The sequence below is a fragment of the Phaethon aethereus genome, assembly GCF_964289735.1.
Source record: "Phaethon aethereus genome assembly, chromosome: 4".
In the NCBI taxonomy this organism is placed as follows: domain Eukaryota; kingdom Metazoa; phylum Chordata; class Aves; order Phaethontiformes; family Phaethontidae; genus Phaethon; species Phaethon aethereus.
In genome coordinates this window covers 79,819,684-79,963,862 of record NC_138578.1, presented here as the reverse complement: position 1 = coordinate 79,963,862, position 144,179 = coordinate 79,819,684, and positions in this window count along the sequence as shown.

The window sequence follows — 144,179 nt, the reverse complement described above, 5'->3', positions numbered from 1 at the left end:
TTGAAAGAAGTATTTTAAATATTCACACAAAATTCAGGTCCACATGGAAAGACCTAGGTCTGATTATCTTCCCATGTTTCCTTACTTTAAAGAGTAATTTGCCATTATGACACTAAAAGAGTGATATTGGGCCGAACTTCATGTAAGTGTTTGGTGAAATGAGTCCTCAGTTCTGCAATGATTTCTATTCTTTTATTCCTGGAACTAGCTGAGGAAGTCAATAAATATATAAAGGTGATTAGATTAAAATTGGCATTGAGAAGCAGTAAAATATAGAGTTATATGAATAATTTCACACCCAATGCAAGATTATCAATTTTTATCAGCTAGCCTTGTGTAAAATGAAAATGGCATCTTTTGACAAGTCAAGCAGCATACATAGGCTAAGAGGGCAATTTGTCCATTCTGTAGTGTAAATACACTTGGGAAGCAAAATGATGGGGAAAAAATACTGTGGGTAACTTCATATAAAGCCTAAACGAAGGGTAGGGTTCATCTCTATTATTGTTGTTTAAAAATTTTATGTATGAGTCCATGCTAGGAATTGAGTTCCCCCAGTGAATGGTCCATCACACACTAACATAGATCTTTTACATAGACTGGATGAATTTCCCTCTGAGGGTTCTTTAAATTTTTTCCAATGGTTATAAAGGAAACACAGATTTAGATTTTCAGATTTAGACGTCTAACTTTTAGATGACTGTGGGTTAGATAAATTTCTCCCTTCACTCTTTAAAATCTGTTCCTGGGTAACTCAGAATAATTATAACTGTCTTTGGACTCTGACCAGGAACGTGTTTCTTGAAAGAGAAAAACAATGCCACACCATTATTTGCTTTACTTCCTTTCTTGATGTGTGTTTCTGCTCCCCAGTTTATGGATGTTTCTGTAATATCATGCTGCTATAAGGGCAATAAAGGCTGCTAAGTGATTGGCTGCTGCGTTACAGGAAATATCCCAGTTTGTATCCCTCTGTCTTAGGCTGTTTCATGGATCACATCATGATTATTTCAGTGTGCCCCAGAATGCTGATTTTGTTTATCCTCTCAACATCCTGGGGAGGAGAGGAAGGTCTGTTATCTCCAGTACTAATAGGAATTCATTTTAGTAATTGAATCATGGACCTCAAAAGGACACAGTCTGTTCCAAATCACTAAATATTTCCCATTTTATGCAGGTGGCCTGTACTGTGCACAAACCATGGGTATGAGGTACCAGCTTAGACTTTTCCTAGAATGAATCTAAACTGGACGCTAGTAAAAAGGTGTCTCAAATTGTCCCCAGCTCTGGGGTTGTAGACTGCAACCTGCACACCGCCCTCATCCACAAAAGAAGGGCCAGGGCTACAGCCTCTCATTTGCTTTATGGATCATGGGAAGGTGCCAAAGCCCATGCAAGACTCCTGATCTTCTCCCAGAATGAATGAAACTAAACTCTTTCCTTGCAAAGCAAAGGGGCAGCATGGTGTTTCTAAAACTTGGTAGCTGTTTGGATGCTCATGTTAGCCAGCAATTTTAACCAAAATGCTAATGTTTTCTACAGCAAAAGACCAGTATCACTCCATTTTCTGCAGTACAGAAATTCTCTAATACAGAGTCTTCTTTGGCTCAAGAAAGATGGAAGTGCTCTCAAAAATGCCATGTGTTCACCTTGTGCAACACAGAACCCCTAACAATCCTAAATTTTCTTACTGCCCATGGATTTATCAGAGTCCCATCTGTGGTCCTCTGCTAATGAAGACAGTCTGACATATGGCACAGCAATGACATACACTTTTTGGCTCTTATTAAAGGTTAATGTTTCATTAATTTCTACATTTTTTGTTCAGATACACAGAGGGATTAAAACATGAATATGTACTATTTAAATGCAGGGGTTTTTACCTACATTTATTTCAATCAGGGATGGAAAAAAAAATATTGTAGAGATTGAGAACGATTAAGAACAAGGAGAACCATTTTCTCTTGGCCATACGTTAAGCAAGAATAAAGTAGAGTCCTTGCTTTACTTTCTATGAAGTACAAAGTATAAGTTCAAGTATATTAAGAAAAGAAAGTCTTTTTAACAAGGAGAAAAAAGAAGAGTAAAAAGCCATGTTCAAGACGGAAGACTTGTTGAAGCATGAAAGGGCAATTTGCCAAAAGGACTTAGGAAAAAAAAAAAGGAAGCAGTGCATGCCAATTTTCAGTCCAAAGCAAAATGTCTGTGGCTGAGGTCTTAACTTCTGGAACAAAGGGATTGTATGCTACATAATGCTTGTAAAATAAGCAAGTAAACTCTTCATATGCTTGTGTTAGAAATGAACAGAGCTTTCCCATTTTATAAATGAGTAATAGTGAGTCCTGAACATTTTTAATTAGATTGTTCAGTTCCACTACAAGGAGATCAGAAAAGGAACAAGGATGGCATTGTAATAAGATGCTGTAAACAAAAGAATGAAAACCAAACAAATGCTGCCTATATTCTGCAGCAGAGTAAACCTGAAATTATGTTATCCTTAGACCTGTGTTCTGTATAGGTACCAAACTTTCATGCATGTACTTGGATGCAGCACAATTGCCTCTTTCAGAGCATGTGGGAACCAGATTCAATCACACTTGCCAACACAGTGTCCTGCCAGGCACAGCGAGCTGAGACAGATACTAGGCAGAAAATGCCATTTTGCAACCTCTCTTGGACTACTGTCTTCAAAAGGGATAGAAATTGTTAATGGCTTACTGCAGAAGACTTTAGTTCTATGGTCTAGACAGCAACCAACTTAAATAAGCAGGTACTGTCATGTACAGAGCGGAAGATAATAAAGAAACCAGTGTGAGTACAAGTTGACTAGTTATTACAGTAGCAAACTACTAGTAATCATACAGGCTCTTTTCTTCCACAAGGTCACTGAAATACTTGTAACATCAAAGAGTTTTAGAGAAAATACTGACTGTTTAATCAAGATAGTGATGGAGCATAGTACATTGCCCAGAAGTTCTGCTTGCTGCAAACCATTCCTGCTCCAGGTAGAAACAGGGGTATGTAATCTCTGGACTGTATAATGCTGACTCACAGCATATCCCCTCCATAGATGCTCACATTTCAGTCCCTGAATCTCCTTCAAAGTGACCATGTTGCACCCATATTACTTAGCTGTTGTTACAGCCTTTACAACACAAATGTTCCCATGTCCCTTTGCAAAGACCTGTGCAGTCTTTCATGTGTTAGTGTCATAGAAGAAACATTAACTCTATGACCGATGAGATACTGCATAACAACCTAGTCCAGTCCAGCCCTTATTAACAGTACTAAATTTATGAATTGGCCTTATGGTGATCTTATACTAAGAAAGAAGCGCGAGAGGCACCAGTATATGTTGAGGGCTCTGTCCAACCTCTGTGATGGCAAGCTGAGCCATCTCTGTGTCTCCTATAAGTGCAGTAGTTGAATACTCATGTTGGCATTCTGGCATCTTCACATGGGCTTTCAAGTGAACTGTGCTAAACATTCATCATTCAGCTGAAACCCACAATTGTTCGTGATGATCGCTAACAATAATAAACCTGGTATCTCCCACTGGATGTAAAGGGCAATCAGGAATTACATGGTGATGGAAGTGTATGATCCTTGAGGTGGGGTGTACTTATCTGTGAACTGTGGGTTCAAAGGTACATGGTCACATTCTTGATCCTGTGTGACAATCTGACCTTATCCGTGCAGCAACAGCTTGGTACCTTTGCGAGTATCCACTCCCGTCAAGTAATTTCCAGATACTGGGAATCTGATCAGCCCAGACTCTACACACTGGTGATACACCAACTTCATAAAAATAGGTCTCCTGATACAGAGACCACGGTGGATGCTAGCTACACCACCACTAAGAGTGTTCATGTATGTACTTTAACTGTGGGGCTGGTGTGTACTTTCTTCCTCTCCAGTTCATCATGCTGCCTGAAAATAAATCAGTTGAGTCTTCGAATCCTGCAGATGGATGTTTAAGTGGGAGGTCTGGTGTGGCATGCTGTCAACACTGGGATGTAGTCTCAGGTTGTGAGAATTTAAAATGTCACTTGGTTCCCTAGAGCATCTCTTGGAGAATATCTAGAATTATCCATATTTGATTCAAGAGAATGTGCCAAACTGGAAGGTATATACACCGTGTCATTTTGATCCCAAGCCCAAGGCTTAGAGGGCCCTGAATACCAACTTAGATCTGCTCTGAAATTTGCTGAATAAATGGTGTGGGCACAAACCTTGCAGTCAGTGTGAAAAGAACAACCCAGCAACCTAAAATACTTCTCTGTTGCCAATTTTGAAAGGATGTTCTCTTTTCCAAATGCAGTGGTCTCACATTTTTCTTTGGTGGAAAACTTAAGGGCTATTTTTGTACTTCTGAAGAAAACAGAGTTAAATAGCAATTCAAGTCCTTCAGGGCATTCGTTTTGCCAGCAGCAGTTTAATAAAGAGTCTTGGCTTATCTTCTCTTCACCTCCATAGTGTATGCTGTTATTGCCAGTCCACAGATTAACTCAGCTTTGTCTCAGGAGGCTAGAGACTGCACGTGAGATGTGGATAAAAGGAAAAGAAAACTCTTTTTGAGAGCTATATGTGATTAATCACTGACTGATATTCCCTCCACTTCTTTATAGGTTTATTGCATAAGACTCCTGACTAATCTCCCCTGAAGGGCTGTAATTTGTAACGAAGTTGAACTGAACAATATTATTTTAAAACAAGACAATGTAGCATAAAGGAACACAAGCCAGTAAATACACACAGGGCACATCCTGTGGAAGTAAATAGATAAAAATTCAATTTGATGAGGTTAATTATACTCGGAAGGTCTTTTCCTGCCTTAAAGAAAATCTGTTTCAGTTCCCTGTAGATATGGATAATGCTTAATGGAGACCTATGGGTAATGGAATATAGTTACTTCATGGTTGTCCATGCTTCTCAGTGGCCTAGTCATAGGTATGGAGAAGTCCTAAAATAAAACAGAATTCAAAATTCTCTACTTCTAAGGCATAAGTACTTTTCAGTGCCTACCTCTCACTTTCCAATAAAAGAAAATACCAATCTGTCAAAACTATGCCATTACATCCATGACACGCACAGCTGGCTCACTACAAACCAATGGCATAACTCATGAAAGATCAGACAAAAGTTTTCCACTATTTTAAAATACACTTGTTACCTAAAAATTTCTTGTCAAGAAAAAAATCTTGATCACCTGCCTGAGGGAAATCCAGGAATCTATTAAGTTTTAGTTTGACAGACTTTTAGCTCTGTAAAAGTAGTTGCTCTCTAGAGGTCATTTCCCTAGGAGGTAACATGCTTTGCTGTAACTAGCATGTTTTGCAACATCAGCTAAGAGCAGGTTTAAGTATTCATGGTTGCTTGTGCATACACATGCAAAGGAATATAGTTTGTGAAAATAGTTCAGCCACCTTTGTGAATTCAGATAATCTAAAGATTTGCCCTAGCCCATGTCTCTGCAGACATTCATGATAAGCTTTGGAAACTCCAATTGTGATCTCTGGCCTTACAGAAAGATTAGTTTCTTTCAGAGTGTGGTATTTCAAATCAAGCTTACAAAGAAAACTACACCCAATATCACCTATGAAGTGGGTTTTGATGCTCATTGTTGCACAGCTTCATAGTCATTTGGTGTTGAACAAGAAATGAAACAACCCAGACATGCCCTCTATTTTATTATGATTGTTTTTCAAAGAATTCTGAATAAACAAGAATCTTTTTCATTCCCCATTCCCGATCTGTGTAGTGTCTTATTTCAAATGAAACATCACACCACTGTACTGGCATTTCTGAAAGGTGAAACTGGATTTGTTAGCATGATTATTTCCTTTGCAGACCTTAAGGCTATTGGATGCATCCTTTCCAGAACTAATAGTTGTAAAAAAAGGTTTTTACCCATCCAGCACAAGTTATGCATGGACACAAGCACATGCGATTAGTGGACAAGTCCATTCACAGGTTCTGGCTTCACTAGCAATTGAAACAATGATAACACAGCATAAAACTCAATCTAAATAGGTTTTCTTTTTCCTGCTTGACATAGGCTTTTGAATTTTCTTATAAAATATTTTACCCTACAACATGCATACAGAACGGATCAGTGGTTCAAAGCTTCTTGTTGACACAGATGACAGCAATTTGTAGACTTAAAACTATACAGAATTTTGGAGGGGTTTTTTTCCCCAGCCTCACCATCCCTAATGGAAGGGTATTTGAGATCCCTTCTAATCTCACCTAATCTCTGTTTTATACCTTTTCACAGACAGTTCTTGGGTTCATGCTACTGTTCTGCTTTAAAAATTCCCCTTTCTTCAAAACTTACTAGCAACAACTATATTCTTTCTCAATCTTTATTTTAAAAGTATAAATCTAAATTAAGTCTCTATGTCCTGTGATTACCCAGATTACTCATTTCCCTAGTCCCATTTATATTCAACATTTTTGAATGTAGGTAACTAGAACTGTTTATAGTGTTCCTAACAAGATCGTACCAATGTCTAGTATGAACAGTGCTAGTGCTTTCCTATCACTGGTGAAGTCATCTCAACTAATACATCTTCAAATTTCATGACATTGCAGACTTTAGACATCCTGTGATTACTTTGTACCTAAGTCATCTTCTTTTTCTGTTACCTCCAACTGAGTTTGCACCTTGTATTTGAGGCTTTACCAAATGCATGCATTTTTACTATGTACTATTAAATTTCATCTCATTTATTCTCTAGCTGAACCAATAATTTCCCATGAGGCACTGTCTTCAGTGCCTTACTGGAATGAAACCCACTTTTTTTACATCCTGATGTTATTCATTAGCTGTGCTCTCTTCCACAAGGCAGCACATACCAATATCTCTTGGTGCAGAGTTCTACTGCCCGTTAACAGGATCAGTGAATAGAAGATGTTTTATCTCCCTGTTAGTTGAACTGGATGCTAAATTCAGTCCTGCAGGATATGACAGAGGAAATGTTCCAAAAGACTGATCCTCAAAACCAGGATAGGATGTGTTTGTTTGTAATGTATGTATTCTTCAGGGACACTGGGAGACAAAGCAACTGAGACAAGTGATTTGAAAGCATTTCTGTCTGCTGTAACTCCCTATAAATGCATGGATTTATAACATAGAATGGTGGTTTTTGCTGTAAGTCCTGCGTTTTCTATATACTAAAATGACATTCCAGTTCACAGAGGTCATTGTTTTAAAAACCAAATGCCAATGTACCCAAGATAAGGACCTGATAATATCTATAAGGTCTGTAATATTCTCAGATCAGACATCTCTGCTCTTAACTTTATTTCCCAGCTTTAGAAGAACAGGTACTACGAATCAAACAGTGGGCCCAAACCCTCATCTGTGTGATCAGTCTTACTTCTTTGTACTTCAAGTTAGATTGAAAAAGAGAGCCAGGAGGCTCTCCTCCTCATAGCCATTGTAATTTGTTGTATAAGATTCTGTAGCAATTACAAAGCAGAATGTTCCTATACAAAAGGGGTTCTGTCCTGTCTAAATTAAACTGAAACAAGTACATATGTACACCAAAAGAAATGGAAATAACACTGAGACCATTCATATGGAGCAGGTGATGGAGCAGATCATCCTGAGTGCCATCACATGGCACCTACAGCACAACCAGGTGATCAGGTCCAGTCAGCATGAGTTTATGACCAACCTGATTTCCTTCTGTGACAAGGTGACCCTCTTAGTGGATGAGGGAAAGGCTGTGGATGTTGATTAACTGGAATTCAGTAAAGCCTTTCACACCATTTCCCACAGCATTCTCCTGGAGAAATTGGTTGTTCAGTGGCTTGGGTAAGCATACTCTTCAATGGCTTAAAAAAAGGCTGGATGGCCGGGCCCAAAGAGTCGTGGTGAACGGAGTTAAATCCATGGCTGGTCACAAGTGGTGTTGCCCAGGGCTCAGTATTCAGACCAGTTCTGTTTAATATCTTTATCAATGATCTGGACAAGGGGATCAAGTGCACCCTCAGTATGCAAGCAATACCAAGTTGGGTGGGAGTGTTGATCTCCTTGAGGGTAGGCAGGCTCTACAGAGGGACCTGGACAGGCTGGATTGATGCACTGAGATCAACTGTATGAGGTTTAACAAGGCCAAGTGCTGCGTTTTAGACTTTTAAGACTTCTTTGTGCAACCTCATCGTTGCCAACCTGCAAGACCAACAGCAGGTAGGAATCAGTGGGCTGAACCAGACCAGGGAGTTTCCTGGTGACATCTCTCACCTGGGCCCCAGGGAGGCAGCAGCCTTCCCTGTGGGTTGGGTCCCATCACCATATTGGGCCCTCTGTTCCCCTTGGAGGGGAGTCACCTACGACAATTACCCTCCTTTTTTTCTTAACAGAGGAGGTCTTGATGGGTGGGGCAGGGTGGCTCGCCCTAGGCAACCCCCTGGATGGGCTTTCATCAAGGTCCTCATGTGCCTGGCCCTCAAGTCCCAGCGCCCCGTATCTGTTGTGTAAGGGCAGCAGGGATGGTGAGGGAGGCCGGGAGAGGATTCACCTGCCGCCCCGAGCAGGGACCTGTTTCCTTCCCCCCTCGGCTCTGAGGCCCTCTCCTCCTGCCCGGCAGCAGGAGGGCAGGGGATCCCCTGCTGCTTGCGGAGCCTCCACCGGCTGCCTCTGCCTCAGGGACGGCCGGGGGTGGCTCCACCGACCCATCGCCCCCTCGCACCCCCTGATACCCCTCAGCCTCTCCACGGCCTCCGCCAGCTCTGCCCCAGGCCGAGCAGGTCGCTCACCCGGCCGCACCGCACACGGGCGTTGTCTCCGCCGCTCCGGCACGAGGGACGGGCTCAGGCCCTGCCTGCAGCCGGACACCGGGACAGCCGCGTGCTCGAGCGGGGGCTCGGCCTGGGTCGCCACATCCCCCCTGGCCACGGCTTTGGGCCGGGGGGAGACCACGGCGGGGCCTGGGCTGGGCGGGCGATGGCCGCTCCTCCAGAGAGCCCCTAGTGCCGCGGGGGAGCTGCGCCCCGCCCGCGCGCCTTCCCCGCGGGCCCCGCCCGCGCCAACCGCCGCGCCACGCGCCGCTGCCGCGCCCCGCCCCGTGCGCCCGCGCCGTTCGCCGCGCTGCCGGTCGCTCGCGCTCCCGGGGGCCGCTCTGGCACGTGCGGGGCTTTGTCCGCCGCCGCTCCCGTCCCCGCCCGCGCGGAGTCAGCGCTGCCGCGCGCCAGGAGCTCGCGCTGCCGGCCCGGGGGGGCGGGGCCGGGGCCTCCTCGCTCTCCCCGCGCTGCCGCCTCCGCGGTTTGGCCGCTTCAGGAAGGGTCCCCCGGCGCCACCCCCCGCTCCGGAGCCCTTCGCCTCGGTGGCTTTGCCGAAATGGCGGGCACGCTGGCTTTTAAACTGCTGCCGCCGCTCTTGTCCCCGGCCACGCTGAGTCAGAGCTGCCGATCGTCAGGGGTCTTGCACTTGGGTCACAACAACCCCATGCAACGCTACAGGCTTGGGGAGGAGTGGCTGGAGAGCAGCCCGGCGGAAAGGGACCTGGGGGTGCTGGTTGACAGCCGGCTGAACATGAGCCGGCAGTGTGCCCAGGTGGCCAAGAAGGCCAACAGCGACCTGGCCTGTATCAGCACTAGTGTGGCCAGCAGGAGTAGGGAAGTGATTGTGCCCCTGTACTCGGCACTGGTGAGGCCGCACCTTGAATCCTGTGTTCAGTTTTGGGCCCCTCACTACAAGAAGGACGTTGAGGTGCTGGAGCGTGTCCAGAGAAGGGCAACGAAGCTGGTGAGGAGCACAAGTGTGATGAGGAGCGGCTGAGGGAGCTGGGGGTGTTGAGTCTGGAGAAGAGGAGGCTGAGGGGAGCCCTCATCGCTCTCTACAACTACCTGAAAGGGGGTTGTGGCGACGAGGGTGTTGCTCTCTTCTCCCAAGTAACTAGTGATAGGACAAGAGGAAATGGCCTCAAGTTGCGCTAGGGAAGATTTTGGTTGGATATTAGGAAAAAAAGTCTTCACTGAAAGGGCTGTCAAGCACTGTAACAGGCTGCCCAGGGAAGCTGGTAGAATCACCATCTCTGGAGGTATTTAAAAGATGTGTGCTTACAGACATGGTTTAGTGGTGGACTTGGTAGGTTAATGGTTGGAGTTGATCCTAAAGCTCTTTTCCAACCTAAATGATTCTATATGCAGAGGCCAGCTGTGTGTATATACTAAATGGCTTTCAGATAAGACATAAACAGATCAGCAAGATAAATAGCAGAAGTCTCTGTTTGTGTTTAGTTGTTCAACTGTTATGAATACACACAACAGAAATCTTGAGGAGCTATAATAACTTTATGACAGTTCATGTGTAAATGATCATGTACAGGGTTAAGTGATTCATAAAAATCGGTGTAGTACTATTTTGCAGAAATCTGTTTCTATAAAAATGCTGTTGAAGTTCTGTTTTCTGCTGACAAAATGTTCTTAATGTAGGAAAATGTAGGAGACAGAAGGGAGAGAGGATTTGCAAATAGAATGAACCACAGTTTTTCCATATTTGGAGCAATATTTTTTTTTTTAGTTCAAAATTATTTTTGTGCCATCTTTTTTAATTTTCTGTAATAAATTAAGTGTTCTAGTATGTAGAAAAGTCAAAGAATTGTTTTTATCTGCCCTTATGTGGAACTTGAAAACTGGAGGAACAACTGAACACAGAATTTCTGGATCTTGATATTTTCACTGTTTATTGTGAACTCATTAGAGATGTCTAACATTTCCCTCAGTGGAGGGAAAGAAATATTTCTGCAAGTCACCAGTCCTGTTTCCTGTAACTGCCTGCCTAGTCTAGGATGGCACAAATCTGCCTCTGGAGATATTTTTGTTCAAGAAGTTTTGCTGGATAATAAACGAGTAATGTCAACTTAACCTGTAACTTTTAGGGAGCTAATCTTAGATGAAATTAATTCCCTAAAGGACCTGAGAAATACTTGCTTTGGTTTCAAATCAGTTTTATCTCAGAGCACCCAGTCTTTAACAAAAATGATTTTAAGGAAAAAGAGAGTGGTGAACTCAGACCCATACCTTGAGGAGTAAGAAATGAAAAAAATAATTATGAACTTTAATAATGGAAAGTAAATAGTTTTTAAACTTATTTCAGTGTGTATTCCAATTCAAATACATTACTCAAGTACAAGAGAAAAAAGCAGCTTTAGCTTTAACTTTAAGGCAGCACACAGCTTATGGGCCTAAATTTTGACAGTCTAATTTCTGTTAAATTCATTTAAGATGCCCTGATTAGCCAAATAAATTGCAGATAAAATACTCCAGCTTTTCTCAGAGACCTTGACACCTAGCTGAAGACTTTCCTTATGACCCAAAAGAGATTTGCACTTGCGAAGAGGTGGCACAGCTCAAAATGGTCCTTCCTCACAGACTGCACATCTGCCGTCACAAGTTTCTTTCTGCATCTTCTGTATCTCCTCCTATATTTCCATATTCACTTTCCCATATTCTCTTCCTTTCTTTCCTGGTACTTATGCCGGTGCATGTGTTTTGTTTACACAGAGTAGCACCTACATGATTTTAATAATTTGAAACTTTTAACATTGCCTTTAAAGGACGTTATCCTTAAAATTTTTCAGCACATTAGAACTGAATATAAATTCAACCAGTAGGATGTCAGTTTTGCTAAACTGCCTGTTTTATTGGGATTGGGTTTTTTTTCAAGTGTGTTTAGTGTAAGTTCATTCCTAACATAAATCTCCACCAGCAAAATTTGTCATAAATAGATTTGATCCATTTGTGCAAAATAAACAAATGTTCTCCAATATCCTGCATAAAATAAATCCTTCTTTTATTATTTTAACACAGTTAAGTTTATAACACATTTGAAAACAGGAAATATCACTGTATTTCGGTTTTCTTCTGTAAAAGCAGGTCTTCACTGAGAATTGGATCCCTCTTACCTGATTGTAGTCTTCTAAAAGATAAGAGTCTTAGTGTAACCAGTCATCTAGGCTCCTCTATAAGCCAAAAAGAAAGTGACAACTACAGGGAGCAGTTCATCTCATTTTAAATACAACAGCTGTTTGGCTGGAATAAATCATCCACAGAAATGGATTTTTTTTTTTTCTTTTGACTATGCAGGTTAATCTTAACCACTAAGCTTCAGAGAGAGGTGACACAAACCTTTGCTGAGCCTGCAGACCTTTTCCCTGAGTACAGGTGAGGAGAACCTAGGAGGGGGTGCATTATCCTCCCGACACATGGGCTCACTTAAAATAGAGGTCAGGGAGAGGTGACCAAGGATGGCACATGCCTAAAGATATCTCAGTCTTTGTGCCTTGAGGCATCAGGTAACCCAAGACACACCAGGACTGCTGCCACCACAGTCATCACTTGCACCTGACCATAAGGAGAACAAGAGATGTTCTTAACTCATCGTGGTTTTCTCTGGCAAATATTGAACTTTTCCTCCTCTTTCCATTATGCAGTTTCTATTATATGTTTAACATATTTCCATAACATTTTTCTACCTCATGCTTGTTGTTCATTGAAGAAATACATTTAGTATACTACCATTTAAAATTACTGATTAAAAGTACTGTTATATACCATAATTCTTACAAGTCTATAGAAATTGCATTTGCAGTTGCTGGGGAATGATGTCTCATAAATCATCTGCAGCTTTAGATATTTTTAGTGCTTCCTGTCAATACCTAGCCATAAATCCTATACCATTGTCATTAGCATCCTAGTTCCACTCTTTAAGGAATTTCTTTCATTGCATGAAGACAAGCTTAACATAGTGATGAATGGTTAGAAAAGAGACTGTTTCCCAGGGCAATTTCCCCTTTCCATTTTTATATATATTCACATGGAGAAAAAAACATTTGTTGTTTACTTGACATTGTCACTGAATTTTGCAAGTTTATCTGAACGTGAGGGAACAAGCTGAACGTCTCAACATGGAACCTACATGTTTGTGAACCCTTGCTCTCACAGCATGGCAGAGGTTACAAAAAGAGCCTGGTTTCCGTACTTAATTTACTGAGTCATTTCAAAGGAGACTATGTAGGAATCATGGAAAAAATTAGATGTAAGAGTGGCTTGGCCATTAAGAGAAAAGAACTCTTTTTCTTTCTGTTTCAAGCAGTGTCCTCTAGAGGTTCCTGCAGGATGCTCAGGGCTCTTTTTTCTTTTTTTATTCTTCTTATATTATTCTTGTTACTACTTATAGCAGCACTGGGAAATGAGACATGAGCTAAATTATGTTTAGAGATTTATTCTAATTCCCCTGATTGGAGTATCTGTTTATTCCCACCTCCCCAATACATATACTAATTCAGAGCTCAGGGCTCTAAAATGCTCATAATTGTGACTTTAATCTAGAAAAAAACAAACAATCAAAGAACAACAAAGACTCCTCTGGGACTATTCATGTACTTAAAGATAAGTGTATGCTTAGTACTCAAAGTGCTTCATGGCGGCAAACTGTAGGATCAGCTGCCCTGATATTAGCAAAACCTTTGAAAGAGTTTCCTACTTCCATTTCTGCAAATAATTCTATTTTGCTCTGTTCTCTTCTGAGGGAACGAATCTCCTACATATGAAAATAATCACTTGGTTTTGCTTCCTCTGTCCGGTGTGCTTTTTTATAGCCATATTATTCAGAAGGCATAGGATAAAGAAAGGCCAATTTAGAAAGTCAAGTATCCAGAATTTAACAATTTTTAAAAAATGTGAGTATTGGAGTTAGACAAATTCATAAAAACTCCAAATATCCTAACATTACAGTCCTGAAGTTATATCTTCTATTTTAATTTTATCTCTGATGAAATATGTATAACATGCTATCCTTTTAAGCCAAGTTTCCAAGGGAAAAATGCTGGCAGGGCCTGTTATGTTTGTCCACTTCCAGAGTTTATTCTTGCAATTTTTAAATGTATTCTCCAATTTCCAATAATTATTTTTAAAAATTCTTAAGTAGCTACATGTTTTGAGAAAATCTGAAGAAAATTGATGTGAAATTTGAGTGAGTTAATTCCCCTATTGAGGGAAAAGCAAGTAGAGAACAAATCTCACCTATTGTGCTTGACTAGCCATTGGTGTGTTTGTAATTCTGGCTGGTCCTTACACATATAGTTTCCTTCACAGCTTTTTTCCTAGAAGTTGGCTTTGGAGTGCTCAGGGCCTTGGGGATCTGGAAAGTATGACAAGGGACTTGATCTGGGGGGGGAATCTCTGAATCTAAAGATTAAAAGAAAACCAAGATTCATCAGTTCCATAGCTTCTGGGGCAGCTGCTTCACCAAAAAATAAAATAAATCAAAAAAAAAGTCATCTTCTCACATTTTCTGAACCTGAGGTCTCGCCACCAAACTTCTGGACTCTGGACTTCACTATACATCATCCCAACCTCTTTCTGCTTTCCTTTGTCAGACTACTGGTGCTTTTATCATCTGTCAGCAGTTCATTTACCCTATTCCCACACCCATTAAAAATCAAATTAAACTGTAGCCTCCTCCTTCCTCTTCCCAGACTGCCATCTGGCAATGCAATCAAAAAATCTACTTCATCTGAACTGTGAGGTCTGGATTAAATCTTCTAGAGAGGGTAACTTCAAAGTCAGAACTGAAGCATGCTCAGGGTAGACAGTCTCTTCTAAGTATTACAAGTCTTTACTAATTTTTTTTTTTTCCCCCAAGTCTGTAACTTGGCCAAATCATCTTGGGTTTAGAAAGAGCCACAATGTCACATCCAAAATTGTGCCATTGACAGAGTTTCTCAAAGGAGGGTTATAAAATATGGACAAAGTGATGTTTCTCCTTCTATTTTGGTCTCTAGTATGATTGTGTTTGAACATTCTTTCCATAAAAAGCCTGAGATAGGAAATTTCAGCTCCAGTGGCTAAAGTTGAATAGGACTGTAAATGTTGGAAAGCAGAATTTTATAACAGAATGTGCCAGGTAACCTTATGAATATGTAATACTAAACAGAAGAAGAGAATATGGTGATAGAATGCAAGACTGTCGTATGTCACGTGTGTAACAAACAATTCAAGTGACTAGACATAGGTGTCTATTAACATCTGAGATGGCCCAGGGTTTTTGTGATATGTCTCTGGCAGATACAACACAGGACTTATAGGAGGTCTCTAGCCTTTTTGGATGGTAAATGGAAGCCAAACTAATCATCTGAGCACATCTTAATTCTCCTCAGATATCTTTTGTTTAGGTATCTAAGCTGAATTTATTGATCTTTGCCTGGGTGCCTAGAAGCTAGGGGTGTCTCTGAAGCTTGTCAGCAAAGAGGAATATGGGCACTTTAAATAGGATGGATTCCACCACAAATGTAACATCATATTTTTTGCAGGTATTAGTAACTATATTTCACTTTCTAAGGAAGAATGTGTTAAGGAGAAGACACTCCACTATATGTTCTTGGTACTCATGTAAAGATATATCCTTGGGATAGTTGTTGACAGGCATCTCATTTCCTTGTATAGCTCATCCAATGAAGGACAATAGGAACCTGTTAAATAGATTTTCACCTTCAACTAAAATCTAATATATCAATGACTATTTTCTCTCCACACCAGCATTGAAGATTTTATGAGTTCAAGAATGGTCTTAGCAGTCTTAGCTTACTCATTTTACATGGGTTAAAAAAAAAAAAAAAAAGAACAATTTAAACATTTGAGTGAAACATCTCATTCAATAGAATTACAAATATTTATAGTCCAGTACATGAATGCTCTAGTAATTTTGATATTCCAATCAATACACAATTCCAGTAACAGTAAAAGCTAAATGCAGCAACAGCAATGCTACTGGTTCATTACCTACTCACTATATATATAAGAGAGAGAGAGAGAGAGAGTTTCATTTTTAATACTCTTTGCTCTCAAAGTTTCCTGGAATTAAACGTTTGGTTTTTTTCAAAAACACACTTTAACTTGCATGTTTCCATTGTTATATATGAGCTCTCAGCCATTAAACAGACTTTATAGTTTGCACAGTAACGCATTCCAGAATTTACTGCCAACTTGATAACATTTTTAATTTAGTGAAGCAACATTGTAATGCAATAGTGTCCCTGAAGAAAAATCAGTGCCATTATTTTTCTGGTGTTAAATTTCTCAAATGAAATCAATTCCAATTTATGCTGCTTTTCTTACAATATACAACTTGCTTTAAAGTGTAAATGCCCTAGCTGTCTTCTGTAATGATATTCTAAGTTTCTGCTCACAAACACAATCACCACTAATGGGATTCATAACTGATTGGAGCCTATCAGCAAAAGGCTCTGGTGCAAAAATATTTGGGAGAAGGCTGTTAACGATTATTTTAAGAGTAGTTGGACCACTAATATATCTCACAACTTTAAAAAAGGAAGAAAAAAAGATATTATGAGTCTGACTATAAATTAAAGATGCACTGATGTCAGAGGAATTACAGAGATGGTCGGTATGCCTAATGTGTTTTGTTTATTTACAGATGCTATCCACCTTACATGAACTGCTGCATCTGTTTTTGGTTGAGAGGCAAGATTTAATCCAATAAGGAACACTTGCTGTAATGTATTCTGAGAGACAAAGTAGCATAAGTGGAGTAGCTTATGTAGTTTAGTAGATTATGCTACAAATTACTTCATTTATAACTTGTTGGAGTATGATGGGCTGAAACAGAACAACACTTTATGAAAGATGGAATTTTGTTTGCTTTTTTGGGGGGCGGGGTGGGCGGGGTTAGGGCATGGTGATGGTGAGATTTTTCAGTAACCCTTCCCAAACCCAGCATCCTGGCTTTGCAGTGTGGTAACACACTGATGGCCTCTGCACAAAGTGAGGTTCAGCTCTCATTTCCTACTCAGTAAATCTGTAACCAACAAAATGGGAAAGCATCCTCAGCTAAACTGCTTATGAAGATTAAAGGTCAAGTAAATATGTATGTGCATATTTAGCAGTTTATTTGATGAATAAAATAGATCAAATCAATCCTAATCTGTGAATTTCTGGAACACTATTCTTTATTATTTTGAGACACTCATGAAGGTTTGCTTCCAGGTGGATTCTGGTCTCAATTCTTTTTCCTCTTTTAAAATAATCAGCTCCAAATATCTCATGGGCATCTCCACACCAGGCAATCTTAATTTATTCTGTGATGGATTTCTCAAGGAATAGAGAACTGGTTAATTTCCTTTCCTGAACTTATCTTCTGATGTCATTTCTAGTCAACAGAACTACAGGAAAATCTTTACTTAAAGCTAAACAAACAACAAAATAAAGCTATTGCATTTGTACAGAATTGATTTGATTTCAGGTCGTCCTGCCCATTCTTTATTGATTCTGTTCTTCTGGGCTGATGCATTTGGGATGTAACTCCTGGAAGCATCTGCTCATCCTTTCCCCCTCCAGACCCATTATTTGCAATGGTTTCAGAGGTGAAAAACACTCTACCCATTTTACCGCTTCTCAAGTTGCTGTGGAGAAGCACTGAAGGAGTAGGGATCAGATCCATTTTCCTTGTAGGGCAATAAGAGCAAATAGAGATGTCTGAGCTTCTAGGTCTTAATAACTGCTCTTTTGTCCTGGACGAAACAGTGTTTGAGAGAATATTCTTTGCCTCTTCTCTTGGTTGCTTTTCTCACCATGGTGGTGAAACAGCTCAGGCAACCAGTCAGGCAAGGGTTTCCCCAAATACTCTTGAAATGGCTTAGAAGCTTGCTTGGAGTAGCCAATGACTAGAGGGGATTCATCCCTGACTGAGTACACAGAAATAAAGAATTGAGCTGGACAAGTTTAAATGAAGATCCTGCACCTTAGGATCCAGCTGGAGGAGATCCCATCAGATACAGCCAGAGGAGAACCTAAAGGAGTCAGTAAAGAAATTCCATGTTATTTAGACCAGTCTCATAAAGTGAATGGATGATATTTTCACTTCTGATTTAACGTATATCAAATTTTGATTGTTATGTAGTAGAAATTCCATACATAAATATTTCATTAGCCAGAATGGAAGCTGCAGCATAATTCCTTTAGGAAAATGAGAGTTATAAAATTAAGTGCAGCTTAGAACATCATATTGATAATGTCTGTGCTGAAAATTTTTATTATTTGTAATAAATAGGTAGTTTTTCTTCTGAATTATTACATATGCTGTTATAAAAATATTTTTAATTACTGATTAATACAACAATAACACTGAAAATAATTCTTGTTAATGCAATGTCCATTTAATTTTAATTTGTTGTTTCAAATTCTGTGCATATTTTTACTCTTGCTTTTCACTTTCCCAATCATAAATATACACACTGTTGAAATTTCAAAATAAGATATTTCTGGGAGTGATTAGGTGGGAGTTTAGGGGTAGACAATTCAAGTTTTTAGCATAGTACTTCTCTGCAGAGAATGGATCTTCTTGCGCATATGTGCCAAAATGTGTTTCATGATTAGACATTAATTTTGTTTACTTAGTAACTAGGTGCTGGGACATAAAACTGTAAGAGATTTGTTTTCTTTGATTGGGTGGACCTTTAGTTTGCTGAAAACGTGATTTAGAAACCTAGATAAGAAAACAATAAAATCAGATGAATAAAGGCCATGGGGAACTCAGTCATCATCAGGGACAATATGTAGTTCTCCCTGGAGTAAATGTTTCTGATTTTCTGGGTTAACACTGCTGTATTTGTAAAAAGAAAAGAGCATGAAGTAAGCTGTCCCACATGTTTATTGCTCTGAGAGTAAATAAGAATCCGCTGATGTTGGCCGTTTAATTTGTTACTTTCCTAACCTACATTTTGCTTTTGACTTGATGCTCCAGGAGACAGTGACCTAGTAAAGGTTCTCTGGAATGAACCAGTGATACTGACATTGGTTTACAAGCTGAGCTAATATCAGATCTCTTCATGTATCTTCTAATTTTGATTACGGTAGTTGATAACATGGTCTCATAATTCTCTTTATTCTCCAGAATACAGCCAGTGCTTTGCTTTTGCCTCCTTTTAGAGGGAGTTACTGTTATATGGCTATTTTGCAGAGCTTGATTAAAGTAGGCCAGAGCACACAGTGTTTGTTTAATATTGCATACGAAAGGTGCCATTCAATACTTCTGTTTGACTGATGGTGAAATTATGAGCATGCTAAAAATTAAGGACAAGCTTACTCTTTTTGTTCAGTCAAAGTGTTAGTTTTTCATGGTTTCCTATTTTATTTTCTATTCTACTGTTTGCACTTATAGTTTTAGATTTGGAGTTTATGTTATATTAAACTTGACAGAATATTAAATTATATTACCAATATCCATCTAGACTTGTAGAAGTAGAAAAATATGCCTGAGGAAACAAGGCTGGTTTTCTTTACACATACAAAACTTGAAAAGGTAAAGGTATGATTTTCAAAAATCATAACAAACCACTACATCTAGACAGGCAGAGACATTCAAGTGAGAGTGCTATTAATGAATCCCTCAAGGAAAGATATGTCAAGTTATGATGGGTGGACCTTCCAAGTTTATATTTTGATGTTAACATAAAGTATGAAATCTCTTAATTATGAATTGCTACTTGGTCTTAGCTACTTGGTCTTCTAGTTAAAATCATCATTACTTAATTAGAAAGCTATGGAAATCTTGTTAAGAAAAGTGGCCTATTTTTCATTATATATATTGCCATTCTCTAATAGCACAGGAATTGCTAATATTACTGTAGCGTCGAAATTATAAAGTTTTTCTTCCTCTTTTTTCCCGATGCTGACCACAATATTTAGTTCTTTTCAGACCTCCTTCCAGTACAAACTGGTAAATTATGTTGTCACCAGAGTATGCAAACCTATGTAAATTACAAGCTTCTGTGGATTAAAGTTGACATCTCCAGTACTAGTATATAAAAAACTTTGCATTTGTTTAAAATTGGAAAACATACTCCCTTGGAGTGATCTGATAAATATGTAAGTTAGTTATCTGTTTAGTCCAGAAATGTACTAAATAGGGAAAGTTTCTTAGCAAGTTTCGAAGGTGCTTTCCTAGTTGCATTCAATGAAATCTCTACCTTTCCAACTAATTCAGGTCAACAAACCTAACCTGAATATTCTGACTTATGGATACAGCCCTAATCTTATAAATTCACTGCAAGAGAAACAGTCTCAAAGGTTCCCCCTTCCGCAAGTCTCTCCCCACCTTTTCAGTCCTTGGAGATAGTCTAAGTGCCTACTGACAAGAGCTTAGCATACATCAGGCATTTTCAAGTCAAAAGAAGTTGTGATAAGAAATGTAGTGAAAAAAACTCACTTGGTTTTGCAATCATTGGTGCTGCTTTCTCAGCCATTAGGCATAGGGTCTGGATGACCCCTAAAACTGATTGTAGCTTAACTCTACTGTTGACTGAGCAGTGAAGTCAGTGGATAGGGTCAGAAACAGCTCTGAGTACACTGTTTAATACTGCTGAGTCATTCTCCTCGCTTACTGTAAACAGGAAATTCCATGGGACCATGAAGAAGTATATTTTCTCATTTCACGCTCAGTTAGTAACTAAGAAGTAGAAGAGAGCATCAAAGTTATTCCCATGATGTTATTCCAGTATGACTGGACTCTATGACGGTTCATGACTGAGAGCCCTTGGGGTGGTAGGCCTCTAATTTCCACTAATATGTTCTGACATCTTTATGAGAAGAATGAGTCCTAGGATTCAGCCTGGAAAAGAAAACCTCAGAAGAGGCCTTAAAACCAGATTAATATTTCAGTGATGTGTTGAGTTATAAAGATTGTGAGATTGGTATTAAGATTGTTGGAGATGTCATGGTGTTGAGGGTGATAGCTCAGTTCTGGAATAAACCCATTCCCTCGTTAGTGGACTCTTGGAAAATAGTTTTTTCAGATCTTTGCAAAGTGTGCTGAGATTATCAGTTATCATGCCAACTCACATTTCATTGCCATCTTGTATTCCCCCATATACCTGAATTCAGGCTGAATTAACATTTTTATACCTGGACTGTAGGTCTTTGTAGTAGACCATATTTTCATCCCAGGTTTCTCAGTACTGTTCAGATCCAAAAGCAGCTTTAGAAGTAACACTCATAGTTTACCAGGATCCAGAAAGAGATGACTTCCATATGAAGTAAGTATACAGAACTGAATTAGCAGATAAGAATACAGGCACTTTTATGAGAAGGTTTAAAAAAATTTCAACATGCCTCTTGGAGATACTACTGAGAGCAGTACAACTGTGCACTCGCATTCTTTCTACATCACCTAGTCTTGGCATGTTGTGCTGGTTTTGTCTGGGATAGAGTTTATTTTATTCATACTAGCTAGGATGGGGTTCTGAGCAACCTGGTCTTGTTGAAGATGTCCCTGCTCATTGCAGAGAAGGTGGACTAGACACCTGGACACCCACAAGTCTATGGGGCCTGATGGGATCCACCTGAGAGTACTGAGAGAGCTGGCGGAGGAGTTTGCCAAGCCATTCTCCATCATTTATCAGCAGTCCTGGTTAACAGGGGAGGTCCCAGAAGACTGGAGGCTTGCCAATGTGACACCCATCTACAAGAAGGGCCGGAAGGAGGATCCTGGGAACTACAGGCCTGTCAGCCTGACCTCCGTACCGGGGAAGATTATGGAGCGGTTCGTCTCGAGAGTGCTCACAGGGCATGTGCAGGACAACCAAGGGATCAGGCCCAGCCAGCATGGGTTCATGAAAGGCAGGTCCTGCTTGACCAACCTGATCTCCTTCTATGACCAAGTGACATGCCTAGTGGATGAGGGAAAGACTGTGGACATTGTCTACCTGGACTTTAGTAAAGCCTTTGACAGCGTCTCCCACAGCGTTCTGCTGGAGAAGCTGGCAGCTCGTGGCTTAGACAGGTTTACTCTTTGCTGGGTAAAGAACTGGCTGGACGGCCAAGGCCAGAGAGTTGTGGTGAATGGCGTTAAATCCGGCTGGCGGCCGGTCACAAGCGGTGTTCCCCAGGGCTCGGTTCTGGGGCCGGTCTTGTTCAATAACTTCATCCATGATCTGGATGAGGGGATCAAGTGCTCCCTCAGTAAGTTTGCAGATGACACCAAGTTGCATGGGAGTGTTGATCTGCTGGAGGGCAGGAAGGCTCTGCAGAGGGATCTGGCCAGGCTGGATCGATGGGCAGAGGTCAACTGGATAAGGTTCAACAAGGCCAAGTGCTGGGTCCTGCACTTGGGTCACAACAACCCCATGCAATGCTACAGGCTTGGGGAGGAGTGGCTGGAGAGCTGCCTGGCGGAAAAGGACCTGGGGGTGCTGGTTGACAGCCGGCTGAATATGAGCCGGCAGTGTGCCCAGGTGGCCAAGAAGGCCAACAGCGTCCTGGCCTCTATCAGCACTGGTGTGGCCAGCAGGAGTAGGGAAGTGATTGTGCCCCTGTACTGGGCACTGGTGAGGCCTCACCTTGAATCCTGTGTTCAGTTTTGGGCCCCTCACTACAAGAAGGATGTTGAGGTGCTGGAGCGTGTTCAGAGAAGGCCAACGAAGCTGGTGAGGGGTCTGGAGCACAAGTCTTATGAGGAGCGGCTGAGGGAACTGGGGGTGTTCAGTCTGGAGAAGAGGAGGCTGAGGGGAGACCTTATCGCTCTCTACAACTACCTGAAAGGGGGTTGTGGTGAGGTGGGTGTTGCTCTCTTCTCCCAACTAACTAGGGATAGGATGAGAGGAAATGGCCTCAAGTTGTGCCAGGGGAGGTTTAGATTTCTTCACTGAGAGGGTGGTCAGGCATTGGAACAGGCTGCCCAGGGAGGTGGTGGAGTCGCCATCTCTGGAAGTGTTCAAAAAATGTGTGGCTGTGGCACTTCAGGACATGGTTTAGGGGACACAGTGGCGCTGGATTAATGGTTGGACTTGATGATCTTGAAGGTCCTTTCCAACCTTAGTGATTCTGTGATTCTATCCTTTCCAACCCAAACTATTCTATGATTCTAGGACTCTGTGATTCTGTGTGTTGGATTTGTGCTGAAAACAATGTTGATAATATAGAAATGCTTTTGTTATTGCTGAGCAGTGCTTACAAAGAGTCAAGGCCTTTTCTGCTTCTCCCACTACCCCACCAGGCTGGGATTGCACAAGAAGCTGGGTGAGGACACAGCTCGGACAGCTGACCCCAACTGACCAAAGGGATATTCCATACCATATGATGTCATGCTCAGTATATAAAGCTGGGGGAAGAAGGGGGGGGATGTTTGGAGTGATGACATCTGTCTTCCCAAGTAACAATTACACATGATGGAGCCCCACCTCCTGGAGATGGCTGAACACCTGCCTGCCAGTGGGAAGTGGTGAATGAATTCCTTGTTTTGCTTTGTTTTTGCTTTACCTATTAAACTGTCTTTATCTAAACCCATGAGCTTTCTCACCTTTACTCTTCTGTTTCTCTCTCCAATTCCATTAGGGGGGAGTGAGTGAGTGGCTGCGTGGTGCTTAGTTGCTGGATGGGGTTAAACCATGACACATACTTAGAAATAAAAAATAATTGTGTCAAACACAGCCAGAGCTTTTTTTTTCTGTCAGACATCAAAACTAAAAAATTATTTTAAATGTTAAGTGCTTCATACGTATTATGACAAATACAGTTCAACCTTCAAAATAAATGAATTATTCTAAAGGTCAGATGTGTCATGGAATATCCAATGAATAAAAAAAGCTGCAAGCATACCAGACAAAAAAAAAAAAAAGAGCTCAGAGAGAAGACAGACAGATCAGATGTGAGAGAGACAAGCTACAAATAAATTGTTACAGACAATGCATATTTCAAATTCACATGCTCCAAGGACTTCCCCACTATACTGTGCTCTCACGATTTCTGAAAAGGCTACTTGTGTCGCTTTTGCCATGTATTTCTCCCACAAGTACATATAAAGTACAAATATTTTTGTCTTGGTCTTTCAGCATGGAGGAAATTGTTTAATTTTACAGTTTTAATTTGCTTGTTTTTCAACCTGTAAACTCATGATGACTGGTCTACCTCCTTAATTTAAACAGCAATAGTTTTCAAAGAGGTATCAGACAGAGATTCATCATTTTATTATTCTGGTATTTATTGATTTTTATTTAAAAGAAGTTATTAAAATATCCTGATCAATTCTCCTAGTTGCACAGTGTAAGTCACTATAACTCTATAATTATTTATCATGTAAATCAGTGCAACAGAAATGAGAATTTGATACAAAAGCCAGCTAGAATATAGATTATATATGTGCTAGTAACATTCAGGTTTCACTGAGGTGGTAGACTGACAATTTTCAGGAAATATAGTTAAGAACAATATAGGGAAGAAGAATGGCAATGTATTCTGATTTATTAGTGGAACATTGTTATTCTCCAGGAAAAAATGCTGACATGTCTCAGTTTTATTCTCACTAGGTGGAAAGAAGTCTAAAACCATTGACATCAGTGTATTCCTCAGCACTGCTTGAGCTGTGCCCATTTACACAACTGAAGGTCTGACCCTCTGTTCCACAAAATGCAAAGAACCATTAGAAATAAATGGATTGGAATCAATTTACCAAATGAAAACTGGTTGTTAATTGGATAATGGAAAGAGATGGCAGAAACAAGTAGGCCTGGCATTTCAAAAAGTTGGAGATGGTAGTGTAGGATCAATTAATTCATAAAGTATAAGACATTTCAGCTGAATTCCAAACAATGTGAGATGAGCTCAGTGATTATATAAAAATCATCTGACATACAGTTTACAGGACATCAATTAACTGTAATCACTAGATGAAAAAGTTCAAAGGATGTATTAGCCATTAATTTTTTTCCTACATATGTTTCTTTCTTTTTCTTTTTTGCTGTTTGATTTTTAATTTTGAAGCAAAAGCCTGTGTGCTAACATAAAATGTGTAAAGAAAGTTGAGAGTAGATAAAAGATTACAAAATGTCTTTTCCTGACTATAGCTTGGGGGCATTTAAAACCTCCAGATTTATTGTTCATTATAGTTAGGTGTACATCAATAGATAGGTATCTCCCAGCCTATAAATGACAGTCTGCTACTGGTTGCTTGTGTCTTTTTAATATTTGCTGCTAGATTATGTGATTAAGGGCTAATCACCATAAATACAAGGTTTTGGCAAGGAGTGAAGGAAAAATGATATCTGGAGGTTTCCCAACCAGAGCAAAAAGAGCAACTTGACTTGGTGCCTCCCAGGGCTGCAAAAGGAGGAGGTTTGGAGGTGAAGGAAAGGATCCCTCTGTAGAGCCTACCCTCAAGGATATCAACACTCCCACGCAACTTGATATCGCTTGCATACTGAGGGTGCTTTCGATATTCTTGTCCAGATCATTGACGAAGATATTAAACAGAACTGGTCTGAATACTGAGCCCTGGGCAACACCACTTGTGACCAGCTGTGAGCTGGATTTAACTCCATTCACCACGACTCTTCGGGCCTGGCCATCCAGCCATTTTTTAACCCATGAAGAATATGCTTACCCAAGCCACTGAGCAGTCAGTTTCTCCAGGAGAATGCTGTGGGAAATGGTGTGAAAGGCTTTACTGAATTCCAGTTAATCAACATCCACAGCCTTTCCCTCATCCACTAAGAGGGTCACCTTGTCACAGAAGGGGATCGGGTTGGTCATAAACTTTCATAACTCATGCTGACTGGGCCTGATCACCTGGTTGTGCTGTAGGTGCCGTGTGATGGCACTCAAGTCAGTTCTGCTGACCCCTCTCCTTACTTCTCCAAGAATTGAAAACTATCATTTTGTGATCACTATGCCCAAAATGGCCTCCAACCATCACATCACCTACCAGTCCTTCTCTGTTTGCAAACAGGTCCAGTGGGGCACCTTCCCTAGTTGACTCACTCAACCAGCTGTGTCAGGAAGTTGTCTTCCAGGAACCTCCTAGACTGTTTCCTCTCTGCTGTATTGTATTTCCAGCAGACATCTGGTAAGTTGAAGTCCCCCACGAGAACAAGGGCTAGTGATCATGAGACTTGTCCCATGAGTTAAAAGCCACCTTGATGTCTGCTACATTCCATCTTCCTGCAATAATGCAGAGCTGCGACTACCAGGTGTAAATAAGTTTTTGTGTATTTTGTCAGTCAATAACCTGGGATTTGCTTATAGAATATTTCATCTGCCTCTTCATCCTTGTTGGGTAGTCTATAACAGACTTCCACCATGATCTCTTCCTTGTTGATCTTCCCTCTAATTCTTATCCATAAACACTCGATCATTTCATTACTGTCAAGATCGAGACAGGCAAAACACTCCCTAACGTACAGGACTACCCCATGGCCTTGCCTTCCTTGCCTATCCCTTCTGAAGCATTTATAGCCATGGCAATGTTAAAACATGATGTTTTAACATTGTCAAAACAATTTACATTGTTGTAAATCCTATCAGTTTGGTTTCTGTATCCTGTTAAAATTCAGCATAATGTTATATTTTAATATTAGAATGTGTTTCAACACATGCTATCTAACATATTACAAAGAGCACTGAAGCACAATCTAATGTCTCAAATACAGTGAAATACTTTGCAGAAGAGAAAACTTTGCAATAGTTCTGAATTACACTTTTCAAACTTATTACTTGGGGGAAAATCACTTTTTCTTCTGTGTCATAAGATTAAGAGAATGACCATATTCATCTGAATGAAAGATTCTTCAGGCTTTATATTCCCTTAGGGACTCCTCGTTTCTTTCCTTTCCCTGAACTTGCCCATTACCTAGTTCCCTGGGACATTTCCAGGGGTTGGATGCCAGTACCCCTTTTTGTTTTTTTAATACATCTAAAGGTACTGTGAGATACACATATACTGCTATTTCCAGATGTTACTATGAGATACCAAGGAATTAAGGGACCTCTTTAGATCACAAGCAAAATCTATGGTAAATCAAGGGACTCAGCTTTGAGTTCTCAAATCCCAGGTTATTGACTGACAAAATACACAAAAACTTATTTACACCTGGTAGTCGCAGCTCTGCATTATTGCAGGAAGATGGAATGTGGCAGACATCAAGGTGTCTTTTAACTCAAATGACTCTTTATCTCTGTTAAAATAAATCAATTCTTTCTTCAAGTAGCCAAAAACTAAACAAACTGAATCCAGAGAAAGACATAGAGGAAAAGTATTTTATTCTCTAAGGTATTTACTAGGATCTAGACAGGGCTCCCCACTATCTTATTCAGAAATGCTTTAAAATATTTAAAATCTATTTAGCTCATTCTGCCAGAGAATCGGGAAATTCATTAGGATATAAAGGTATTTGTGGTCTGCAGGGAATAGTATAAAATGGATGGCCACCGTTACCTATGAATAACTTATTTGTCACATTTGAGTCATAACATTTCACAACCTAATAAGGATGAATGCACAGTTTTATATGTTTAATTTACATATGTAAAACTGAATTTAGTGTTTCGGTGCATACCATAGCACCGTAAATAGCAGTAGATCTGTGATAACAGCATTAGCTACAGCAGATTCATGAATTACTGTGTAGTACATCCCTTTACAATTTCAGTACAGCCCATTTTTCTTCTCCCTCTTTGCTGCTGCTACTCTACATGCTATATCTGGGAAGCTAGAGACTAAATATAGCATTCACTATGCCTTGAACTGGGATGGATGGATAGACTGAAGATGGCTTTGAAGATTATGTATCTATCATGGCATGAATATTCACGTTTGTCTCAAAGAAAATGTGTCCTTGGTTATTCCAACCGAATTTTGTTAACCTTGGGTCACTGTGTAGGAAGGAAAGGAGGACTCATAGTGTTGGAAGGAGAGCAAGGAGAAGTTTAATGCTCTCTTCTCTACTTCCTATCAGTGCTTTCCCTGTTTTTTAGAATCTTTTCCTAAGTATGCGCTACTGTTCAGAGGATACAGGGTATTGTGGTTTAGCCCCAGCCAGCAACTAAGCACCATGCAGCCACTTGCTCACCTCCCCACCCCAGGTGGGATGGGGGAGAGAATCGGAAAAAAAATCTCATGGGTTGACATAAAAACAGTTTAATAGGACAACAAAAGAAGAGGAAACAACAGTGATAACAACAGTAGTAATATTGCTGATAAAGGAATATACAGAAACAAGTAATGCACAATGCAACAATTGCTCACCACCTGGTGATCGATAGCCCATCCCTGAGCAGCAATTCCCACCCCCGGCCAACTCCAGTTTTATATATTGAGCATGACGTTGTATGGTAGGGAATATCTCTGGCCAGGCTACCAGGTAGCCAGGGTCACTGTCCTGGCTACCACCTCTCCCAGCTTCTTGTGCACCTCCCCACTGGCAGAGCATGGGAAGCTGAAAAGTCTTTGAGTATAAGTGCTACAACTACTTAGCAAAAACCAAAACCATTACTGTGTTATCAACCTTATTCTCATACCAAATCCAAAACACAGCACTATACCAGGCATCCGGAAGAAAAAAAACTCTGTTCCAACTGAAACCGGGACACAGGTGTAGAAGGGATATTTAGACTTGTATGATCTTCCTCTGCACCCAGGTGGTCAGGAAGCGTAGGCAGGAGATGGTTGCTACATTGCCTGCTCTGAGGGATTAATTCCTTTTTTTAGTCCAGAATAAAATTGCAAATAGGTCAGGAAATGAAACCTGAAATCCCTTTTCTGAGTTAAGATCTCTAACCATTAGATTTTACCCACCACCAGTGAAAGGGCAGCAGTTAGGAACTTTTCCCTGGGAGGAAGAAGGTAGAAGCTTTAATTTCTTTAATTCCCTCTCAGTTCATTTAAAATATACATATTTAAAACTATAACAGAGAATGGATCTAGACTCAGGAACCAGATAGTGAATAAATTTATATGTACATATACCTGTGTTCAGTGTTTTTCACTTGTTATATCCAAAACATTTTCCAAGTCTCTGGTCAGGTCATGGTTTGGTTTTTTTCAGATTTTTTTTGTTCTTCTATTGAGGTACATTGTTCTCTCCCAGTGTTATACTGGTGACTTATGCTATCCGATTTTGATTCCTATTCCAGGTGCTTCCTCTTAAGGCTGAAAGTCTGACTCTGTCCTGCCATTTTATATATTTTTATGTAGTGAATATGACAGTGCATATGAATTTATCTTATATTATCAGGTGCTCACATTGCAGAGAGCCTCATGGCACAACACTTTTTCAAGGCTCACAGCAATGTCTAGGAAAAATAGGAGGAAGCACACAAAAGTCAGGAATGCAGTGGGAACTTGGCTATGATTATTCAATGCACCCTGAGAGGAAGCTATGTCCCTCAGGAATCATACCAAGATTTTAATATTTTCAGAGAGTAAAATTGATTAAGAATTTTCAGTTAAAACATGTCTGCATTTCATAAAAGAATGGTCAGATTGATATTAGTTTTGGTGAACTCCTGCCAAGAACCAGGAAGGTTTTCAATCAGCCTTTCTGAAAAGCTATTTACAAAGCAGGATACACAGAGGCCATTGCTTTGAGGAAGCTTTTACATGTGAACTAGTCAGGAATTCCAGTCACACAGGTCAGCCGGCTCCTCATATTGCCAGACTCCAGGAGAATGGGGAATCAGCTCATTAGTGAATCCATGCTGGCCAGACAAACAGGTAGCCCAGCAGTGTGAAATCTGTGATGTCTCCAGGACAGAGCTGCCCAAATAGATGATCCTGCCAACTTCTAATGAATACTGTCATGAATCATATCAATTTTAGACGTTTGCTGCTGATCTCAAAGACTTGATATTTCTTATGTGTTTCTTATTTTCTCAGGCTATTCATTTTTTTCAGGAATACTGGGGAACAGGAATTTTCTTCCAAGTAAATTTGCAGATCTGAACTTTTTCTGTAAAATACTTTTTAGTTACTTTCTTTCTAATGTTCGTGTTTCTCATACAAAGCATAGATCAAATCTGGAGTTAAGACCGGCATTTGTATTTTCAGATATGATTTTCTTTGGACTTCTTACAAACATTTGGGTTTTACCACCTTATAATGCACTCTGTCATAGTGGCCTTCGCTAAAAAAACAGCCAGAATTACAGAACCTCTAACAGAGACTGAGAAGAAATATTCGCATATATAGTAGTTAAAAATGTCAGAGCTTTATAAAATAAAACAAAATGAACCCTGCACTTAATGGTTTAAACTAAATCCCTTGGGATTATAATGAGACCTTCACGGGGACAGATTACACATCTGTTGTCTGGGGATGCGAGGATTTATGCATTCTTCTGCAACATCTGGTACTTGCAAACATCAGGGAAGATGACAGTCTATAGGTCTGATCCAGTATAGCAATTCCACTGCTACATAAAATCTGGACAATTATATTAAACCCTTGTTTTCCAAGGCACCAATTATCAATTTAGATTTCAAAACATGAAAGAAGAGTGATTGCAACATGTTTTTTAATGACGACTGGTAACAAGAAGAACACCTATTAAACAGTAACATGAAGATCCATATCTAATTTCTGCGCCAATTACGATGAAAAATTCACAAACAATTAAGTTTTAATTATGACCATTTAAATATTTTAAGCAGAATCTACTTAAAAGAGATGATTAGGCTTTAACCGAGATATTTCAGAGCAGCTGCAAGTTACCAACTAACCTGTTTCCAAAGTGTCAATTAGCACAGTTTAGCTACCTTTTTATTGTTATCCAAATGGGTTTTGAAGCATGAGCAAAATTCTTTAACATAACTAGATGCCTAAGTTAATAAAATCATAACAGATTGCTTTCTGATGTCTAATTTTGAATTAATGACATTATATCCAAGTTTTCTCAGACTGCAATCATCTAGCTTTTAATTACATTAACAAAGGAAAACTTGCAATATTCAGTCTATAATTAATATCTTAGTTGAGGCAGGAAATTATAACAATAAAAAGGTTTTTCAAAAAGAGCATTTATTTTTCTCATTTCATTATTCCTTATGTTTCCTTTAAAACAGAAATAGTATGCATATTATTCATGAAATTCATGGAAAAGAGAAGTTCAGGTACCGGGAGGAGAGGAAGGAAGCTTGTGGAGGACAGTGTGATGGTGGAGAGGTACTCGCACTGTCTTTGAGAAAGCAGCATGGGAACCAAGCAAGAGGAACTAGAGGTCTGTTCAGAGTCACAGATCTGGTGGTTCACTGGGATTATTGCCTGGAGTTTTGTTCTGGATAGATACAGGCTTTTTAGGAAAGACAAGCAAAAAAGATGGGGGGGGGGTGCATGTGTCTTTTGGGTGTGTTGGAGGACATAAAGCCGCATACCTGGCCTATGCTGTGATTTCCCATTTCTCCCTTTTTGAAAAATGCATTGATAATAATTCAATAATATCTTAATTAATAACAATATTTAGTTGATAAAAGAGGTTGTTTTTCCTTTTTTTCCTTTTTTTTTTTTTTTTTAATGAATGAACCAATATTGTGATCCAGAAGCAGGAAGACCATGATCAGTATAGTCTGTCAAAGAGTTTTCCAAGTTCTTCACTGTTGCATCTAGATACTGTGTTTTCAATTCTCCCTTGATATCTCATTACAAACATTTACACAACCCTCTGAACAGTATGTAATATTCCACTGATTTTGTGTGAAGTGAACATTTTAAGTGAACATCTTCTAGGTTCTTCCCTGTTTCTGTTCTGCTCTGTATTACAAGAGTTGTGCCTGTACATGTCTATATACTGTGAAACCCTCGCCAAACCTGTCTGAGAGAGTCACTTTTTATTGGTAGGATATTGAAGCAAGCACAGAAGCAATCTGTGACTAACTCAAACTGCCTGAAATGCAGATCGTTGTTTAATGATAAGATTATTCTTTCTTCACTGAAGACTCCAATTCCCATTGCAATTTCTCTAACTTTAAAAGGTACTCTGTAATTATATGAAACACCATGCCTAAAACCTCCGGGAAATACCACCATCCTCCCAAAAGCAAAAGAATTTTTAAAATAATGTATCTAGTGTAATAGGACTGTTTATATAATTCAGAGTGAGGAGGGATGAAGAGCTGAATTTATTACGGATCAATAACAGATTCCTCTCCCAGTTTCCATAATAACGCATATTGCTGGACCTTCTGAGGTTCGGTATTTGAGCTCTGGATGGCCTCAGCTCAATCTTCAGTTATAATCCAAATGCTGATCTGGCTTGTGATCCATAGGAGCAAGTAGATAAGCTCTTATAAAAAGCAAATATACTTCTTTTAATACTCCCTGCAGTTCTGAAATCAGCAATTTGAAGTGAATGGAAATCTATTTGGATTGCATAGATTTTTTTGAAAAATAAGTCTTTCTGACATAATAAAATTTGATTCCAGCAGGTTCCCCATGGCCACGCATTATGACACTGGGTCAGGAATAAAATGTTTTCATATCACTGTTAAATCTTTTTTATTTATTGCGTTGGAGAAATGAATGAAGCATTAATTTTAGCACAGTAATAAAAATATAATACATTGCTTTCTAATCACAATCTGACACACAAATTTTACTGCAATAACAATAGAGGTTATGTCCCTTACCTGTACTTTAAACAACTTTTAAAATAAATTTTTAGACATAAATCAGCTTCAGTTCTCTTTCAAAAGTTCTAATTTCTCCCATACATGCCTTTTTTAAGAGACTTTACTTTTGAGACTTCTCATATCTTTCTGAACAGACGTTCATGAGTCTCTCCAGTGATACATTAAGATATAGCCTGAGAGATCCTCTGCTTGCTAAATTGTTTACTTCATTATTTGCTGTTGCCATGTAGCAAAAAAACCCCAACTTAAATCCTGTAATGCAATTAGTAGTTTCAGGCTATGTTGTTAAAACATGCTCTAGATTGATAATGTTTGAATATTTGGATTTTAGCCTGGGTAAATATCAGCATGTAGTCACTAGATACTATTTTATTCAGACAGCATGTCCCCTGATCCAATTCATATTTTAATAATCCAGAATTCATCTATGGGACAAATTAATATAAGATTAGCTGGAGAACAAAAAGATAGATAAAGCAATAATAAAACACAGAAGTCAAAACATTGTGTAAATTGCACTATTAAGTTCATAAATCTGTAGATTTTATTCTGTTTTCATCCATACTGTTCTCCTTTTGATTTCTTGCAGGACCTGAGTTTTATAGTTTTTTCTCTTGCTGGGATGCAAAACACGACTCATCTAGAAAAACAAGAGAAAAACAGTGGGATTCAACTCACAGATTGTAACGCTGCAATTCTTGAGAGAGATAGCAAGACTCTCGGGGTGTGACAGTGAACTTTTCCATGTTCTATGTGAAGAGAGTGAGAAGGAGTGGAGCTTAAGCAGCAACAAAGGCAGTCTAGGTTACATAGCAAGAAGAGCTTTTCATCTGCAGAAAAAATACAAGAATAGGACATCATGGGGATTTCTGGAATCTGCTACTCCATGTTTCTAAGAACAACTTAAACAAATGTTTGTAATGAACTTTTATGAGTAATTAATCCTATCTCTGTGCAAAAGATTGGAGACAGCACAAATGACCTCTTGAAATTCCATCCTGCCCCATTTTCCATGATAAATAATTCTAAAACAGTTACTTTTTAAGATAAACATTTTATAAGATACTGATATGAAAAAGGTAGGCAGTAAGACCTGGGGAAGAAAACCAAGTACGAGCATCATCATTCACGAGCATACATTCCAAAAAAAATTTTTCAAATGCAGAAAATGAAACAAAATAATCGGGAAGGGACTCCTTTCCTTGTAACGACGCCACAAGACAGGCAACCAGGAAAGGCAACTGTTGCGTTCAGAGGCAGATGCCCAAAGACAGCGTTAGTAGTCCGGTCGCGCCCAACACCTTTTGTTGGACTCTCACGGGTCCAGATGCACTATTAACATCACACGACCTGCTCAGCCGGACACCTCCTGAACTAACACGGCTGCACTCAGAGGTACGGTCGCGTTCAGGGACAACACACACACGGCTGAGTCAATCAATAGTGCGATTTCTTGAAGAAACAGATGCACAAGTTCTTTGGATTGCTGGTGATAAAGTCACTGTCTGCAAAGCCAGTGCACTAAATTGATTACGGTTGGGTTCCACACGTGTGGGGTGATGAAACAACTCTATATAGAGATTCCTAAAATTCCTACAGATCCACTCGGGATAGCTGAGTGCTCGAATCTTACCCAAAGGCGTCCCAATGGGGGGAAGAGAGGGTGAGCCTGTGTGCGGATCCTAAAGGTCAGGAGTGCTGGTGTCTTCCCTGACATCCAGCTCTTTTCACACTATTTTATAGTATTTTACTTTGCAGGTGGAGCTTGAGTGACTCTAGTCATACGTACCTTTATCAGGATTGGTGCAGAATTCTCTCGCTTCGCGTTTAAAGGTACAGACTAGGAAAAATTCAGTGCACACGCTCATTGAGGAGGGGTCGCACCTTGGGAGGGTGGTAGCCTTTGAGAGTGGTGTGCGTTTTAGTATTATAATGATATTACAATAAGCAAAGTTCACTCCAAGTACAGCATTTCATCAAAGTTGACAGGTCACTGACCCAGGGCATCGAATGTGCAGCTTATTAATGTACACACTGTGTACCTTTAAATTCCCCTGTTCACAGAGCGTGGCCGCGACGTCTCCACTCCGCTCCACCCTCCATGCGATCTCTCCCAGAGTCAGCACACCATGTTCCCCTGATGTTGCCAACATCTAGGGTTGCCTAGGGAATTGCCACGGTACAGACTCGTTGTACACTAGCTATGTTCCACCCTGTCTCAATGCTGTCTTAGAGTGCAAATTTCTAAATTGTCCCTCAGCGATTATTCCACAGCAACTCACAAAAACGGGCCACATGCGCTGGTTATTGTGATTCATCTTCCACTTGTCAGTCTATAAAAGTCAGCGTTGGAAGACTGTGAAGCTGTGAAATAAAATTATCCTAAGAAAGCATAGCTATGACTGACCTCAATCATAAGAGTGGTAAACATGAATGAATTATAGTAAGATCAGTGGAGATACTTTTTTTTTTTTTGCTTTATAGACAACTGTAAAAATAAGAAAAAAAGCCTCTGATAATTCCAAGTTAGGTTGATTTTACTGTCTCAGTGAACATTTTTGCTTTCATTTTTGGACTTGATAGTTCTTAAGTTTTCTCTGTTTATAGACAATAAGTAAAAAGGTTCCTGGGGTTTTTTTTCACATTTCTTTTGTAGCTCTCTCTATTGACTTTGAGAAGCTAATTTACTGAATATCTTAATGATCAAAAAGAAACATGAAGCAAAATATTAACTGCACACTAAGATACTCAGTAAATATTTGAGGATAAAAGAGAATATATTGATTGCATCCAGCATAATCAAGTTTTCAGAATAAATAAACAAGAACATTAAAAGCACATTAAAACAATCAGAAACTGCAATCTCTGCCTAAGTATTTGGGACTAGATCCGTAAGCGGTATGTCAGCTGCTATGCCTCGTGTGCTGCTTTCACTGGAGCTCTGCCAGTTCATATTGTCTGAATATTTAGCTTTTGATATTAATTGACATACAGTTGTTGAAAGATATTTGCAAAGTTTCATCTTCTCTTTAGTAGACAATCTTTTTGAGATGTTTTTATTTACATACCTAAAATGTGTTTAAAGTATCCTCTGAAGACTTTTATTGAGTTTGGTTTTATTTCATTTTATGCATGTAATGTTAGCAATGCCTTTTTTTCATGGTTCCCTGTGGAAAACAAGTGTCAGGGCAGTAGAATGTGTCTTTCAAGCCTTCCTTTCTGAACCTTCTTAGAGAAATTAAATGTATACTACAAAATAGGTCACATGTTCAGACAAATAAATTCCCCAGAGAGCAGCCAAACATTTGTATGCTAGTAGCCTAACCGTGATAAAAAAGTTGAGAAAAAACATAGTGATATCAGGAAATTCTGGAGGAGCTGTCAGCAGACACAGGAGGACTCCATGCGTCCAGGGGTAATGGTTGGTTCAACTTCCATTCCTGTGTCGCATTATGCAGATGTTGCTGAACATCTCACTTTCATCTCATGAGACAGGGGCAGTGTCCACCCCAGGTATTGGCTCTCCTCCTTCAGAATGGAGATCTAGTGGGACCTCAATAGGAAAGTAATGTTTCGTGAACACAACAGAGTGATGCTCCGTGGAAGGATCAGCTCCCTCTACACTTTTGATTTCTTCTTGCCATCAAATTCTTTATAGGGGCAGGAATACAGCTTTGAGAAAAATCCTAAAATGTTACTCACACCAGTTTTTACATTTGAAAATTCAAGTTACAGAAGATACTATATGGGTGGTGGAGAAAAGATGCTAAGCTGGATGGAGATGCATATATATCTAAACATTCACCACCTCTGCTGTCTGTGATAGTATTCTCGCATAGTTCCACAGAAAATGCCTTTCTCCACTCCCTTAGCTGCTTCCAGTTCTACTTGAACCTACCTGACTCCATACCTTCTACTCAGTGATTTGAGGCTGTTTAGTATATTGGCCATCCAAATTTTGTCCGAAACATTATTTATTTTCTTTGTTCCACCAACGTAGACAGGCATGGCTGGTACCTCAAGGTAGGAGGGACTTCTATATTTCAAGAGCCAACTCTTGCTATGACTACCACCCAAACTTCCAAACAAGGGCTGCTCAGAAAGCAGAAGTAAGCATGAGCAATGTCTAGCAGTTCCCACTTTTATTTTTATTTCTGTATATTAGAAGCATGCTTGTGTTGTTTTGTCTTACTGCTTTTTTTTCTTTTCTCCTGTTGTATCACAAATAGGTAAGTAGCTGCAATTAAGAGGCTGTGGAGACAGGGAGCAAACTATTGAAAACAAAAAAAACAGGTAAAAAATTTTATAATCTCATTGTCATTTTATGATTAAAACCCAAATATAAGTAAAATCTATTTTTCTTTCCTATTGAAAATGTAATTTTCTTTGGCTTTTGAAAAATAAAAAATAGGTACTTGCTTTCTGTTTAATTTTTGAACCCTCAAACCAGCCTCTTATTCTTTTCTCTCTCCATTTATTTTTACATTTATTAGAGATGAACACTTAATGTTGATTTCAAGATTTTAATCAGCTTTCAATTTATTCCAGTAAAAAGGTTTTGATTGAAATGTTTTTATCATGGTTGTGCTGTCTTTTAAACAGGAAGCTTAGAATTTACTACAGGTCATCTTCAACCCAAAATTCCATATTGTCAATAAAACATATAATCTCTGGTACAGTCAAATATCAGCTCAGATGAAGTATGTTGTAGGATTCTTACTGACTTCACAGATACCTCTTGAACAATGTATACTGACAATGAAGACAACCAAAATTTTGCTAATTATATGATTTCTGAAGTTGGCAATTCTGTGCCGCTCCAAGGATTTCCGTCAGCTACAGGTAAACATACTTTGAAGACTCACCAGAGCTTATCAGAAAAAAATCTCCTTGGTGATACCGGATGCTATGTTACAGAGTAGATGTGCCTCACCGTTATAGGTCAGTATATAATGTGAAATTAAACATTGTGCTTGTCTTTGAAGAGAATGCATTTTTAAATGCAAGCAAAAGAAATTCTTTGTAGGTCTAATCTAAAACAAAATGTTCAAAGAAAAAAAGGATTGAATTTAGTGTTTTGAAACATTTCTTTAATCAATAAAAATCTCTGAAGTTTCTAATACATTGATTAGCATTTAAAACTTTCATTCAATGATCTGTATAAATGATATTTTTTCCTGTCAAATAATCTGTCTGTTAGTACTTCAAGAAGAAAATTCCACATTCCATACCATTATGACAGTTGTAAAATATTGATTATTCTATTGTCTTGTGTTCAGGAGCTTCAGGAATTTAAGGAAGAAAAATTAAAGGAACTACGGCCAATTTACTAGTAAAATACAGTAACAGCTTGCATGAATTTTACTAACTACTAGATACCACCTACAAAAAAGATGTAAGAAAAAGAACCTGACTTTATGATATCTATTAGTATAAGTAAATCCTATACTGAATAATCCTGTTATGAAACTATGCAAGAGTACAAATTGCAGCCATATTGTAAAACTATCTTGAATAGGATGCTAGAATTATTTGATGTCAGACGTGTGTATTCGTCTAGCTGTTATTCTACTGATTTTCAAATAATCGTAGTAAACAGAAGTAAAATACACCTTAAGAAATTATCTAGTCCTTTGTCCTCCTCCAAGGATGACATCTCAATGATTCCTGATTGACGACTTATGTTTAATGTTGTTGCACATAACTCTATCTTACCACAGTATGCCAAAGGGATATCAGCCCCTCTCCTCTCTCCTTCTCTCTCTCCCCCTCCTCCACTTCTATTGCAACAGATATCGTAGCGTACTAGGTAATACAGACCATGTTTTCCTCTTGAACACCTTGTTACAGATTTCCATCTTAATAAGAATTGCATTCCATGCCCCTACAAAACATATAAAAATGTGTGATGAAAAAAAGAAAGTAAACTGGTATATCGATTCCTGTTTTTCTTCCAGAGTAGAATAATTTCACATTTTTTTCAAAAACTTAATTCCCTTACCAAAACCTTCCTCACAAGTTGTTCTTCTACTTTAACAACATGTTGACTGTTTACAGACCTGACTAAATAACTTGAGTTTGTGCTAGAGTGTGTCCAGAGAAGGGCAACGAAGCTGGTGAGGGGGCTGGAGCACAAGTCTTACGAGGAGCAGCTGAGGGAGCTGGGGGTGTTCAGTCTGGAGAAGAGGAGGCTGAGGGGACACCTCATTGCTCTCTACAGCTACCTGAAAGGGGGTTGTGGTGAGGTGGGTGTTGCTCTCTTCTCCCAAGTAACTAGTGACAGAATGAGAGGAAATGGCCTCAAGTTGCACCAGGGGAGGTTTAGGTTGGATATTAGGAAAAATTTCTTCACTGAGAGGGTGGTCAAGCATTGGAACAGGCTGCCCAGGGAGGTGGTGGAGTCACGATCCCTGCAGGTATTTAAAAGATGTGTAGACAAGGTGCTTAGGGACATGGTTTAGTGGGCATGATAGTGTTGGGCTGATGGTTGGACTTGATGTTCTTAGAGGTCTTTTCCAACCTTAATGATTCTGTGATTCTATGATTATCAGCTGTGCCAGTGACAGAGAGGACACTTCCTGGGCTGTTCTTCAGCTGGATCTTTGAAGGAGTGAATGCCCAAAATGGCAGTGTAGGTTGTAGGCAGAAGTGAGGGACAGAAGGTGGTGGCACTGCCCATGGTCCATGTATGCCTTTTGTGGTTCCTCCCACTTGGGATGGGACTTACCTGAGACATCAAAGACAAGCAGGACTTCAAGCAGCTTTGGGGACTCAAATCATTCCCACTTACTTTCAGTACAGACATGAGGATGAGGTCCATTCTTGACGGAGTGAATGCCGTCATAGTATGTCTTATCTGGACACTTTTATTGCATGGCACATTTCAGAGAAAATCATCCTACAAGCTGGATCCCAGGGACAGAAGTTTAGGCAAGGAAAGGTTACCAACTCGCTCTAGAGTGGAAGAGGCCACATGGCCATGATCAAGAGTACTACAGACGTCTATGCTGGCAGGAATGAAGTTGTACAGGTTGGTCATGAAGGGTTGATGCTACAAGCTGTTAAGTGTAACTACTGTTGCTATCTTCTGTGGCAGTATAAACCAAAATATTTGAAAGCACATTATTTAGAAGGAGCTAGAAAGCTCCTGGCTAAGAAGTCAAATGCTGCTCAAAGATACAGAGAAACGACACATAGAAAAGTCTGAATCTGCTGTGATTAATAAATAATTATAGGGTTTTAGATGTATAATCTCAGCAGTCTTGAGATATTTTTAAATGGTCTGATTGGCATTTATTACACAAGTTTAGATGAGTAAGAGTGTATAGGCACCTTTTTTTTTTTTTTTTTTTAATGGACCTCCCAAAACTGACTCCATTTAGAATGTAAGAAATCCAAATGCAGGATCCTGGGGATAGAGATGTCCAGCTGGAAAGCGCTCTCTTACATTGCTGAGTATTATTGCAATAGCACTGACTTGCAAAAAGCAATGTTGGTTTCTGCCATCTGAAAATTCCATCCTGCCCGGTCTATTACAAAACCTTGGGGCCAACATCAGTCTGTGCCATGGTCTTGAGGTGACCAGGGGTGATATTATGTTACTCCCAGGATATGTCTGTGATAATGAGTGAGGCTATGGCATAATGGGGGATGAAACAGGTGAAAGGCTGCATAATTGTCTGTTAGAAATTCCAGGATGCGTGTAGCTAGTCATTCCCAGAATTAGCTTTCCTCTGAATTTAGCTGGGTGGAAACGTGACAGACAAAGTCCATGACCTTATGTGGGACAAATATAATAACAGGGAGAGAGAGGTGAAGTCATAGGGCTAAAACCAAGTTTAGGTATGTAATTCTGATCAGCAGCTGGAGGTGGTGAGAGAGGATCTATATTCCAACACTTAGTGTGACATACAGTCTTGATTCCAGGTTGCTAGATGGGAATGAGCATCTTTAATCACATTTAGCAACCAAAAATTAAAGTATAAATCCACCAACATAAAAGTTCTTTTTGAAATGTGAGTACTCAACTTTTTACTCTCTCATATGGAAGTTTAATTTCAAGTACTTTGATTCATACGTAATATTTTCAAAAAGAGAAAAGAATTATCCCCCAAAGCACTCTCGCTAGTTAATTCCACAACAAAGCCATCCATCATGAGTGATCAAGTTCACTGGTTATCTCATCAAAATGCACAATACCAGGGGACTATTCCAGCCCTTAATTAGAGCATCAGTGAAGTCAAGCTAACGAAATATTTAACTCATCCTACTTAATCAGTTTCTTGGAATTAGATAAAAACATCTCACTTTCAGACTGGTAGTTTCAGATATTTCCAAAGAAAGACACCTGAACACGTATATTTGATTTAGCAGTCAACAAAGATGGTAATTTTACAAATCTTCAGTTATACTGCTTCATCTGCTTCTTCCTGTTCCCGAGGTTCTTGTGGCTGGTCAGGTCAGGTTTTTAAAATATCATATACACTTAACTCTTCACATTCATGCATTTTCCGTGGCTGCTGTTGGAAAAGGTTTGTGGTCCGAACAAAACTCCTGTCTGTCATCCACCCCTTCCCTGTTTGTTCACTGAGAGCTGAGGCGCATCACTTGAGAATACAGCTGATTGTGAAGGCAGATGTGTTGGCCTCAGCAGATACGGATCAGCCTCTGCTATGCCATTTGGACACCCTTCGACAAGTCATTCAGCTGTCACTGTCTCAGGTCAACTTAGACTGTATACATACTAGCCCATAAAACAGGATCAGGGCCTGGGCTCAAGTCCCTAACCTGGGTTGTATTAGGTACCAGTAAGCACTTTCTGGGATGATTCCCAGGGAAGAATCAGGCAACAGTGATTCCAGAGACTAATCCCCAAAACCAATATGGTTCCTGTTACCATGTATTTGAAGGAAGAGCTAAATCACTCTGAATGTAAATTGGGTTTATGCCACAGTCTTCAGGGGCAGAAAAGGGACCTTGGGCTGGGTAATTTTCCTGTATTCATTTTTTAAATGAGGTTGTATTGAATGATCTGTATTGATCAGGAGAATTCTTAGGATTTAAGGAGGTCACAGTGACTACTACACCGTTTGCATGGGCATAAGCACTACCTTACCTGGTGATAAAAGGACAGTAAATTCTCTTGTTTGCATAACTTTCACTTTCCTCTATATTTTTAGCTAGGAAAATTTGTGGTGCATTTCAAAACTGATCCTGAATCTCAGGCCAGTCTCTGGAACTAACAGACCATAAATTGTTGGTTAACCTTGAGACTCTCAGATGGCAGGCTCTGTATGAGGGCAAATTCATAGAATCACAGAATCATTAAGGTTGGAAAGGACCTTCGAGATCACCAAGTCCAACAGTTAACCCAACACCACCAAGTCCCCTAAACCATGTTCTGAAGTGCCACGTCCACACATTTTTTGAACACTTCCAGTGATGGTGACTCCACCACCTCCCTGGGCAGCCTGTTCCAATGCTTGACCACTCTCTCCGTAAAGAAATTTTTCCTAATATTTAGTCTAAACCTCCTCTGGTGCAACTTGAGGCCATTTCCTCTCATTCTGTCACTAGTTACTTGGGAGAAGAGACTGACACTCACCTCACCACAACCCCCTTTCAGGTAGTTGTAGAGAGCGATAAGGTCTCCCCTCAGCCTCCTCTTCTCCAGACTGAATACCCCCAGTTCCCTCAGCCGCTCCTCATCAGACTTGTGCTCCAGACCCCTCACCAGCTTCGTTGCCCTTCTCTGGACACGCTCCAGCACCTCAACATCTTTCTTGTAGTGAGGGGCCCAAAACTGAACACAGGATTCGAGGTGCGGCCTCACCAGTGCCGAGTACAGGGACACGATCCCTGCCCTACTCCTGCTGGCCACACTATTGCTGATACAGGCCTGATACAGGCCAGGACACTGTTGGCCTTCTTGGCCACCTGGGCACACTGCCGGCTCATGTTCAGCCGGCTGTCAGCCAGCACCCCCAGGTCCTTTTCTGCCGGGCTGCTCTCCAGCCACTCCTCCCCAAGCCTGTAGCGTTGCATGGGGTTGTTGTGGCCAAAGTGCAGGACCCGGCACTTGGCCTTATTACACCTCATACGGTTGACCTCGGCCCATCGATCCAGCCTGTCCCGATCCCTCTGCAGAGCCCTCCTGCCCTCCAGCAGATCAACGCCACTGCATATTTTGCCTCTAATTTGATGTGTTCTGCCAAAGTCCCTGATAGTATAATGGACCAAGCTCCCTGCATCAGTGAAGCTGCACAAATTTACACACCTATGGTAAATTTGGTCTGGTATGAAAAATTCTACTTTTAATACAGGGATGAGGTTCTTGCTAGTGCTACATTAAGTGAAATTGAATTGGATCAGGTAAAAAGTAGGTTGTGAATAAGAGAAAATCGCTGTCTTTTTTAGTAGTTGTTGGATGAAAAAAAGAACAATGAGAACAATATCTGACCTGGTGACTTTCATTGGAATGGGAAGAATCATCTTTTTGGGAAAATGAGAAGAGAAAAAAAAAACCCAAAGAAACACCCACAAAAAACCCTACACAGTAGAGCTTTAGAAGAAAAAGTTAAGAAATCAGGAACTAGGACAGTCACTGTCTCTGCCTCAGCTGAAGTGTGGTGTCTAATGACTCCAGTGACACATAATCAATTTATGAGCTTTGTTGTATTACATTCACAGACAATGCAGATGTCAGCATTTCCATTTCCCCTGAGAACGGACAAGTATTATATTACATTCACTCAAGAGTGCAAATACCAGCAAAATTTGGCCACCCTAATTCACACAAAATTCATTTCTGCATAGTTGTAGATTTGTATTTTGTCTATCCGATAGTTCTTTCTCATAGTGAGTTTTCTGCAATCTTTTGAGAAGCCTTTGCAATACTGATGTGATCAGAACTGCAAAATCGGACTCTGGAGCCTTTCGAATTCTTTTTCAGTTGAGTGATTTCCATCGGTCCATGTCAGCTTTCAGCCTAAATTTCTTAATACTCTCAGAAATCACATGTTAAAAGAATTTGTAAACGCTACTTTCTTGCTGCCCAGATCTACCTCTATAATTAAGATTCAGCTATATGCTTACCCTGCCAACACCTCTGCTGAGTTCAATGAAACCTCACAAGAATACACCATGATGGGTGACCATGCCTCTTCCTCTTTGTCCAAGAGAAGCCTGGGCATAAATAAGTAACTAAAGAATTGTTACACATTTAGTGCTAAATTATCAGATTAAGTGAAAGCCTATATTTTTCAATGATTCTGGAAAGCTGTAAGCTTCATTTCTTTCATCAGCCAAGAGGGCCAAGTACCAGTTTCACAGAGACTGTATTGTAAGTGGCTAAAGTCCCGATCAATGCCCTCTTGTCACTTATTTCTACTCCTGATCAGCTGCACGTTGTTAACCTTCTCTTCCCTTAACAGAATTTGTAGTAAGGGCTTAGGATTTATATGGTATTAAAGGCTAAGTAAAACCTTTGTCAGGAACAGCAGATGGTAAATCATGTACCCGAGTGACACTATCTGTTGATTCCTGATACAGCATAAGTAATCCTCAGGTCTTTCAGATCTTCTGTAAACTCTAGGGTTGAACTTCAGTGCATTTGGGAAGGGCATAATACTGATTCGTCAAGCTTCAAATTTTCTGCTTTAGTAAGTTGCTCTAAAATTTTGTTGTCCAATAAGGAAAATTAGACCTAGGAAACAGTGTCTGGTTGTGGCGATCAATAGGTGCATTGATCAGTTAGTTCTTTGTGCAGAGCAGAGGGAGGCGGCTGTAAGGGAAAAGAGGAGGTTTCTCTCTCCTCTTCCATTGAAATACTGAGGATATTCGAGATACTAGAAGACAAAAGCTGGAAGCAAAGTAATTATGGTCTGCTCAACTAACTGCTCCACGTAAGCATCGTCTTAATGTTTTGATGGCTTGTCTCTAATTTGTAGAGTTTGCTTTTGAGACAAATTTACAATTAAAAAAAGAAAGTACTTGCAAGTCTACTGAAGTTGAAAGCAGAATGTGGGATGGGGAAGGACTAGGAAAGTTTTAATCATGAAGAATGCAGCATTTAGCATTTTGGCAATGATTTCTGTACTACAATAACACATATAAAATAAATATACATAAAATTATTATGATTATGATACATATATATTTATACATATTAAATGCATAATAGTACATATTGTATAATTTGTATAATAATATCACATTGAAGTACAACCACTATAAAGCAGAATGGGGAAAAATATGATACATGCTTCAAAAGCAGAGAGATTTGGATGACTTGGACATGAATATTTGTGCATATTTTACTTGGGGAAGCAGGGGTTGTGATTACCTCCAATTATATGAAATTCTGATGAATGCAAACATTCTAATTGTGAGTGATTAATATTCATTTAGGTAACTGAGGCAACTCATGCTTCCCAGATAAACAATTGCTGACTTCTCTGTCGCAGAGGTTGAGGTCCTTGTGGAAGGAATTCTGATTTTAATAATATCTTAAGTAAGTGTTACCGTCACATGCAAGTTATTACGTACTTGCAGACATAACAAATAAATGCTGGAAAATATGTGTACATTTGAACATTTTAAGCATATTACTCTTCCATTCATACCAAAAGTTTAATTAATTTACAGACTCTTCATAAGTGGAATAAAATTTCATAGATCTGCTTCCTATTTCCTTAATTTAAGGAATTGAGTTCCAAATATAATTCTTAATCTTAATATGAAATGCAGGAGTGTAAGAAAAACAATGTCTTACTTTTTGAGCGGTGGGAACCTAAGACTAATCTGGATTTTTATTTTAATTTATCAGCTTCTCAAACTTAGAAGTAATTTACAGTATCAGAAAATCAGTGTCATCTGGCTAAAACTACAGTTTAATGGAAGAATGAGAATTGAATTTGGCTAACATGGTTTGTATAACGGCAGAGTATCTGACAGGTCTGGCTCAAGTGGCCAATTTTCAATATACAAAAACTCCAAGGTTTGAGGAACCGGAGTACTGACTTCAGCAGGATGGATATGGGTTTAATCTCACTACAAGTGATTGTGCAGAAGAATTCAGCTATGAGTTAGATCCTGCTCTCAAGCACTGGTGTAGAATCAGTGGCATTAACGGGATTTATTTATACACAAATCAAAAGCTAGTTAAAGACTGGGCTGTTGTACGGGTCAGGTAGTGCAAGATGTGACTCCCTAGCTGAAACTAATGTTATTATGATACGTTAAACTAGATAGGCGTTTGACTTTCTGCAGTTGTGAAAGACCCAGAATAAAGTGCCTTTTGGAAGACAGTCTCTGAGTACAGGCCTCTGGTCACCATAATACACATGATCCACAGGTAAGAGCAGGATTCACTTGTCTTCAGAAGAATCTCATTGAACTCTGACTTAGCAAAGTCAAGAGGTGGAAGTCAGCCTCTTCGTTTTGAAAAATTGGCCCCATGGGTTTTTATTCATATTTTAAGATCTACAGAACTGTTTGAAGAAAGAAGAGGTGAGAAGGGCAGAAAACTGTCGTTTTCTAAAGGGTTCTTGTAGTTATATCCAAGACTTCAACAATAGAAAAGATGAGAGATAGGATGCCTCTGACTGATAAGGCTCTTCCTTTCCTTTAGATGGCTTCCAAGTCATGTAAAAATGACACCCACAGGTTCTTAATTCTTTAGGACACCTTTTGAACTTGTGATTTTGAGATCATGAACTTTTAAACAAGATGTGTAACAACTATGCTGAAAATTATATTTTGGTGATGTTTCACTATCCTCCCTTAACCATGACTAATAGTGTGAATGAACTGGTTATTATCTTCCTCTTCTTGAAATTATCTTTTCAGTTATTTTTTTTTTCTTCTGGTTGACATGGAGTATTTTAATTTCTTCTTCGCTCCATTTAGGTATGCTGTTTTATGGAGCTGCTTATAAATGTTATATGATTAATAGCAAATACTTCAGAGCTTGCTTACAATTTTGTCCCAGGATCCTCCAATCAAATTTAAAACAAGCCAGTTGCAGTGACTACCTCTGATCTCTCCAGTTACTATGTTTCCTCAGAACGAGCAGGAAACCCCCATTCCTGTGGTGGGGAAACCCCATCACATTCCCTATGAACTGGGTAGCATTACCCTCGGTCTCCCTGAAAGAGCCCCTCTAAGCCGTTCCTCTGTGAGAGTAGCTTTCTGAAAGATAAAAGTTTCTCTATCTTTCACTAGGCTAGGAAACATGTACATAAAGTAGCTAGGAATCAGTCCTCAAAGTTTGATTTTTGTCCTGCCTGTTCGCTCATTTTTATTGGAATGGACTTACATGCTCTTGTGGGTCTCAAGCAGTCTCATAGGGCTTGGTACAAGACACGTTAGCTAAAGTCCTTTTATTGAGGACTGTATAATCCAGACGAATGGTTATAAGTTTCTACAAGGAAAAATGAACTATTACTTCAGACTCCTGGGATGTGGCTTCTACTCTACTGAATATTTGGAAGGATTTATGTCTCTTAGATTTTAAATAGAGACTTTTTTGTCTGTAATCAGAGCCCAGATATCCAACTTCCTTAAAAGACAGAAACAGTAAATTCTATTTTACATATGTACAGGACATAATCGCTTCAACTAGAGACAAAATATAAGTATATATTTAATGGGAGAAGAAGGGAGAGAAGGGTCAAGAAAAAGGAATAAAGTGACATGATCCATGGAAGCAGAGAATGAAATGAGATTCTACTGAAACTTAACAAGTTAAAATACCAAGCTGCACTTGTCTTTCCAAAACACTAAATTGAAATCAGAATCAAGTTTATCAAGTTTCCAGTTTCCTTTACAGGCTGGCTTCCCTCCGTGGATGGATCTCCCTGGATACATTGCGTCTGGGGTAGCATGCTGTGAAAATACCGACTACAAGCTGTTGTTGATGTCTCTGCTGGCAACGTGACATTCCCGGTGGAAAGTGCTTACTTTAAGACGGTTGAACGAACCACCAGAGTTCCCCCGCATAAGCATACTCTCTCCAGACTAATGTTAATAGACTCCTTGGAAGGAGCCTCGTCCTGTAGACTCCCGAGGAGAATGACAGTCCATATGCCAGCCTAAATTTAGGCAAGAGGCTTTGTCCAGGCCACAGCCAGGAAAAGACCTTGTCTATTCTATACTTTTATGATGACATTAACTTCATTATGCCTCTCGCTCTTCTTGTTGTTGCTGTTGTTGTTACTGACTTGGAATTTTATGGCATAAAACTCTGAGTTTTATGGGGTCCATAGGAGTACAGAAAACCAGACTTACAGACTTTGGGGTATGACCTGTGCTGTAGCTTTTTACCTTTATTCACATGTGGAGGAATCAATATTTATTCCGACCAACTCACAGAGCATCTGAACAATTGCAGGTTGCAGTTATAATTGTGGGAAATGAGATTCCTTAGCATACCTGAAAATTAGAACATTTTGAAGTAGATACAATACGTGGTTTTAGATGACAATTTGTAAAAACCTCTGGATATTAAGCCTAAAAGGGTGAAATCCCTGTTACAGTCATCTTGTGCGCTCACTTGGTTTAACAGAATCAGGATTTCACCTAGTTCTGAATAAAGCTAGTTTTAACTTAGCTACAAAACAACACAGAGTTTTAGTCACTCTGATATAAGAGTGTCAGTGAGATTTACGTTTTTGTTCCATTTTCCTTGTTAGAGGTGTTCAGATAATTTCCTGTACATTTTACTAATTAAATGTTTCTCAAACTATTTCACAGATTTATTAATTTTTACCAATGAACACTGTATTGGTTTCTTTCAACAAGTGTTGAAACTAAGAAAAATGCTCAAATAATCTTGCAGGTCTTAAAATCTGCATAATTAATGCTTATAATTGTATCATTTCAATGGTGAAATTGGTGCACAGATATCAACTAAATCAGAAGAAGAAACCCAAACTCCTCAAACATTCATTTAAAATGCATTTTAAAATTCTTTCCTGGCATTCCTACAGGACTTTGGTCAAGCCTCTTCTTGTTTTGGTTTATATTTTAAATGAAAAATCTTATAATTTTAAATAAGAAAATGTGGCTACAGTGTTTTCTAAATTAAAAGTTGTATTTGAAGCAGGGGTTCATTATGCAGCAAACAAGTCCTAAGGCTGGGAAGAACTCTAAGTACTGTTCTTGAATTTGCATTTTCGCTTAAAGCTTGAATAAGAAATATTTTCTTGACTTTTGTAAAATACGTACAGTGAAGGTAATGATTTGCACTTGAATGAAGAGTATATACAATAATAGCTAAAGAACTAGCTTAATATTAAACTTTTGGTGCAATTAATTACTTAGGCCTGAATCCAGTACAGACTTTGGTACCTACAAGCTGTGCGTTGGAGGATCAAACTGCGAAGTGTCCAGCCCTCACAAATCCAGGATGCTTTGTTGAGTATCTAGGTTTTTCACACAGTGTTTAAAAAGATTCTGCATGTGTAGGCTGTAAAATACGTTTGGTGCACAAATACCTGAGGTACCAACAGCCTAATTTGCGACAGTTTAATGACAAAATACAGCCTTACATAAAGATGTTAGGATAGTACCAGAAGCTGCATTAATGTGATACTGAACCCTAAGCCAGGAAAGCCGCGTCCCTTTGCAGAAGAGAGTCGTAATATGGCTTTTGTGGCCTGGACCTGGTTCAGTCTCTGTTGGTTTGAGAATCTGTGCAGTGCCTTGCTTGGCACCAGTTAACTCCTGGCAGATCATTCAAATGGGATCCAGAGCAGTCAGCTGGCTGAAGAGCCGGGCAGCAGGAAATACCAAGGCCAGGGTACGTACCCAACTTGTCTTTTTGGTGTCTGAGGACTGTCTGCCCATCATACCTAGTCAGAAGGCTTCTTGCAAAAGCAGATAATTGTTTTCTGCCTTTCAGCAAACTCTCCTCATTCTCCTAGTTTAAAACAGCGGTGCACTGCAGTCTGCCCGTTTGGGGATGGACAACTCACAGCGCAAGAGCTGCAGATGACTTGAAAGCATTTACTATTTCTGCACATTTCATTATGTGAAAGTTTGTCAAGGCTTTCTGCCGCAGGGCTTTCCAGACAGTCATTTCTTGGCTTAGGTGCCTAATAACTACTGCAGACCCCATGTCACTTTTGGAATTTCTGTGGTTCAGCTCTTTCAGCTGCAGATAAATTTATTTTTTGAAAGTACTTAATGAAGAGCTTCTGATTCAGACACAGAATTAGAGACTTGTAAGACTTGCACAGCTTCTTAATTAAAAGGAAAGAACTTATACTGGTTTAGGGCTACTGACAGTAACGCATTCATGTCGGGTTTTGGTAGTGCCCATATTAGAAGAATGGAACTGAGTCATGTTTGATCAGTCTAGAGGTTCACAGCTGACTTGTTTTGGGAGTGTACATTACTAGTAAAAGTAAATCTATAGGAGGCTATTAACTATAGACAAAAATCTGTGTGAATAATGTTTAAACAACACATTGCGAGCAGAAGGGCTACCTTAGCCAGCAGTGGCTAGGAAACTGAGGTTTTGGTCATGGTTTTCATCTGGCATTTAGGAGACTTCAGGTTAGTTTATGTTCCTGTCCCTGCCTCCAAGATGCACATTAAGTCGCTGTTTTTTCCACACTCCGTTTCCTCATGTTTATAATAAACTCTTTGTCCACTGCTTGATTGCTCTGGCCTTTTTACTGTCTCTCATAAACTGTTTTCCTAGCAAACTATACTTTTCTGTTACAATTAGTTAATAGGTTCTTTTACAATTAGGTAAATAATCCTTGCATGCTGGTTCTACTTTCAAACACTGCCCTTGCAGAAACATTGCTAATCTGTATCAGAGAGAAATCCATGATGGACAAAAATTGCAGTGATGATTAACATTAGACTCTTTTTTGAAAGGGATTTTTTTTTTGGCATGCTTTGTAACATGTTGGTTGATTCAGCTGTAAGTGGTCACTTTTGGGTACTAGAAGGTCCACAGTAGCCAGATGTAATATGAAAGACAATTCTTTGTAATGGACATAGTTCAACACTGTATTACAGACAGGTTTCCAGGTTTTTTTCATGTTTATTATCACTGAAGTATAAAAAATCAATAATTACAACTGCTGAAAAAATATAATTATGCAAATTTTGACCTTCTGGTCCTGGAGTTAAAAAAAACCTTTCCTAACTAATCTCTTTATCAGAAGATAAACAAGGCATTTTCAAAAAAGTTCAATTAACAGCCTCATCAAGTAATTCTGTGATACCTTCATTATTGCTAATCAGTCCCTCCAGTAAAATCATCTATTCTGCTTTACACAGTGCTGGGTGTTTATAGTAGAAGCCTTGCTTCCTTTATGATTATTAATAATAAGGAATCAGTAACATATATTTTAACTGAATCAATAATATATTGCGGTAGTTAAAATCAATAGTCTATACAACTTCACTGACTCCATCCTCCACTGTTGGATTTTTATTCTGATGACTGTGGATAAAACCAGCATCCCTTACTAGAACGACCAAAGCCATCACTGATGCGTTATCACACAGGTTCGGGTTTAACAATGAAAGTTAATAGAACTCTCTCAAAACAGGAGCTCGTTTTGTATTAATTTTCCCAACCTTGATAAAATTCACCGCTCAAAATGTCCAGCAGACATCCAGTGTTACTACTCAGACTTACTCCTTACAGATTTTTATTTCTCTGTGTGTGCTGCCTAGATGTGTTGTATTTAAATGGAAATTTTACAACTGAGAGGACAGAGTAAGGATGACTTAACTGCATTTCTAAAAGGGCAGACTTGGTTCTACAGCAGCTGTATCACCTTTGCACATATTTTTTAAAAATGAACCATATTCCAACTTCAAGTTCAGTACTGCATCACAATTGATTCTCCTCTTATTATTCTTCTATAAAATGAGTTATTCTTTACTGTTCTTAGCATATTTAATCCTTAGTTGATATGTCACTAAAGTTAATCTGCTAAATCCATAGACAACTATTTCATGTCAAGTCCTCACAATAATACCTTCACCTTCTTACAATTAAAGTCTGCAGTACTTATCTAAATGCTAACTTTAAAAAGTAAGAATCACCTGTGGTCTGTGATTCCACTTCAGAATTTCCTTTGGGTTGTTTTATTTAAATCTGCAGGAGAACATCTCAGCATGCCTAGGGTCATAGCAATGTTGACCTCGTGATTGATGGCAGGAATAGTACAGAAAATTCTCCCCAGGTCTGGCAAAAAGGGAGTTATTCAGCAGAAAGATTAGTCTTTTGTCCTCACTCCTTTAGTTCTTTGGCTAGAAAGCTTATTCTATCTCTCCAGCTGGCTAAAAAAAAGTGTGACAGTTAGGACTTGATGTACTGTAACAATAATGGCCTTAGAAAGTCATTTTTGTTCTGGTAGGCTGAGACAGACTAAACTCAAGCAGGATGAGCACAAGCCACCTTTGAGCTGGAAAAGAGTTATCCGCAGCAATGGGCTTCTGGTCGAGACAACGTGCTGGCTTGCCTTGCCTCCTGTTAACTAGCTGGCAGGGTGGTGAGTTCAGGTGAACCAGCTGAACTAGTTAGCTCTCAGTTTGGAGCTGGCTTGCAGCCCGGCAGGCCAGATGTTTGAAGGGAGTTAGATGTTTTAACTTAGCAGAGATACTTGAATTCTGAGACTTGGACTGAACAGGGACAATTGGATTCTGTGGAATAGGATCTGATGTTCCCAATGTGGTAGATGGAAAAACGGTTAGACTAGGTAGTGCTGAGTCCGAAGAGAGGAAATGAAATCATTGGGATTTAGGTGTAATACTCTGTGCTGTGTAAGTGTATGTACCTCTTCTTGTTTAATATGTGCTGTGAGAGAACCTATAAAGATAAATATATCCTATTTATCTGTATATCCTATAAATACAAAGTGTACTTTAAATGTAAAAGGTACCCTTTCTTTCAAAAACTGGTGAGCAGTACTTGCACTACCCCTTTAAATACAGCTGGAGAGAAGAGTTTTTTCTATGCACAGCACTGACCAGTCAGTGGGACACCTTTGTACATCCTGCATTTCCCTCTGATAAACCCATTAATTGAAGAACGAGTGAGACAACAGCGTATATTCCAATTTCCATGTGTGCTTTCAGCATATCTGGACCACAGACAACAGGACTGACTTGTTTGCTAGAGCTTCCACCCGGTGGGAGGGTGTCGGTTCCTTCTCTCAAGGCAGTTGTATTTTTTTCAGATACTAGTGCTTCAGAGCAAAATTGCAGGAAAAAGAATATTCAGGAACCAAAGAGTTATCAGCTGCTTACTTTGTATTTATTTTTAGCGTCAGTTTCTATCTTTTAAAACTATACCCACACGTCAAAAACCAAGAAGCTTGTTTACCAAAATGAAATGCACATCAGCTCCTGACAAATCAACAGTGACTTAAGACACTTAGCTTTCCAAGTCAAGGCTTATGAAAAGTAGATATTTCAACCATAGAAGTTTGGATATATCCCATTTAAAATATGTTCTCTAGAATGCGTCTCTTAGGTTTATATATTCAGAATACATAATAGGATGGCGTGTAAGTATTTGCTTCTCACTCACAGTGAACTGCACTATTGTACTATTTAGAGTTAATTAAAAACTTGCATTGACCTCACGTATTCTGCATGTGAGACCTTAAAAGCAATAACAGCTTTCAGTGCATCTGACAGGTCATTAGACAGAAAGAAAGTTTTTGACTCAATAAAAGGAACGCTGTTCAGGCAGGTAATGTCAAGGTAAACCTCCAGATGAAGAAGACTTAAAACTACTGCACTGAACCTCAACCGTGAGAATATGATGAAGCAAAATCTGTAATTGTTAGGGCATAGTGCTATTAAACCAAGCAGAAGGGTAAGAAGAGATGGTGAAGGTAGAGGGAAGAGGTACAACTATCCCAGGATGACCCAGCCTTTCTCCAGGTTATGCTAGTTGAATAGGTAAAGGAAGATAGAAGCTACAGTGCCCTTAACCTCTTTAAAGTCTTTATGTTTTTTTCAGTGAAGTGCTTTGCTAAAAGCAGGCACTGACACAGACATCTCAGTCTGGAATCAAGTCCAACATCTTTTCCAAGATACTGAAAATCTGGTTGATTTGTTTAAAAATATTTGCCCTAAATACAGAGCAGAAGTCTCAGACAATCAGGTGCACTCTGCGTACTTCAGATTCAAATTCACAGAACCTCATCAACACAAGTTTTGGCCTTTTAACTACCCATGTTGATTTTAAGACTTCATTTTGCCATTGCCTTCCTAAACACCTTATTAGTTTTGAGCCTGATTATCAAAATCAACAGAAAGGCTAGAAGCTTTGACCTTTGAAATGAATTTAAAATAGGATGAGTTTAGTTGTCCCTCTCTGTCCACAGTACTTTCAGTTCTCCACTTTATTCAGGTGGGGTTTTTTTATATATATGTATACATTAAATTGAACTATGAAAGGCGTTAGGAAGAATCCTTGCTACTGTTGCTCTATAACAAAAAAAATATTTATAAACTTGCAGGCAAGAAAAGCTAAAATTGCAAGCAACTTAGCCAATGTGTTTTACAACACTGAGTACAGGCACATACTGCCTGAGGTGTTGATTTTGTTAATATCTCATTTTTCTAAGCGTGCATTTGACTTGACAGTGCAAATTAATGTTCTAGCTGTGGTGGGTTCTGATGTATGGCAGAAAAAAATACAAGCAATCAATATAGCTTATAAATATTGAAGTGCTAGCATATGAAACAACAGAAAGCACTGGAATAATAACAAGACAAGAAAGAAACTTATCAATATACAAAGCCTAAGAGCTACCTCATCTATGGTTCCTTATATTGCACAGCAAACTTGGCTCTAAATGGTTGAAGCATTGTGAAATGCAGACCTCGGCACAGCCTGCCAGGTCAGGAGACAGCTGCCTTAGCATGGGCACTATACACTGCGCGTGCTAGGAAATGATGGTATCACCGACACGGTGATACGGGGATGCTCCTTCCGTCTTTCCAGATACTCTGATAGCCAGGATCCTACCCCAGTCCTCCTGACTGGGAAAGCAGGTCTGGTTTACCGCGGATGGCATCATTAATATTATTTTATATGTTTGTGGGGCTTTTTTTTCATGTTTCTTGAGCTTCCTTTTCTTTCCCTTTTTCCACCCTGGTCTTTTCCTAGATAACCAACCTGTCCCAATTACTTTTTTCCCCATTGGTACCAGTTTTGCTACTTCCATATCCAAATTTGGTATTACTACTATGGTTACCTAGGTTTTCTTATAAGGTTTTATTCCTCAAAAGGTTCCCAATACTCCCCTCCCATTACCTGTGAAGTTTGGCATTTATTGACATAACCCCCCCTTAACCACCTATGAAATCCAGTCATCCCTCATAGCCCCATACGTAACTTCTGTCAGCATCTTCTATTACCACAAGATAATGCTGTGTGTCACATCCAGCAATTTCTTGTGTCATGTCCAGTAGTTTTCCATGTCCACCTTAGTTTGCTTAACCTCACGCCGATGCTGAGCCTTTTACTCACAGCCCTGACAACGTGCAGAAATGAAGAGAAGCGAAACAGGTTGCTCCTGATGAGAAAAGAGATGTAGAGCAGCCTGGGAGTTGGTCCAAGGGCTGGTGCCATTTCTCGTCTCCAAAGAGGTAAGCATGGTATATTCTGTGCCTTACAAGCCTACGATGCCATGTAACTTTCCACTCATTCATCTTGCCCTTCTTGTGAAAAGCGTGTCTCTCCCACAGCCAGTGACACACCAGAAGTCCAGCCCGGGCAGCCATTTCCAAGCTTCTCATTCACACGATACATGAACAGCACAACCTCTGCTCTGTGCTTAGAAGGAAATGCAAAACCTCCTAATTCAAAGAGAAATTTCTGATAAGAAGGTCAGTACATAAACTGAATGAAAGATGCAGTTATACAGTTTTCAGCATTTCTCTTACAGTACATCTAGTATGAAGTGTTTTGCTTCCTGCTACATGCTGATAGCCTAGGATTTAGCCACAAGTTACCATTGAAGAATCCCTCTTTTAGATGACTTGCCATCAGACTAACTTTATTTTTTGTAAAATTATCACCTTTTTTTTCTTTAAATAAGTACATATTTTCAAAAATAAGTTCACATGGTTGTGAACTCAACATATAAAACTCTTGAAAACTTCAAACTTGCAACTGATTTTTCTTTCCAATGTGTAACATCTGAAACATGAAATATAAAAAAATATTCAGGCTTTTTAAAAAGCATTAGGAAAATTGAATGACTGATCATTTACTCTACAAAACTACTTCTGCACCGCTGCTGAGAATTGCCAATCACCACTTCAGAAACTCACACCAAAGAAGCTGGCTTTGACCTGCAGGTTTACAGAACAGAAGGTGTATTTCCAAAAGATGTTGAGGCTTCCTTCTTCAAGATGTGGGTCTGCTGTCACTCAGGAGTAAAGAGGTGAGCTGGTGCAGAGCATTTGTCCCTGACAGCTTACCAAAAGAGCTTCCAGAGCTCCCTGCCTCAGACCAAAACTGATCAACCTCAGACTTGGGCATCAGATGCCTAAAACAGGGGTTTAGTAGCTTTCTGACCATATATGAAAATTTTGTTTGGCCATCACAGAAATTATTTTGGCTTACACAGTCTTCAGCCACTGCTGGAGTGGGTGAACAAATGCAGCAGAGCATTTTCTGCCTTATTTCTCAGATGAGAATATTGCAGCTGTAAAATAGAGATTACTACTTTGGTCTTTATAGACTGTCATTTTTCATGAATGATTTGTTTACTTTTACATTTATATGATATTGAAGAATATCAAATATTATATTTCCTAAAGTTATTCTATTCTTCTCTCTTAGAAATAAGCAGTAATTGCACTACCAGCAGACTTCCAAGGGATTGATGCCAATAATTTAAGCAGCTGTATTTTTACGTTTTGTTTAATAAAATTGTTTTTATGTAAAGGTCTGCTATTAAATATTTGATAGCTTCACAGAAAAACAAATCTCTGGTATGGAAAGGCAATTATAATTTGAAGAATTATTGCTATAAACTTTAATGTTTTTCAATTTCAATCTATTGTAAGGCAAGAATCTCACTAGTGCAGTCACATTCAATGTTTCGTCATAAAATAGAGTAATGGAATAAAAAATATTGTGCGATGTATGGAAATGTATGTAGTCATCTCTACAGTTAGTCTAATTAGTTGCCAAGAAAAATATCTTAAAAAGTGCCTTTAAGCTCAAATAATTGTATACCTGGTTGTTTAAGTGGTGGATAGAAGCTGAATACCTAAACATTTTTTATTCCTTGGCCTTGCAGCTAATTCATCTTGCCACTGCTGTGTCTAGATTTACGTGTTGCAGCTAAACTCTCTCGCTAGACACTAGAGAGACATATCTCCCGAAGGTGATTTATCCTGTTCCTCTCTTTTGGCATTAGATAACTAGGGAAAGGCAGTTCTGTTTCACTCCTAGGTGGATAAGATTAAGGGAAATCCTATTCCGGGTAACTAACTTCATAGGGAATTAGGTCTTCAATGACCTTTACATTTGTTAGTATTGCTCAAGTCTTACACAACACTGAGGTAAGGTAGTGGTTCAATTAAATCCATGTGGAAGAGGGTCTGAGGGTCATGAAGTTGGGCACCAGCTGATGCTCAGATGACTTCATGATGCTCTGGAAAGGCAGACAGTCTCTAGCTGGTTTGTTCTCCTCAAAAGCTATGAACCGCTCATCGTGGAAGCACTGAGGGACAAGGGTCAACTTAACATGCATGAATCTCTTAACATGTTGTGCAACGTATTAAGGCAGTACTGCAAAATAAGTAATATCCCACCAATGTAGAATGACTCTGTGCTCATCAGCTCTACAGAGGCCAGCTATACAGATTTAAAGTTTTGGCGGTAGGTGGTGAACTCAAGGTAATCCACGTCACCTATTTTTGACCTGTCGAAAAAAAGAGCAACCGGTGACTCCATGAAAGCAACTGCTGGCCTAGAAATCACTGTCTCAGGCAGTCAAAGGGAGGATTGTTTGCAAAAACTAATTACTGTTATTTAAAAGTAAAACTAGGTGACTGTCTCAAATGGTCATATGTTCCACATCCTTTCAGTGATGGGATTGCGACTGGCTTTAAATCACAAGTCCAAAACCTTCCAATTATAAAGCTTCACTTTAAGAATGGGCTAAAAGGAGGAAAGAAATAACAAACTTGAGGACCTCTCCTGAATTCAGTTGTAATAAAACTGCTAATCTGCTGTAATTCATCAGAGCAGTTAAGCGTATGCTTATTTTTGAGCTTGCAGGCTGGCACAGTGATTTCAATGGAAGATGCATTTTATTAAGTGCACCAACTTAAGTGCTTTGCTGGCTCCCAGCTTAATGCAAAAGACACTTGAAATGATTGTCAGTGTATTTCTGTAAGAGAAATCAGTGACTAAAAAGAGTTGGAAGTGAGCCTAAATAAATCATGTTAACTTTGAAGTCTTCAGGATGACAAAATAAGATTTAATGTGACCATGAACATTCCTCTCTTGGGAATCCATCTTCAAGCCCAAAAAGAGGGAAAAAGTATCTTTGTTATAGTTACAACATCTGATTTTGAAATAAAAATCTCTATCTACTGAAATATAGGCAAATAAAAAATGCAATAAAATGACATTATTTAGGAGATTTTTCTTTTTTTTTTTTTTTTTTTTTTACAGTTGGAGCATCAGAATAACCGTCTTTAAGTAAAGCATCATTCTAGTCAGATATTTCTTGTTACATATTTTCCTCCCACACATTTAAGAATGAAAAATAGGTAAGAATCAGGAAATGGAAACTTCTTGATGAAGACTTTTCCTAAGCTAAGATTACATAACTGGCAGCTCAGGTCACTGTCAGACAAAATCATAGGCAGGTCTCAAATACTTCCAATCCCTCGACTTACCTCCTCTGTCATGACTATGTCCGTATCCATTGGCTGCTCCTCCACATGCTTCTAATTTCAAACTTAGTCTTTCCTGGTGAGAGATAGATTGAAAACATACCCTTGTTTTTCCCGCATGATCTGCTGCCTAAGCCGTTCTTGGGAATGAGCAAATATCTTCTGATTTGTGGTAATGCATTGAAATTCCAAATTAAACCATGTCTTGGCAAAGGTAGAATGTATTTCTGGAAGCACCTCTTATACAGTTGCTCATGTATAACGTTGCTTGTAAATTTTTCGCTTCTTTCTCATGTATTCGGGTAAAATACTGAACTGCATTCTTTTGGGTTGCCTACTGTTTGGTTGCTATATCTACAATCCAAATAACACTTTAGATCTTTTGGTGCCACAGAGGAGAAATACTCTTTTTCTCTTACCTAGCTGTGGTGAACTTTGGGTTAACTGCCCGTTTTAGTTACATACAGCTGAGTAAATACTTTCAAAAGCTAATTTCTTTAAGGAGATTAAATTATCCCCACTATTTGGGAAGAAGTAGGGAGGAAATTTTTTAATGGTGTATATAATGTCATAGCGCTTTATGTTGACATTGTAAAAAATTGTTTTAAAAATTCAGTTTTATTTAAAAATATAAAGTACAAGGAAAGGCTAATACAACCTGAAATTTGAACTGAAATCTTTGATTTTGGGCTGAAAAGCAATTTCTAGTTTATCATTAATTAACCTGGGAACATTCATCATAAGCAAACCGATTCGACTACCCTTTGTCTCCACAAAAAAAAAAAATCCCTTTCTTATGTCCTGTATTTCATTTTTATGTCAGAATAGCCATGTGCTGAGTTCTGTAACTGAACACAATGCAGGAAAGCAGGTGCAAATAAGACAAGAAAATAGGCTGGTGATTTGTTTAATAATCGTAAAAGAAGGTCTATTTTGGAGAGTAATATAGGTAAAATAGCTTCTAGAAAATCTCAGAGCAGTGATTATGCTACCTAAGGGTCCAATGGTGCATGCCTCTTAGTGACTACTGTCTTGAACTGCAGAGATTAAGTGATTTTTCCGTCTCTATTGGAGAGATGTGTTTTTTGCTTAACCTTCTTTCCAATTTAGAAGCATAAGGATTTTCATGGGGACTGGTCACAACGGTTACAAGGTATATAAAGAATGGGCAAACAAAACATCAAGATAGTGATTATCCAACATTTTCAGACATAATTTCCAATGCACTTTACAGAGGAAGAGACTGTACAACACGGGAGAGGAGGTGGTTACTCCCTGGTTATTCTGTGCCCCTGAGCCTCTGAGTAGATGACTAAATTGCACAGAGCCTATCAGCTCACTTTGGAAATGTGCTTCTGATTCTACCTTTCCAGATTGTGTGCTGATGCTAATACCTGGTGTTAGAGTTAACTGCACAGCTGATCACAGAATCACAGAATCACAGAATCAATAAGGTTGGAAAAGACCTTCAAGATCACCAAGTCCAACCATCAACCCAACACCACCATGTCCCCTAAACCATGTCCTGAAGTGCCACGTCTACACATTTTTTGAACACTTCCAGAGATGGCGACTCCACCACCTCCCTGGGCAGCCTGTTCCAATGCTTGACCACTCTCTCAGTAAAGAAATTTTTCCTGATGTCCAGTCTAAACCTCCCCTGGTGCAACTTGAGGCCATTTCCTCTCGTCCTATCCCTAGTTAGTTGGGAGAAGAGAGCAACACCCACCTCACCACGACCCCCTTTCAGGTCGTTGTAGAGAGCAATAAGGTCTCCCCTCAGCCTCCTCTTCTCCAGATTGAACAACCCCAGTTCCCTCAGCCGCTCCTCATCAGACTTGTGCTCCAGACCCCTCGCCACCTTCGTTGCCCTTCTCTGGACACACTCCAGCACCTCAACATCCTTCTTGTAGTGAAGGGCCCAAAACTGAACACAGGATTCAAGGTGCGGCCTCCAGTGCTGAGTACAGGGGCACAATCACTTCCCTACTCCTGCTGGCCACCCTATTTCTGATACAGGCCAGGATGCTGTTGGCCTTCTTGGCCACCAGGGCACACTGCTGGCTCATGGTCAGCCGGCTGTCAACTGCTGATGACTGACAATACCTTGCTTCTCTAAGTAAATAAATTGGTCATCTTTGGACAAGTGATGCAATGAACACTCCATACATTTTACTTTCAGAGCTGCCTATTTTTCCCTGATGTAAAAACTTAAACTTGGCACCACAGGTTCCCAACTTGGAGTTCCCCTTGAATTCAGTTAAGCTCAATGAACTTAAGGTAAATTTGTAGGTCTAATTTTCCAAGTAGAGGTAAACTAAGATGCACTTGTAGGTCACACAAGGTTACCCAATTGGAACATCGTAACTGACACCACTATAGCTTTATGATCATGATAGAGGGGATGAGCACAGGTCTGTTCCTACAGAAGGATCTTGTCCAAACGAGCTCAGGCAATGACATGCAGTAAGTGCAGAAGAAAGCAGTCCCTTCCCTGACTTTTGCAGACCAACAAGCCATCGTTCCAATTCAGCTGGGACTTCGTGTGTCAGTACTCCTTGAAACTCAGCATGTTTTCAGAAAGTAATGTCTCACTGCAGTCCAAGCAATAATTAGAAGAGATTTAGCTCACACTGACTTAAAATTGGAGTTTCGGTTCCAAACTATTTGTTTCCAAGCACAGTAGTAAATTTTGGGTTTGAATACATAGAACCTGTTTTTCCTATAGAAATGACAGGTCTAACAAGGAAATAACCTGAGTATTTTTCTCTTTGAATTGGCTTGAGTTTCATAATAACTCTCAAAACCACCTCTTCTATTTTAAAATACTGAAATTTCACAATGTATAAGAACTATTATTCAGAGCTAGGGATCAATCTTGGGGGTCATAGAAGCTAGCAGAGCAGAAGGAAGTAGATGAGTGAAAAAACTAGTAATTTTAACTTTAGTACTGTTGAGCTGTAGTAATGCAATTTACCTTTTAAAAATTTGATCTACATTTATTTTTCCAACGGCATGATTGTCACATTCTGTTCTGTACATGGTTGCCAGTATATGTATGCTAAGTTTCTATGAAGATGGGTGTGCCCTCACTGGGTCATGCTGCCAGCAGTCAGGTAAAAAAGCGGCTTAAAGCTCTGTGAAGGACAGGAATAAAAGGAGGATGGTTTCAGATATTAGATTCTATAGGGAAAATTCATTTCACATTTATCTTAAAACTTTATGTTTGTAATCGTGTTCTCTGATACGTTACTGTTCCAGCTGCATCTGGAAGGGAAATGTGGTTAGTTTACAGTTGAGACCCTGAAGAGGGTGGAATGCTTTTTAGCCAACAAACTTTAAAAGGGGATCTTGTTCAGCCAGGAACTATGTAAGATCCAGAGAGATACAGAATTTCAACAGCTCAGATTAGTAAGGTTGCTTACATACTTTTTATAAAAAGCTGTGGTTATCTTTAAGGTGTTGTTTCCCATGTCCCTGGTGTGATGACCACTTGCAGGCTTTGAACTCGGGGTTCTTTGCAGCTGAACCTCTTTTCATCTATTGTGCTAAACAGCCTCAGTTTTAGTTTTAGTTTTTATTCTCCTTCTCTGCAGCTATCCTACATACTTGTGGTTTAGCTGCTGGCAGAACACAGGACTATGTTAAAAGACGCTGGACTGGGTTTAGTCAATTAGATAATGATTTTCATACTTTGGCCAGACCCAATCTGGTGATACATCACATAATGCATAACATCAGCTAAGAACAAGAGCCTGTTCTTCATCGACCACTCAGCCTATCATCATAGTAGCACTTAAATACTTCTTTTTAATTAAAAATTTTATTGTTTATATGCAGGTGTCTGCAGCTTTAATCTCACGTGCTAGTCTCAGCTATAGCATTTTGTAGTATTCAGTGGAACTGCATAAAATTCAAACCAATAATAACTGGCACGGTGTGGTACATGTGGTGTTTAGTAAACCAGGCAGATGAGGTTGACCTGAGTGATCAGCACAAAACACACTGAATACAAAATGTGGTGTTGATGTGTGGCAGAGCTGGGCTGTATGTACGTGCATTTATCCAGCCACTTTCGAAAAATCTTCTCTTATGATAAAAATTACCTGCTCCAATCTTGGGTATAAACACCAGTATCACATGTTTATAAAGTATTCATATTTGTTTCCATGTTTAAAACATGAAAATAAAAGTGAGATACATTTATATTCTGAGATCCTAACAGGATTACTGCTTTGCTCAAAAATTATTTAATTCAGTGGACTGCTCTTACCATTTATAAATTCCCTAAAGAGAAAAACCAGAGTAACAGAACAAATTTTTTAAAAGCTAATAAATTGAAGAGGGGCTTTTAGTTGTTTTTTGCTGGAAGAGCATTATAGCAAAAAATTCTGTTAAGTAACCTTGTCAGGTGTGCATGTTACAGTGAAAAATGCAGCAGGTTTATTTCAATCCCTTTCTTCTCTCTCTCTTTCTAAGCAAACGAAAAAAATGGAATGCAGACACAGGTGGGAGCATATCTTTGGAACAAGAAATACATAATTTGGCTAATTAAACATCTGTTTGTTTTCCTTAGTATTAAATTCTAATTCTTTTCATTAGGACAAAACAGCTATGGAAAAGGAAATGAGAATAAAACTCCAACTTGGAGTTTCGGAGGCTAACACTTCCTATGCCTTCAAGAGTCCATGGCAGTGTTTATTTCCCATCCAGAGCTGCTGTGTTGGGATGGAGGGACTTACGGCTAATGAAGAGCCTGACAGAGGAACGGCATTAATTGATGTGTCCACCGGAAGAAGGTGGGAACCTGAAACAGGGTAGCCAGGTGCTATGATCAAGTTCATATATTCGGTCAGTGCAAAACAAAGGATAGACTTTAACTTCCTTGACTTCCATCTTTCCATCTTTGGGAATTATTCAAATTCTGCTAATAAATGCATTATGAACTAAGATACAGTACCAGCTGATTCTCCAGGGCACTTGCTATGAAATGATATTTTAGCCTACATACATTTGCTAAATCTGGGAGATTGTCACTTAATATAAACATAAAATGAAATATTACTGTGAAGTCTGAGGAATATATGCCAACTGTCCTTAAGCTGAGGTGGCTAAATATTAGCCCAGTTTGAATTGTTTTCTGATGGGGTTTTTTTGTGGGTTATTATTTTTTCCCCTCCTGAAAATCACACCACCCTGGTTCAATATTACCTTCTAAAGCTGATAGCTAGGTAAATTTTTAACCTACATACTGGTAATATAGGTAGGAAATGGCATAGGAATAGACATGTTTTCTTCTAAATCTCCAGGGAAGTGGCAGAGAAACAAAACCAAGTTTCTAGGCTGATCCAGAGTAGGACTCAGAGGAATCTTGGGGAGATCTAGGCTTCAAAAATTCTGTTATCCACACCCCCTGGAGATTTTTAAACTCTGTATTTTCTGAGTGATACTTTTATTCTACACACAAGCAGAAATGCCTTAATCTTATAAATATTAAATGTGCCATAAATGGTCTTGGTTTAAAAAGATTTCAAAGCATATATAAACTCAGAGGTTTTGATTTAAGTAAACACTGTACTTAATTATTTTAAGTGGAGAAAGCATATTTTTTTATTATTAGGATAGCTGCACTATGAAAAAGCGTAGTACTTTCTCTTAGCAATGAAAATTATCATTTGGCACACAGCTCTCCAGACTCCAATGTCCACAGTAAATGAAATTTGGAAGATTGTACTGTTACCATAGTATGAAATTAAAAGATGGAGAGCCATGGTAAAATCTGAAAAATTTTCACACCCTAGGAAAAGGAAAACAGCTGTCAACGTCTAATTTACATAAATGTAGGTAGACGATGACAGAGATAAAATCCTGACCCATCAGTACTGTCAGTGAACAACTTTGTGGTTATGGACAATTCTCTTTATCTTTCTCTCTTTTATCCATTTTTGCCTGATAAGATGATTAGTTCATTCCAGTTCACTAAATGACAGGTGCCAATATTTCATCACCTTTATCCATTTCTATGTCACCCATGATTTTCTGGGGTCATCCAGAACAGCAGTGGGGGATCATCATGTTCAGTTTGAAAGACTTAGAAAGAAGAGAGACCTGTTGACATAGTCCCTTCAGCAATTGGATGGTATCTGGGTAACTGGATGTCATCTGCAGGTTGTTTCTCCTCGATCTCTGGAACAGGAAAATGAAAGTGTCACTAATGAGGTCAGCAAAACAGAAGAAATATTCATTAAAAGTTAATGTGGCAGGATGGAGCTAACAGAAAACAAGGACAGAATACATGTTGTAAGATACTATCTTATGAGACATGGGAGGTTTTAGCAAAACAGTCTATGTTAAGATATTCTTCCAGCATCTATTTTTATCTCTGTGCTTTTAAAATCAAGCTCCATTAAGTTTTCATGAATCTTAGGACATGTGTTATGTTCTGTCAGGAACTGTTACATAGCAAATGGTTTGTAAAAACCAACAGTAAAAAAATCTGGACAGAGATAACTACTTACTGTAGCATACCACACCTTGTTAATTTATGAGGGTTTTTTAGTCCTCTCTCCAGAATTAGCTTACACCACCTTTCCAACTCCAATAAGGTCAATGTCAATGCTCTTTTTGCTTATGAAGGGTTGAGGCTGGACCCTCAGTAGTTATTTAGAAATACGTACAAAAATTGTATTTGAAAGTTACGTATGCCTAGAACAGCACTAGTTGAAAAATATAAAAGGGAATTCAGGATTGCTACCCTGGTCATGCAATTCTGCAAGGCTGCAGCTTTGATCAAGTTCTCTCTGTGGAAAAGGTTTTGCTTACGGTCCTGAAACTGGTAACAGCTAGAACAGGGATCTTTCTCAAAGTGCTATGGGCAAAAAGAAGGGCTTGCTTATTAAATGTGCTACAAAACATCTCAAACGTGACTTCAGAGTAATAAATAGCAGAAAGATCCCTATTGTGTCATCTCTAAGAAGCTAAGTTACTTAAAACGATGTTCAAAATGGTTTTGACAGCATGAAGCACATTGTCCACAAAATAAATGCAGGGACTGTGGGCTCAATACTCACACCTATTTGTTACTATTTTGTCATTGCTTCCAGCAGATAAGACTTTTTAAACTGGTTCCCAGCAGAAATGTTGATTTCTAAAATCTGAACATAATTTAAGAGTAATTGGCTTTTGTAGTTATTTTTACTTTACTTGAGGGTGATACTGTTGAAGTCCCTGTTCTGATATTTCTGCAATTAAATTCTTTTTTTCTTCTGGTTTGTAAACTTAATTTATTTTCCGTGCATAACAGGAAAAGAGAAAAAAAGTTGGAAAATTACCAAATGTTTTCACTGACTGACCTTTTCACTTTAAAAAAGTACTTTGAAATCTTAAATAAAAGAGTCACGGATAAATTACTTCCTTCCCAGTCCTACTCACTCTGTCCTCACTGTTGTCTTTAGGGATCATCATCTCTGTGACTGGTTTGGACCAGGAGCAGATCTCTCTGTTGTAATTGCTAACCTAGTAAGAAACCAATCAGGTTAAAAAAAAAAAGTTAATTAGATATAGTGCTTTTCTAGATTGTCTATCTTACAAATGTAATATAGTTAAAAGCCTGGATCTACATTAGCATGAATAAAATATCATGTGAGAGAAAACAGATCGAATAATTTGGTTTTCCAGATCCTCAGATGCCCATCCTGTATAGTTTGAAAAACAGTATATTATTCTTTCCTCTCATGAGCAAGTTGCATAGAGATATATGCCTGTGCATCAGAAAGCGACTCCAAACCCTGTTGCCAACACGGGATAAGAAACTCATTATATTCTGCCTAAAAGCAATTCAATTCACGCAGCTGAGAAAGTTTTGCAGTCAAATGTAGTGATATGATTGCAAGACAGAAGCCTGAGGCATTGCTTGAAAAACCTCAAACAAAATAGGAAGGAAAGACAAAAGAAACCAGAAGATGAAGACCCTTCATTCCCTTCATCCTGAAGAATTACATGACGATAAATTAAAGAAAGGTAGGACTGGGTAGGACTCCAGCATATTTGAAAATATGGATTAGTGTGACATTTTTTATTGGAGAGAAATATAGTAAGTCAGAGATATTCATTAAGTCATAGATATACAAACCTTTTTATGCTGTCATGATAGCATCCAGCTCATGATGAGATCAGAACATACACTGAATTTAAAGAAACAATTAAAGCTCAGAAAGAGTAATAATGATGCTCTTCAACTACCTCCATCTTCTGGCAAGATTAAAAGAGATATTTTCTTCTTCTTGAGACAAGTAAGAAACACAGCTTGTCAACTTTTCATTTGCAGTGTATTTTTTTGTTTTTTTCAGAGAAAAATTACCATCCATCAAGCCTGACATAAAATGTCTGGACCGATTATTTTAATGCATATTTCTGGGAAAACAAACATGTCAAACACCTTTTTTTCTTCAGCAAATATTTGGGCTGATAATTCAGTTTTCATCTGAAGCCAGAACTGAGAAAAAAAAAAAGTTTAGTGTTTTCTGACAAATCCCACAAATGTTTCAAACAGCTGTAAGGGGAAGGAAAAAAAAAGCAGCAAGAAGCAGATATAAGAACTGGGAATAAGACACGTGTAGTTGCACAATATCTGTTATATAATGCCTTGAGTAGGAGTCAGAAGATAATTTTTTCAAACTTAAAATGATATAACAACTCAGAGCTGGTAAGAGGGAGATCTGCACAGTTTGTGACATCTGCTGGGATTCCATGACATTTCCATGGAATGGTGACCTCTGCTTCTAGCCCAGACCCAACTAACTCAGAGTAACACGGAACAGAGTGATATCCAAAAGTCATTTAGATTCACATTTGAGGAATTCTTCAAGTTCCCTCACTCGCTGGATGAATTTGCTTTATGTCCTCACGAAACTCATTCAGTCTCAGAACTAGAAACTTTTTGAAATCCCAGCTGTGATCTCTCCAGCTCTCTTGAGTGTCTAAGATGATAATCCTTGATGGGTTAGCACGATTTTATTAATGTTTGGCAAAGTATTCAGGGTAGATAAACTGTCTAAATAATTTGATAAGTACAATAAGATAGTAGCTAAAGATCAAAACTAAGAGTGTGTGATTCATTCAGCTTCCCTGAACACAAAAAATGAAGGGAAAAGACTCTGCTGGTATAAATTAGCACTGAATTTGTTTGAGCAACGCCAGTTTGCATCAGTGTGGCCTCTGGTCCCATACGAGGACACAAAGAAAGACTTGCACTTCAAACAACACAGAATGCCAAGTTTTTTTCTTTAACAGGAAGGATGAATCCTCTGTGTGATCCAGTGCACTACAACAGCAAGCGCCTCCATGACTTGCACAGGAAAGAGTACCTGAAAACAGAACAGGTCTTTCAGTGCATCAGCTTTATTCTAATGGATGTTGGCTATGTCTCAGTCTTTCACACTATTAAGAGACAACGACTGTCTTGGCTGTGACCTGTTCCTCTCATTTTTAACTCTAATCTATGATGATTACGTTACTACATGTGGCTTTGTATTTTTCTGTCATGCCACTGCTTCTCTTACATGAGCTTCTTCAAACATTCTGCATTCCAGAAGCTGACACGACGACATGCTTCTTTACACAAACATCTCACAACTCTGCAGCTGCCAGTATGAGAAATGGGAAAAAAGAACCAAAAAAACACCGAAGATAGGAAGTTTCCTTCCTGCTGGGAATAATACTGTGATTCTCTTCCACTATTCTGATGTTCACACAGGGCATCACTCACAAAAAGTTTCATATATAAAAGGAAACAATACGTTAATAGTCGGGCACTGTCTCTAGCAGAAAGAGGCGTGAGGAGTGATACAATGACTGGAAGTTTTCTATTTGTTCAAACTTAACATAGGACACGTTTCTTTGGAGTGAAAGTAATTAGTCATTGAAACAACTTACTAGAATCCTTCCGCATTGGTCTTTGTTGAACTTGAACCTGGCAAACTGTAGAGATAGACAGAGAGGCATATGTATACGAAATGTCTGTGTAAGCACGTATTGGAAGGGTAAGAACTTGTTCAGTGAAGAATTACACCTGGAAAGTCTTCGTCTTTTGTTATGAAGGGAAGACAAAACAAAACTATTGTATTCAGCCTGTGCTCCTGTACTGGGTTTACATGGCAAGGGTTCGGTGTCGGGGGCTCGGGGGGGGCTGCTGTGAGCAGCTGCCAGAAGCTTCCCCTGTGTCCCACAGAGCCGGTGCCGGCCGGCGCCAAGATGGACCCGCCGCTGGCCAAGGCCCAGCCCGTCAGCGACGGCGGCAGCGCCTCGGGGGGACGGAGTGAGGAAGGGGAAAACTTCTGTGCGGCTGCAGCCGGAGAGAGGAGTGAGGCTGTGAGAGGAGCAGCCCCGCAGCCCCCGGCCCAGAGCAGGGCGGGCAGGAGGGCTCCGGGCGCCGGGGCAGAGGGTCCCCGGCAGCCCCCGGGGAAGCCCTCGGGGAGGCCGGCTGTGCCCCTGCGGCCATGGAGCTCCACGGGGAGCAGATCTGCACCCGCACCCGGGGAGGGCCCCACGCCGGAGCAGGGGGATGCCCGAAGGAGGCCGTGACCCCGTGGGCAGCCCACGCTGGGGCCGGCTCCTGGCAGGGCCTGTGGCCCCGTGGGGAGAGAGAGGAGCCCCGGCTGGAGCAGGGTTGCTGGCAGGACCTGGGACCCCGTGGGGGCCAGGCTGGAGCAGCCTGTTCCTGAAGGACGGCACCCGTGGGGGGACCCAGGCTGGAGCAGCCTGTTCCTGAAGGACGGCACCCATGGGGGGGCCCAGGCTGGAGCAGCTGGTGAAGAACTGCAGCCCGTGGGAAGGACTCACGCTGGAGAAGTCCGTGGAGGATGGTCTCCCGTGGGAGGGACCCCAGGCTGGAGCAGGGCAGAGGGTGAGGAGTCCTCCCCCTGAGGAGGAAGGAGCGGCAGAGACCAGGTGTGATGAACTCACCACAACCCCCATTCCCCATCCCCCTGCGCCGCTCAGGGGGAGGAGGGAGAGAAATGGGGAGTGAAGCTGAGCCCGGGGAGAAGGGAGGGGTGAGGGGAAGGGGTTTTAACATTTGGTTTTATTTCTCATTATCCTACTCTGATTTTGACTGGCAATAAAACTAATTTCCCCAAGTTGAGTCTGTTTTGCCCGTGACGGCAATTGCTGACTGATCTCTCCCTGCCCTTATCTCAACGCACGAGCTTCTCGTTATACTTTCTCTCCCCTGCCCCGCTGAGGAGGGGAGTGATAGAGCGGCTTTCGTGGGCACTTGGCATCTCCCCAAGGTCAGCCTACCACGGCTCCATGGATCTGCGGGGTACTAGTTAGGAATATGCCAGAGGTAAATAAGAAAAACCTGTTGTTCACAGTATTATGGTTGCTACAAAGAGAACTTATCCCTGCTGAAAAATATGCAAGGGGTTGTGCAAATCCCAGTGATTGGAGAACCCTGGGGGTACATGCTGAAAACGTCCTGGTCCCACCAACTCAGTGAAAACTCTCTGCTGCCATGTCACACAATTTTCCTGTGAGTTCCTGCACTTGTTTTCCTTACAAGTTCCAACTACTGAAGAAATCCCAAAACCAAAACAAACTGAAGAAGAATCTCAGCTTTCATTCAAAGCAGAGAGTAATTTTCTGTCCCTCAGCTCTAGCAGAAAGCTTGAAAATGTCAAATGAGTATAACTCAGAAATAAAAGGCCAAATGGACCATATTTTTGCTTTCCGTCTTAAGTCCTTTGAGTGTACTAATCCCTGTTAGTTGCCATGAATTTGTTTTCCAGTATGAGAGAAGCAGGCTTTCCATCCATGCAGTAACATGTTCTTATAATTTTTATCACTTTATTATAGTCACATTTAGCAGCCATTGCACAACTTGAAATAGAATGCCTCATTGTATTCTATTTCTGCAGAAAGGACTTTTCTTCTTCTTTCCCCCCAACAGGAAAAAAAAGAATTACAGAAGTTTAGTAAGACAGTTTGTTGGTTGATTTAATTGTCTAGATTGTTTTTTCCACCTTCCAGTTCTGCACAGAGCAAAAGAAAAGAACTCAGTGTGCATTTCCCACACAAACAGAGCCACATATTTGGTTCTGCTCCCAGAGCTGCGTCGCCAGCACTGCTGTGAAGCAGCTGAGAGCGCAGACTCGGAACTGGCGTACCGGGAAGCATACAGCATGGCCCAGCTCGGCATCTCGGCTGCCTGGAGCTGGAGCTGCTGGGAGTAACTTCCACAGTCCAGGGCAGGTCTTTGCCCACTGCGGGGTTCATTATTGCGTTTACCTTTTCTCTCTTACAAAACTTCAGCTCTGCTTGCGCCTCTATACTTCTCCCAGCTTGTCCTTTACCTCCTTCCTGTCTTAATCTCCCTCTTTGTCTCCCTGCCTCTTTTCTTACATTATTTTTGTTTTGTTTTATTTTTGTCCTTAAAGCCTTCTGCTGACAAGATAGCAATTTACATTGAAGGAAGATGTTTCTATGGTATACAGGAAAGGGTGTGGCTTGGCACACACACCGGCACTGTAGATCAAGGATTGCAGCAGAGTATCTTCTCCTTCTCTCCAGTTACGGCTCTGGCTATGTTTGTATTTAGAACTGGTACCGCTGGGGAAGGAAGACCTCCCATCTCCAGTCTCCAGTATAATTACAGAGGACAGAAATAACAAGTTGCATCTATCAAAATACAGTTATGTCCCTTTGTATATTTTAAACACAAATATACACTGGTGTGTACACTATTTCACAGTCTTACATTAAATCTTAAAGAAAAAAATTATCTTCACTCTGACCTCCATAGTGCCTATAAGCTACAGCCTAGGATGTCTACGTTATTTGTAAACATTGCCTGAGTTTCAAATGCAGGTGCTATCTAATATCTCTTTTCTCACTGCCTTTTGTAAGTGCTTGTTACTTTGCAGATGGGGAAAGCTAACTCAGTATGAATATACTCGGTAATATATTTTAGCATCATAAATATCTCAGTGTTACAGTTCTTAATATACACCTATGCCCACTTACAAGTCCTCAGCCTACAAGTGTTGATAGTGTCAGGCACTCTTCTGTGCTTGTCCCTTGTAGAGGAACATGGGTAAAGAAGGTGGAATGGGAAGAGATGAACGGGTTAGGAAGGACCCCTGTGACCTCTATGCCTCACCGTGCACAATTTTTTAAGATCTTATTGCAGAGAAAGAAAAAAAAAGTAGCAGGCTCAAGGATGCAAATATCCATAATCTTCGTCTTCATTTCTGTATTGTCACCGGCACTCAGGGTGCAAACCTTCTGTTTTTCTACCTATATATAAGTATAAGAATATATATATAGATAAGAAATACCAAACACTGTAATCAGACAAGACAGTGCTTCTCTGCCCTGCACTAAGGAAAGAAAAAATATATGGCAAGTAAAAACTTCAAATGCAAGTCTTGGCAGCTAAAAAAACCAGCTTTTCACCTAATCAGTTCCCCTTTCAAAGCCAGAAAGAGGTCTCTCACTGGAGATTTTACAATCTAAATAGAAGTAACAGATAAAGAAAACTCTCCATTACATCTCCATTATCTATTTTCTCTGACCTTGACAACCTGAGTCTTGTTTTATTCAGCTCACCTTTTCATTTTGGCTTTTGCACACTATATATCTTTCCCCATGTGTCCCTGGTGTATATGGCAAGTCCTTTGTCTCAAATTTTTTTGTTATCACCATTCTACTGCTCTCTATTATTAGGTATTCAGAACTTGATTCCCACTTTTGTCCTGCCCATTTCACAAACATCCATACCCAACCTATTCAGTTTGGAGATAGGTATGTTCATGTTTTTTCCATGCGGAGACACTGCTTCCTGCATGCTGGGAAGAAACTGCCTTTTCTTTCCATTATTTCCAGGTCAAAACCTTCCGTGAGACTTACCTTTGTCTTGATACGTCTAAGAAATCTTGATAGAGGTTCAGATGTATAAGAAGCCCTTCCTCCCTTACAGAACAAGAAAACATCAATATTTCCCTTTATTTCCTGATCTGTTACAGACATTTCTTGCCTCTAGTCTCCCACTGAGATTAAAATCTCCTTCAGATCCACATTTTAAAAGTTCTTAAAGTCAAATCGTGGCTTATGTAAAAGATTATACGTGTCACCACGGAAATTATGAGGATGGATGAAAAAGTGTTATTACCTCTCTCTTACAGCCAGCTAAATCAGGAAAACAGCAAGTAACAATATGGTGGTAGAGCTGGCAACTTAATCCCCATCTTCTGAATCCCAAAATGTGCTTTCCGTATGAAAACAGCCTTTCTTGCTTACTAAACGTGCATTGGAACTGTGCATTGCGTCTCTCTTAATGTTATGTAGTATATGTGGTTAACCTGAAGTCATGTTGTTGGACTTCCATTGCCATTCCTTACTGTCAATAAAGAGGTCTTCCTATTTAACCCTTAACCCATGCTACACTGAAGAAAATGGTATTGTTCTTCCACTTTTCAGACTCCTACATTTATCATTCCAGGAGTCAGAGGCAAAAATAAACAACTTATTCATTTAATCAATATGATGGCCAATTTTCTCTATCCCTCATTCCCCTTTACTCTCCCACCAGTTCCCTTCATGCTCTCAGAAATGCCTAACTTCTACTGAATTCTTACCCATTTACCTACTCACTTTCCAGTGCCCTCACTTCTCCGCTTATAACAAAGACAGATGTATGTTGATTTTTGTTAAGCTGCTCGGTTTCAGCTGTAGTGTCTTATTTATCTATTTATTCTATTTTACTTGCAATTACTGAAGTGTAAATATGGGCAACACCAGTATTTTACGTTGTCTGTCTTGTTTGAAAATTGCAGTACCTTACCAAACTCTGTGTATTGGTAAACTTCAATAGTCTCCAATAAACCAAATTGATTTGAAGAAGTTTGCATTGGAATTTAATATCATCATCATTAATACGCATACAGTAGACCTCAAATCTGCAAATAACAGGGACTTTTAACAAGAACTATTTTCCAGATTTTACTAAGACAAACTGTACCTACACTGTGTTACAGCAAGACCTACTTAACATTTATAACACCTACAAATGGATGAATTTTATTATGTCTGTTTATTAACAGAATGGATTAAGGCAGGAGATAGTCAAGCCAGCATTTCTCCAAGTACATGCTTAGTCACTTCTGTGTGCCCGGAGACCTTACCACTTGCTTTTATCTTTGGAACTGTTTGCAGTACCTATGCCCCATGGAGACTTATAGACATAGAGAAAATCATAGCACTGATTTAAGGGTCTGAAAACACATTTAGACATCTACCTTCAGGCGCTGAATTTTATTGAGAGCAGCATGTTCTTTGCGAGCTGTGTTTCAATGCCTGGGACACCGCATCACACTGGCACTCAGCTGGTGTAAACTGGAAGGATCCATTAACTTCCCAATGGGGAGTTAGGCATTACCGAAGTGTGGTCTCTTAGAAATGATGCAGTTCAGGAGGACAGTCCATGTAAGTTTGTAAAGTACACTTTTTTGCAATAATGGAAGTGCTAGCAATTCAGCACTGTCAATTTTAAACTTGGATGAGTGTTGCCCATGTAGTCTGTCTGCCCAAGTTACGACTGATTACAGAAGTTCTCCTTAGTTTCCTTGGTACCAAACTGACGTGTAAAGAGCTGCACCATTTCATAGACACTCGGATCTGCCTGGGATTTTTCCATCTATGGCGGAGGGTTGCTACTACCTGAGGTGATGCAGTGCATTTGCCTCTGGAGGTTGAAATCATATGGCGCTACTAGAGCTGTGCAATGAGAAGATATAGAATCATAGTATCATAGAATAGTTTGGGTTGGAAGGGACCTTTCAAGGCCATCTAGTCCAACCCCCCTGCAGTGAGCAGGGACATCTTCAACTAGAGCAGGTTGCTCCTGAGCCCTGTCCAACCTGACTTGGAATGTTGGGGGCATCTACCACCTCTCTGGGCAACCTGGGCCAGGGTTTCACCACCCTCATTGTGAAACATTTCTTCCTTATACCCAGTCAAAATCTACCCTCTTTTAGTTTAAAACCATCACCCCTTGTCCTATTGCAACAGACCCTGCTAAGAAGTCTGTCCCCATCTTTCCTATAAGTCCCCTTTAAGCCCTGGCAGCTGCAATAAGGTCTCCCCGGAGCCTTCTCTGCTCCAGGCTGAACCCCCCAGCTCTCCCAGCCCGTCCTCCCAGCAGAGCTGTTCCAGCCCTCAGAGCGTTGCTGGGGCCTCCTCTGGCCCCACTCCAGCAGGTCCGTGTCTGTCCTGTGCTGAGGGCTCCAGAGCTGGACGCAGCACTGCAGGGGGGTCTCCCCAGAGCGGGGCAGAGGGGCGGAAGCTTTGGGTGAGCACTTCAGATACAGAGATCTACATCCATCTAACATTAGGTGAGAAGACTCCCACGGTTTGGCACCCAGGTTGCATTAAATCCAGAATTGCTGCAATGATGTTGATGCTATGAATGTGAAAGAATTTGGTTTAACTGGTATTTTGGATGACTCTTTTTTTTAATACGAAATAAATCCCATACCAGCTGAATCTAGTAACTTCTACTGCAAAGTTTGTTCAGTAGATGTTCTATGCATTCTTTTCTCATTTTAAGTTTCTAGGATTAATAACAGTTATGACAGGTAATTTATTCCACAGTTGTCTTTAAGGTTCTTACACTGTGGCTAATAATACTAGGTATACCTTAAGGTATATTATTTTCATAATTTAAAACTGGACAGTGTAACAGAAAAATCTTTCTTGTGGAGAGTCATCAGCAATAATTTTCTTTAAATTATTTATGTGGTTGATAACACAAATAAATCAAAGAATTTCTGTTGAAGAAATTGAGTGAAAAATGAGTGGCAGAAATTATTCTTTTACATAAAGCAGTTCTTTACTTGTCTTCATTGTAGGTTGATGCGATCTGCCTTAAACACAGAGGGATATAGATAATTGCAATGAGTTATAAATTGAATATGAGTCAGCAATAGAAGGAGTAATAAGAGAGTGCAAGTGGGAGAGCAGCTGTTGGTGTGTCTGAATTTGCATGGCTTACATATCAATTTGGCTGTTGCTGAACTAGGTATAAACTGTCCATACTGACATTACTGAACAGAATGCTGTTTCATCCACACAAATCAACTTTGGCTGGTGCCTAATACATGGATCTGCATGTAAATAACAAACGTTCAGGCATTACATGATTTTCTAAACATTGTTGGTGACCAGAATGACATCTCTCAATCACTGGAACTGGTTTGAGAGCCCTTCTGTTGAGTTCTGACCAGGGCTAATGTCAGGCTATGAACCACATACAAACGTGGAGATTTGGTGGAGAAAAAAACCCCCACAGATTCTGTATTTACATTAGGTGCAGCTCTGAGTTGAAGAAATAAGCTTTCTAAGTTAATATGAGTACCTCTAACCTGCACAGGTTACTGCTCATATTCTCAGAGCAGTACCAGGCTATCCTCATTGAAGCAGGATTATTTGTTCAGGAACATCTTTATGCTGACATGGCTACTGCATTTCTACATCAAGAGCTATTTTGTTTGTAGTTAAATTGAGTGTCTCTGTAGAGCACTGATATGAAAGGTTTTGAAACAAATAACAAACATTTCAGTGCACATTAAAAACAGCAATTTCAGTACAGGAAATTTTTACAGTACTACACAGAAACTATAATTTTGATGCAGGAGCAAATTTTGTGTAGGTTTAATTTTGCATACCACTGCTATAAATTTCATTGCAGAGGTAGAGCCCTACTACAAGGGTAGAGCACTGTGCTCGCAGTTCTTTATACATATCATGAGAAATGATCTCCTGCTCAAAAAAGCCTCTCATCCTCTATGTGGAAGGCACAGTATCTTAAGAGGGTAAATGCACAAAAATAATGATAAACTAAAGATTAGACTTGACATTAGGAAGTATTTCTTTACAGAGAGGGTGGTCAAACACTGAAACAGGCTTCCTAGAGAGACGGTTGATGCCTCAAGCATGACAGTGTTTAAAAGGCATTTGGACAATGCCCTTAACAACATGCTTTAACTTTTAGTCAGCCCTTAATTGGTCAGGCAGTTGGACTACATGATTGTTGTAGGTCCCTTCCAACTATTCTATTCTATTCTATTCTATTCTATTCTATTCTATTCTATTCTATTCTATTCTATTCTATTCTATTCTATTCTATTCTATTCTATTCTATTCTATTCTATTCTATTCTATTCTATTCTATTCTATTCTATTCTATTCTAATTCTATTCCATTCCATTCCATTCCATTCCATTCCATTCCATTCCATTCCATTCCATTCTGCTATACTGCTGTAGGGTACGTCCCTTCCAACTGAACTATTCTGTTCTAGCACTCTAAACAGCAATCCCAGCACGCCAATAGCTAAGCCTTTGTTCAGTGTTTCATAAGAACTGATGGAGGTGAGTTTTAAGGAGGGATTTGAAGGTGGATAACGAGGTTTGATTGCGCATAAGAGAGAGCACAGGAGGACATATCAGGAAAATAAAAAGCGGGCAATGAGAAACAGATTCTGAAACTGGTGGAGTAAGGTTACAAATTGCGCTAGCTCAGCAGCTTGCACAGGAAGAAGGATGCTTTTAGCTCATCATCCTTACTCTTAGCCATCCAAAAAGTAAATGTATACATCTGAGCATTTCACTCTAAGTCCTTTTAATACATAGTGAGGGAAATGTACCTTCTAAGTTATGATTAATCTCAGACATCTTCCTTAAAATGAGATGGTCAGTGCCCTAGAAACACTTTTTTTTCTCCATGGCTAATATAGAGATCCTAAGGTGAGTAGCTCCAGATTTAGGCATCTGCAATACTGATCTTTAAGGATGGCCAGATGCATGGAATACAATGCATCCCATCGTCAAACTTGAGTGAATAACTCCACAAAAGAACTCAGGTATTTTGTTCTGATTGCTTTTAGGTACGTGCTGTCACTGAGGACATGGTCAGATAGCCATGGAAATTAAACCATGAGGTTTAAAGTTCTTGTGGTCAGAATGGGGAAGGTAATACGCCAAAACTAGCACAAAGCAGTAAACCAGGAAGAAGATCTTCTCAACATTATTTTGAAGGGCTTTAAGAGGAACAAAATGACACCGACTGAGTTAAACAAGGAAGATGTCAAAGTCAGTATCTGAAAGGATAAAGGCTATAGTTTTATCTTCATGGAAGAGCTGAAAAGAAGAAAAATGAGTCATTCCAGCATCAGATCATTGTTGGCTGTGCTTAGAATCTAGAAATACAATGAAAATCCTTTTATAACAACAAAAAAAAGTGCTATCAGCTGCCTCTAGCTGCACGTCACTGAAAACTCATGTCTAAAAAAGACACTTTATGTCAGTCATCCTTGAGCCCTCTAATCCAGATGTATCCACTCAATGCATCTCTCAATTTCTCAAAGGCCTTCTTATCCTGCTAATGCAGGTCTAACCACATAATCAGAATAATACTTTTATTTTGAGCTACCTTTTTAGACTTTCTTTATTTCTAGCAAATAGGTCAAGCTTTAATATGCTTCACATCTTAATTTCTTACGGCAAATCTATTCCTCCTAGTCATTTAGCTATTGTCATATTGCCTATTTGGTGAAGAAGAGTCATAGGCTTTTGGTTGGCTGCACATTAAACACTGCAGAGCACAGTTTCCAAGTTCTGAAGTTGCCATAAGCAAGAGCTGCAACTTCTGTTGCTACCCCCGAAGGTTATTACAACATCTATCAAGATGACACGGACAAATAATGTTTTTGTACCATGGTGTATGTTGAATTCTACAACATTATCCTCAGAGGAACTTACTGAATAGAAAGGATTTAATGTTTAGTAAAGTCCTTAGGGGCGTAGCCTATCTTAACCTTTCCGTCACTGACTGAATGTGTATGGAGACCACTTACAGGAAACTCACCTTAGCTATTTGACCATGATTCTACAGGTAAACTTTCAGTTTTCAGTATAACAAAGATCTTAAGCGTGTAAATACTCCCTTAACGTCAACGTAATTACTCTTATTTTTCAAATTATGCACAAAAGAACCTTTTGTGGTTTATAGTTCATCTCCATAAGAGTTGCCATTGTATTATGTTTTACCTTGGAGACAGTTCTCACAGAATTTAGAATAAGACATAATTTCTTTCTCCATTGCTGTTTTTGTAAACAGCTAAGGGAGGAGACTTTTTGTATATAGTTTAAGATAATCAGTAATAATGAATCCTGAAGAAGCTGAAGCTGGTGTATAATTGGCTGGATACATAAGAGTTCAGCAGAACAGTGGTTCAGGGAGTTTCTGCCAGTGTAGCTGAAGGATTTCTGCACGGACTCCTGCAAGGGACACTCTCGTTGTTCCGATAAAGACCATCTAGTTCAAGAGATTTGATCCCCTATGTGAGGAACCAATGTCCACTGCCAAGATCCCAATAATTTCAGAGGGTTTTTTTAACAAACACTCTGACTATGAGTGTCTATACAACATGACCAGCTACATCACTCTTTAAGGAGAAATAGAACTGGCAATCAGACCAGCCTTCATATTACTCTTTCTCCGTTCCTTGATCATTGTCATGTTTTACATGTCTTGTTATGTATCTTCAGCAAAAGGCAAATCACAGTCTTGCAAAGTATCTTCAGTTTTCAGAATAACTTGGAAGATAAATCCATCTCCCTCAACTTCGCTAAATGTAGATTCTGGTGGTAACAAAGCTAGTGCGTAGGATCAGGCTTGCTTAGGAACTAAATACATGGTTTGAAAAAAAGAGCAAGAGAGCAGAAGACTGCAGACCAGAACAGAACATTGCTGTTTTTAGCGGGATTCTGTGTTTTTTAAAGTTATAAGGACTGATAGCACTGGGAAGCAATAAATTTGAGTGTTCCTCAGATGGTCACTATCACAGGTACCACTTTTTAAAAAAAAATTCTTCTTGGATGTATGGTACAGATTAATATGGGAGCTGTTTTTTAGGAGACTGTAAAAATAGCCACCAAACTAAAGATAGCATTTACATCATAGGGAATATTTTGTTTTAAGAACTACATTCCAATAATTTATTTCTAGATTAATAGATCTTTTGTTTAATACTGGCCATTGTGATAATTTCTGGTGTAAAGTACTTCATTAATGTTAGTAAATATAAGAAAACCTGGCCCTAATTATACATGTGGTGACTGGATTTTGATAATTAAAAACTAGGAAAGGAAAGAAAAGAAAAAAGGCTGTCTATAGCCTTTTGCATTTTTCTCCTTCAGTATTAGACTTGCTATTATGTATTCTGAAAAAAAAGGCTCTACGGCTTCTTGGTAGACCAAGAAACTCAAACATGGTTTCTCATTAGAGATGAGATGCTTGCTGGATGAATGGAAAGAGTTGAGAACGAATAAAAGAAAACAGCAAACTACAGGTAGATGCTTTACAGAAAACCAGCAGAAAACCCGAGTCCAGGTAGCATGGCAGTGAATGAGCTCTGGTGTAACTTTGTTGGTGGATGTACAGTAAGTTTGACAGAGGCAGGCAAAGCTCATTGTAGAGCTACAGAAGCAGAAAAGGGTTCTCTAAACGAGAAAAGGTGAACCCTGGAGTCCTCTCCAATTATCATACCAGAATTTGCTGAATCAGGATTAAGGCTCCATGGGGCTTGCCCATAAACACAGTAAGTTTTGCACAGAGAAGTTATACGGACATTAAATAAAAAATATTGTTAAAAGAGAAACAAAACATGGACAAGACAAAAAACCAATGTTAAAGGAGTAAGTAACTTTTTTGTCAGCAATGTCTCTGCGTCATCTCATGTTCATTCTGCACTGAGAATTGACTATCCCTGAAATAAAAGTGCAGCTGTCAACTTAACTGGATGCAGAAACGTTGTGGTACTATTTTATGCTATGCTTTAGTGGTACCACCTGATTTATATCTTTTAAAAAACTTTTTTGCTGAAAAGTTTTCAATAATTCTGTCAGTAAATAAAATGTCAGTCGGGAACTAAAATGTCAATAGAGCCATATTCATGCAGGAGGCCTTCAGAACATCAAAAACCACTTCTCAGCTTCCATATGTGCTATGTACTACAAGACAATACAATTTCCCATTTTTGAAAATAAAAGAGGATAATAAGATGTTTCCAAACTAAAAATCTCACCTCAGGTTTTCAGGAAACTTTTATACACATAAATGTGTATATATTTACTTAGACACACCTGAGACCATGGTCTTAAATTTTACCAGGCTTGTAGGATTTTATTTAGTTATTTCAATGGATTTCTAGTCTTATGTAGCTCGGTCTGGCAGGACCTGCAACTGTTTCCTTTGATGGCTGGCCTTTAAAACCAACTTTTATATTGTAGGCTTTATGGAACCTGTATTCTCTGTGGTACATAAAATGCCAACAAAAATGAGAGTCAATCTAATTGAAGTTCCCTGGGAATAATTCTAATAATGATTAATGAATAAGAAGTGCAGATTCCATACAAGGATATGCAAAGAGGATTATGTGCGACTATAGGTTAGAAAGGACCTCGAATGGATGGAATTCACAAGTATTTGCTAGAGTTCTTGCCACACACATTCACAAGCCAGAATAGATTTGTAAGAAATGTTGGGGAAAGATGCCACTAACTGGATAGTGGAAGAAAAGACCTTGTTTATTAAATTGAAAATAAAATAGAAAAAGGCTGAAGTTAAACGTTTAAGACATGTAAGTTGCCTTGAATATGACCTGGAGTCATTCCTGCAAACATTAGTAAAAATATGGACAAATGTTGAAACTAATTATATGTTTCCTGGGGAGGAAAAAAGAATGCTGAAGGAGAGGGGTGTCTGATGTCCTGGGCATTGGGGTGAAGAACCTGCTGATGGAGATCAAAGTTGTTAAAGAGCATGAGATTAAAAAAAATCTTGCGCAGTGGGTAGATGAAGCAAAAACGTTTTACAACATATCACATGAATGGACTCTGACTGTCTGAAATGATGAAAGCGCATCTTTTGTTGGTGAAATGTAGAGAAATTAATAAGGGAAAGCATGTAGTGCACCAGAAAAATAATGGTAAAATATGAAACAAGATAAAAGCACAATGTGAGATTTACCAAAGTGACTGCTAGTCACTTTTGCAATTTGTTATATTCCTGTTTCAGCAGCCTGTCATGAAAGAAAAGGCTATTTAATGACTCAAGAGGTGGAGAGGGGGCAATTTCACAACAGTTTTATACAGACAGCCTGAAGTTGTATGGCTGGAATGAGGTACAGGTTAAGTCTTTTAATTACTTGCTGAATATTTTTGAAGCTTAAAGCAAGAACCTGACAGGAGGATGAGGAGGAAGTTAACAGTCTATAAGGTGAAAGCAAAGGCATGGGATAAGAAAGGGTTCTTAAAGTAAGATAGCCAGACCTAAAGACTATACTCATAGGCAAGCATTGGTATGAAGTTGTCAGATAACAAGATCAAGCATCACCAAGTCAGAAGAATTTCTCCCTAAGATATGGACCTCAAACAGAAAATAAATAAGTATTAAGAAAGTGTTAAAAAATGTTTATGTAAAAAAAGGAATTTTTCAACCATTCTTTCAATTTCTTATGAAGTGTGTGTTAGATGATGTATACAGCAAATATAAAAAAATAGGGAGAAAGTGCACTTCACCTTAAGCTTTTCATTTTGGTTAAAATGTTCGTTTGATCACTTATGTTGAGGTTAGCAAAAATGTACCAGTATCTTTGTCAAGAGCTGAGAAACAGCTGGGTAATTAAAAGCATGAGCCAAAGACCAGTTCTTTTTAATCTTGTGGGACCTAATGACAGACAGCATGGCAAGACTGTAAAAGCTGGGATTGGATCTATCTTACATTTTTTTCACAGTATCACTCCCGTTCCCTTCCATAGGAAACCGTGGTGGAAAGAGATGATCATAGCAATAGTAGTTATGGTGGTAATATTATCCAGACCAAATACAACCGAACATATGGAGTGCATTGAGAATATGTACTTTTTTAAGCCTTTCTGTTATTTCAAGAATCACAAATTAGACATTGAATAAAGGAAAGAATCTCTGCTGGAAGCACAAGTATTTAATTCTTTAAAAGAACTAGAAGACTGTAAGTAAAAAACCTGGAATATTGTAAGGAGTTCTAAGTTTTCAAAGATATTCAGGAGCTGCAATCTCATTACAGTTAAAGGAAATATGCTTGGAGATACATGCCTGGTTTTGACTTTGAGACAAATTACCTCTATAAGCTCTTCTTATAGCTCATATTCATCAGGTCTTCTATGAGCTCATATTAATCAACCATCTGGTATAGCACAACTTGAAACTCTGATTAACCTAATTTAAATTCATCCTTTTGCTTCTTGGTCCAACCTTCCCCCTAACCCTACAGGAACTTCTTTAGAGTGTATATATCAAGCACAGGAAATCCACCAGTAGCGAAGACACAGCTTCCTAATTCCATCTTTTGGTCTTTATGTATGTATAGCTTCTCCCTCTCCCTTTTCCTCTCCCACTCCCCCTCCTCCTTCCAAGATATAACGGTAAGCCTTTAGAAGACTCAAGAAAGAAATCTGGGATTCATTATAGTGCATGGACAAAAAATAAATACAAATTGTGCAGGTTCTGTGTGGGTCATAGGACGCTATATAAGAGAAGCTCAGGTGATGAAAAGGTTTGAAACTGTCAAAATAGACTCATACTAGTACAGTCACACTTTATTCATATTGTTACATTTGAAAAAAACAGATGTAATTAAAATTTCTTTAATGTACATTAGGCATTTGTTGCAATTTTGCAGCAGAAAACTAATACAACAGGACTTAAGACCTTGAAAATTGAACTCTAGAAAATGCATTAACATATACCTGTGGAGTCGTCTTCCCCTGGCAATGAGAAGGATTCAGTGCTGTAGTAACTAAACCCAGATTATTTCTGTAGATAGTCTTTATTGCAAATGTCTTCTCTTGTTCTCTTAGTAAATAGCTTACAATTCGTTTTGATACTCTGCAAGTATAGTGTGTTTATTATTCATAAGAATTTGCCAAACAAATGCACTTTTAAGTAATTTCCAAGCTCTGAATCATTTGCTGACTGCTTTCTCAGATGCCGTGTTACAGATACAGTCTGTCACATACTGGTATTAAAGGAACTTATTCTACAGCGGATTTAGAGTCAAGCCATATTCACTGTCTGTGTACATTTTATTATGTTAGTTGCTCACACATTTTTCTGAGACTTAATTAGGTGGCAGATATTAAAAATGAGGAAAAAAAAAAGAGGAATGAATAAGAAATCATGCATTTTGCTTTTTTAAAATTAAGAAAACATGTTGGTTTTAATAACATCTCAGGATTCACGAAGCTTTTTGCAACTGAAAAGCACCTATTTGGATACAGACAAATAACTAACAATACCTCATGAATCCAGAAGAATTGGACACTGTGCTTCTCTTTCCTGAAAGGAATTCAGACACCATGGTAGAAAACCTTAAAAATTTGCAGTTTCAAAAATAGAACAGACACAGGAAAGAGATGCAAGATGCAAGTAGAGTGAAAGGAGTGATGACAAGTTCCATAATTTTATTTTTGTTGATTAGCTTTGTTTTGAGGATAAAGCAGATTTTGTAATCACACACAGAATCACACACAGAATCACTAGGTTGGAAAGGACCTTTAAGATCATCAAGTCCAACCATTAATCCAGAACCACCATGTCCCCTAAACCATGTCCTGAAGCGCCACATCCACACGTTTTTTGAACACTTCCAGGGATGGCGACTCCACCACCTCCCTGGGCAGCCTGTTCCAATGCCTGACCACCCTCTCAGTGAAGAAATTTTTCCTAATATCCAATCTAAACCTCCCCTGGCGCAACTTGAGGCCATTTCCTCTTGTCCTATCACTAGTTACTTGGGAGAAGAGACCAACACCCTCATCGCCACAACCCCCTTTCAGGTAGTTGGAGAGAGCGATAAGGTCTCCCCTCAGCCTCCTCTTCTCCAGACTAAACAACCCCAGTTCCCTCAGCCGCTCCTCATAAGACTTGTGCTCCAGACCCCTCACCAGCTTCGTTGCCCTTCTCTGGACACACTCCAGCACCTCAACATCCTTCTTGTAGTGAGGGGCCCAAAACTGAACACAGGATTCAAGGTGCGGCCTCACCAGTGCCGAGTACAGGGGCACAATCACTTCCCTACTCCTGCTGGCCACACTATTTCTGATACAGGCCAGGACGCTGTTGGCCTTCTTGGCCACCTGGGCACACTGCCGGCTCATATTCAGCCGGGTGTCAACCAGCACCCCCAGGTCCCTTTCTGCCGGGCTGCTCTCCAGCCACTCCTCCCCAAGCCTGTAGCATTGCATGGGGTTGTTGTGGCCAAAGTGCAGGACCCTGCACTTGGCCTTATTAAACCTCATACAGTTGGCCTCTGCCCATCGATCCAGCCTGTCCAGATCCCTCTGCAGAGCCCTCCTACCCTCCAGCAGATCAACACTCCCACCCAGCTTGGTGTCATCTGCAAACTTACTGAGGGAGCACTCGATTCCCTCATCCAGATCATCTATAAAGATATTGAACAAGACTGGTCCCAGAACCGAGCCCTGGGGAACACCACTCGTGACTGGCCGCCAGCCGGATTTAATGCCATTCACCACAACTCTCTGGGCTCGGCCATCCAGCCAGTTCCTCACCCAGCAAAGAGTAAACCCGTCTAAGCCACGAGCCGCCAGTTTGTCCAGGAGAATGCTGTGGGAGACGCTGTCAAAGGCTTTACTAAAGTCCAGGTAGACAACGTCCACTGCCTTTCCCTCATCCACTAGGCGGGTCACCTGGTCATAGAAGGAGATCAGGTTGGTCAAGCAGGACCTGCCTTTCATGAACCCATGCTGGCTGGGCCTGATCCTTTGGCTGTTCTGCAGATGCCCTGTGAGCACTCTCAAGACCAACCGCTCCATAATCTTCCCTGGAACAGAGGTCAGGCTGACAGGCCTGTAGTTCCCAGGATCCTCCTTCCGGCCTTTCTTGTAGACAGGCGTCACATTGGCAAGCCTCCAGTCTTCTGGGACCTCCCCTGTTAACCAGGGCTGCTGATAAACGATGGAGAGTGGCTTGGCAAGCTCCTCCGCCAGCTCTCTCAGTACTCTCGGGTGGATCCCATCAGGCCCCATAGACTTGTGGGTGTCCAGGTGGCTTAGCATGTCCTTGACTGCTTCCTCCTGGATTATGAGGAGTACACTGTGCTCTCCATCCCCGTCTTCCAGCTCAGGGGGCTGAATATCCTGTGGATACCTGGACTGGCTATTAAAGACTGAGGCGAAGAAGGCATTAAGTACCTCAGCCTTGTCCTCGTCCTTGGAGACAATGTTCCCCGCCATATCCAGTAGGGGATGGAGATTCTCCTTGCCTCTCTTTTTGTTGTTAATATATTTGTAAAAACATTTTTTATTATCCTTTACGACTGTGGCCAGACTGAGCTCTAGCTGGGCTTTTGCCTTTCTAATTTTGTCCCTGCTTGACCTAACGAGATCCTTGTACTCTTCATGAGTTGCCTGCCCCTTCTTCCAGAGGTGATAAACTCTCCTCTTTTCCCTGAGTCCCAGCAAAATCTCCCTGTTCAGCCAGGCCGGTCGCCTTCCCCGCCAGCTCTTCTTACGGCACATGGGGACCGTCTGCTCCTGCGCCTTTAAGATTTCCTTCTTGAAAGAGCAATAAATTACATGGAAAGACAAACAGGAGACAGACGCACTATCCAGAAAGAAACTATTATGAGAGGCGGAAATAAAATGTAGTGTGAGGGAAAAAACTGCAGTATAGGAGATGAGCTGGGCCAGCCAGGAATGAGCATGGCAGCAAAGGTATCCTGCCTGTTGATGACAGACCATCAGCTATTTCTTGAGAGCGGGTCTCTTGAAAGGCTTAGGACACAGAATCACAGAATCACTAAGGTTGAAAAGGACCTTCAAGATCATCAAGTCCAACCATTAGGTGCCCCTGCTGCAAAAACTTACTTTTTCCTCTGTGAATATATTTGCAAACCTTTGGTTTACTGGAGCACATCCATTTCTACTTTCTTTCAATAAGTGATTACTGTCAAAGAAGTTGAAGAGAAGGTAGTGGTGGTGAGGTTTTACCCAGGTTGACGTCAGATGTTGAGAGGCATGCAAAGGTGAGTGCAAAAACAACACACCCACGCTGTCTTTGGATTGCTCCTGGAGCCATAGTCCACTCTCATTTGTCCAGTCTGCACATCTCTGGGTGCTCAGCTTCCCTGTCGTCTGCCCGCTGCTTCGCTCACTGGAGTCATTGGTGAATGTGGCAAAGAGGGAAAACTCTTGTGCGCATGAACCCAAGCAGGACGTTGAACGGTGTTCTTTATGTCATGGATTTCACATTGCTAATTTATGCAAAAGTCCAGACTGAATGAATTACTTTTCTAACTACACCTAAATCCTTACATTAACTACTGAACAATTTCAGGTTAATTCCAATCTTCCTGTATTACTTTACTACCATGCCCCAAAAAACTGTACCTACATGGGTTCATTCATTCCTTGATCTCTCCAAAGGCAATAAGAATTCCAAGCAGCTCAGTAGGTCGCAACAAAGCAATATGAAATGGTTGAACAGTAAAAACTTCTGTTTATGAAACAGTCGTTATTGTCTCACTCAAAGCAATGAGCCGGTGATTCAAGATGCATGGATGGATGGGTCATCTGATTCTGTATTCTTTTCATCAGACCCGCCCTGATGCAAGAAAAGAAAAGAAAAGCTAATGGATCTTATAAAATTAAACAACAAAGTCACATAAATGCAAACAACATTTCTGTCTCTTTTAAGACACTGATGTTGAATAACATAATGTGTCAGTTCATATTTTTACTTCAATACATTCATAATCAAATCTTTCCCATGCTTGCTTTGAATCAAATAAAGTTGCTTTGCTTTTCAGGACACTAATGGAATATCAAAGGATCTGTAGAAGAATCAAAAAGGTTAGAAGAAAAATGAAAAGTGAATTATAAATGCAATATTTTGACTTAAATAATGTGACTGTTTATAGACGTAAAGTTTTAAAAGCTGTTAATTCCTATAATAAGCATTTAGGTGTGTGATGGCAGTTAAATAATTCTGTATTTTACCGATGTAGACAAGTAAGTATAAACTATGTCCATGTGCAGAAACTCCAAATTCTAATGTTAATGTTGTTTCAAAAAGTGATTGCAGAAAAAGCTAAGTATACTGTGATTTTCATACCAGGTGGCAGCTTGTGCATTATATATGTTTGTGCATGTATATGCATATTAATACAGCATTATTTAATGAAAGACGTTTTGTTTAGCATTCAGTCTTGAATGATGATATGCCTATTATCAAATACATTGAATATCAATTTGGAAATCGTGTTTACAAGTTGTAGTTCAACTTGTAATGAAATCTCTTATTTAAGAAAAAAGATTTTCCAGGAAGTAAGATGTCATTGAGGTAGGTGTAATCCAAGGCTGATCATCAGATATTCATTCTTTTAAATTCTTTCTTCTCTGTCTCTCTCAACTTTTGAAAGTACAAAAACCATCCTTTGTAACTGATTGTATTTTAACATGGGAGCCATTTATGGGACAGCTGAAGTGTGATCCGTTGGACAAAATACAGACAACATATCCAGACTTCACCAAGTAACGCGTTGGATACTATATAGTCCTTTCAGCAAGCTGGGTGCTTTTAGATATTTTGACTGATTTCAGATACCTATTTTGGAAAGAATTTTGCCCTGGTAATCCCCATTTCTCACCACAGCCAGAAAAAGGAGCTTGATGTGGCTGGTGCAGATGGTTACGCTGTCATTATCTAAAGCAAAGTGAGTTGAATTTCTTCCTTGTGCTCAGTAGAACAGATAGATAGATTTTCCCAAAACACAGCAATTAGAATGAAATAACCTAGTAGCTTTCTTCTGATTTCAGCTGGGCTAGAGTTAATTCTCTTCACAGAAGCCAGTGTGAGTCTGTGTTTTGGATTTGGGATGAGAAAATGTTCATGACATGCTGATGTTTTGGGTTGTTGCTGAGCAGTCAAGGACAATCCAGCTTCTCCTGCTGGGCTGCCAGCGAGCAGGCTGGGGGTGCGCGGGGAGCTGGGAGGGGACACGGCCGGGACGGTGACCCAGGCTGGCCAAAGGGATATTCCATACCATACGACGTCATGCTCAGTATATAAAGCTGAGGCGAAGAAGAATAAGGAGAGAACGTTTTAGCGTCTGTCTTCCCAAGTCACCGTTACGCGTGATGCAGCCCTGCTTCCCTGGAGATGGCTGAACACCTGCCTGCCCATGGGGAGTGGGGAATGAATTCCTTGCTTTGCTTTGCTTTTGCTTTACTTATTAAACTGTCTTTATCTCAAACCATGAGTTTTCCCACTTTTACTCTTCCAATTTTCTCCCCCGTCCCACCATCGGGGAGTGAGCGAGTGGCTGCCTGGGGCTTAGTTGCTGGGTGAGGTTAAACCACAACAAGCTTGGAAATGTTCATTTGAGCCCTGGAAGCAGTATAGACAGTTTGGTGATACACCAGGGTAAAAACATACTCAGATACACTAAGACTTTACAATCAGTTGTATTTCTCCCATTTGCATGGTTCACGTGAAAGGATATGATGCACAATGAACATTGCTAAAGACTTCTTGTCATCTTAGACAAGGTATTTGCTCATTCCGGGTCTCAATTCATGTGCAGAAACTACTATCATCTTTTTCCATTGCATGCCTTCCCATTAAAAAGTCTTTAAGACAGGACTGGTCTTTGTTATGTGTTTTATTAGTGTCATTTCCTAAGGAATTATCTGCTTACTATGAACCTATGGAGGAGTACAAACACCCCAAAATAATGAAAATAAATACTTTTTTTTTTTTAATCATAGCTACCAGTAGTAGATACACACACACTTCAAACTTGTTCAGAGATACCAGTCTTGGTGCTCTGAGACCATATCAGCTTTCTCAGATGTTGCTTCCCTTTATTGTAAAAATAAAAGTCACATTCAGCCGAGTGACTCTAAGGGAGAATATTACATGACACAATACCAAAGGAGAATGTTAAACTTTGCATTTTGAGATGTAAGCAAACTGCTTGCTTGGTACAATGGCATCAGTAGTACAGGAAACCCCCAGGGCCCCTTCAACAGCCACAAAAGGGGCTTTAAAGAGACGGCAGTAATTGCCTGCAAAGAACTGTGTGATCATTAACTGTTAACCTGAAACTTCAGTAATGTTTTATTTTACCCATGAGCGCTTTTTCACTTTCAGAGTGGCTCTGCTATACTGTCAGTCTTCCCAGAAAAATCCCCTTGACTTTGCCGGTGTTTTGGTATGAAACTCAACCTGTTTTCTGACCAAACATTGCCTGGCATGTTGCTGGCACAAGCAGAGAGTAGTAGCATACAGCAATCTCTTACGCAATGTAATTGGAAGGATTGCCATGAATAATATGGGGATTTTGTTGCAAAACCACAAAGAGAAGGAAAAGCCTGGAGATTATTTTTACTCCAAGTCCAAAAAAAATTATGTGCTCGTGAACTTGGATTGTAGAGTTATCCTCCATGCCCTGAGATTTAACATGTATTTATTGTGTTGCATAAGCAATGTGGAGCTATACATTTGTGTCCTGGAAGCATTATAGCCAGGTTAGCTTGGTATATAGCTAGCATAAATACAGGCAAATATACATCAGCAAGCTGGAGTTGCTATAGGAGCTCTACTTCTCCCGTTAACACTGCTAGGTGTGGCGATTCCCTCCCCTTTTACTGTGGGATTAATTAGCTGAAATGAGTAACATGTTTAAGCTACAACATTGCTATTAGTTCGGGAGCTACCATATTTACAGGAAATGTGATTACCTGCTTTTATGTGTGCACCCTGTGTCACAGGTAGCTATACACTTGTAGCATGTCATATCATCATGTGCTTTTTAACCCAAGGGTGAGCAAGCATGGGCTTTGCTGTATCTTTTGAAAAGGATACAGCAGAAATGCAGATTCCTAGGTAAAAATGTCCACCAGCACTGTCAATTTATCTAAAATGGGTAAATTAAAGTGATTTTCAGTTTTCTTATTTGCTAAGAGGGAAGAGGAAGGGTTTTAGATAAAATAGCTTGGGACAGAATGTAGATGAAATATTTGAACGTAAGTTTCAGAAAAAGATGAACTATTAACCCAAATTTGGGGTTGGATGGATACCCAGGATTGATAGCTTCCCCGGTTTGTTTTTTCCAGAAACACTTGACAGTCATTTCAAACATCTTTTTCGTATGGAACAGAGTATCTTTCTCCTCGCCAGATCCTAGACCAAAACACCAAGATCCAGTGACCAAAGTCCTTATGGATGACATCTGTTAACAAGAGGCAAATAGGATACACACATGATTAACGAAGAAGTGGTAATGTATTTACTGCAGCTGAGTTCATCAAACAGGCATTTTACAAAACACTAAGCAGTATCTTAGAAAAGTCCGAGGAGTCCACATGGTGCAAATCCAGAATAAAGGCCACAAAGACATTAACCAGAGCTTAAACAGAAAGCTGAAGCTGGGGATGAAGAAACAGTTTTAAATTAGAAATTTTAGTGAAGAAAAGTAATTTCTATTCTATTTATCCATTTATAGCCTGGAAAGAGATGTTCTACTGTAGGGCAATGAGAACAGGAGCTTAGTGTAGAGTTTTACTTGCTCTTCTTACCTTTTCCCTGTTGACTGTAAAGTGATTTTTACAAGCTGGAGGTATTTCAGAGTCTGAATTCGCATCTCTGTCTGTTATGAGAACCCTGTAGTTCTAAGGTGTCATGGTTTAACCCCAGCTGGCAACTAAGCATCACGCAGCCACTTGCTCACTCCTGCCCTCCTCTGCAGTGGGATGGGGAGAAGACTTAAAAAAAAAAAAGGTAAAACTTGCGGGTTGAGATAAAGACAGTTTAATAGGACAACAAGGGAAGAGATGATGATGATGATGATGATGATGATGATGATGATGATGATGATGATGATGATGATGATAATCATCATCATCAGAGTAAGTGATGTACAGTACAATTGCTCACCACTCACTGACGGATGCCCAGCCAGTTCCCAAGCCATGGTGCCCGCGGCCAACTCGCCCCAGTTTATATGTCAAGCATGACATCATAAGGTATGACATACCCCTTTGGCCAGCCTGGGTCAGCTGTCCTGGCTGTGCCCCCTCCCAGCTTCTCGCTGGCAGGGCATGAGAAGCCAGAAAGTCCTTGACTAGTGTAAGCACTACTTAGCAACAACTAAAGCAACAGCGTGTTATCCAAAACACAGCATTATACCAGCTGCTAGGAAGAAAAATAACTCTACCCCAGCTGAAATCAGGACATAAGGCCAGAAAGAACTTCTGTGGCTGTCTACTGTCATACAATGTTCACGTAAGTCATTGAGTATTTCTCAGAAATTGGATGGAAGAATAAACACATGAAATCTTATCAATATACATTTTCTAATTTATGATTACTTCAGATTTTCAAAGACAAATAGTGCCTAAACTCCATGTTTCTTACCATTACTGCAGACTGAAGACGTAGGTGTGTGTATTTACAAAGTAAACAGATTTTTTCTTGAATTTTCTAATATCAACAGGGAAACAAACTGATGTCTTCCAATTAAATTAAAAAAAACCCTAATTTTTAGCTTTCCATTCCCTCTTTGCAACAGTACAGTTGAAAAGCCATTTAAATAAACACACACAAAGGAAAGAAGCTACAGCTCATCCTAGGCGATAAGTTATAGAAAATCAAAAGCAATAGAATGAAAGTAAAAAAAAAAAATTCTTTTTAAACTATTGAGCTAGTTATTGATGAGGCCTGTAGAGAAACAGAAAAATAATTCTGTGCTTGAATTACCTACCATTAGACTGAATAAAGCTGCTTAAACTATCTAAGCTACAGAAAACAATTCCACACTAACAGCAATAAACTTAGATGATCTCAGTTTATCTTTTCCAAAGCTGATTCTTATGGGGCTGCTTTTTTCTCTGATACACCCATTAATGGCTTATAAAGGAGAAGTAAAGAGAGTGAATGCAAAAGCCTATTATCAAAAAAGTTGTCCCTAATTGGTGACGGGATCTCTTTGGGAGAAGACACTCATTACAGTCTCTAGTACCTAGATCATAATGTTATAAACAGTGTTACATATTTTCCTTAATTTAATTTATCCTTTTCCATATGTTGGTATGTGATTGTGTGTTAGAAAGAAAGCTTGACAAACCAATGTAGAAGATGTTTAATTTGTTGTATGCTTTAACGCAACTTTTTTAAATTGTCAGTGCCTTTTTGCTCCACTATGTTTTATTGAGTGGTCAGCAAAGTGGCTTTGGAGTTACACCCAAAGCAGAGCCCTCATGATACAGCACTGGAATTAAGCAGCTAGGGCACGTGTGTGCAACTAGTATCATACCCAGAACTTTGATAGTCTTCATAATATTGATAGACCCTATAAGCAGGGGATCTGGGCTGTATCCCCACTGTTGCGGTGAAACAGGAGACATCTAAGGTATGAAAGTAGCTGCAGATATAACATTCTAAATGGCTGCAGATGTGCTACAATATCCAACAGTTTCATAGTATGTTGGAAATTAAGAAGTTAGACTAGCTAAAGAATATCGTCACTGGACCATTGCTGTTGTGTGCCATTTTACGACTTGTTGAACACTTGTGTTGTTGGGGCTCCTGCAAAATTTTCTGTATTGTCCTTGGAAAGTACTCCCATGTACTCCTCAATAAATCAAATCATAATGAGAGTTAATGAAAGCAGAGTCTTTGTTCATTAAAATACTGATGCCACTTTTTGTTACTCGCTCGGTAAAAGTATGGTTGGTTACACATAGCAGATGATAGTTCAGGTAGTGCAAGCCGTCATCATTTCTGCCCAGTAAGACATTCCCCAGCTCATCCCGAGGCTGATAAATACTTCCTGAATTATTTAACTTCCTGTGAAGTAAGTGCGCGGCAAAATCAGAATTAAGTCAAGGGATAAATATGATCTTAAGTATATCACAAAGTTATAAAAATTCCAGAGTTTGTTTTTCCACTGTCCTTACAGGGTGCTTAATTTAGTTTAAGATTGCATGGAATGCAGGTCTCCTCTGTACAGTAAAAGATTTGCATGGTTCATTCCTACTGCCATTGCTTTCCTTCACACCTACCTACCAACCACACCAGGGTCTGTTCTAAAACCAGGAGATTAGAGACACTCAGCTGAGCTCCCACAATTTGAACTACGGACTGAAAGTCAAAAAAGCAATACTTTCTCACTATCTTATATCTAGCTTGTACCAAAAAGCCACGTTCTTCCATCCTTACTCATATTCAGGAGTAGATGACATCATAACTTGGCTTCCTAAATGGTACAAACCTGAGGTAAGAGATGATGGTCCTGCTGTCATTCCTTGCCTTGTCTCTATCTGGGGCCTCTGACTCCATTGCAATGTCAAATCTGTCATTCTAGAGAGAAGAGGAGACATCACCTATCTGAACGAACCCGCAGGAAACCTCTGCTGAAGAATACGCAGATTGCTCAGTCCTGTGCTGCAAAGCATTTCCCTGCAGACTTTCTCCTGTTTACAGTTAAAAAATGAAAGGTATCTCGTCAACAGAGAACCAAATAACACAAATGCCTATCAGAAAAAAAAAATCATACTCAGATTCCGTTGTTTGTGGTTTGTACAAGTTTACACAAAGGTGTCAGTAGAGTGGTGTATTTCTGTTCTCTGTTCTTTACTTGCATGATATTTCATTTTGGTATTATCACAAGACAAACTTCACCACTGCAAGGACCCTAAAAAACAAAGCATAAGAAAGAATAGACAGTATTTTTTTATCTGTATTTGTTCTACTGAAGACAAAATAATTTTATGAGATGGTAAACAATGAATTCTCCTTTGCTCTTCAGATATGGGAGCCACATCTCCTGAGTAGAGTCTATTTATGTATAAGACCCTTGTCAAAAATTGCACCAGCAATAATTCACTGGAGAAGCTGGAAATGGCAAGGCAATCCAAGTCATCTTATTCAAAGTGGCAAGAGAGTTGTATTCTTCAACAAAAGAAAATTGGACCTAAACTGTAAACGGTGTATTGCCCGTTATTTGACATTGCCAGTGAAAACCCTGTGGTTCTAAAGCCAATCTGACTATGGAAGATGATAAGAAGCAGATAGTAGCTCATTTTAGCCATTCTGCCAAAATCAATAGTATTTTAGAGAGCTTCAGTGAGAAACAACTTGTCATGCCAGCAACCGAAGCAGTGTGTGTCAAAGAAATGAAACTCTTCTTTTTACATGCTTTGGTGTAATTGAAGGGAACGTGAAGGAGGTATTCTGTAAGCCTCGCGGCATTAATAGAGATGGAAGTTACCTCTCTCTTCAGCGTGCTGCTCAGCCAAGCTGTCCTCAAGGTCAGCAAAACTTTCACCTGAGTAAAGACTGAAGGGATGGAGTAAGCAGTGGGTCTGAACCACATCAGAGGTGTTTGAATGCTGGTTTGGGTGCCTTAATTTGGAAAACTGATCATAGCTCAGTGTGAACTCAAAAATCCCTTTGTTTCAAAGGCAAGAGAAGGCTTCGCCCCATCACAGCCATCCTCATATGTACATAGTTCCAGCTTCAAGGGTGGTTGAAAACTGACATCTGTGAACCCTGGAAACTTATTTCCAGCATGCATTAGGGTTAGGAACCTGTACAACTTTAATCTCCTGTCACGTCTTCCTGTACCCAGCTACGCTCCTCTCCACGAGCTGGGGTGCAGAGGGGGAAGCTGGAGGCAGGACCCAGCAAGGGAGCACTGTCACGAACAAGCGTCTCTCCCTCAGGAGGTCACTTCGCCCCTGGGCATTTGCTGCCTGAAGAGATGACAGTTGCATAAAAATCTGAGCTCCCTTCAATCTCCCTCTCTCAGACCGCTACACCTTTGAAACAACTTCTCGTTACTAATAAATGAGCTGCAACTATTTAAGCTTCCAGGGCTGTGCGACACCCAGCTTTGGATGTATTAACAGTGCATCAGATACGCTGTCGGCTGGAGGTTAAACCTACCTTAGTTACCAAGACCTGTCAGAGTTAAGCATTGTGGTTTCCAGTATTTGTCTTTCAGGGCTAAGAAAGAGCTGATTTGCCTCAGCTGGCTAAAAACGTATAATTGAAAAAGACCTATCAAAGAATAAATTAAACATAAAAAAATATAGGTTCGTACTTTGCCCTGAGGCCAAATAGTCTGTTACAAGGCAGGATCCTCATCTTCGGTGATTAGCTGCATTTGCCTGTTTAGTTTCTATGCAAACAAAACAGGGCGTCATAGCAAGGCATGTCTCATTTAGTGATTTCACCTCATCACAGCCCCCTGCACTGACTCTGCTGTTTCTGGAGCTCATCCAAATGCTCTTGAATAACTGCAAGGCTCAGTCCCGTATTTCAGCCCCTGCGTTTCCCCAGTTAGCGGGTAGTTTCTGTTTGCATTGAGAATCTCAGCTGCTTATTTCTTGCCATAAAAATGTCACTTTCCAAATTAACTGTTGGATGAAGGTCTTCTACAGTGTTCCCACCTCTTTTTGTTAACATTCATGGAAGGGAAGGTGTGCCTGTGCGGAGGGCCATAGATCAGTGGTCAGGGTAGTAACGTGCTCTCTTTCTCCAGTCTCTCTTTACTTTGCAATGGCTCTAGTTATAAACTTTCCACTGATTACATCAGCTGCTCTTCCAGCAGTTTCACCACTGAGTCCTCAGCTGCAACCTTTGCAATTTACTAAGAACGCCAGGTTTTAGTAGGGCTTTGGCTTCTATCTAGGCAAAACCAAAAAGGCATCCAAATTACAAGGTCACCCAGCCCAGTACTTGCAGTCACTAGAGGATGGCTCTAAAATCTGGGACTGTAGGTACCATTATCCCCATCACCTATTCTCTGAGAAGAACAGAAAGGAGAATTTAGACTCAGAATTTCCCATGACCGGGAGATTTGTCAGAGAAGGGACCCACTGTACAATGTCTGATACAGTTCTCTAAAATCACATATTTTTCTTTCCTTCTTTTGGCTTTCTTGCTTTATTTGTGTGTATGTATGTATCTATCCATCTATTGAGTGATCTATTCTAACTATTTGTCTCCAGTTGCCCTTCCATTGTGATACCAAGTAAAACTATAAAATGTGAACGTAGAGGTACAAAGTTGGATAACTCTTTGACCTGGGGATTAGCAAGATGACCATCATGGCATGTCTCAGCACCTGAACATTCTTTAGCCTTTTTTTTTCCTCATAAAGTAATTCTTTGGATGAAGTAAATATTCCTAGGTTGAACTGTAGTTAATTTGTCATTGTAAGTGGTATTTGTTCTATGTTCACTTAATAATTTAACTTGAAAAGATTTACCCTCAAGTATAAAGAAGTAAACCTTTTCAAAACCCACTTACTCTTTGAGTAGTTTTATTTTTTGAGGCATCCATAAATGACAACTAACGGAAAGTGTTTAAAACCATTTGTCCATAATAACAATAATAATAATAACAATCAAGTCTAATCCTGTGAAGGCTTCTGAAAAAGTCATTTCTATAGAAAATAATATTGCTACATTTGGTTTGTCCGGTTACTTTGGGAGGAATGGAATGTTATTAGCCTGCATAAACTGATTTAAAACATTTTTTTCTACCTAATTTTCATGTCCAATTTCTGGATATTAGATGCTACAATGTAAAAAGAATCTAATGAAATTCTATTTTTGGTCATATGAGATTTTATTATACAGCTTTTGAATTTACTTTTACACCTTGCATAAGGTGATAAATCAGTATGTTCCAATAACAGCAGCTATTTAGTCACATACATTATGTCCTCATGGCTTCAGAATACTAATTTCAACAACTGGTTTTAAAGAGTCAAATTTCAGGTGATCACTATCCCAAAATTTATTTTTACAGCCCTTTTTTTAGACATTATTGAATATAAATATAGGGATGTCATTGGCTCAGCACAAACTATGCTAGAAAACCATTTCTTTCCTTGTTGAAATAGTTTTTGTAGATATCGATTCACATTCTTTTTTTTCATACAGATTCCTTTTAATGCAGCTCTTTCAACAGTAGACAATGAAGTATGTCCTTAATGGAATGATTTTGCATATTTCTCTAGATTAGTAGTCTATTTAAAATGGAGTTTGTCAGACTCAGATGCCACTGCCTATTAGTACTTCAACAGGAAAAAGAGAGAAATATTAGGTAAATAGGTGGATACATAAAATTTGTGAAGCTCTTTTTTTTTGTTCCACAAGAGAAAATGAAGCTTCTTATTGTCATCGTGAGTATCCAGTTAGAAGACCAGCTGAAAAAAATGCTGGATGCACATTGCCCATTTAAAACCGGTGCCAGACAAATCCTGATCTGAATGCATCTGCTGATTTATGTGACATACAGTGCTTGCACTGCGGTGAATTTTAAAATGGAAGGTTACTGTTCAAAGCTCTTGACCAACTCCCAGTAGATCGTAAACTACTACTGAGACCTCCCACAGACTGTCCATATGAACGAGAAGTAAATTAATTTCTTCATATCATTACTTCACAACCTTAACCACACTTTAGATATGTCATTTGTCTTAAAATGTGAGACTTTAATTGCACTGACAGACTCATTTGATTTCTAGCATTTCTGATGAATATTTTTAAGGAAAGTAAATAGTCCTTCCTAACTCCCAATGCTATCTAATGCTAAACCAGGGAAAATACCTTCACTTGACTAAAATCATAATCTCTCAACACTGAAGCACAAGGCTTAACAGGCTGCTTAGTATTGCCCTAACTCATGGAACTGCAGAAGTAGTGCTTAGTCACAGATGCTTATGTATTTCTTTTAAAAAGAAATCAGATTATTTCTTCTAAAAATATTCTACTGTGGTGACTTTGAAGAGTTAATGGCATCAAGTGTGTTAGCATTTAAGATTCTATATGAATCTTGCTTTTTGCTATCTTGTGTATTTCAGGCTTAACTATCCCCACAAGAATACAGTAGAGCACGTGGCTGAAGTTGGGCTAAACTTGGTATATATTTGGTATATATCGGTACTTGTGGTTTAATATATATCAAATATTATATTTAGTCCAACTTAGCGACATGGCCTGCTGTACTCTTATGGGAATAGCTAATCCTGAAATACAGATTGTTGTTAACATGCTTAACACTACAGAAGTTTCAAAGATGTGTGTAGTTTCTAGGCAACAAATTCCTATTACCTTTGAGGGCAGTTAGGGTTTTTTTCCTTATATTCTTCTGAAATACTGTAAACAGACATATTTAGCTTAAATTTGAAATAATATATTCAAGGCAATTAAATATAGTTAAAATATATTGCTTTGTTGAAACGGAAACATTTCAAAATAGTAAATACTATTCAAAGTATTGTCTTTACTCTGCTGAGGAGCAAAACCAAATTTCAAAACCTTGAAAGGTGTTGAAAACTTCAGCAATTAATTTCTTAAAACATCATCTGTAAAAAAAAAACAGATGACTCATTCCAGATTTACACAAATACCATTTGCACATACCTATCATGTCTCTAGTAAAACTTGGGCAGTCTTTCTCCTAAATCCCCTGCCGAAGCCTGTGGGGAGTAGCAAAAGTAGCTCCTAAACAATACACTAAAGAGGGAGTTTTGTCATTGGGATGGATTAAAGATTTTGACTAAATGAATTACAGTGCTGAAAGGAGCTTCAAACTGTACATCACCAAAACCATTTATTTGACAGTCTAAGTCATTGTGCGTGTCAAGGTGCAGCTCTGCAGGATAGATTTAGCTATTTCCACAAAATCCCTTCCCTTTGCAGAAATATGTTTTGTTTGACAGCTGAAGTTCCCAGATGAAGACCCTAGTGATACATGACTATGCAGTACAGTGCAGGTGTTTACAAGTGAAGAGAGAAGGATGTTTGTATGTCTGAGGAGAACGTTATCAGGCAGACTTCTCTTCAGATACTTGGGAGTCACACCAGCACCTTGCTGCTCATGAACTAGGCACTCTCATACCATGTTTAAACTGAAGAATTCATTAAAATGTCAGACTGATAAGACTGAAAACTGAAATACAACATGTATTCACAGACTACATGGAAAGAGTCAGAGAAATGGAGTTTGGAAGGACATGAGATAGTACAATCAAAGCTCCTGTACATCCCAGACTCTTGAAAGTCTGTTGGAGAAAACTAAAACAAACTCAGTAAATTTGTCCAAATTACAAGTTTTGTGCTTAAAGGGTCATTGGGTCAGTATTGTGAGGCAAGGTACCAGCCCATGATTTCCTATATTCCACAGAGATTAATTCACAGGCAACATCTGTACCAAAATGAATCAGGTAGTTCCTTCAGAAAGAGAACTGGGAACAGCTGGAGACTACCTAGCACAAGGCTCTAAACCTTACATATATCGGGTGGAAACTGGTCTACACCATTTCACTTGTGGAATTCGGAACATATTCTCATACTGATATGAAGATAATGTTGATAAAATGGCATGGCGGTGTGGATAGAGGACAGGAGACATCAAGTCGCCAGCAACTTCTGCTTCAACTAGGAATGGACTGAGATATGCTTAGATGACACTAGAAGATGACGTATGTTCTAGAAAGAGAGAAGGGTAAAAAATGCAAGAGCCTGTCACTCTGGTGCTAATTAATATGCTTTCTTAGCCCCATAGCTAGCTATTAATCTGCCTCTAAGCTGTGTAAAAAGATACTCTAGTCAGAAATCATAGAATTTTCATAGCACAGTAGCTTAATGCATTTTGTGTCTGCTAACTTAAACATGGTGATATAAAGGAGTCAAAAAGGGAAATACAGAGCCACATCTGCCCAAGGTTATTTTGTCTAGCCAGTAAGATATTTTAACCCCTTTTATTGTAACCCAATATGACAAGATACCTCTCAAGTCATATCCAACATTTAAAACCCTGAACTACAGAAGCATCCAGGTGACACTAGAAAACAGCAAAATTAGCTTGTGGATATAAGTCCGAGATGGCATCTATCCCACCATTGCCATGTGGTTGGGCAGCCCTGAAGGAGTTAAATAGATGTTCTCAGGAGTTGGTCATTGCCCTATTTTAAGTTACTGTTATTATTATGACTATGGCAACAAAATAGTCTTTGGGCGTATTTTTCTTTTTTATTTCTCCCTCCACTTCTCTAGGTACACTGTTCTAATGACAGGTGTGTAAGTGTAGTCGGCGGGTGGGATGAGGACCAGTAATCTTCATCTTTTGTCCCTTTGGCACTACAAAGTAGGTTAAAACATTGAGATAAACAGAAATGTAAAATGCTGGTGAACCCACTTCCACCTTCTTCTTGCCAGCTATAATCTTTCTTCAGGTGTCATAAAGTTATAAATTCAGCAATGATGTTCAAAAACTCATTCAGTGAAGAGTTACTGAATGCATAAAATTCTAATATTATCCATGTAGAAGTCGTAAGTATGGGCTTGTGTACAGCAAGCTCAGTTCAGAAACAAACATATTGAAGAGTAACTGCATATATTGCCATGTTTTTATCTTCAGTATATTTGTTGCTTAGACTCAAGCAGAGGAATTATGGGACATAATACTCCCTAGATTTTGTTCCAACTGTGGGTGTTAGGAATGCTGAGAAAACCCTCCAGTCTCCAACAAGTATTTCACATTGTCTCACATTGTGCAGCCGTTGATCTTCGTGCAAATATATTTGTACTCCCAAGCACCAGTCACTCTTCTTACTCAGTTTAAGATACTCAGACCAATCTAACCTAAGGCAGACTCATGGCACAGATGAGACCTCAAGAAGACCAGTTACCTGGTTCTGCCATTTTCCTGTTATTTCACTTTTAACAAGTTGCTTCACTTCCAAAGAACTTCCTTCTTACTTATGCTTTGGTATATCCTGATATATTACACTGAGAACTGCCCAAGTTCATCTGCTTTTGTGTCTGCTTTTGCTGTCAACTTTAAGCACAATAGGGCCAATTCATGTTCAACCACTCCAAGGAACTGCAGACAGCTGCTACTTTAGGGCATTCCTTAAGTGTAAGGTGATAGCTTTTCCTCAAGTACTTGCATTTATAATAATTTCATTCAGACTAGACTTCTTTATAGTTTCAAAAGGGAATGCCCCGGGAGGAAAGAAATCAATGTTCAAGCACTTACTCCCAGAACTGCATCTTTTACGTTTTTTACAATGGTTTTGATTGAAAGGGAGACTGAATCCAGCCTTCACTTTACAGTAAATTCCCTCACCACTAGGCTAGAAAGTAAAATTTATTCTGGTCCTTCTTTCTCTCACACAGTGAACAGGAGGCAGAGATAAGGTTCCTTATCCAGTCTGCTTTGCTATTAAAGCCCTCTGGACTGGATTGGGATCCCTTCCAACACCAAAAAGCACTGAACGTGGATCTTCCACTTACACGAGTGCTCTCCCTACTAATGGTTTTGCAAAAGCAGATGCCAATTACCTGCACTTGTCCTAAATAAAAGGACCGGACTTCAGACTTCCATGCTTTGATTTCCATGAGAGCTCCATTAGCCAAGTGGTGCGTGATATATTACCTATAATTTTAGAGATGTTTTATTTTTCATCGCCATCTTTATTTAGTTGAATTCTCTAAAAAGAAGAAAAAGCCTTTGCCATCCAGAACAAAAATAGCGCAAGCTGGGAAGAATCCTCATTCTGATTTCATAGCTCCCTGGTAGAGAAGGAAGAAGAAAGCAGGGACACTCAGCTCAGTGGGAAGCAATGGACCACAGTTGTTCGTAATAATAATAATAGTTTTGGCCTTTGGGCAATCTGGTTGAACAGTGCATCGATGTCTCAGTTGGAGAGGTACGCAAGTTCTTTTTATGCAGTTCCACCCTTTATGATAAAGTGTGAGCCTGCACGTGTGTCTAATGTGGGGAGAGCTGAAGGAGAGCGAAAGTGTTCCATAACCACAGAGAAATATTCACAAGTAGCAGAATAAAAGTGGATCTAACAGAGAAAAAAATTACTAAGAAAATCAGTGCTTTTCTGTGTTTGATTCAACACATCAATTCATATTAGATTAGTCCCACGAGGTAAGAGGGAAGGAATGAAGTATTTGAATAAGCTGATATTAGTGGGGTTGGTATGATACCATTTACCATGATAGGCTAATGCTTTCCTTTGTTAGTTACTATTTAATTTAATTCAATGTATGATTAGGTATGTTGGGACCTTGACCATCAGGTAAATTAAAAAAAAAAAAAAATTTAAAAAACCACTAAGGCAGTCTTTTAACAAAAAAACAGCTTAGACTTGTCGCTTTGACTCTATGGTTTGGTTTTCCAAATACTTGAAATTTTATTATGACATCCAGTGAGAGATTTGCTACGAGGTATCAGACTTGACTCGTAACCTTAATTTGACAAGACTTTAATGATCTCAATACTGGTAATCTACAAGCAAACAAATGTGGCATTTCTTAAATATTGTTAGAATTTAATAAATTACAAGAAGAAACTCAATAAGTAGAACTCAATTATTTTTTTTTAAATTAAGTTCTTTCCAGATCCATCAGTGAGGAGCTCCACTATTAGTTATTTTTATTATTAATATTTTCCTTTAGTTTTTCAAAATGTCAGCTTCACCAATAGCCTCTGATCAAAAGTTTTGCCATTTTATTTATGAGAAGGTGTAAAGAAAAGGGAGCAAAACAAGATGCAAGAATAGGTAAGGAAGAAATAAATATGCCCCACCAAGCCTCGCATACAGTGCTATGTGTTTATTACATTAAGTATAAGCAAACACAAATGTCTTTATTAACACTAACATTCCTTGTAGACTTCACAGTAGAAAAAAGACTCTGACAGGATTTTTTTACCTAATTCCTTTAAGAAATAAGGTTTATGAGTTCATTCTTTCTTTATTAGTCCATCTAGTACTTCTGCTACCCATTAATATTGAACATATTTACCAGGTTCAACCAAATTCACGAGAGTAGTGCAGATCTGAAAAATGTTAAATTGCAACAAATGGGAAAAAAGGCAGGTAAATTGTGACAAGACAACCTATTTCTGTATCAACTGAAGAAAAGGTTTCTGTACAGACTCAGCAATAGAGAATCCACAAAGGATAAAACCTTATGAAAGTCTCAACAAAGATAACGCTTTAACTGATATTACTCTGGTTGCCATTACTATGGAACAGTTGGGTCATGTTCCCTGCAAAGATGAAGGCAGAGACAGATCTAAGCACTGTTGGTGGGACAATGGACTGAAACTGGTTGACAGTCAGATCAGTGGGACAAAGGACTTATTTTCACAGCTCTTCTTGCTTCCTCCCTGGCAATTTGGATTACCAAGGTTTACATTTGAGAGCAGAACCCAATGAGATACTAATTCCTATCCAGAGCAACCTGATGGCTCTGAGTTTTTTACCATTGTTGGAATGTGATGGAACCAGGTATTTCTACTTTAATTTTTATGAATTGAGAAAAAGATCAAGCTGCACTACAGAAAGCAATATACTAAGCTCATATATTGCAATTTTACCTATCTAACTAAAGTTGTGTTAATGAAGTGATCAAATGAAGGTCATAATTAAGATTAAATCAATAAAGCAATGTTTTTAAATTGTTCATTCATCAGAATAATACAGAAATTATTACATCAGATTTTATTTTGTACTAGAGCTATTGTTCAGTTTCAGCCTTTTCTTGGGAAAGAGTCCTTGGCTTCTTTTTATCCGATACTCAAAGTTCATTCTGTTCCTAGTGGGTGTCTGTACAATTAAGGGTCAGATGCAAAAAAAAAAAAAAAAAAGATATCTAAAATATTTAGATGTCTAATTCAGTTTGGAAGTCTACACACAAAAGAACAACAACAAAAAAAAATTGGTCAGCAACCATGTAAAGTCAGTAGATGCCTTGAGATTTTCCTAGGTGTATTCCCTTGTCCTGACAAAAAAGGTAAGCATAGCATGATTGTACTTAAAGGTTTGGCTTTCATATGCCCAGCACCATGTTGGCCATTCATGTAACATATCAACAGTATACATACATTGTAAGCTATGTTCAATGCATATATTGCATGTACTGAACAGGAAGACCTAGACATCTATACAAGGTCAGGATTGACAGCCTAAAATGATTTCCTGTCCTTTCACATTTAAGTCATCTGAAGGGAAGTAGGTAACTGTCATTTTATTTTTAAAGGAAATTAATAGTGGTGTCACTTCTCTTTTCCACAAAGCCTCTTGTTAAAAACTTCAGGCCAAAAAAATTATGTATAAGGTTATGACATTGTTGGTTTGACAGGACTAAACCCCACACTCTTCAGATAAATTCAGTCCCAGTCAAGCTAAGAAGCAGAATTATAGGATTTAAGTGAAGAGGACATTATCTTTGTTGAGAAGAAGACATGATAGCAAAAAAAAGAAATTCACACAGTGAGAGAATAAGTAAAGAACAAGTATCTTGGTCTAATCTTCGTGACCCAGGCACCTTTCAAAATATAGCAGTAAAACTGGGGAAAATATGAGGGGGTAGGCACCAGCGTGTTTTTGTTGTGTGTGTGCTGTGTTTTTGTTACATGTGTATGCATGGTTTTTACTTTGTGTATGCTTGTTGGCTTTGGCTTGCTTTTATTTCACATTCTATTCAAATCAAACTTACAGACTTGACATTTTCTTTTTAACAATGTTGAAATTAGATTTATGAAAAAGGAAACATAAAAAGGATGGACTTTGCCTCTTATTTTCAACTAGTTCTTTCTTATACAAAAACCACAAGAATGTTGAATTAGCTAATGAAGTCCTTCTCCTAATTAAAACACCATTTGTTTGCACATTTGTTTTTTTTACTGTCTTTTTTTTATTACTTAAAGATTCCATTCATTTACTATTAAAATTCTTATAGAGCAAAAAAATCTAATTTGGAAAATATATTTAGCTTATTCATTCAATTTTTTTAATACTTAGAAGAAATATCTGCAACACATAAGGAAACATCAAATTTTATGCACTGAGCTCTGATGTTTGTAAATTGCTGGTAAAATTGCATGAGGCGGTTACTTAATGTTTTAATTTTTCTTAAAACCTGGAAATGTGGTTCATGGATTGAAAACCCTTTTAACTCCAGGAAAGAATCCCTGCATAGAAATGAGCCGTTCAATCATTTCCACAGCATACAACTCACAAATATGTGTGGGTCATATGGATAACAGAAGGATTCTGCTTAAATGCTTAATGCCAGCAGAAACAAAAAAGCACCGAGGCTAAACCATTATTAAGATATAACCAGGCTTGTAAACAATTTAATTGCATAAAAGAGTTTGTTTCCTTGGGACTACAGTAATTTGCATAATGAACTGCAGCAGTAGCCCTACAATATTCTGTGTTAACTGACATCAAGAGAGACTGTCAACTTCTGCATTACTACACAGAATTTTCTTGCAATCCTTTTTACAGGGAAGGAGCTCCAAGAAGGAAAAATGTATGTGTGAGGAGGAATTTTTCTACACATTTGCTTTTAGGACTTCATCTAACCCAGTCTTTTTTATAAGCACTGGTAAACAACACATGCTTCTTTCAAAAAATATCTTGATGAGAATGATTATCTATCTTCTTAGAACTCGATTTCATAAAGAACCTCTGAGTCTACCATGTCTATTTTCTTGCTAGCTGTGCCTGAAACAATGGCTTAGACTTGAAGGTTTCCCTTTTTAGGACAATGTTCCCTCAAAACACTATTTTATTCACCGTTATAACTTCTTTTGTGTTCTGTTCAAGGGAGCTGATATTTTTCCATTATTTAGCTGTCTAAACATAGGTGTCTAGTACCATTTTGGATAAAACTAGGATAACCGAGACATCTGAATGAGACTTGAAGATACAGACCTGCAAGATTGGAAGGGACTTCAGGAGGTTTCTAGCCTGATCACCTGCTCAAGATCAGGTCAATCATTAATTCAGACCAGGTTGTTTAAAACTTTATCCAGTCTGATCTTGAAAACCCCCAAGGATATAGATCCCACAACCTCTGTGGGCAACTTGTTACACTGCTTCATTGTGGTTCAATGAATGCACATCATTTTGAAGGAGCAACTGCAAGCCAGACAAATTATATCCTAGAGATATTATAAAGCTATGAGACGCATTAAAACATCTCAAATTGTGCATAAGGAAGTAACCACAATGCTGCTGATTGAGATTTCACCTCATGACAGAGAAGGAATTAAGTCGCAAAGTTAGACAGTGTAACGCACAATGAATACGCGGAATACTACTGGGTGCTATACTTTGGTTAAGTTTTCAATGTGTTTGGAAGATGCATAAGCTTGACAATGTTTGGAAGAAAATCATTAATTTTCATTGCATGTTTGGGAAGCCTATAGGAGGTTTCCTTATCTGCGGGTCAAGTTTCTTGTAAAGTAGCCTAAAATGCTGGTTGTCTCATTCACAGTGAAAATGCACTGCTGGCTCATATTCAGCCACAGATCCACCACCAGCTGCCCAGGCCCTCTTCTGCAGGACACCGGTCAGCAAGTCACTTCCCATTCAATGCTGATGCCTGGGGTTACCCCAAAGTACAGAACTTTGCAGTTCTCCTGGCTGAAATTAATTTCTGAACCTCACTGAAGTTTTAATGGCATCTTGTCCCTTTTACCTCATGATATGCAGTATATACATCTGTCTGAGAAGCAACGTTAGCACAACATTTCCATGTTAATTTGGATTTCAGCTTCTTTAAGGTGCACCGTAATATTGTATCAACACCATGAATAATAAAGCAAGATTGGTCTGGAGCAGCAAAATTTGTTAATTATAGAAATAATTATTGAACCAGCGTTATCCATAGCTACAGGTGGACATTCTTAAGCTGACAAGAGGCTACGCATAGGTGTCCTTTTCCACATATACATATGGCTGTTCAACTGATTTTTCACCAACAGAATTATCAGCAACATTTACATCTCCCAGATACGAGAATTTTAGATTATTTTCAGTTGACTTATGAAATGCTAAGAAATAAACAGAAAAACATCCTCGTAAATAAATAAAAATAGTTGTCTATGTTGATATTAGGTTAGTAAAACCCTGGTTGCACACCTATATTAATATAACATATTGTAAGTTTAAATGTTCAAATTAGGCTGCAAAATAATCAAATAACCATGGTGTGCTCCTAAATTTGGGAGAGATTTTTTTTTAATCTTCCAGAATTAGAATGAGGTGAAAAGAGGTCCTGTCAGGTGAAGATGTTTTACAAATAAAAATGTTCACAGGACTTTGAAATTTCTTTAGCTATATTTCAGTGCACTTCACTGTGCAAAAGACTACACTTTGACTAACCGGAAATCTCTGGCCTGAGATCCAGAATATAATTGCAGCAAATGAAAATATTTATTGATTATAATATTTTTGTCTCTCTTTGGACATCCCTGTGAACCTTAGATGGTTAAAGTATGTCAGTTGCCTAACTGTCAGAATGGGGTTTTAGGGAAGGATTACAGATAAGTCCTTTTCAAATGTATTATTAAATGTAGCCTTGGGAAAGTCATCCGTGAAAAAAGACATTCAAGAGTTATAAGAGATATCACCAAGTGTATACCTCAGTACTTTTGGTTACCTCTTTTCCATCAGTTTTCCCTTTGTTCAGAAACATTAATTCTGCTTTAATCATTTCTTTGTGAACAGAAAGAGAGAAAAATGGCTGATTTAATTTTTTCGGTCTTTTCATGGTCCTTAATGCTTAATCAGGAGAATGCTTAGCAAGTGTGGTAAATACTGAATAGATGTTACCTAGATGTCAAAAGTCAAAATATTTCTTAGGATATATAAAATATTGACAGCAGATGCGTACGCTAACAATTTGCTGATGGAGCACATGCAATAGTTTTATCAGTTTGGATGATATAAGCAGCTGGTAAGGACTTAAGGGTGATGACTGTATTAGCATTGCAGAATTGGATTCCACTGTTGTTTTGATTTATTTTATTAAATTTCTCAGAGTGAATAATATCGACAACACTGAATTTCTTCCAAAGGAAACAACACAAACTTATTAACTACATTAATTTTGAACCCATTTCCCTTCCCTCTGTCATCCAGCACTTGTGGTCAGACACTTCAGAATATTATTTCCTGGACAGAAAAAGAATGAGAAATGCTATTCTGACTAAAATTATTTTGCATATAATATTTCTAGAGGATTATAAAATGTGTACACAATAGTGGTTGATTGTTCCTTATACTGTCATTGCTATTCCCTATTTTGATCTATTCATGGTGACATTGGAAGGAGAATCAAGAATCAAGAATTCCATTTCTGTGTGTCTCTGGATAGTTGGATAACTACTTTTTGAGCTTGCAGAAAACTGTTACCTAGTTCCATAGTCTTCATAAATGGCAAATATCAATTTATACACAACTACTTTCCTCATGGAAAAGATATGAACACAGTTCATGAGATTAAAGGTTCACACAGCAGTCGTGTTACTTTCTGGCTGCAGCTGAATTAGGTGAAGAAGTTGCTGCTTTAATTTACCCTCAGCTGCTGTTTACTGTGTCACGAATGGACATTTCTTCACCTTCCAGTTTTTCAGAATAACAACTTCCGTGATGTCTCCCTAGGCAGGTTCAAGCCACATAATGACAATGATATATATGCTTTCAATGCAAATGTTTTCTAACCTGTCTTTCATCTTGGTTTCAAACTCAGTTTAGAGAGTTACTACTCATGCAGGTATGCTGGAAAATCTGAAGGGTCAGTAACCTTTGAAGGAAGAAGGGAAGAGGCTAAGGAATCATCTGAAGCAAGGCAGAGCAGAGTATATGTGCTCAGGGCTTCCTGATAAAACAGCAACATCCAAAGGCTTGGTAATAGGTATTCCAGCTTCCTCCATAAGAAGAATTTTAACCACCAGAGGGGGAAAAAACGCATGCTGCAAGAGGAGCTAGCATCAACCACAAGAAAATGCTGAATCCTGTATATGAGTTTGAGAGATGGAAGATAAAGGATTCCTATTTCTTTCAGGTTTGAAGTCTCCCTTTGTGGGTAGCAGGTTCCTTTTCCTTCCGTTCCGTCAAAGAACTTAAATTGATTCATTATTTTTCTTGCAGACTTCGTCCAAGCTAACAATGTGGTGATGATGAAAGTCTATGGAATAAATTAATGGCGCTCCTACTGGTTCATTAAGAGGAAGAATGGGAGGAGAGATTCAAACCTGCTGCATTGCAAAGGAAGTTCAGGCTATGGAGAGGAACTTTCTCTGTTGTGCTTCTGTGCAGGAAAGAATATGAGAGTCTCAAAGCAGCTCCAGGAAGGGGTTGGATCTTGGGGAAGAAGGAGAGGTAGAGAGACAAGGCACATTTAGCTGCATTTGACTAGAGAGGTTACACTTTGGGAAGAGGAAAGGAGGAAACTGAAGAGCAAATTCTGTTCCTTTTATCATTTGTACATTTTTATTAAATAGACTTTGGTTAAAAAACCCAAAAAGTGGAAGTCAGGCCTTCCCCTGCATCACTGAGAGAATATTTTACTTTGTAAACTAGAGATAATGCCTTCTGTTACATACAGATTAGCCTTGTGTTTCCTTTCACATAGCAGAGAGTAATGACAAGGAGATTGCAGCTTTCCTCAGCTTAACTTCCCGGGCCAGTGTTTCACCTCTGGGACTATCATGTAAAGCTGATGGGTTATAAGATTACATGGAAACATTGGCTGCATTTGTTTCACTTTAGGTACAAAGTGTTAGATTCATCTCAGCTGCAGACATCTAAGAGTCAGGCATCCAGTCAAAGTTAATTGTATTAACTTTGTATTAACTCAAAAGGTAGACCAGAGAAGCTTAGTCTTAGGTCTACATTTAACTTCTGGATGGTTATGTGATGAGGTCACTCTCCCTCATGTAAGGTAGACCCTGAAGTTTGTAATACTGAGTTTCAAAGGTGAAAAGAAACATGTCTCAGATGCAACATGTGCCTCAGGCTGACCTTTTGCTAAAGGATGATTTCATTCTGTTAGCAATTTTGTCTTCTCAGTTCTCAATCTTGACTAGTGAAATCCACCTTTAGTGTAAATCTACTGCTGCATATAAGCAGCAAATTAAGGGAATTTTTTAACATTCTTTTCTATTGATAATAAAAAATACTGTCCTTACTAAAATATGCAGTGCAAGAAGAGATCATTTTGTATGAAAAAGTGTTTGCAACCTTGTTGAAGAATAGCAAAGCTGATTTTTTTAAATTATAAATTATTGCTCCTCTGCTTGCCTCCATTCAAGAAGTGTTTCTGTAATTACCACTTAGTAACAATAGTTAAATGAGGGGGAAAGAAAATGGTTTAACTGCATGTCTCATTTTTCATAACTTTAAAGCTATTTAAGAAGGAAATTTATATATCCTCATCCCCTGGGGAAAAAAGTATTTAAATATACTATATATATATTACACAGATAACAATAGGACACTTTTATATACATAGTTATATGAAAGCTGTATGCAGAAGAAAATAAAACAAAATTAATATGGCACCTTCAGCTGCTCACAGCATTGCTGAACATGTTGATAACACATTATCCTGTGTAGGACCAACCCAAAGAGAAATGAAATGGTGGGGAGTTTCTGACCTTGGCAACACCTCCAGCGTAGCTGGACCATCATCCACATCATCCGTAGATTTGCCTTCCACATCCAGAGCATCATACCTGTTGTATAGATACACCTGGGGAGGTGAGGTGGGCAAAGAGGGGGGGTTCACCTACTGCTCCGAGCATGGACTTGCCTCCATCCGCTTCTTTACTTTAAGCTACTGCCTTCAACCTGACAGGGTCAGGATACAGGACCCCCTTGATCTTGGGTTCTTTAATCATCATGTCAAAACCAGCCAGGAACCTCAGCCTCCCAAAAGAAGAAGAAAGCCACCTTTATGTCATTGTCCTATGTTGCCTAAGCAAAATAAAACGAAAATAAAAAGAAACACATCAGACAGAGGGAGAAGCTGAAAGTAGAAGAAAGAGGAACCTCTAATATGCTTACTTCCAGAAGGGAGTCAGTTTATGAAGGGGATCAAACAATAACTGAAAACAAATCCTGGACAGACTGACTGTGGGTGCTGTGGGTAACGTTTCTCTCTTGCTTACATAGCAGAAGTAATCTCAATTACTCTTTAATGCCTAACTAAAAGTGGTAGTGTTGGGATGCATTTTGGGGACGTTATTCTCGTAAAGATCCCTCTTGGGCCATATCTGTGCTTTTCATTAAAGGGTCAGGGCAGGACCGTGCAGCTGACTGTTAACCATCTTCTAAATTTGGAGATTTCATATTTGGTTGCAAAGTTCATCAGCATGACCCAGCTTTACTCTTATTTGTCATTGATTTTCTCCCTTAGTTTCCCAGCTCAAGCACACAAAAAAACATTAACCTGGACTCACAAATTACAAACATTGTTTCAAAACTATTTTGAGATTTTCCAGATGTGAATTTGATGGTGCTGTTGTTAGTATGAATACTGATACAGATGCTTTCTCCACTGTGAGAGTCAACATTCAAGCACTTATGTCACTGTATATTCATTATACTGTGACTGTACGCATGCACGTCTGCTGGCTTTCTGAGCCATTAAAAGTGCATGAGCACATGGGTAAAACACAAAGCGCAGGTTAATGAAGCCTACTCAGAGGCAATATATGCCACATTTAGAACTCAATACAACCCTAAAAAATCCGCACAACTTTTGGGCTAAGGTCAGCTCCAGTCCTACCAACTCTGAGCATCAACAAAATCAGATCACAACTTTCTACCACTGCCCATGTAGACAAAAACACCGATAGTGAAGGTACACCCTTTTAATACTAGGCAGAAGCCTAAAAGTGAGTGTAGAAGTATGCTTTACCATTGCTTTATAGCACTATTTGACTCATAGAACCGTTTTAGAAATTTTAACATTGATATGAGGCCCGATTTTTTTTTCCAGATTTTCTGTACAGTATATCATCAAGCCATGTTGTGTCTATCACCTTTTCTCAACTTCTCTTCCAGTACAGCACTGAGTACTTGGCAAGAAGATGCACTTTTCAGATCTTTTTTTATTGCCTTAGAAAACCAGCTAAGACATTATCACTGTCAGCTGTTTATTTGTAGTATTTTCCTCTTTGTGTTACAGACAGCAGACATCAGGGGAAGAGATACAATGTGAAAACCTAAGCAACAAAGAGACAAGATAGACCTTCAGAGGCACTGCTTGATATTTACAATATAGAGAAGGTTGTATAAAGTCTCTGGAAAGATAAATGCATAGATTTCGTAAGTACTGTGTACTGCCCTGAAATTGTTTCAGTGTTTTCTTTAGATAATTAAATAATATTGTCTCATTATTAAATTCTGAAATACAGTCCATTAAAAATTAATTTACTAGCCTATAGCAAAGAAATCCAGTTATGATATTGCATTGAATAATAGAGACTCTGGCAATAACTAATTAACAGTAAACTGACTTTCTCCAGTTACTGCTAAAAGTTGATTACCATTTAAGGATGATCGCATAGAAGTCACTAATCCAAGAATTCCTCATTCAAGAATTAATTGGTATTAATTTAGACAGACTTTTAAAGTAAGTGGTAAGTCCAAAATGTTATTCACTGGATAATAAAACTGACATCCTTGTCTTTTGTTAGGTCAGAACATCGTCAGGTGATTCACAGATATAGAAGCAGCAATCAAGAAAGGTATTCTTTATTTTATATTTATAGCTATGAATACCATTTCAAGTGGCAGTAGAATATCCTATGTATCTATTTATGATACGAGAGCAGAACTCACAGAAATAGTTTACATGTACAGCTTTACACAATGACCACAAGTTGAATGCTGTGTTTCCAACATTTGTTCTACGTCAGTCTGCTATGATTTATTCATTGATCTTTTGTATTTAGCCACTGTTAGATATTAGGACATCACTAGAGGTTTAAAAGGTTTCTCTGTATAAATGCAATTAAATTGCCTTCATTGTTGTTCTTGTTCTTGTTCCTTTTTCAGTTTTGCCAGATTTATTGTTCAGAACTAAAACTTTATGGATTCCCTAATTCCTTGAAAAATACTCAGGAATGACTTCCAGTGATCAAAACATATTTATTTGCTTGGAATCCAGTTTAAGCCTCCAAATCTATGGCAAAAATGTCCTTGTAAATTGTACACTAAAGGATGACAAGTACTCACCAGCTTGTGCAGAACTGGAGGGAAAGTGGAACAGATATCCAATTTCCACAAGAAAACATAGAGTTTTCAAGATGACGGATGGTCAAACACTTTTTTTTTTTTAATCTGACACTTACCTTTTTTCTTGTATTAGCTTGCAAATTTGTAAGAATGGCTAATAAATCCTCTTAATGTCTTCCTGGGAAGTCATGAAGTTAATGGGAGATAGTGGTAAAAAAAATTCCTTCTCTTCTAAAAGAAAGCTGTCAAGTAGACCATGTAAGCAAAACTTTCTGCAAAAGTAAAATGTAGGTGAAAATGTTTTGAGTGAAAAACTGGGCACATGTAACAATGAATAGCTGCATCATTCAGGAACAAGAAATAGATACCTGGTAGGTCAAAGTCTAAGATGTGGGCTTTGCCTTTAACACACAGAGGTTCAACATCTTCAAATTAAAACTCAGATTCCTAGCTCGTAATCCAAAATTAATAATAAAGTCCACATTATAACAAGTAAAATGTAATAGAACAGTAATAAAATATTCTTAATTGAATCATATTGTGAAGTATATCGCTGTATATTCCTTATCTCTGTAAAATGTAATTTTTCAGGAACCACAGAGCTATAGCAACAAAAAGTTACTTAAAAAATGTACTGGACTGGTGTCATCACAGATGATCCTAGTGCTTGGGAGGAAAGTTCTGTTTCTGTCAGTCTGCAGACAAGCATAACAGCAGAGAAACACAGCATGATCTGTAGCAGCTGTCAGGTTCATAATGGTTTGAAAAATCTTGACAGTGATAAAAAGTCAACTTCATTAGATCACAGGAGAATGGCAATTTTAAATCTCCCAGATAAGTCAGTCATTCTTATTTCATGAGGTCTTGGACAATCATTGGTTCTTTAATCTTTACAATACACAGTTAAAAACAAATTTTGGAATCCTGGTTTCTGTATTTGTACTTTAAAACAATGACATTTTTTCCAGACATCAACGTGATTTCTTGAAACCTTATTTAAGACTTATCTAATACTCTACCCTCTTAATAATGATTCTAGAAAATTATATCTTCATGCATTTTCTGATAAGAAATAAGATTCATGAGGTAATGTAAGGCTTCTGTTTCAGCCTAAGAGAATTGCATTTTTATACTGTGAAATTGAGAATATACACTGTGTGTCCTGCGATGGAAAGAGGGCATATGGCATATTTGCTTAAGTGAGTAAATCCTGGGATAGTGTTGGACTAGATCATAGGTAGCCAAACTTGGTGCATTCTTGACACTGATGGTTCATGGGAAGGGTCCTTCAAAACTACCCATGTGATTTGTTCTGTAGTTTGCTGAAAAAAAAAAAAAAAGGAGACAATTAATGTTTATGCAGTGCAAATGGTGAAAAAGCCAATATCCAGCTCTGAGAAATTCTTGACTTGGGTTTGTAATCCATGGACAAATGCATACCTTTTTTTTCTGGAGATATCCTCATCCCGAAGAACATAACTCAAAAAGTTTGTTTTGTAAGGTTAGATGGGCAAAACTTCCCCACTGAAATCAAAAGGAATTGTTACGATGAAGGTCCTCAGGGACAGAGCCCTGCATTTAATATGAAATGTCTTTCTCAAATCCTGTTACTGACTGGGGACACTGACTCTAGGACAGGCCTGTTTCACAATTATTTTCAAAGTTTCTTTTTTATAACATTGTTTTGACTTAGAAACCAACAACCAGCATCAGTCTCATCGCTTTTGCAGTTATTACTGGACAATCACAAAGCAAATATTAATCATATTAATGACAGCGTACATCACTGAAATGTTAACCTTCAAACCAGTAACTCAGATTCAATGGATCATTTCGGTACAGGCTTCTGCATTTGAAATGACCTTTCCCTGTCTAAGAAAAATTGACACTGTCCCATTTAAGTCACAGTTTGTCAGCCTAGATGGTCACACACAATCAGTCAATGCAATTTAGACTGGCATCTATGAAGGCAAAAAAAATAAGTCCCAAAGGAGTTCAAAGAAAAGCACACAACATAATCAGGGTAGTGTGAGAAAAGACATAACATCTGAAAGAGAAGCATACAGCTGAAATGAAGATGACCTATAGAAACAGCCAGAAGTTTGCTGGTGAAACTTTTAAGGTTTTTAGAAGAGACAGATTAAAAAAAGCTACTCCCATTTTCACTGGCATCTAGGTCACTAATCTGAAGATAGTGAACACGGACATACACTAAGTTATCTCTGAACACGTTTTATCCTCTATCTCCAAGAAGGGGAAAAAAACAGAAGGAAGATTATAGCATATCATATTGCCTGCTGTTTGATTTCTATAACAATTTTTTTTTGTTGTGACTTCTCTTAACACGTTTGAATAAGGAAAGCAAGAAAGGGAGTTTAATTATGTGCATAGCATTACTGAGATCATAGAATCACAGAATAGTTTGGGTTGGAAGGGACCTTTACAGGTCATCTAGTCCAACCCTCTGCAAAGAACAGGGACATCTTCAGCTAGATCAGGTTGCTCAGAGCCCCATCCAACCTGTCCCTGAATGTTTCCAGGGATGGGGCATCTACCACCTCTCTGGGCAACTTCTTCTAGTGTTTCACCGCCCTCACTGTGAAATGTTTCTTCCTTCTATCTAGTCTAAAACCACTCCCTTTCAGTTTAAAACCATCACCCCTTGTCCTATCGCAACAGGCCCTGCTAAACAGTTTGTCCCCATCTTTCTTCTAAGCCCCCTTTAAGCCCTGGCAGGCTGCAAAAAGGGGTCCTGAAGCCTTCTCTTCTCCAGTCTGGACAACCCCAACTCTCTCAGCCTGTCCTTACAGCAGAGCTGTTCCAGCCCTCTGAGCATTTCTGTGACCCTCCTCTGGACCCGCTCCAACAGGTCCATGTCTCTCCTGTGCTGAGGGCTCCAGAGCTGGACACTCTACCCTAGGTGGGGTCTCACCAGACCAGAGGGCAGAGGGGCAGAATCCCCTCCCTCGCCCTGCTGGCCATGCTCTTTTGGGTGCAGCCCAGCGTACAGTTGGCCTTCTGGGCTGCAAGCACACATGGCCAGCTCATGTCCAGCTTTTCACCCATCAGTACCCTCAAGTCCTTCTCGGCAAGGCTGCTCTCAATCCATCCATCCCCCAGCCTGTACTGATACTGGGGTTTGCCCTGACCCAGGTGCAGGACCCTGCATGTGGCCTTGTTGAACCTCATGAGGTTCACATGGGCCCATGCCTCGAGTTTCTCCAGGTCCATCTGGATGGCATCCCATGCCTCAGGTGTGTCAACTACAACACTCAGCTTGGTGTCATCTGCAGACTTGCTGAGGGTGCACTCACAGAATCACAGTATCACACAGAATTGCTAAGGTTGGAAAGGACCTTCAAGATCATCAAGTCCAACCACTAATCCAGCGCCACCATGTCCCCTAAACCATGTCCTGAAGCACCACATCCACGTTTTTCGAACACTTCCAGAGATGGTGACTCCACCACCTTCCTGGGCAGCCTGTTCCAATGCTTGATCACCCTCTCAGTGAAGAAATTTTTGACTAATATCCAATCTAAACCTCCTCTGGTGCAACTTGAGGACATTTCCTCTCATCCTATCACTAGTTAGTCGGGAGAAGAGACCAACACCCTCGTCGCCACAACCCCCTTTCAGGTAGTTGTAGAGAGCAATAAGGTCTCCCCTCAGCCTCCTCTTCTCCAGACTGAACACCCCCAGTTCCCTCAGCCACTCCCCATAAGTCTTGTGCTCCAGACCCCTCACCAGCTTCATTGCCCTTCTCTGGACACGCTCCAGCACCTCAACATCCTTCTTGTAGTGAGGGGCCTAAAACTGAACACAGGATTCGAGGTGAGGCCTCACCAGTGCCGAGTACAGGGGCACAATCACTTCCCTACTCCTGCTGGCCACACTATTCCTGATACAGGCCAGGACGCTGTTGGCCTTCTTGGCCACCTGGGCACATTGCTGGCTCATATTCAGCCATCTGTCAACCAGGACCCCCAGGTCCTTTTCTGCCAGGCAGCTCTCCAGCCACTCCTCCCTAAGCCTGTAGCATTGCATGGGGTTGTTGTGGCCCAAGTGCAGGACCCGGCACTTGGCCTTATTAAACCTCATACAGTTGACCTCAGCCCATCGATCCAGCTTGTCCAAATCCCTCTGCAGAGCCCTCCTACCCTCCAGCAGATCAACACTCCCACCCAGCTTGGTGTCATCTGCAAACTTACTGAGGGAGCACTCAATTCCCTCATCCAGATCATCTATAAAGATATTGAACAAGACCGGCTCCAGAACCGAGCCCTGGGGAACACCGCTTGTGACTGGCCGCCAGCCAGATTTAATGCCATTCACCACAACTCTCTGGGCTCGGCCATCCAGCCAGTTCCTCACCCAGCAAAGAGTAAACATGTCCAAGCCACGAGCCGCCAGTTTCTCCAGGAGAATGCTGTGGGAGACGCTGTCAAAGGCTTTACTGAAGTCCAGGTAGACAACGTCCACAGTCTTTCCCTCATCCACTAGGCGAGTCACCTGGTCATAGAAGGAGATCAGGTTGGTCAAGCAGGACCTGCCTTTCAGGAACCCATGCTGGCTGGGCCTGATCCCTTGGTTGTCCTGCACATGCCCTGTGAGCACTCTCGTGCTCACACTCACACATGAGCACTCTCTTCACTCACACCACGTGAAAAATCAGTAGTGGGTAATAATCTGTGGACCTCACTACGCTAGGAAGCTTCCTAGTGACATCCTTAACCCAGGCTCCCAGGAGACAGCAGACCTCCCTGTGAGGAGGGTCTGTGTGTCATATTGGACCCTCTGTTCCCCTCAGAGCAGAGTTGCCTACAACTACAACCCTTTTTTTCTTCGTTTTGTGTGTGGTGGTGATACAGGCAGTAGGCCTGTCTGACTGTGTAGACAACTCTGGCGTAGCTTTCCCGTGGCCCACATCCTCATTTGGCTGTTCTTTCTCAACCAGAGCCTCATACCTGTTGCTCAGAGGCACCTGGGGGGGGCAAGGTGGGCAAGAGGGGATTTCGCCTGTTGCCTCTACCATGGACTTGCCTCCACTCACTCTTTTCCTTTAGGCTTCTGCCTTTGGCTTGGCAGGTGCAGGATGCAGAGACCCCTTGACCCTGGGTGCCCTCAGGTGGGTGCTCCCAATTCTGTTTCAAGGAGGGCAGCGCCTGGCTCCACCAGTCTGTCTCCTGCTCAGCCTCCCTAATGCTCTTCAACCTTCTCAACCTCCTCGTGCAGCTCTGCCACCAGGCCGAGCGGGTTGCCCGCCCGTTCACAGCGGACGCAGCGGCTCTCCTCGCTGCCACTTGCTGCCGGCGCAAGGCCCTGGCACTCCCCGTGGCCTGTGCCCTGGGCAGCCGCCTGTTTGCGTGGGAGTTCTGCCTGGGCTCCCACGTCCACCCTGGCAGGTGCAGCGGTCACTGCCTTCGCCTGGCCACGGCCGGGCTCTCCCGCGCGACCCGCTCGCGCTAACGGAGGAAGCGCTGGCAGCGAGAAGGCCGCCGCCTTGCTCCCCGCCGACCGGGAACTTCCCGAACGTACCTTTGGCACTAGCAGAGCTGCCAGCGCCTGCCTGCGCCTCCGGCTGCGTCCTGCAGCGCCTTGGGGTGACACCCGGATACGCCCCCTCACCGCTTGTTTGCTCGAGACCTGGTCGCTGCGCTGCCTCGGGGCTTCTTTTATGAGGGGGGTGAGCTCTCGGCGAATGGCCGTGAGGCGCCTTTACGCCTCGTTTGGGTCTGCACTGGAGCTGGCCTCGGCGAAACACCTTCCCCGCGCGCCCCGCCCGCGCCAACCGCCGCGCCACGCGCCGCTGCCGCGCCCCGCCCCGTGCGCCCGCCCCGTTCGCCGCGCTGCCGGTCGCTCGCGCTCCCGGGGGCCGCTCTGGCACGTGCGGGGCTTTGTCCGCCGCCGCTCCCGTCCCCGCCCGCGCGGAGTCAGCGCTGCCGCGCGCCAGGAGCTCGCGCTGCCGGCCCGGGGGGGCGGGGCCGGGGCCTCCTCGCTCTCCCCGCGCTGCCGCCTCCGCGGTTTGGCCGCTTCAGGAAGGGTCCCCCGGCGCCACCCCCCGCTCCGGAGCCCTTCGCCTCGGTGGCTTCCTTCAATATGGACCCCCGAGGGACACCAGTCATCACCAATCTCCGTATGGACAGAGAGCCATTGACCACTGCCCCCTGGATGTGACCATCCAACCAGTTCCTCATCCACCCAACAGTGCCCCTATCAAATCCATCTCTCTCCAATGTAGAGAGAAGGAAGTTGTGGGGGTCTTCTTCTCTTACAGAAGGCCAGACAGATGACATGCGTAGCTCTTCCCTTGTCCACTGATGAGGTCACTCCATCACAAAAGGCCGCTAGGTTGGTCAGGCAGGACTTGCCCTTGGTGAAGCCATATTCGCTGTCTCGACTCACTTCCCTGTCCTCCACGTGCCTTGGCATGGCTTCTAGGAGGATCTGCTCCATGATCTTCCCAGGCACAGAAGTGAGGCTGATGGGTCGGTAGTTCCCAGGGTCCTCCTTGCTACCCTTGTTTAAAAATGGGTGCCGTGTTTCCCTTTCTCCAGTCTCCAGGGACTTCACCTGACTGCCAGGACTTTTCAGATATCATGGATAGTGTCTTGGCAACTACGTCAGCCAATTCCCTCAGGACTCTGGGTCATAGGTCCCATAGACTTGTGCATATTCAGGTTCCTCAGGTGCTCTTGAACCTGATCTTCTCTTACAGTGGGAGGGACTTTGTTCCTCCAGCCCCTGTCTTGCAGTCACAGAATCACAGAATCACAGAATCATTAAGGTTGGAAAAGACCTTTTAGGTCATGAAGTCCAACCATCAACCCAACACCACCATGCCCCCTAAACCATACCCTGAAGTGCCACGTCTACATGTTTTTTGAATACTTCCAGTGATGGTGACTCCACCACCTCCCTGGGCAGCCAATGCTTGACCACGCTCTCAGGGAGCGAAATGATGGATCATATGGGTAAGAAGATTATTTGGGATAGCAGTGAGGAGAGAAAAAAAAAAAAGAGTCTTTTTCCCATGTACATTCAGAACTTTAGTCAGTGCTTTTACATCACTGTAGAATAAATCTGCAAAGAAAAAGGGGCAGCTCAGATGAATTTTCATTTCTGATTTCAAGATTTAAAAAAAAAAAATATGCTTTTACGACCATAAATACAATTCACTGCATCTGTTCTCACATATAGCGGAGGTCTGGAGATCATTTTGATCTGAACTTTGCAGAAGTTTAATTCTCTGAGGTGGATGCTGGAAAACTTAATCTGAAGTTTTGAGAGATTTTTCTGCGTGTTCCTGTATGAATTTCAGAGCTGGGTGCGTATCTGGTGATCATGTGAGAGAAGAGACCACAGTGATATAGACTGTCTCTTTGTCCTATAAACAAACAATGTATAAAACCAGGAGGTGATAGACTGAGTCTATAGACGTCTGACATCCTTTTCTTCCCTGGGAAATTACGAAGGTGGTGGCAGGACCTAACATGGTTCCATTTATCAATTGCAGCTATAGTGCACTTTAAATAACTGTTTCACTCTGATCTGACTTAAAGTAGTGGATGGATGTACAAATTCATTTGAAAGTCTATTGTTTTGTTTTATACATTACACTTTAATAAATAACTATTATATTATTATTTTAATAAGGAATGTAATACTTTTCTTCATCCAGACATCAGTCTCTGTCCAAGTTTGAGTCCTGTCTTCAGGCTATGGTTAGTTTGTACTACCTTTTAATCACCTTTGTAACTTTTTTCTAAGAAAAAGTGTGGTGTTGAGCTCATGGCGTGAGCCTGACACATCACAAACTCGTTCACTGCTGATCCAAACTTTTTATATATATAAAAGGAAACCATTTCACCTAACCTACGAACAAAAATAAAAGTATGAGAGCATGCAACCTATTGTTCTGACTTTTGAAAGAAAAAAAGAGAGGATGTGCCCATTTGAAATGTCACTCTAGCATATTTCTTTCAGACCTGATTTTTTTTAAGCCCTGCACCTTTCCAGAAATGCTATGTCAGTGCTGTTGCAGTGTTGCTGATGCTCCTCATTTCCCCCTTTTGACCTGACTGCCATACTTACTGGTGACCCTAGGAAATCAGGTTGAGCCGCTCAGCCAGACTCTTCCAGGCCCTTATTTCTATGAAAGGAAAATTGTCTATCCTAGATCCCTTTATTTCAAACCTAACAGCTATCTAGGTGTTCACCTCGGAGTCTGCTGTACTATACAACCCAAAGAATTTCATTGCATGTCATGGTTGAACTGACACCTTCTTTCTTTGTGCCTGTTCCCAGAAGTAGAATGATAAGCAAGAGACCAGTTCTGGTTTGTTGGGTTTTTTTTTTTTTGTCCTGAGACAATTTTTTTTCCGTGAAAAAAAGGAGAGAAGTTTTATAAAAAATACTGTGGGTTAGCATTCTCATTAGATTAGCAAAACAAACAAAAAAAGAAATGAAACCTGCTCTCTACTAGCATCACACTGGAACCACTAATTTGGTATACTGCTTCTTATACTCTTGGTGGTTGTTCCACTTTTGGGATAAAAAAAAAAACCCTGAAACTTCTTTGGAGAAGCTAGTACTTTCTTCTGCTGCTCAAAATTTTTACCCAAATAAATCAATAATTTGAAGGAAGAAATGATTTAACTAACACCTCAACTGATTCTATATCTCTGCAGACTGTGCTTTTCTGAGGGCTTCCAAATGTGTTTTACCTTATGTGAAAACTATCCGCTTCTCACACTCAGATTTGTACAAAAGACCTCTATAGTATCCTGTTTGGCAATAATCAGTCATCAGGGTTGTAGCAAGGTGCAGGTGAAATGGAAACTAGATATCTTTGTATAGTTGTCAAAGTCAACAATTTCTTCTCCAAGCTAAGCAAAAATATCCTTCCACTTAGCAGAGGGAGGTATAAACCTATGAGTCTCCTGCAGTGCAAAGTTGACATAAAGGAGGAAACCTTGTTCTAAACAGCTCTCTACAGTCTTAAAGCATATTTACTGGTTTTCTGGTTTTTACTGATGTACTGGTTTCAGGGAGGCAAACTGATGACAGATAATACAATGTTCTATTAAATGCTGTGGAACACCAATCACATTCTGATAATAAACTCCTAAAGAAAAGGGAGGATTAGATTATAGGTTACATTAAATTAGATCAGAGGGGTTATTCTTTGTTTATGCTGTAATAAGATGGAGAATTCTCAGGCTCTATTTTTCCTAAAACTTTTATTAAATCGAAAAACTGTGATTCATCATCTTACAGAGAAATATGATTTGCTGCTGAAGTTCTGACCCTTGAATACAATACATTTTTTTTCAAAGTTTTTTTCTCATGTGCAATTCAGGTGCTCTGCAGTAATAAGATCATCGTACAATAAACATGGAACTAATCAAAGTGTTTGTAGTTGGTTGTTTGTAACCTTGGGGGACATGGGATCTTCAGGCAAAATTTTAGATTAAGTACCGGATGCTGAACATTCAAATAATTAATGCATTGCATTGGAATTTGGGTTCATCCATAATTACCAGGTCTGGTTGCAAAATTTGTGTCCAAAATATGAAGATGTTTGACTCCAAATTCACATCCAGCATTTGAGCTCAGTCTATTTTATAATCATCTACAGAAAAAGCATTTCCTCTGAGAATTCTGATTTTCTAAATTCTGAAATTTATGTATGATAAGTTCTGCATTATAACTCTCTCACCTTCTTGTGGGAGACAGCCTTCAGATCCTTTGACTTCAGTACTGTAAACACAAAGAGAATAAAGGAAAAACAAACAAGACCATGACAGTTTATTTTCTCTACTTTTTGAGGGAAAACAAAAGAACTCTTTTTGAACCAAAAAATAACCACCAGTGTTTTGTTTTTACATTTGGCCCTCAGTAGTAGAGCATTGGAGACACAACTTTCATAAAGTAGAGTCTAAAACCACATAAAGTCACCATAGTCTCACCAGAGACTACCATCACCCTGCTTGCTGAAGAGGCAGGAGATGTTTGCAAGGAACTATACCTTTCCTGGAATGAAATAAGCCAGAAAGTTTACTTCACTTGGCAGGGTTTTGGAGGCTGTCTATTTAATTCACTCTATGATTCATTTTATATATCAGTCATAACCTAAAAACTTTAGATCTTACACACAAGAAGTAGTTACAGTGGTGTGCCCTTAGACAGCTTCTGTAAAAGGGCAGAAAAATATACATCATTTCTTATTGCTTAGTGGCATTTATTTTAACTAGCTTGTATTGCCTGTGAGTCTTGGCTCTCTCTACAATCAACAGAGAAGAAAAGTTAAACGAAAAAAGTCAGGTCATCTCTTCTTAAAAAGGGTGTCTTAATGAGTTCAATACATTCCAAGAAACTCTTGGAAAAACTCAATTTATTTGCCATTAATACAGTGCATATAATAACCTCCAAAAATGCTGACACTGATTCTGCTTCTTGCTTATTCTTCTGAGCAGCCCGGGACTATCAGCCTGGAAGCCAGTGCTCCCCAGCTGTTCACACTGTCACCTACAGCGTCAGATACTCAATCTGCTTGGGTCCACTTTAAACTCAGTGGCCAAACTCCTGCTGGTGACGCTGACTGGCCTCTCACGTAACCCACATTCTGTTATATGAACTACTAGAAAAATAATGGTTGTGTTATACTATTCAAGTTGAAAAGACAGATGCCCATAATAAAAGAGATGTAGTCCACTGGTTGTATGCTGTAGTGTGGAGCAATTTACCCCAATCAACACCTATAAATGTGTGTTCCCTATCTTCACCGGGGAAACAAGTGATGTGACATTCTGTCAGGGGCATTAAGCAACTGCATACAATGCCTAGGAAGTTTTTCTTTTCCTGGGAGCATGTCTAAGTGAAAGCTTGTGGGAGTTGTCTTCCTCTACGCCTATCTTTTGATAGTGCCTTCATCTATTCTGAAAATTATTCTAAGAGACATCTTGTCAGCATGGCTTGTGAGGAGCAGTCCTCAGACCACAGCAAATGGCAGTGTATAAAAGAAATGAAGCATTTAAAATACAACAGAACTGACCTTGATGTCCTAGTATCTGAAAAGTTTTCAGTGCTAATCTGCTCATTTTTTGCCGCCGTGAGAGTCATCTTTTTGTCTGCACTTATTAGTACTGAGCCATGACTATAAGCCTCAAAGCAAGAGGACAACCTTTAAGCAGAAGTCCTTAGATATTACAATCTACAGCACAATGCCTAGAATTTATATATAAAACTTTTTAATGGAGTTTGCAGGACTGTAGATTCTCTGACGTCAATCATTTGATACGATGTGGAGTCTCAGAGCCTGAAATTGCCTGATGCATTTAAATACTTGAGCTGAATAGATTTTAACTAATCATTCTCATAATCAAAGAAGCCCCCTCTATCGACCATACTATGAACTATTTCCAGTTTTTTTCTCCCTCTTCTGCTGAAGCTAGGCCAGTGTGTATCAAGAAATAAAAAATTGAAAAACCTTGGAAAAAGGGATTAACAGGGACTCTGATCTTGACTGCAAGCACAAGAGCAAAAAAGAACTTTTCTTGAAAGACGACTCATACCTAGATCCTGTTGCCTCAGCTTTTTAAGCAATGTATATTGAAATAGTCATTAGCTAAAAAATAGAAGTAATATAAGAATCAGAATTACAATCTCTTTATCAGGAGCTAAGTGCTGACATTGCTACACTAGGAAATGGGTCTCTCTTGTCTGCTTTTCTTCTGTATTCTGGAATCTGTACATTGGGCTCTGCAGTGACTATTCATGCCTTCTCCCAGCATTAGCAGAAGAAACATGGTTCCCATGAAGAGTAGCCCCTCAATTTCAGATGAAGGTGCTTTAGATTCATACCACACAAGGGCTTGATCCTCAAGGCATCCCAGCCTTAGAGCCAACTTTCTTGTCACTAGTTCCTTATAAAAGGGACTTCCAGCAACAGTTTTTTAACTCAACATTGTTTAGTGCAAGTATATAAGGTATGGTCTAAATATTCCTGGCACATTAGGCTACCTTCAGATGTGTAGGCAAACAGTAACTTCTCTTTTTTCATCATTAACACAAACTGGAAGGAGAAAGATATTTAGACACCCAGTTTAGCAAGAGTGGCAATTTAGGAAGTCCAAGAAACATCACCTGAAACTGTAGATGTTAATAATGTCTTAGATGTTAGGTAGGATTTTCCTGAACAATTCTTTTAGCTTAGACTTCTGTGCTTTACCAAAAAAGCATCTCAGGTACTCAAGTGCGCTGCTCAGTGCATGCCAGACAGTTACTTCTTCAGATGAGGAGCCAGCACTCACTACCAGATGGTTCTCATGGCTTGTAGGCTTCTCAGGCAGACACAGTGATAAAAAGGGAGAACAAGGAATCTACATTCACTAGTTTACGCAAGCTTTGCACAAATCAAGACATACACAAAGATGCTGCCACACTTTTCCAGAGGTGGGGGGCAGAAAACCACATCCATCAACTACAGAAGTGCCACAGAAGGCATGAGTCTTCTTGGCTTATAAGCTGACTAACACACTAACACTGAAATTGTGCAAGATGTTGCCTACATATCCAGCAAGGAATTTATAATTGAAGTTTAATCATGATAAGGCAGGTTGTTTATTCAAGAAGATACAGTAAGAATGACCAATGACTTCCACACTGTGAATTAGTTTGTAAAAAAAGGAAACATGGTAGAAGGCATCTCAGCAATACCTTTAAAATTACTGATCAGAATGCAATTTTCTAACTAATGACTTTAAACAAGGAGTTTAAAATAGTTGTCATTAGCCAAAAGAAGGAAACAAAATGCTGAAAAGAAACAACATTCAGGGCTGCCTTAAAAGTATGGTCCACCTTTCAGTCTCACTGAGCTTTATGTGTAGAGTCTCTCTGTCACAGAATGCTTACTTATGCATGGCCATGATGAAGATACGTAAACCAGCCACTTAGTTAACTTTCAACAAATTCAGTGCACTACAGTTGTTACAGTAATCAAACTTCAGAGCCTTTTCAGATTGGAGTGCCCCTTGTGTCCAGAATTTAAGAAGCCACTAGGAGCACCAACTAGGAATGAGACAGTGTTCAAGGTGAAGGAAGTATCAAAAGCTTCCAACAGCAGCAACAGTTAGCAAGCTAACTCATTAAGAGACATTTTGAACTGGACCACAAAGGAAACTATGGTAAATTACAGTGAATAACTGTCTTTGATTTACCCATCCTCACCACAATGTTCATGTGTCAGAGAACTCATAACAGAAAGTTTAAATTCCATTTCATTATAAAACAACCTATAGATGACTGAGACTTTTTCAGAAGTGAGATTTAGGTGTTCACATAACCTGAATCCAGACCTTTCAATCTACTGAGCTGCTTTAGTTCCTTTGAAACATAACTTATTAGAACAAGATATTTTTGAGGATCTTGATTTCATGTAAGAAAAAAGTTTTTCATTATATGATTGGTTAAACACAAGAACAAGGGACAAGTAATATAGATGAATCTATATCCTTACAGGTTTTCAGAACTTGTCTAGACAAAAACCTGAACAACCTGATGTCCACCTATGTATAACATACCTGAATGTTCACATATAAACGTATTAATGGACAAAATAGATGCAATATATATAACATTCCTAGTACATATTGAAACATTCTTGCTTCATAAATACCTGCTACGAAGCATATGAGACAGAAGCCTTAGAAGGGAATGCCACTATGAATTTGTATTAAATGGATAAGAAAAATTTTCATTCTATGGGCAGTGACATTTTATAGAATCATATAATCATAGAATAATTTGGGTTGGAAGGGACTTTCAAAGGCCACCTAGTCCAACCCCTCTGCAGTGAGCGGGGACATCTTCAACTAGATCAGGTTGCTCAGAGCCCTGTCCCACCTGACCTGGAATGTTTCTGGGAATGGGACATCTACCACCTCTCCAGGCAACCTGTTCCACTGTTTCAAGACCCTCGTTGTGAAACATTTGTTCCCTATATCTGGTCAAATTCTACCGTCTTTTAGTTTAAAACCATCACCCCTTGTCCTATCGCAACAGGCCCTGCTAAAATGTCTGTCCCCATCTTTCTTAGAAGCCTCCTTCAAGTCCTGAAAGACTGCAATAAGGTCTCCTGGAGCCTTCGCTTCTCCAGGCTGAAAAACCCCAACTCTTTTAGGCCCAACTCAGTCATGCTGGTCTCTTGCCTTACTTTCCTGATTTCTTACACCTGGGGATTGAGAGATCTTGCGCTCTATGGAAAGTGTCCTTAAATATCTGCCAACTTTGTCTGCTCCCTTGTCCCTGAGGGCAGTTTCCCAGGCATCCTATTGTCTAACCGCCTGAAGAGCTGGAATTTTACTTTCCTAAAATCCAGGGTCCTGACTTTACTCTTTGCCATATCCCTCAGGACTGTGAACTCCACCAGTGCGTGATCGCTGCAGCCCAGGCTGCCTCCAACCTTGACTTAACCAATTAGCTCATGTGCGTTGGTGACCAACAGGTCCAGAATGGCATCCACTCTGGCAGGGCTGTCTATTACCTGGCTTAAGACATCATCCTCAATGCATTCCAGGAGTTTCCTGGATTGCCTACAGCTTGCCGTGCTACTTTTCCAGCAGCTATCGAGGTGGTTGAAGTCCCCCAGCAGGACAAGAGCCTGTGAGTGTGGTGCCTCCTGTAGCTGGAGTGAGAAGGTTTCGTCAACAGACTTCCCTTGATCGGGCGGCCTGTAGTAGACACCAACCACAAGGTTCCCTTTGTTGCCTCAGTCCTCGATTCTTACCCATAAGCTTTCAGCCTGCCCATGGCTACTCTTCAGAGACAGATCTTCACACTCTATTTCTTGATGTAACAGGACAGCCCCTCCACCTCTCCTTCCTTGCCTGTCCCTTCTGAACAGCCTGTAGCCATCAGTAGCCACACTCCAGTCATGGGATTTGTCCCAAGTTTTAGTAATGACAACCAGGTCATAGCTTTCTAACAACATGCTGACTTGCAACTCCTCCTGTTTGTTGCCCATGCTGCATGCATTGGTGTAGAGGTATTTCAGCTGGGCTGTTGGCCGTGTCACCTTCTTAGAGGAACACCCCCTAATTCCTTTGAGGTCTTTGGCTGGTGTTTCCTTTTGGCTCCTATTACCTCAGAAACCCCTGGCTCTGTACTTTATAAGTACAGATTACTATCTGCTATAACAAGGAGCATTACCGATGATTAATGAACCAACTTTGAAAGTCAGACCAACTATAATACTTTCTCTTCTAAGGCAGTTTTAAAAGAAACTTTTAAATATTTAAATAGTTAAGCAGCCTTCTGAAGCTGGTGCTGTCTGAATGTGTTTGGCAATTTCTTTTTAGACTTAAATTGAAAAAATAAGATCTAGTTGTCCAGTTATATTATGTGAACAGAAATGTAATATGCATGTTAATGTAATTGCATATTAGAAAAACTCAGGTTTGGTAAAAACAGTCATGATTTTGTTAACTATATTTGAGCTGATCTATATCCAAGGAAATTTGGAGCTGTTCACTTTTTTACTGGCAAAAAAAGGGACAGTATCATTAACTACATTCCTTTAAAAGAGGATTACTGACCTTGTGATTAAGGCACAGTCCAAAGATGAAACAAACCTGGAAGGAACTGAACTGCACACGAATGCAGAAAAATTTGCTATCCTACCAGAATAGGTTAATGTGTCAGGTTTCTTACTTACTGGCCAGGACCATAAGGTTATCTGAGATCATGTAGCTTAATTTCAAAATGGAATGATGAGAAGGGGTCAATCGTGTTATTGGTTTATAATACCATTTTCAGATGTGACTTTTGACACTTTGATGTAGCTCCTCAAAACTATTCAAGCATCTAACTCTTCCCGAGAAATCTGAATTGAATAGCCGTTGTGTTAAACAGTCACTGGTTTACAGTGCTTTGCATTAAACTGTCACTGGATAAAATACAAGAGCTGTTCCCATAATAGTGATTAGAACACAATTGTCCTCACCTAAGGTGTAGTCATCCAAGCAAATACCCTTCAGAGTCCTCTCACATGCAATGTTCTTAGGGCAAGATAAAAAAAATAACCCACATACACTGTACTGTCACCGAATGCTCTAATGTTTATACATAAAAATGTATAGATAGATATATTAGAGATAAATTTGATATATTTGATATATATATAGATATCTATATCTCTATAAGTATATAGTTATATTAGATATACACATAGATGAAAGCTTTTTTTTTTTTAGCTCTGCTATAGAAGAAGGAGATACGCATTACCTTTGGAGATATGTATTACTCAAGTTGTAAGAATTTGGATGGAGTTCACCAGGGGGTCCAAAGAAAACTGATCTGTGTTCTGCCTGACAGTGCGCCGACTGTTTTGTGAGCTCATTTACTATGTATTTCCTCATCTGCTAGTTCTGGAAATCCTCGATAAGTGGGATAGACTTGTTTACATGCAGTCAGTGATAAGCATTTCAGGATCTTGATGAACTCTACTCAATTCTGCATTTTAGGTCTGCTCAGATAATCACAAATGTCTGAGTTACCATCCTCCTAGCGACTTAAACATAGTGTATCTTGTATGTGCAGTGAGCTACAGGAACCATAACATACCGGAACCATACCAACAATATCCTGCTGAGGAAGCTTCTGAGCAATGTCTTGTTAAATTATGGTCTGTAAATTGTTGAAATTACATGTTCGCTCACACAGACAAATCATCACCCTCAGTCTCATTGTAGGAAGTTAATCAATTAGTTAAATAATTAGGGCATGGCCCACAGGGTCATCCAGATTTACAAAATGTATGGGGTTTTGCTCTATGTCTGAAAATGTACTGGAGTTTTACTGGGTGCTATTGAACAGCTATTGGTGTTCACTCTCAGGAAGGCACTCATTTCAGGGTAAAGCCAAGTAGCACAGCAGTATTACAGTTAACAATTTGGGCTACACCATAATGTTAATATGAAAAATGCTTTCTTGTATCACTGCCTGGCATGCATTTTGTGTATTTTCTGAAGTGCTCTGGTATCTTTGTGAGTGAAAGAAATGGGAGTCACTGTAGTTACCATTTTACAGTTTCTTACATCCATTTTGTCACCTTTGTCAGCCCCTACTGAAATATCAAGACTGGTGAATTCTTGTTCAACTATCTGATTTTACAAAGGGGAGTTAAACATAAGACTCTCAAGTCTTTTTGACATTTCACATTCGTCAAAGGAGCAGAAAAACAAGGATGGTCACAATTGGAAATGTGCAAAACCCTGTATTTTATATCCTCAAACTTTTATTTAGTTTTTAAATTAAAACCAACAATGATAGCAAAATGCAAGGCACTATATGACTTATGTTCCCAATAAAAGCCTATGGGATTTACATTGCCATGTGAAGGAGGACATTTACATGTTAAGAAGCTATTTATGATACCAATAAAAGTCTGCGGGATTTACTTTACAATGTGTGGGAAGCCATTTATGATGTTAAGAGTCAATTTACAATGTCAACAATTGTCTTAGCAGTAAAAATGCAAAGTGGGTATATAACGTTGATTTTTTTTCCCTTGTATCGTTGATATTTCCCTGGCACTGATCCATGCCTCAACCACACAGATTTTCTGATTTATGTTTTAAATGAGACAGATATGGCATAAATTGTTGCTTTCCCTGAGTTATTCTTAGAGAAAAACTATTTATACAGATGTATTCTGGATACCTCACATAGTGTAACAAGGCAGAGATTTCTGACTCTGCTAGGCAACTTTTTCTGGCTGTATAATTTGGCTATAACACCAAAGATGTTCCAAGTCTTACTACTTCCATTCACCCCTTGGATTCAATAGTCTTGATCCAATAGCAGTCTTTGAGCATTTGTTCTAATGTTAACTCTCCTTTTTTTGGGCGTGTGGGGGAGGACAAAATACCAAAGAGTTCTAGTGTAAATTTTGCTGCCACCATTATTAGTATACTGGCTCCAGATAAAGAAAGATATCATTTCTTAAATTAACCTAAAAAGGTCTAAGTTGCCATTTCCTTTTTTTTTTTTTCAGAAGACACTGTTTAGTTAAAAACTTTACTTACCTAGGACCAGCTAACCCTATTAATTGCCAAAACCCACTGTGTTGTTACAATAATAACTTCACATAACTGCCACCTATTAGTTCTTACTGTGGTATCAGTTGCAACTCACTTTCTGTTGGATTAATCTGACCAACTGTGGGAGAAGGATTCAGTTGCCAAAAAATAAATGTTTTGGGTTGGTTTAGATGCCCTGAGTTTTCTGAGATATCTGTAGAGGACTTTCGGAGATGACACAACGCGTACAAGAGACCTGTGTCCTTCTGAAAGAGCAGGTGCGCACTAGGCAAAGTGTCCCCAGGACATGGCATATGGCATTTGAAATCTGTGTATGAGCAACAGAACCAAGTTGAAGATTTTTTAAAAAATGTGACATTTAGGCCCCTGTCTTAGAAGTAGACCTCTAGATGGAAACACCAGCATTAAGATATATTCAAATAGAAACTGAATCACACCTTGCATGCTTTATTTTTCTTTATGGTAAAGTTGAACTTATTGTTTTTCATCCTAACTCATTCCCATTTTCAAGGATTTAGGAGGTTATTTTCACCTAACTTGCAAGAAACCAAAGTCCCTTTTTTGCACTACTGAACTCAGTTGCAGTTTTTTCTTTAACTGCAGCAAATGCAAAATCAAATATTAAATTTATAATTCTTTTCATTGTTGCTTATTTTACTAATTTAAACAGAATCCTAGCTCCTAGATTGCACACGCAGTCTTGATCTTTCTTTTTTACTGTTAATGAGGTCAAATTTTTCCTTCTTTTAGTTTAAAACCGTTACTCGATTTCCTATCATTACAGGCCCCGGTAAAAAGTGTCTCGCTGTCCTTCTTATATATATATTGAGAGTCTGAAATAAGATCTCCCCGGAGCCTTCTCTTCTCCAGGCTGAACAACCCCAACTCTCCCAGCCTGTCCTCACAGAAGAAGTGTTCCAGCCCTCTGAGCATTTTGGTGGCCTCCTCTGGCCCCGCTCCAATAGATCCGTGTCCTTAAAAGAGGGGCAGCCTTCCTGCCCAGTTTAGCACATCTTTGCACTCCTGCATATGCACATGCGCTTCACGGAGGCTCCAGCTCCTGCTCCTCGCAGGACTATCGCACGCCTTGTAGCCGTTATCTTGGCAGGGTGTTGTTCATCAACTGGAGGTCTCTGTGGTCTTGTAGCCATCCTTATCAGCCTCTCTCTGGCTGCAAATGCCGCGTGCCATTTTTTCCCTTTCTTAACTCTGTTATCCCAGAGGTGCTACCACCATCGTTGATGGGCTTGGCCTTGGCCAGCAGCAGGTCTGTATTGGACACAGGATGAAGCTTCCAGCAACTTCTCGCTGAAGCCACTCCTGAAACCCCACCACTACGAAAACCTTGCCACGCACACCGAATACAAAAGCATACTCACTGAAAAAAAAAAAAAAAAAGAAACTAAAACTCCATGTTGCTCTCTTTCCACCACACCAAAAAAATCTCAGTCTCCGTAGCTTTCTGTGAAGGCAGCAAAAAGTTTCAAATGGGTAATTGATAGTGGAGACTGCCAATTTATGAGTGAGGCACTATGTCATGCTTGTGTGTGACTTGACTGGAAGATATGAGAGTATTTTCTGGTCCTTTTGTCCCATGTTCCTCCAGTTTTAAGCACAAAGCAAAATTTTCAAGTTGGGGTAATATGTTTGGTGGGAATAAAACCTGGTCTGTAGTCATAGTACCCAAACAAGATTATAAACACCACCAATACTTTTGTTGCTTCTTTCTAGATACAACTGAATATCACTGACATGTTCAGAGGTTTGCTTTCAAAAGCTTAAACTCACATCTCACTGGAATGTTGAAATATCTCATATTTGAAACCCAATAGCATTTTTGCAGTTTTTCCAACTTTTATAACTCTGCTAATAACAAAGTTATCCTACAGGCTACCAATTTCAGTTGAATTTCAATGGAATTTTGGTGGAAAGACAGTGATTTTCCATTTATAGCTTCAGGGGGGCATTTCCTCCCTCTCTCTATTTGTGATCACATGCGTACATTCTGCTGAATTAACATGGGCTGCATAATAATAATTTTGGCTACAGATCTGGAAAAATAAGATTTCTGTAATCGTAATATTTAGGCTAAAGTTGGTAGAAGTGCAAAATCTTACTTTAAGATTTAGGTCAATTTAAAAATATATAGTGACTGAGTTAGCGTCAGAACTTTCATTAATGTGTTATGCTCGAGGTCTTGTTTATGGGCAAAAAGGAATCACACCTTATGTATATATATAAGTAAAGCTAAACATTTATTGTTAGTATAATGAAAGTCTTAGCAGTCTAATTTAAGAGTTATCATAAATCTAGATCTAATTATTACAGAAGAAGAAAAAATACGAATGCAGGTGATGTACTTACTAAGAGAAAAAGTCACTGTAGTAGTAATAACACAGTTAAAATTTTGACACACATTTAGTTTCTACTTCTACCTCTGGGGTTATTCTCACCCTGCTACTGCTCCTCTGGATCCTAACACTGGTGGTTTCGCTCTGGTGTTGGTGATGGAGTGGTATGATATAGAGTTACCATTTCTGGAGTCCTTCGGCAGGACAAATTATGGCTCGTGCTGACGGTTTCTTCTTCCTCCTCCCAGGATCCACTTGGGGTCATCTTCACAAGCTTGTTAACAGGCATTCACACCTCTTTCTTTCTTCATTGGTCTGCAGCTCTATGTTACATCCACTTCTACAATATGTATGGTGTCCATTACATATGTCAGATACTATTTCTTTTGTTCACTTTGTTGCCCCTAAAACCACTTTTGTCCGCCTCCAGGTCTGCGCTTCTTTAAGTGACCACTGAAGAGCTGTTTGTAGCCATGGAATCTCCAGTGCCAGCCTGTGCCTCACCTCTTAGCACCCCACGTCTGCATTCCTGTACACCACATCCCGTGCGTCCACTTCTCAAAGTCTCTGCTATCATCACAGACCTGAGTTTCTCAGCGCTATGTTGTTGTAGTAGAGCCTTGAAAATCTCATTCTACCTAGTGCCACTGTGTAAAACCATGGCTGTACCACACAGAGATAAACAAAAGTAAAACAAATTAGACACAAACACCTGGCCAATTAGAGAAATTGCTCTCACAGCTAAACCAATTAAAAAAAAAAAAAAAGCTGTTGGTAGGTCAGGAAAAGCTCAGACAGAGCAAGCCTGAAAAGCATCATTTCGGAGGCCTTGCAAACACAATACAAAGATTATGGCAATGGCAAAACAGTTACAAGCATAATTACTGTTAATCATACTCAAGAAAAATCGTATCACTGAAATGTGGCTATTGCTCGACTGCTAAAATTAATCCTTTTTTTTATTCCGGCATTACAAACTTGATTGAGCTTTTTGTAAATTTTCAGGGAATATTGCAATCCTGTTTATTGTTTATACTTGGAAACAGAATGGCACTTGTTTGTAATTTTTTTTCCTTATTTTGTTAGAGTTATTTCAGCTAAAGGCATATCAGTAATTTTCTGATTGCTGTCATAAAGGACAAATCTGAAATCTTAAATGCACTGAGTTGTGAACAGAAATTTATATTTAGACTTACTCTGAAATACAGCACTTCAGATTTTCATCTTGGTTAAATGTTCTTTACTCTCCTCTTCATAATCAACTTCCCAAAGTTTGTGAAGGAGAAAGAACAGCATTTTCTTGAATGGCCATATTTAAAGACTCTAAGAATTAATTAAGATTTTAAAAGTCCACCATGAGGCCTGGAAGACTATAAAAAGTAAGGATTTTTGGATTTATTTGAAACAGAATCCCAAATGTAGTGTAACGCAATAGATAATATACTACATTGAATTAAACACTTAAAACTTTAAATTTAAAAAAACGTATAGATTTCTTCTGCCATAAGAACATTAGCAATTAAAAGTCTGCTGGCTACACTTGAAGCAGACTACATATTCATGAAGTTAAGATGTTCCCAGGATCAACTCATAAACGCAGCAGGCCAGGGAAAAAGGAACTAAAGATTATGAAATCTGCAGGTGGATGGAAGAACCAGATTTTTGTATCCCACATTAAGTTACAAAAAACAAAGGTTGTGAAATACTTTGAAATAAATTGACAAAAAGTAATATGTAAGTACCTGAACTTACCTGCTGGATTTTCAAGGCTGGATAGGGAGAACTTGCTATCGTCAAGTCTGTTCTGAGTCAAATAATCAATACTCTTTCCCTGTGCTCCCATTTTCAATTTTATAACGTGTCTTATGCCATCCTGTTCACTTCAGCAGGAAAGTAGCAAGCCAACACTTAAGCAAAAAACCCATAGTGACAGCAGAGAACCCAAAGAAAGTAGCACTGCAGTTCAGATGACAGCATGACTGGGATTCTGAAATGTGTTGGCAAAATAAAGCTGGAAGTCCTGGGAAGTCAGATTTGTATTTTTTATTATTGATTTTAGTGAAAGGATAGAACAGTACTGAAATTTCAACTTTTATTATCTTCTTCAATTAAACAGCAAATTCACTGGCATCTTGAATTTACAATCAAAAATGACAAATAATTTTTGGAAATTACATTTTTGGTTATGTCATGAAAGTCACCTCTAGAGAGCCGCATGGCTGCATGTCTATGCTAGAAATAGACACTGAGTAAACAGAGCACCAAGCCCCAGTTAAGAAGTTCTGCTTCTAAATAGCAGTTATGAGTGCAATCCATCCATGCTGACGTGGCTAACGTCTTGCTTGGAAGATACCAAATCTGTCATAGGCAGCTCTGAGAATGGACGGTGAGGGTGCTTAGAAGCCTGCACCTGACAGAGTGCCTGATTATGTCTAGGAAGACAGTTAGAGCACATTCTTCTTCCTGAGGGCAACTTGGTACAGCACTACTTATTTCTAAACAGCTAAACTTTCTTATTTCCCCAAAACAGGGCGGTGATGGAAAAACTGTCCTGTGGGAACATCTCCTGGCTTGTTCTAAGGCTCTGAGATGTGCCTGGGAGTTGTGGGGTTACACCAGCAAGCACTAAAACCACACCAGTGACAAATGGCAAGGGCTCAACACTTGTGGGTGATGGTAAGAGTGTTACAAGGCCCTGTTGTGGCATTGTTTCGTTGATTAGTCTAGACTTAGTCCATGGACCAAGAAATGCATGGCGACCATTACAAAACATTAAAGGGAGTCTTGAGATGTTAATAACACTGTGTAGAAGTTGCTGTGAGGAAGTGTGGAATTTAATCCAGAATAATTTCTTCTTCATAGCTTTGAGAAGTTAATAAATCTGAGATTTCCTTGCTGACAGGAATAATAACATAATCTTTGTGTGGACAAAGCCATTTCTAGCTTTAAACAGAGGAGGTGGTTACCTCTAACCGTAGACCATCAGAGACAACAACATGGCCACAGTCTCCTTCCTGTTTTGCCTGTGCCACTGGTGTGCTGGCCCCTTCTGCCACCCCAGACAGGAGCATGGAGTAATGGCTATTACTGGGGAAAAAAAGGAAAATAACACTTTCAATGTTACTGCTCATTCTCCATGCCCCTCCTATCCCTCCGCAGCAAGAGGAGAAGGCTCGTCCCTCCCCTCTCCCACCTCGCCCCAGCCCTTTCCTCTGCCCCAACCCACCTTTTCCTGGCACCTGCACTCCCTCATCCTCAGACCAACAAAATTCCTGTTTTCCTGCTCTGCTCAGAATCCCAGAGTGTGTTATGCACACAACATGAGGATTACACTGAAGTACATATTAAGATTGCTTTTTTCTGTAAAAATGAGACATTTTTCACATAGCAATTAAACTCTGCCATCCCTTTAACATTGTGGTATTTTTTTCCTCTAATCTGATAATGTAATTACTCTTTTTCATTTCTTGATCTGTTGGGCTTGATTCCGATTATGATTATACTAGTTACACTTGAAATGTCATAAGGGATTAAAAGTTCCAGAGAGAAATATCCACTTTATTTCAAAGAAGCAAATGTAGCATAATCAGTCATGTCTTTCAAAGCCATTTTCTGAATTTGTAGTAGGCATCAAACGTAATTCCAACGATGTTAGTAGGGTCATATTGCCGGCACTACAAATTAATGAAGCTTCGCTGAAGAACTGTATCAGTTTATGTCACTGTAGGTTTGCCCAGACTCTTAGACTTTATTGTGACGGAGGTCATATATGAAAATTAAGGGAAGATAAATAGGAGAGAAAGATTAATTCAGACTTATGTGCTGTAATCCCATTTTATTTTTTCCTCTGCTATATTTTGGCAAGTCAAATGTAACAGTATTTGAAGTCTCAGTCCCAGACGCTTCCTGAAAAACTAGGAAAGCAATCTATTGGAGAAAGTTCCAGCTATGCAGTACTTCCTACCTTTTTGTCTCTCTTTTTTCTGATCTCTAAATTTGATCTCACAAATGTTTCTACACAAACATGACTCTCAGTCCTGAACATCTCATCTATTCCCGCTGTTTCTCCTTCACCTGAAGTCATAATTCTCTCTAACGACGTTCCTGCAAGTGAGGTGTCACAAACCTCGATATGACTTCAGCTGAAGGAGAAGCAGCAGGGGTGGGGAGCTGCAGAATCAGGCACAAGCCTCTTTCTTAAACAAATGACTTTTGGGATGGGTAGTGAGCTGCCTACAGGATACCGTATGTGCTTAGAGCCAGAAGAGCCACCAAAGCAATCACAAAACTTGTGAAAGAGATTTAAAAAGCATTTTATGTAAACATCTCAAGCACTTTTAAAAATTATATTTTTTCTCATATTAAATTTAGTTACCGTACATACTTACGATTCAAAAGAGACAATGAGAACAGTTCCATGTGTTTTTAAACTTAACTGTGCACCTTCCACCACCATGCTGACTCTCCCTACGCACTCCTCGATTCGTTCTGAAAATACAAAAATGTGGTATGAAGTGAAGGGTGGAAGACCATGATGCTGAGATTTCCTGAAGAACAAAAAATCATTTTCTATTTTAGCTCTTTTCTATTCTTTTCATTGTCTTAATCTCATCTTACCTTACTTGAACTTTTTTCCCCCAGTGAGTCCCAGTTCAGTGCCTGATTCCTAGTCCAGAGGGATATTTGTTTACTTGGCCTTCAACTCTCACTGAAGAGCATTGTGAAAAAATGCATGAGCAGCAACTCTAAGTGTTTAGTGCAGTTTTACTGTGTGACACATTAGGGACTGCAGAAACATTAGGCTATTCTCTGCAGAGTCTCAAAATCGTCGCTTACGAAGTAACATCAAAGACAAACGAAGCATTACAATTACGATTTCCAAGTAATGAAGTTGCAGGGAAGGGAGATTCTACTGGACCATGTCGTGTTCAAGACAATCTGTTGCGTATTAGCACAAGGAGTAAAATAATTAGGGAAGGAGACAGGCAACAATGAAAAGGAGACAAAAGTGTATTTAAGCCATCACCCTGCCGGCTCCCACTCTGGCCCTTTCCAGGAACAACGAAGGGGTGACCAGATAGAGCAGTGGACTGAATTTGAGGAACATAAGTTCACTTCTTGGCTTCATCTCAGACTCTCTGTGTGACTCCGGGAAAGCCTCTAAATCTGTTACGTTCTCAGGCTATCAAAGCTGTGAGAGCATTTCCCTGTCTCACAGGGACAAAATCCATTAATAACTGTGAAGTGTTCAGCTATTACGATTAAGGGGATTGTATGCAATGGGCACAAATACCAGGGGGTTTGAAGCAGATATTCAAAGATACTTAGGTGTTTAAAAATGCAGAGTAATTTAATTGGAACCTGGGAAGTTAAGAGCTTTTGAAAATCCCAATATATAAAAATCCTTGATTCTGCCTTTACAACTTAATAAAACACAGATAGGTTAGGAATCACACTATGGAATTTGCTGCGATAACCTTTCTAGGAGTCTATACCCTAGTAGGCAATGCAAAAGTAAGAATCTGTATTTCTTTGGGCTATTATTTTCCTCAAGTCATTTAAAAATCACTCTTAAACGTTCATGAGTGGCAGTGAAAAATTTTGATTAAAAATTTTTTTTGAAAATAAAATTCAGGGTTTAGGGTTTCGTTTCAGTGACAGACCTATGTTTCGCGTGACTAATCGCCCCATCATAAGTGCTGCTGAAAGACTCTGGTCTGCTCCATACAGATCAAATCTATATTGCAGTTGAGGGGCACTAAATAATGTGCTTTATTTTCTTTAAAGCACAAAGTCTGCATTGACTTATTTAAAGAATCAAAGTATAAAGTTCTGCAAAAACACACATTTTGATTTATGTGTAGTAGAGGCAATCACAGTCTTTGGAGAATGGCCACAGAGAATGGCAAATAATACTGACCAGAAAAATCACAGCCATGGATTTATTGTTGTTGCTTTATTATAATGTACCATATAATGTACTTCTAAAGTGTATACATGTTTGGATGAAATAAGTGTATTGTACTCTGTGTATACCAGTCTTATTATAATGGAATATTTTGGACTCTCATTGATTCATTCATTCATCTATTTCTATGACATCAAAGTAGATTTAATGGTTAAAGAAAGTAAATGTTATTTTGTATTTCTACTGTAAGTAATGGGCATAAATGATATGAGTTAATTTTCTAGCAATATTCTTATCTGAAATCTGCTTATATTGTTTCTCATAGCTTTTAAAAATATGTTTTCTATATTTATTTATCAAATTATGGTGATTATACCATACAATCCACATACGATCCACACATATACCAAACTGTTATCCTACTGTTATATTTTAAACTTTGGGACTTACAGACATTAAACAGCAAGAAAGTAATCAGCTTCACCTTGAAAAGTATTAGCTCATTTCTCAGTCCTTGACTGGTGTTCTGTATCTCTGCATTAACTCATATGATAGCAAATTTTGTATACAGGGAAGTCCAAACCTTTTTATTTAATTCAGATATATATTGGTAAAATGAAGAACCTAATTTAATCCTAAATTGAATAAGAAGAAAACCAATGAATTAGATTAAATTATGCTATTTATTATAAAGTGGAAAATCAGGTCTAATCTTTTCCATAACTGCTTCTTTCCCCAGGAATCATTCTTCAAACTGCTGAAGGGTTAGTTCAATTGTTTTGCATAGGAAATCTCATTTAGTTTTTGGCTAACTGAAGATAATCAAATATTTCATTTCTACCTACAGTTTTCACTTTTCTCAGAAAACTTTCTTCTTATTAACTTCATTTAGAAATAGAAACAAATAAGAACACCATTTTGATATATGGAAATTTGGAAGAAAATAATTTGGAACACATATATTTTCAGGTCTTAATTAAAATGTCTGGTTTACCACAGCAGACAACATTAAAAAAAAAAAAAAAAAAAAGGAAGAAAGAGAAAAGAAGAGAGAGAAAAACATTTTCAATTATTTAATATCTCCCTTTTTTTATTAACTTGTAAAACACATTGTGATAAGTCTTCATCTTGTACTTTGTTCAGTTGTATCCCTGAGCACCATTTCTCTGTGAACTGTTGTTATACCTACTAGATATCCACCTATATTTTGACTCAAGTCCACTAACCGAGACTTTGTAGTGCTACATAAATCTTTTGACATGTTTGATTTTATCCTTTCCTCACAAAGACCTGAACAGAGCCTACTGAGACAACTAGGAAGATTTCCCCGACTAAAGATGAATATTGGGAGTTACTCCATAAATCTCTCACAGTCTAAGCAAGCAGTTGATTGTTGAATTCTTAAGGTGAGTATCCAAAAATTGTTTACTTACCAACCTTAGCGTAAAAATTGGATTATTTAAATGGAAATTAAAAAAAAAAATCCTGATCTTTTGGTTTTTTAAACTGCTTTAAATCCACTTATTTTCCCCATCCTAGAAAAAATACAAGATCTTAAAAAATCTAAGTGCCTCAAATTCTCCAAGTCATTGAGCATTTTAGTAGCTTCTTATTTATGCTCAATTTCTACAAATATTTTCAGTGGGACTACCCACAATTAGTACAGCAAGACCTTCACACAGCCTGCTAATGCCTTACAGCTCATTATTAATGCAGCATTTACCCTTTGAGATTTGCTGAACTAACCAAGAAGTAATGCTAATAGTTGGTGAATTGGGATTGCCTCTGCTCAAAGAACGTTGCACACAAATTAGTGTTTACTTCTGAGGCTATCAACAAAAGTAGATTTTCCCTTCTTCTTGATTTCTCTCCTGATTTTGTTTTTTTGGTTTGCTTGTTGTCAGATCTTCACACTAGCTCAAAGTGATACCAAGAAAGTCCATGCACAAAGCTAGAATAGGAAATAACTTCAGAAATTTTCTGAAAAATTAGACTAGATATAAAGAGGAAATTTTTCACACTGAGGGTGGTGAAACCCTGGCCCAGGTTGCCCAGAGAGGTGGTAGATGCCCCATCCCTGGAAATCCCAGGTCAGGCTGGACGAGGCTCTGAGCAACCTGCTCTAGTTGAAGATGTCCCTGCTCACTGCAGAGGGGTTGGACTAGATGGCCTTTGAAGGTCCCTTCCAACCCAAACTATTCTATGATTCTGAATTCAAATACTGATGAGAGGCAACTGCTGACCCTTTAATGTGAATACTTTGTGGTGTTAGATGTTAGCTGAGTCCTCCAGTGGAAAAACAAGATGGGAGTATCATGGCCTTGCTCAGATCATTTTGGAATATGAGAACCCAAGATATTGCCTCCAGCAGTGTTACAGTTTGTGACAAGGGCAGGCAAGAAGCCAGTGTTTAGGTCTACTAGACAATTTATGCATGTATTGCCTCCATCTTCACCTGAACGCTGTAACATCAATAGTAACTCTACTCTTTTCCTTGTTATACATCCTACTTGCAAGAGTATCCCAACACATTTTATTCAGAAAAAAAAACTGTCTGAAAAGTTTATTAGCAGTAACAGTCACTGGGCATCATCTCTTTCTCCTTTGTGTCCTGTAAATAAATGTGAATTTCTGGAATTCATAAAAGGGAATAGACTATAAAATGTGCAAAGCAAAAATCTTTAATGTGGTGCTTTTCATTTAATGCTGTGGTATTTCATTCTCTTAAGTGCCTGCTATCCTTCGTAAGAAGCATTGTCGCCATACGTTAAAGAGCTGGCTTGGGACTCAGAAAACCTGATTTCAATTCATAGCTTTTCCGTTGCTCTGTGGAGTGACCTTGAACAAATTAATTTCTTCTTTACTCACTGGTTTTACCATCCGTTAAAAAAGCCACAGGGATAATAATAGTGACCTTTTTATGAAATACTGTAAGTTGTAAAGTTGCGAAGTACAATGTGATCTTATTGATACTGTCATAGTCATAATTATTTTCAATTTCTATCATTACTATTACTATTATTATTATTATTTTATATATTTTATATTGATATGTCACCTGTAACTGAATTGAAAGATGCAAAACTAGGAAGATTGCCACTTCTGTGAAAATAGCCAACCAATAATTATTTCAGCTTTCTCTTTTCCCACCATCCTCTTCCGTACAGTTTTAAATGACAGAGTGTTTCAGACTGATGGACCTGGAAAGGGCAGGGGCAGAGAGAAGGACAGCCACTTTTGTCTGCAAAGAGAACTTCATATACTGCAAAATGTAACAACAATGACAAAAAAAAACCCCAGCTTTGCAAAGATTACAGTCTTTGTCAGCGAATCCTCTGCCCATCTCTTGTTGCTAGCAAAAAAGAGCCCTAATCACTGCTGCAGTATTAATGGTCTTAAAGGCAACTTGATAAAGTGTAATGCCTAGATTTTCTCTCTTCTCCTCCCCACTCCCAACTCAAAGACTGAGTAAGTAGTGAAAGGGAGGGGTGTTTTGCATCTAAATTCAGAAATAGTTGTTAAAGCAAGACATACTTATACATTTTTAAAACAACAGCTTGAAAGTTTCCCAAGAAGGTATTTCAGTAATTACAAGCATCTATAAACATTTCAAAGCCGCAAGACTTTAAAACTAGAAAGTTTTAAAGCTCTAGGAGAAATGCATGCGATTGATGAACAAGCACCATCTCTGGAGGGGTATCCCATAAGCTATCGTAAAGACCTCCACAGAAGATAATAGGACTAACTATGGCCATGTTTGAATAAAACATTGAGGTAGGACTATATCCACTGGAACTGTTGTGAGTCTACTCTAGCATTTAACATTCCACAAAATGTTGGTATTCATCCACCATAAATTCAGACACCTGAATTTCCTAGCTAAATACATCCAGTCTCCCCAGGTTCCTTCTCCAGTGGGGCACTCCCAAGGAGTCACTCAATTTTTGCTTGATTACGTCACCAACAGGAACTGCTGATATCTGTCCATTGAATATCAGTGGAGCACACAGAGATTTGAAGTCCTCTGTGCTGTATGATTGATGCACATCAGTGTGCCTGAATTGTCTTGAATTCCCCTTTTTCCAGAGCAGTATATGGATCCAAGTGTTCTGCAGCCCCTTCCTGTCATCATGACTTAAATTTCATAGCACAGAAATCAAGACTAGGACAGCGGAGAGAAATTATGCCACATGGTGTCAGGAGGCACCCAAGAACGCTGCTCCTTCAATTCTGCACTTTGGAGACTCAGGTGCTTCAGGTAAGCATCTGAAAATAGATAGAATAAATAGG